Raw genomic sequence first — 135,452 nt, 5'->3', positions numbered from 1 at the left:
CTCATGGATACCAGCCCTTGTTGAGATATCCTGCCCTGAGTGCTAAAGTTTTCCTCTTGGAGGAACCAGTTTGCTCCTTCCTGCAGGTGTGAGGAAAAGGTTGAAGCGCATGGACTAACAACATGTTAGTTAAAAGCTTCCACAGATGTGTCCCTTCTCCAGGCTCCTATCATCAGCTGCAGCACCCAGCTTGCTCCCCTGCTCCATGTCATCAATCTCTTCCTTTCCTGATTTCATAACACCAACACCAGTGAGCTGGGATAGTGCACAGCAGCAGCTGCTGTAGATACTTTCTTGTAGGACAGCCAGAGCCGTGCACCACAGCTGGGGTGCCATTAGAGTTAGAAATGGTCATAGAGGGGCTCTGGCAGAGTGAAACCCAGCATCCAGAGCCCATGGCAGAGCCAAGGCTGCCTGCTGGCACCACAGGCTGTAGCAGAGTGCTGGACTGGCAGATTCATGGCCTGGAGCAGTGCCTGGGGAATGATGGTGGAGCTCAGTTGGGGGAGGAAGAGTATTGGCCTCTCTCAGGGTGCAGAGAGCAGTAAGCTGAGATATCTGTTGGACTTTCACACCCATATATCATCATCCTGGGGTGCACACTACTTGGTCTGACACCTTGGGCACACAAGGAAATGGCAGCAGGGTATTTTTTAGCCTCTTTTGTCTCTTTCCCTGAAGGTGAAATTCTGATGCAGATGTCTGACATGCAGAGACTCCTGAGTTCTGATTTGGAAGTTGTGGTGAGTGGTTTTCCTAGAAGCTTGTGCAGGTGGGGGAAAAGGAACTCCCATCACCACAGCATGCGGATATTTGCCTGACTTCCCCTATCTGCTGCCCTCTCATGTGCCTGCTGGCAGGTGCCTGCCTCCTTGCTACTCAAGCTGCATGTGACAGAGGCATGTTACAGAGGTGGCATGTTCAGGGCCTGGCTGTTGTTCAGTGGTGGACCATCACCATCTCTCTGCAAGCACAGCAGCAGGTGTGCAGTAAACTGAGCCATGGCTCCAGAGATGTAATGAGACTGTGTCTTTCCCTGGGTGGCAGTGGTGGGATGGCAGTGAAGGGGATGCTAACCTTTCCTGGCACTGCTGTTTGTGCCCAGGCCAAAGCTCGGGGGTTAACTGCTGGGTGGGTGCCAACCTCCAGGCTGCAGGGCTGCTCCCTGTTAGCCCTGAAGTGCCCATTTCTGGCTCTGTGTCTGGTCTAGGTGGCAGAGGAGTCATGAACTCTTTGGGTTTTGTGAGCTGCCCCTTCATCCCATGTGGGGAAGGGACAAGGATGACAACTCCTTTGCTTTTTCCAGGCTCAAACCTTCCATGTGGACTTGCTGCAGCACATGGAAAAGAACACCAAGATGGATGTGCAGTTCATCAGAGTGAGTTATGAACTCTCCTCTCCTCCTCAAACTTCCTTTGTTTCCCTCTCCCCTTCATCCAAGGGCTTTTGCTTGAGCCCCTGAGATATTTCCTTGACCTTCCTCAGCCTAAGGGAAAAACCTCTGGTCTGGCTGATGACAGAGGGCAGGTGACTGTTTGTGCAATGGGACTGGCCAAATGTGTCAATGGGGCATCCCAAAAGCAGAGTTCCCAGCTTCCCAAACCACAACCTGTGGGTATGGGTCCTATGCCATTGTGGCCTCGGTGGCCCTGGTGATGGGTAGTGTCATGGAGGAGAGAGACAGAAGCGTGGGGACTTACTCCTAGTGTCAGAGCAGCTGGGCAACTGTTGTAGCTCCTGAGGTTTATTAGCAATAAGATGAAGATGAAGGTGAAGGCAGGCTTTTTATAAGAGGTCCAGGTGAAGCCTGATCTCAGAGGGACTCAGATGCTCAACCACCCATCAGAGCAGGACCCTTGCTGCATCACAGTGTGACTGGCTCCATTTCCTCACCCAGCCTGGTTTCTCCCTGGCAGGAAAGCCAGAAGCAGTATGAGCTGGAGTACCAGCGCAGAGCCTCCAACCTGGACTTGTGCACAGCCAACATGTGGAGGATGGAGAGGGCCCGTGATAAAAATGCCCGGGAGATGAAGGTGAGCAGCCATGGCAGGAGGGGCAGCTGGGGAAGAGCCAGGTGGTTTATCTGCAGCCAAGGCCGATTTCTGAGCCTTGTCCTTGTCCTGCCTTAAAAGCCAAGGGGCTGTCCCCAGCGTTCAAAAGGCAGCCAGCTTATCTGGAAAGGAGGCGGCTCCTTTTCTACAGGGTGCTGGTGGCTTGCAGTGCTCCTGCCTGCCAAGCCCTTGTCTCCTTTAGCAAGCCCCAGGACGCAGTGACTTAACCCCTGGCACTCCGCTCTTGCTGCTCTGTGCTGCTCCAGCACCGCCAGCGGACTGGGAAGCCGGTAGACGCAAGGACCTGCTTCAACCCTTCCCTTGCCATGCCTGAGCCCACTCTGCTGGGTTTACACTGATCCCTTGCTCCCTCTTTCCCCTGTGGCCCAGGAGAATGTGATGCAGCTGCGCTTGGAGATGCAGGCATTTGTATCTGAGAGCCAGAGGGAGGCTGAGCTGGAGGAGACACGCCGCTACCGCTTCCTGGCTGAAAAGCACCAGATGCTCTACAACACTCTCCTCCACTTTTACAGCAGGGTATGGCTCTGGCATGCTAAGGAGCAGGCAGGCAGGAGGGAGCCAGGGCTGAGCTGCCCCTTGGGTGAAGGCAGCATCGCTGCATTGCCTGGGCAAGAAACGATCTAATTTCTTGCTGTGGGGTTCAGCTGGCAGTACTAGGCTGGAAGAGCATGGCCAGGGGTGAGGATGGTGTTGATGGGGTTAAATGGGGGTGTGAGCAATGGGAAGGGTGATGCAGGCACTTACAGCAGGGTCTTTGGAACCACAAGGTCTCTGCTGTCCTAGAAATCCACTCCTGCAGGGCTCTGCTTGGACATTCCCACAAAGATAATTGTGGGAGAACCTGGTCCCTAATCTAATGCCTGTGCCAGCCCTTGGCTTCCTCTCTAGCTGTTCTGCCCCATCACCCCCTCTTCTTTCTCTCCTCAGGCTCGGGGCATGATACAGACCAAGGCACCCCAGTGGAAGGAGCAGCTGGAGGCCACCCGCAACCCCTCAAACAGTCACTCTCAGGCTCTTCTCACAGCCTCCCACAGCCAGGGCTATCCATCCAGCCGGCTCACTCCCACACACCTTGAGATGGTAAGGAGCCAGCCCATGGGTAGCTTCTGCCTTGGCTGCAGTTGCCCCTTCCAGTCTGCAGGGCAAGACCTTGGCTGACCATAGTACTTGCTGCCTTGTCCAGCTTCCGTAGCCTCTCCTGGCCAAGGGCAGTGTGTGTATGGGCTGGAAAGGGCTGGATTTGGCTTTCTGAGAGAGACTGGGTATCTCTCAGAACACCTCCTGCTTAACTGCAGACTCTGTCAACATCTATTCAGCCTCCTTTCTTTCCAACAGCCCCAGAGACCCCTTGGGGACTTTCCTTCGTCCATGACTGGGAGCAGATCCAGCACCTTCTCTCCAGAGCCCTCAGAAATGAGACTGCCTGCTCAGCCAGAGACCCCTAGGCGGCCACTGCGGAGGACACCATCAGCCAGTACGACCCATGTCCAGGAGTAATGCTTTGGGGAGACACAAGAGTTTGGGTCTCTCTGGGAATGGGGCTGGATTTGGGGAGGGACACTAATCTGTCAGACCAGCAGCTCTCAGCCATGTTTCAGGACACTGTGAGAGGACAGTGCCTATGGGAGCTGGGGAAGGCAAGGCTGAATGCAGGTGGGGGGGGTGAGCACAACCTTCAGAACAAGGTCCAGTCAGGACAAGGGCAGGCTTCCTGGCTGGCTGTGTGAGGTGAGGGGTGAGGGGAAATTTTCAAGGGTCCTTGAACCATGAGGGCTGATTCTTACTCGAGTTCCCATTTTGGTAATGCACCTTCCCTTGCACTGTGAGGTTAAATGTTGCCCTGTCCTACAGAGCCCAGCCAGCTACCTCATCTCTAACCTGCTTTCCCTGCCTGAAAAATGTCAGCTTAAAGTGTTTATGAAAAACCCAGCAACACATAAAACCAGACAAAAGGGCAAGGGGAGAGAACAATTCCTCAAGTTCTCAGTTGCTCTAGCAGGGCTGGGGAAGAGAGCCATCAGCTAAGTCACACAGTGCTTCTGCTCCAGACATTTGGCCTAAGGGGGCATAGTGCAGAGCAAGTGGTTTCAGCTTGATCTGATTTTTCTCCTGCAAGATGAACATTTTGCCATGCTTTGCCCATGCTCTATCCTGTTCTCCCCCTGCAGGGCAAGGTCAGCTACTCTCCTCCAGAGTAATTACTGGACTGGGGCAGTGCTGGTCCCTTTGAGGCAGCGTGGGTCTTAGAATCATAGAATTGTTAGGGTTGGAAGGGACCTCAAGGATCATCTAGATCCAGCCCCCCTGCCATGGGCAGGGACACCTCACACTAGATCAGCTTGCTCAGAGCCACATCCAGCCTGGCCTTAAAAACCTCCAGGGATGATGCTTCTAACCACCTCCCTGGGCAACCTGTTCCAGTATCTCACCTCCCTCATGGGGAAGAACTTCTTCCTAACATCCAATCTGAGTCTACCCATTTCTGTTTCTTTTTCCCATTCCCCCCAGCCCTATCACTCCCTGGCACCCTAAAAGGTCCCTCCCCAGCTTTCTTGTAGGCCCCCTTAAGGTACTGGAAGGCTACCATAAGGTCTCCTTGGATGCTCCTCGGAGCATCTCCTTGAGCCGGAGGATGCCAGACCTGACCCTTACCCCTTGCCTGCCTCCCTGCAGGTCTGCTGCCTACGGGCCGTACCTCCCGCTCGGGCTCCTTTGGCGAGGCCAGCAGCAGCGGCGAGGGCAGGAGGAGGAGCGGCATGGCCAGGGTGCAGGCTCTGGTGCCACACACCACGGGCACCAACCGCACCCTGCTGAGCTTTGAGCCCGGGGATGTGATCGCGGTGCTGATGCCGGACGCGCAGAACGGTTGGCTCTACGGCAAGCTGGAGGGCTCCTCCGTGTACGTGGCTGCTTTGGGGCTGGAGCTGGGAGGTGTAAGCCTGCAAAGATCTCCCTCCTTCCCTCCTGGTGCGGCCTGGGCGCCAAGTCTCGCATGCCGCCTGTGTGGGACGCCACCATGATCTCAGTCGTGGGCTGAGGAGATGTGGTGAGGCAGGGCTGGGGTGGATGAGCTGCCTGAGAAGGTTCCAGGGGATTTGGGTGGGAGAGCCAGGGATGTAGTGACCCCCTCCCAGCTTGCATGACTGAGTGACTCCTGTCATGGGACCCAGCTCAGGGCCGTGAACTGCTGAAGTTACCTGAGAGCCCTGACATTTCTCAGCTCACATCACAACTGCTGCTGCAGCCTCCAGCACAGACAGGGCATGGAAACTGCTGCACCCAGCACTTACTGAATTACTCCCTGTGGAGCTGCTGGCCCACACCTCTGAGCAAAGCCTGCTGTGTTCCACATTGTGCCCTTGTTCCCTGCAGGGAAGCTCATGCTCAGATGTCAGATGAGCAAGATGCCTCTCTTTAAGGAGGTTTCAGGGGTGGAACTGCTTTGCCCTGAGATTTCCACACCTTCCTTGGCTGCTGGCCTTGGCTCCCCTGTGATTGAGCTTGGATTGCACCAGCACTGTTCCTGGGAGCAGGGATTTTCCACAGCCTTTGAGATAAGTCCTGGTCCAGGCTCAAAGATTGTGTCAGTGACCCTGTGCCCCACCTAGGGGTAAGAAACGCGCAGGGAGCCTGTCACACGTGATAGCAGCAGCAGTGGCTTGGGTGATGTGTGGGATGGGTGTAGATCAGGAGTGGATCTGCTGTAGATCAGCTGGATCTGAAAAGCCACAAACCAGGGCTGCCTGGGCCTTATTTGTCTCTGTTGCTGTGGCCTAGGTGCGGCTGGTTCCCTGAAGCTTACGTCAAGCCTCTGCAGGATGCGAGGGAGATGGAGGAGACAGCTACCAGGTAACAGGAAAGCAGATGGCTGGGGTGGCTTCTGGTAGGTCACTAACACCATTGCTACCTCTCTGGGGTGTGTTCCATGGAGAGCTGCAGCGCTCCCATTGTGGAGCATCTGCTGAGAGTCTTGCCATACCTCAAGACTTCACAGCCTCCCCTAACATGTGCAGGTGTTTGTGACTAGACCAGTCCAAGCCATGTATGTTCTCCAGAGACTTCCCACAGATATGTGTGGTGGCTAGCACCTCTGCTGCTCCCTGTTCCTTGCTCTTTGACTGTCACTGTCCTCTCCTCCTGCTCAGGTCCTTCCCGCTGCGAAGCAGTCACAGTATGGATGACATCCTTGACCATCCCAGCACTCCTTCTTCTAGCACTTACAGGCCTGCTGCTGCTGCCCAGCCCAGTTTGCCAAACCCACCTCCCCTCTCAGTGGGTGCCAGCAGTCACCAGAGTGGAGTGGCCACCCCAGTCAGCTCAGGCTCCAAGGTGAGTGCAGGAGGAGTGGCTGGTGGGTGTAGGTGGAATGGGCCACATCTGACTTTCATCATCCAAGGCACACTTTTTCTGCATTGGCCTGCTGAGAATGAAAAATGCCTTCCAGATGTTGGGGAGTGACCTGAGCTAAGGGATCTTGTCAGCACTGGCCTTTCTCACCCAGTCTGTTCACACCCCTTCATGCCCTGGGTGGACCCTGCCAGTCAGCCTTGTGTGTGCAGATCCTCACTGGCTGGCTTTGCTCCCCGAGGCAACTGCTTTCCTGCCCCTGCCTTCCTTATCTCTCTCTCTTTTTGCTCACCAGGGACCCTTCAGTTCAGTCCTTTTCTCCATGACCTCCCAGCCTGATTTCTGGTGGCTGAAGAGCAGCACCTCTTTCTGCTAATAGTAGGACCACAGAGTGATCAGGCTGAGCTGGGAGTGGGTGACCAGCTAACAGAGATGCCATCCTTCTCCTGTCAGAGAAGGGAGAGGAATTTCATAGTGCTCCTCTTCTAAATTCAAGCAAAGGTTTGGTTAAAGTTACAGCTGGAGTAAGGGAAAAGCTAGGGGCAAAGGCTGAGGGCACAGCTGTTTTGGAGAGCCTTAGTACAAGTTGTGTCCAGCCCATGGCTTATGGATGGCATACAGAGTAGGAGACCCTCTACTTGGCCCCCTTCCAGCTGTGGGGAATTGACTGAGGACAAAGTTTAAGTCGAGGACAGCTCAAGGTGAGGACCTGAGAAATGGAAGAAGAGTGCTGCCTGTGGGGCATTACTTGCTCAGTCTCATGGGAGGCTGGGAAGCCTCATCTCTGGTCACTGGTTCCAGGCCAGTGTGAAGGTGCTAGCAACTGGATGGCTAAAAGGACTGAAAAATGCAACATACAATTACTCTCTTTTCCCATTCATATATTGCACTGTGGCTTCAGGGAACCTCAAGGCTGCACAACAGAGGTGAACAGTCTCTGCAGTCTGTCCTCCACTCTGGGTCACTGGTTTCCATCCAGTCCCAGGGCTAGGGTGTAAGGATAGGCTTGAGATTGGGCAATGAAGTGTGTGAAGCATGTGGAGCACCATGGCAGAGAGAGCAAGCCTCATTGGAAGTTTGGGAAGACCCAGCCTTGCTCTAAACTTATGACTAAGGCATCCTTCAGTTGAGCCAGGAGCAAATGGCTGTGTGTTTGTTTGACTTCCCATCTGGAACACAGAGAGCCACATGTGGCTTTCTTATCTGCCATCAGCTACACAAACTGCCATGCTTTAGCAGGCCAGTGGCCACTGATCCCTCACTATTGACCAAGAATAATCACCACAGGGCCTGGGGCCATCTTCCTCCAACAAGGTGGTCCACATTAGAGCAGCATGTGGTGTAGGGTAGGTAGCTACAGCTCTTGAGTTCCCCACGGATGCAGGAAGCATGTGAGGAGACTGATGGTAAGCTCTTTGCTAGGGTGTGTGGGCAACATGAGGAGGGCATCTCTGTGCTGGCAGAGTGAAATGTAGCTCAGACTGTCCCTGTTTGCTGTGCTCTTCAGACGTGATGCTTTGGGGATCTGAGGCATCTCCTTCCTTCCTCAGGACAAAGAGCAGTGTCCTAGGGGAATACAGAACCTCCTGTGATGTAGGGCCAACCCTCCACCACAGATACCAGGGTATCTGCAGTGGTGGATTTGTGGGCTTTTGCAAAGCCTGAATGAGTAAAAAGTCAGAGCCCTGTCAATAGAACTTGGGCTCCTAACTCACTTAAGTGTTTTGTGAAATCTTCCTCCATGTGTGTGGTGTCTCCTGCCCCAGTTCTGCCTCTCCATGCCACACCCCAGATCACTCACCACTGCCTTTCTTCTCACTGCAGAAATCAGGAGTATTTCAGCAGCCCCCTGAACTCTTCCCACGGTGAGTGAGGTGTGGAGCACTGCTCTGGACTCGTCAGGTGGTGGTGAGGCATAACTACAATGCCACTATTAGTTAATCTTTTGGATTATCAAATGTGGGAGGGACAGGAGAGAAAAGCAAGGCACAAGCCACCTTCCAGGACAGAAAGCAGAGATGAGTCATTCTGGCTTCTGCTTACTGGGAATGCCCTCTCCTGCCTTTGGTAACACAAGGTAGGGCCTATGAGCACCCTGAGCATATGGCCAGCTCTGCATGCTCCTTACCATTCATTCTGGAAGCACCACAATAGCAGCTTGTAGCCTGAGCCTGGAGCTACATGACCTGTGCAGGTCTGCCTGCTTGGAAAGGGCTGAGGTGTGAGTGAGGTGGCTTTTAGCTTCGATGAGTCAGGTCTGTGGGGATGTGACCTGCCACACCTCCCAGCTTTCCTTCTCCCTGCAGCTGGGTTGGTGTCACCATACCTTAGGCATGGTGCTGTGGTCTGCTCCCTGACTCCTTGCTTGGAGCATCAGGGGCCACAGGTGTATAGAGTGGTACTGCAAGGGACAGCCTTAGGCTGCTGTTCTGTCATCATCCTATGGAAGGGGGAGGATGAGAAGCCCTAAGAAGAGCCCAAGAGAACCACATGTGAGCCTGCAGCAGGGTGTGTTAAGAAGGGAGAAAACGTGCTCAGCAGCCAGCTTTGCCACACTCTCCCCCTTGACATGGAGGTGGCTCTCCAGCAGGATTAAATAGCTTTTGCTTGGCCAGCAGGACCCCTGCATGGTCTTTGGAGATTTCCTGATGGTTTCCTATTTCCTCTCTCCTTCCAGAGGTACCAACCCCTTTGCCACAGTGAAGCTGCGCCCCACAGTCACCAACGACCGCTCGGCACCGATCATCCGATGAAGAGGGGCTGCAGAGGGCAGAGACTTTCAGCAGGGAAGGGGGAGGCATGCAAGGGCCAGGCTGCAACCCCCAGCTGGGCAGCAGCCTCCTGCTACCACTCACAGAGTAACCTCTCTCTTCCTCTCCCTTACCTGTGGGACCTCAGGACCTGTCTCACCGGGCTGTCTGGCATGCTTTAGCCAACAGCGGTTCCCTGCTGCTCTTCTTGGATTCCACTCACCCTGCCTCCCTGTGTGTCACTGTACTTGAGTGGGAGAAGTTTTGGGTTGGTTTTGGTGCTGGTGGTCTGGGAAGGGGATGGTGCTGGTCTGGGAGTTAGAGAGATGGGTGGGTAAGATCATCTGCAACATGGGGCAGTGCTAGCAGGGTGCTGAAGGTGAAGCTTTGCTAGCCCTGCTGTGGGCAGAGGAGGATGCTGACTGAACCGTCCCTTTGCTGCCAGCAAAATGAGCCCTAAGGGGAGGAGGTGACAGGCAGGCTTCTAGGGACATGGTTCAGCTGATGGGGCCTGCAGCATTGGGCTTGCTCTTTGGCAACTGTGTCCATTTGTAGCAGCATCTTCCCTTTCACACCCCTGACCTGACCCTTCCCTTGCTGGGCAGCCCCGGGGCAGAGTGAAGACAGCTGACAGTGCCCAGCGCTGCTGCCCTGCTCCTTTGCCTATTGTTCTGTGCAAAACATTTGCTTTTGGTTTTGGTTTTGTGGGGGTTTTGGTTTTTTTTTAATAAAATGGAGGATGCCACTTCTGTAGCCATCCCAGCAGCTGGGACATCACCTCAGTCAGAGGATTCAGTGGGAGGAGAATGAGGAGTCAGCACTGGGCACATGTTGGCTGCCCATCATTGGAGTGTTGCACATCACAGTGCTGTAGCTTGGAATGAACCCACTGCCAGCCCAGGGGGCCAGAGTGGACACAGAGGGTACCAGGAGGGCTGCACACCCCACTGCTGGCCACCCCATGAGCCCCCCGTCTGTCGTGCCAGTGGAGGGCAGCAAGGCCACACTTCCCAGCTGCCATGTGTGGGCAGCCTTCCCCTGGCAGAACAAGGACTGGCAGCCATCTTCTCCTTGCCTGCTGCTGGGCTGTGTGTCCCGGGGGCAGCTCGGGGGGGTTGTGTGTGTAAGCACCACCCTGGGACCTGTGGGAGCCCCACCAGCCCGGCCCCATTGCTGGGGATGCCTCATGTGTGCTGGGGGAGCACCCATGGGAGAGGGTGAAGGAGGGACTGCAAGTGACAGTCAGGGATTTAGCTGATTAGCCTTATTAATAGCAATTAAACCCTGGTTGTGAGCGCTGCAAAGCACCCCCACAGGCTCCTCCCCAGTGCCAGGAGCCTGAGGGGCTTTAGGATTTTATATCCTGGGCCTTTCCTTCACCAAAACCCTCCCTGGGGTGAGCCTCAGCCCCCTCTCTGGAAGTAAAACTGGTTCTCCCATGTGTGGCCAGAGACTGGCTCATCCCTGGCACCTGGCAGACCCCCTTTCAGGTGGCAGCTGCTGAGGGGTTTTATTTTGAGGAGGAGCATGAGTGAGCTGCCAGGGGTGGGCTGGATCTGGTACTTCAAGCCATGAAGCAGGGCAGTTCCTTGGCCACTCACCCTGTCTTCCTTCTCTGCTGGGCACACACCCTGCAAAACCACACCGATGCCTCTTCACCCTCCAGGCCAGTGTCTGAGGGAGCAGCAGGGTGCTTCAGAAGCAGCCCTTTCCCCCATTGTGCCCCTTACTAAAGCATGGACCCCTGCCTGCATCCTCCCCACCCCCCTTTCCTGGCACCAGCCCTTCTGGCTGGGGTCTATCACCACCCTTGCACTGCTTCCTCCTGCCTCAGCCCCTCCAAATGTGCCCCTGCCAGCCTACCCTGCTTTGCTGGGGGAGAGCCCAGGAGCCCCTGGGCACCAGGATTACCAGGGGATTCGGGCTGTGGTAGGCAGCCACCTCCCCATTGGCTGGGAAAGCCTCTTAAAAGTGGAGAAAGGCTTTCTGCCCGCTCAGCACCCACCCGTCCCTGCCGGCCCGAAGCCATAAGCGGCTGCTGACCCACATCCAGCTGGGGACTGCCGTGGGGCACTACCTGCTCCCGCAGGAAGCAAAGCAGTCCCCCACGTGGGACATCCCCCCCAGCGCGGCCACAGGCAGCTTTGCTGGGCAGCGTCGGCGCTGGAGGAAAGCGAGCCGAGAGGGGGATTAGCTCTCTGGCCAGGACGTAGTTGCCCTGGAGGAAGGAGTGGGGCACAAGAGAGCACTCGCCGGGCACCGCATTCCTGCAGGCATCGCTCTGTGCAGGGCTGAGCGCCTGCCCACCATGGAGCACAGAGCCAGCAGGACCATCTAACTGGGTACCCTTGTCCAGAGCTGGGAAGTGCTAGCCAGAGAGAGAGAGGAGCACTGCTGACAGGTCTGCTCAACCTTCAGAGGCTCAGCCTGTGTCTGGAAGGTCGTCGCTGTGCTGTGCAGGTCAGTGGCACAGGGAGATGCTTGCAGCCTGGCACTGGCTTCTGATGGGACAGCTTGTCCCAGGCCTGCACTCGTTTGACTCTCTGATGGATACTTTCTCAGGCTGTTGTCTGGGGAGGCTGGTGGTGTGAATGGTGGCCCCTGTGTTTGATAAACACCCCCCCCACCCCATCTGTACTGTCTGGGGACACTAGGAGCTATCCTAGTATTTGTGAGGACCCTCCTGGTTGCCATTTTCTTGGCAGAGTGGGGCTTTGCTGGGCACTGCCCAGCACCAACTGCTCTGTGTGCATCCAGGAACTGGCAGCCACAGCTGCTGTGGCCTTCACCCTCCCAGCCTGGACTTGTGACTCTTGGTGTAGACAGAGATCTTCTCTTGGCACTCACCTGTAGCTGGATGTGGCAGTGTCTGCTCTGGCCACCTGCCTGTGATGCACAGGGAAGGGCAAGCACCCATGCTGCTGAGCTTTTAGGTGCATGTGAATTCACATGTGGTATTTTTAACTGTGTATAAAGCTTCTTAACTGAGGAGAAATTAATAGCAAGCTGTAGAGTGTGCCAGAGCAGGTGCAGGGTACACGCTGTGCAGCTGTGAGCAGAAGAGCTAACCTGGGTCAGAGCTGGGATAAATCTCCAGCAGAGCTCTGCTGTAGCATATTGGCCTTGGACACATCCCCACAGGTGAGCTCCTCTGGTGCATCTCATCTTTTTATTTCCATCCAGACTCTAGCTGCTGGCAGGTAAAAGCCCTTTTGTGCCTTGCTGTACAGTTCTGTAGCACCAAGCACGCAGCTTCTGCAGGGGTACCCATCCAGCTCTAAACTCAAACAGTACTGATGGATATTTGTCTAACGATGCTGCAGAAATCTCTGAAGAGTGTGCCACAAATGGACAAATATTTTCTTGCAAGGAAGCTGGAGGGGGGAAAAAAGAAAGAAAGGAAGAAAAATTGTTATGGTTTGGCTTATTCATTTAATTTATGGTGCAGATCAAGGTCAAGATGAGCAAGGCTGGGAGAGGGGCTTGGCTAAAAAGGCTCGGGTTGTGTTTGGTGGTAGTCACTCGAGGTAGCTATGTGCAGCAGATGGTGCAGTGGCAAAGCACCAGCACTGCTTGAGAGAAGTGGTTGTGCTTTTGCAGCAGGTCACCTTATGTCCAGCTGTACCTGGCTTGTCAATCAGGTGAGGCTGGGAGAGTAGTGGCAGAAATTGCATGAAACTGTTAGTCTGGCTGTCCTGGTGCCAGTGATGCAGATGACACCAGGGAGAGTGTTAGGAGAAGGGTCTGGGTATCTGGAGTGTGTGTGATCAGTCTTTTCTTCCTTGAGATGATTCTTTGCCTTGAAGTTGTCTGTATAGCACCCTGTTCTGAGGTCATGCTTCTGCCCCTTGCCACAGTCCCCAAGCGATTAGAATAGCCTGAGAGGGCCCCTGTGGTTCAGCCTGAGAGCTGTTAGGATATGGCCATGCAGAAGAGCAGCCCCAGCCTGTGCTCAGAGACAGATCCTGCTCCCTTTTTTCCATGGCTGATGGGCTTCTGAAGATCTGGGGAGCCAGTGCTTCAGGGACCCATGCTGGGGACAAATGCCTGGGTGCTGCACTGAATGCCCCCCTGACCCTGTATTTTCAGGAGCAAGGGCTCCCCAGGGAGGGGGAGGAGGGATACCACTGAGGCTGGCTGGTGATCCCTCCGTAGGTCAGCCTTGGCTTGGGCACCTGAATAAAATCAACCAGCCAAGACCATTGTGTGCCTCTTCATATTAACACTCTATGGGTGCAAGTGCCATGTCCTTAGCTGAGGGGTCCAGAACAGCCCTAGGTGTCTTGTCTTGCAAGTCCATCTTCCACCATCCCCTAAACTACTGTTTCAGGCTCCTCTCAAGCTATTCCCAGCCTCCTTTCCAGTCTTGGCTCTGCACACTGAACTTCTTGCAGCCTGAGACAGAGCAGTCACTCTCCTTTTCTGACATTTTCTTTTTCATGACATCTAGGATGTCATGGGGTAGGACCACTTCTTGCCAAGCAAGGGTCCTTTACCTGGTTTCTGCCCCAACTTATGCCATCCATGCTGTTGCCTAAGGTATTTGCACTTGTTTAATGCGCAGAGCAACAGCAGCTATGGGAATCAGGTCAACTCATCCCTATTGCTTGGAGGCCCTGAGGAAGAGGGACTTCCTTAAGAAAACTCCCATGTGCTAGCTCTTTGTGTCCTATCCCTAGGACTGTCCTTGTCCTCTTGGCAGTCTCCAGGCAGTATGTGACTGCTGGCATTTCCCACAACTGCCAGTTTCAAGGGATAAGGACACTGCCACCACTTTGTACTACCAGCAGGGCAGTGATAGGGCAAACCCAACCTGACAAAGCCCAGCTCAGGCTCCACGCTTTCTAATGGCTGCCTAATACCACCTGGGAGCACCTATCAAGAAGTCCAGTGATGGTTTGGCATACAGCTGTGAGAATAAGCCTGGCTGACCAAGAAACTGAGGCCAGTGTTGCTGGAAGATGTATGGCAGAGACCTGGTGCCTAGGGGAGCAGTGAGGAAAACATACCCACAGCAGCCAACTGGAGCAAAATTCCTGGGCAGCTTAAGAGCCCCAAGAGCAACTCACAAGACATCCCCTCTAATTCCCTCCTTCTCCATGCTTATGCTTTGTTCTGGCCCCTCCGTGTAGGTACAGAGCCCTAATCTCTCTGGCATGCAAATAACCCTCGGTGTGCAGTGCCCTCCCCCTCCGCTCCTATCACAGATCTGGCCTCTCACGGCTGGGAAGGGAGGGCGAGGGCGAGGGCGGGCCATGCACCGGAGCCCCCCAGAGGAGAGCACAGCCAGGTTAATGGATCCCCTGTGCCTCACTGCTGGAGGCTTCTGTAGCAGGGCACGTTCTGGAAGATCTCCAGGTGGAGCAGTCAGGAACGGGAGAGGCTCAGATGGGAGCTGAAAGAGATTCACATCTCTGGCTCTCACTTTGCACCATCCTGCAGGCAAGGCTGGATATGGAGCAAGTGAGATGCTGTAGAGCCTGATGCCTCACCACATCAGATGCAGCTGGGAGCTGGCACTCTGCTTGGCTGCATCTGACCGGGGGTTGTGGAGCTGTGGGCTGCCTGAAGCTCAGGGGAAGCCCAGCTGTGGCTTGAGCTCACACTCTGAAGCAACCCTGCCTTGTCTGGCAGGCTGAAGGTGCAGAAAGGTAACGTGGTCCCTCAGTGAGGCTCTCAGAGCTTGAAGATGGTGGCCATGGAGAGAAACCTTGTAGTAAATGTTTGCCTGCTATCCTTTTCTTGCAGCACCTGGAGATTTCTCTCTCTCTCTCCCCCCCGTTGTCCTACCTCCTCCCCACCTGCCTTCCTCCTCCGAGGCTAGAGGATGGGGAGACGTGACCCAGAGGAAGGGCAGCTGCCAGCTCCTGTGAAGCCCCCGGATGGTGGCTGGGGCTGGATCGTGCTCTTTGGCTGCTTTGTCATCACTGGCTTCTCCTATGCCTTCCCCAAAGCCGTCAGTGTCTACTTCAAGGAGCTCATGAAAGACTTCCATGTGGGCTACAGTGACACAGCCTGGATCTCCTCTATCATGCTGGCCATGCTCTACGGGACAGGTGATGCTTGAATGCACTTAGCCCTCCCCAGCTTGTGCCTTCCTCACCCTGTTATGGGCCTGGACCATGCCCCCACAGGGTCTCCTTGTGCTCACTGGCTTGATCATGAATCAACAAGCAGAACACAATTGTCCCACCACTTCTCTTCTAGAAAGTGCTGCATTTCACATCCCCATGTCCTCTGCCTCAGGAGACCTCAGGGATCACCCACCTGCCCCTCAGATAGTTGGCAGGGGGCTGCTCCCATTGCTGAAGTGCTGCCCCTATCAAACCAAGCCCATCTTGTTCCCAGGTAACAGGGGGCTAAAGGGATGGCAAAGAAGAGGTCTCCACACTGCAGCCTCCCTCCCATGGCCAGACCCAACAGATGTGTAGCTAGGATGCCAAGTAGTGAGGTCTGTCATTAGAGTTTCATTTTCACAGTGCTGTGCTTGGGCTGGCTGCCCTTTCCCTGTTGTCCTTTCTGATCTGCTACTCTCTCTCCTCTGCTTTCTCCCAGGACCAGTATGCAGCATCATGGTGAACCAGTTTGGCTGCCGACCTGTGATGCTCATTGGTGGGCTGCTGGCTTCTGCTGGCATGATCCTGGCATCTTTTACCACCAATATCATTGAACTTTATCTGACAGCTGGCGTGCTGACAGGTGAGAGCCCCAGAAGCTGGGGGGGGGGGGGGACAGACTTACCTGGGGAAGAGCCAAGCTCAAGTTGTATCTCCCTTTAGCACTGCCTTGTCTAGCATCAGGTCTCCCCTCACCTATTCCCACCTGCTCACAGGTCCTGAATGTTGTACCTGTATGAGATCCATCTGCTGGATCTTAACAGACAGGAACTGTGGTGGAAGACAGAAGGACAGAAAGAACCTAAGTGATGCTCAGTGATAGTGGCAATGGGAGTGGTATCAGAGCAGTGGTATGGGAGAGAGGTAAAGTTCCAGTTTAAGGCACAGGTCCTGTCTAAACACAGCCACAGTTACCTGAGTCAAGCACTCTTCAAGTAAGCAGCTGCTTTCACCCCATCTTCTCCAGGGACAGCCCACCAACATAAAGAGGCAGAGGCTAGTGAGAAATGTGTGAATCCCATCATGGGACAGTATCACAGTATAACTTAGGTTGGACAGGACCTCGAGGATCATCGAGTCCAACTTATCACCACAGACCTCATGACTAGACCATGGCACCAAGTGCCACGTCCAATCCCCTCTTGAACGCCTCCAGGGGTGGCGACTCAACCACCTCCCTGGGCAGCCCGTTCCAATGATGAACGACTCGCTCAGTGAAGAACTTTCTCCTCACCTTGAGTCTAAACCTCCCCTGGCACAGCTTCAGACTGTGTCCCCTTGTTCTGGTGCTGGTTGCCTGGGAGAAGAGGCCAACCCCTTCCCGGCCACAACCACCCCTCAGGTAGTTGTAGAGGGCAATGAGGTCACCCCTGAGCCTCCTCTTCAGCACTGGAATAGTCTGAGGGGAATTTTCATCTTATTGAAAAGCACATCCCATGTTCTCACACCCCCTGTCTCCCTCCTGGCTCTCACCCTGTGTAGGTTTGGGTATGGCATTGAACTTCCAGCCCTCACTGATCATGCTGGGCGCCTACTTCGACAAGCGTCGGCCGCTTGCCAACGGCCTGGCTGCTGCTGGGAGCCCTGTCTTCCTCTCTGCCCTCTCTCCACTGGGGCAGGTGCTGATGGAGAAGTTTGGCTGGCGTGGAGGTTTCCTTATCATGGGAGGCCTTCTGCTTAACTGCTGCACTTGCGGAGCAGTCATGAGACCCCTGGATACGGGCATGAAGCGGAAGATGGAGAAGACTCAGGACAAATATGAAGCTAAGGAGATGCTTCCCATGGGAGGGAAATCGGAGGAGGGAATCAGCACCGCTGATGGAAACAAGAAAGCCAAGAAAGCCAAGAAAAAGCCCAAGAAAGGAAAGAAGCTTTTGGATTTCAGCATCTTTTCCAACCGAGGGTTTATCATTTACACCATTTCAAAGTTCATCCTGGTCTTGGGTCTCTTTGTGCCCCCCATATTGCTGGTCAACTACGCCAAGGACACCGGCGTGCCCGACACGGAGGCTGCTTTCTTGCTCTCCATCATCGGTTTCATTGACATCTTCGCCCGCCCCGCCTGCGGCATGGTGGCAGGGCTGAAGTGGGTGCGGCCCCACGTCTCCTACCTGTTCAGCTTCGCCATGCTCTTCAACGGCATGACAGACATCTGCAGCGCCAGGGCCAGCAACTACACAGGGCTGGTCATCTTCTGCGTCTTCTTCGGCATCTCTTACGGCATGGTGGGAGCGCTGCAGTTCGAGGTGCTGATGGCCATCGTGGGCTCCCAGAAGTTCTCCAGCGCCATCGGCCTGGTCCTGCTTATCGAGGCTTTTGCTGTCCTCATCGGTCCACCCTCTGCAGGTAGGTCACTTGCTGCAAAGACAGATGCCTGATTCGCTTGCTGTCCCATGGTACTGCAGTTAGCAGCCACGAGCACACCAGTCCCTGTTTGTCAACTCCATGCTTCCTCTGGAAAACGAACTCTAATGTGGGAGCCGCTGGTCTCACTCCCTGTACCCCAGCAGAGGCAGAAGACAGGAAGTGATATTTCTGTCTCTGCTTTGCCCAGAGAGCTGAATGATGGCAGGGCATGCAGAGCCATCCAGAGCAGCATGACTTCCAGTGTCTCTCAATCCTGATCGGTGCCACTTCCCCGTGTTCTGTGCTGGCATCCAGGTCTCTGCTTCGCTGTGAATATTGCATGCAATCATGTTATGGGTGAGGTCAAGCACATGCTCCAGGCAAACCTTTGAAAGCCTTCCATAGGACAAGGCAAAGGTCTTTCAAGACCCCCTTGGTGACCATGGCCTTTTAATTGGTACTGTGAATAATGATGATCTCAGCTTGCCAGTTGCAAGGCACAGGCACTTTGGTGCCAGTCCAGTCACAGCAGTTTGTACAGCCACCTGAGGCATCTGCTCTCACTTTTTAAAACAAAGATTAAGACACTCACACCTTCTCAACCACTCTGCTCTAGGTCACAGTCCATGGTAAGGTCCATGCCCCACAGACAGCCCATTAACAGACTGTTGAATGGAGAGAGGCTCTGCAGCCAGGTGGTTGGTGTAGGTTACTAAGTGTCTGATGAGGTCTGAGGTAGATGCAGTTCCTTGCATGCACAGTTTGTGAGGAAGGGGCAGAACATGGGCAGGAACCACTCCACTGCTTCATGCACTCCCTCCCTTGAGCTGCAACACGTGGGCTAAAGCTCATCAGTGAACATCTCTGTGTGGGTGATCTTTTCTGTGGGACGTACCACCAGTTACGAGCAAAATCTGCCCTCAGCAGCTCCATCTAGTTCTCAGGTAAACATTGGTGGCCAAGGGAGCACCCTTTGGATGCTAACAGTCCTGGCCTGTCTTACAAGATGTAGGGCAGATGGCAGGTCCCACCCAGGGAGGGTCAGGAAATGTCTTGGAGGCAGCTGCAGGGGGGTTAAGGAGCTTGCCAAGGAGCAGAGCACAACAGTGGATGGCGACTGGGGGACATCCCTTCATCCTCCTGTCTCAGTCCAGCTCTGCCTTGCTCCCATGCACATACACACCGGGACACAGATGTGCAGGGTCACTGATGAGCGGTGTGGGGGGAGCCAAGCTGCGGTTCCCACCTTTCCCCTGGGTGGGCACTGCTGCAGGACCGCCCTGGTATGGGAAGCTCGAATGTGCTGGCAGAGCCGGCGGCTCGGAGGGGGCTGAACAAAGTGGCTTTGTTTGATGTAATCCTCCTGAGCTGCTTCCTGCTCCGTGGGGCTGAGGGGGTTTGGCACAGGATAAACTGCATGCACGCAAGCTCCTTGCTCGCCATCCAGCTTCAGAGAAGAGGGACACAGCTGCTTGCCAAGGATTCACTCTGCTTCCTCCCATGACTGCTCCGGCAGGCACCTCAGTGTGCCCTGGGGCCAGTGCCAGGCCATGCACCATAGTGCAACAAGGACTGAGGGTCACATGCACAGTCAGGAGTCTGCAGGACCAAGATAAAGCCTTTGGTCACCATGGCCTCATCCTGACTGCAGCAGGGCAGCTGCTCAGGCTCCCCAGCACCAAGGACTGGGAACCCTCCCTCCACTGCCAGCTTCAGAACATTCAGAAGATGCATTGAGGACATCTTTTTGGCAGAGAAATCACCAGGTGTGGGACAGTCAAAAGGGATTTCTCTGCCAAAGAGATGCTGCTTCTGCCTCTCTACAGGTTTTCCTGACACGACAGCATAAACAACAGCAATGCCTCTCCAGTTTTGTTTCCTTTCTGAGCCTTGACAAGCCAAGACCTCAGAGATTCACCTCACCTTAGCAAGAAGATGGCCCACCACAACCTGAGACCATAACTGTTGTGGTGGGAAGCAGACAATCAGTATGATTGGTATTCAAGCCATTCCTCAACACATAACATCAGTGTGTCACAATTACTTAACCTTGTCCAAACATGGCAAAACACCAGCCCTGTGCTCTTACAGAACTTTCCTGTGGTGTGGCTCTTCCCCAGGGTAATTTTGCAGACCTTCAGGCTTCCAGCTCTTCTCTTGAGGAATGAGTCCTCAGCCAAAGGCAGGTGCTGCCTGCCTGTGGTGGGCTATCCGTGCAGGGGTGCATAGGCTGAGGCTAACTGTCTCATTTCTTCTCCAACCATCAGGACGCTTGGTTGATGCTCTGAAGAACTACGAGGTGATCTTCTACCTGGCGGGCTCAGAGGTGGCGCTCTCTGCTCTCTTCCTGGCCGTGGCTTCCTACTGCTGCCTGAACCGAGGGAAGAAGCAGGACCCTCCCCCAGAGAAGAACCCCTCCGGGGGTGGTGGGAGCGACACCGAGGAAGCAGAGTCCGACGTGCAGGAAGCCGAGGAGCACAGCAGTGACAACCACCAGCTGGCACACAGCACTGACAATGCCATGGTAGCTGCCAGTGAGGAAGCCAACCACGTGGCAGAGGAGCAGAGCAGGGAGGGAGGTGGGTGTCCCGAGGGGGACGGGGAGGTGTTGGCACGAGATGCCTGCAACACCGACCAGACGGTGGAGAGGGACAGGTTTTAGCCAGGGGAGAGGAACAGGGATGCATAAAACTGGCCTTGTTCACATGCACATCAGCATGGGAAGGTAGGTGAGACAGGAGGTGGAGAAAGCTGAGGCAAAAGCAGATGTAAGAAGAGGCAGAGGTATGAGAATAGCTGGTCCTTATGTACATATGTCCACATACCCACCCAGTGATATGTCTGCTTGCATCCTGCACCCATGCTGGCACAGCACAGGCTGAGAGCAGCCCCAGCACCACAAAAAATAAAAACAAAAAATGATCTTTCCTCACTTCCAAACCAGCCCTGGAGAAAGTCTTTTGAAGAGGCTGCCAAGGACGTTTCCTTCTGCACTGTCACAACCCAGAGCACAAACAGTTAGAGACTCTCTGTAATCATATCTGGTATGCTTTGGTCCACCTCAGTTCCAGGGTTGGGATAGCACCAGCCTAGCTGGCAGCAGGTCTAGGAGGTGGTGTCATTCATAACTATCATCTGGGCCACTTCCAGATCCAGCCAGCATGAGGGTAGACACTGCATTCCCTGCAACACTTCCTTCAGGCACTGCCAAACTGGTGGGACACTGGCTCTGACCACCTCTGTCTGGAGCACCTTTTGTGGGCAATAAAAGGCAGGGTAGTGACACGCTGCTGTTCTTCCAAGTAGTGAAGTGCTGGGTTGAAGGCTGCTGCTGAGGTGCAAGAAGCCATCTCAGAAGGGCTAATGCCATTAAACAGGCAACTGTGAGACGGGAATAGCAGTGAGGCAGCTTTAGCTAGGGTGAAGCGGGTCCTGTTGACCTGTGAAAGGAACAACTTGGCCTCTGTGAGGGTGGGGGTTTTGGGGCAGGTAAGTAATCATGTCCCAAGTGATTATCCATTCAGCAGGACTATCACTAGATGCATGTCTGTTTTCCTTTTAAATAGAGAAAAAACCCTTATGTAAAGGAATCAAAGGTAAGGCAGAAGGACAAGCCACAGCCCCTGGGTGCCACTAAGGAGGGTGCTGGAGCACGTGGTAAGGCAGGCATGACCCCCTCACCCCCGCTGCAGTGGTGGATTTCTAGATTCAGCGAGGCCAACCTTCCCTGGCATGCTTAAACCACTCCTAATCTGCTTTAGGACTGGATCTTTTCTAAACACCTCTGGCCAAAGCCCTTTCTTCCGGTTTCCTGAACTGCTTCACCTCAGAGGCCCTGGGGGGAACCTGTGACTGTAGCCATGGATCAAAAACTAAGCAGAGAGCTACAGGAAAGGCAGCTCATGGGGCCATCAATATAGGTCTTTCACCCCAAATGGGGTTGGAAACAAATTATTGGGTAATTATTGGGTGAAGCCTGCAGCACCCACAAAGCCATTGAAATCCAGCAGGGGGGTGGGACAGGAAGGGCTTCATTCTGGATGCTTCCAAGCAAAGTAAATGATGAGCAAAACTAAGCTGCTGAAGGGTGTCAGTTTCAGAGCCATAAAAGCTGGTAATTGCAGGGGAGAAGGTAAACCCCTGTGGGGCTGTGCCCTGTCCCACTGTGGCTAATACCATTGTTGTTAGCTCTGAATTTTAAGCCAGCCACAGCAGTGACTTTGGGCTGTCTCCTATTCAACGCCCCCTTAGAAACATCCCAAATCAGCTCAGCACCATGACAACACCCAGGTGCAAAAGTCTGGGAGACAGGAAGGGTGATGGAGCCCTGTGGGTTCATTCATTCACCACTCTGCCCTCCCCACAAGGTGAGCTCACTATTTCTGCTGTGCTTGACCACGTTGCTCTGCAGCTCTTTGCTCAGCAGCCCCAAGCCCCCAGCCCCCAGGTCAGGTTTTCCTTATTCACCAATAGCTGCCTCGAGAAGCAACCCACAGCTCCCCAGGGGTCTAAGGTCCTCAGTGTGAAAACAACTGCCCTTGGCAGCACCAGGCAGGTCACTAGAACAAGGTCCCCTCTGTTTCCTTGTCACCAGTCAACACTTCCCACTAAGCCTCCTGCTCTCAAATCTTTTCACAAAAGCCCTTAAAAGCCCTTGGGCTATCTACAGAAGGTGCTGTGAGGTACCCAGTCCTCTTCCTGCCCCTTCACAGTCAGGTTGCCAAAAACCTGGCAATGATGACTTCCACTTCGCATTCTTTGCTTTCAGGCAGGCTCTGCTAAAGCGTTTTCTCTGCTCCTCTTAAACTGCTCCATGTTTTGGCACAATGAACAGCTCTGAAAGAGGATCAGGGACTTAAGCATCAGCTCAACCTTGTGATGCAACAGCTGAGCTGTGCGAAGCTGGCCCTGGAGGGTTGCAAGGGTGCCACCAGGCAGGACTGGGGCAACAGGTAGCTTTATGAGGCTGGTGCTCCCTGGGAAGCCAAGATCATAGAATGGTCTGGGTTGGAAGGGACCTCTGAAGTTCATCTAGTCCAACCCCCTCTGCAGTAAGCAGGAGCAACCTCAACTAGGTCAGGCTGCCCAGAGCCTGATGCAGAGAAGCTGCTATTCCAAGGAGGACTGGCCTTGCCCCAGCAGCTAGAAACCTTCTGCTCTGGAAGCCTGTGCTGCAGCGCCCACCACCACTTAGCATAAAGATTACCCACCAGTATGAGCATGGGTAAAAGGGCCAGCACCCAACACTCACCTGCCCATCATTGTGTTTTCAGATTAAACTCAACAGAGGATGAGCAAACAAATCTCTAAAGACAAACCATGAAGGACAGGAAGCAAAATGTCACATTTTTCTTTATTAGAGACAACAAACAGTACATCAGAGCTGTTTTGAATCTTCCACAGCAGCTTGACCACGGATGGCTTTCTTCCAGGCATCCACAGAGATGACAAAGCTCCACAAAGAAATCAAAAGAGAAATCAAACCAAACTAAAATAAACATCCCAATCATAAATTAATGCCCTTAAATAATTTATCTCACTATCCTTAGAATGTAATGAGAGAGGTGAAACCCCCTTGTCTCAGAGAAGCACACCACTCCTGGCAGCTGTGCTACCCACTGAAGGATAAAGTGCCATCTGCATCTGGGGTCAGCCCACAAGAATGGTGGGAGGAGAGAAAAGGAAGGAGGAAAAAAGCAGCCTCACTTACCTTTGTTTTCCTTTCCCACCCTCCCCGGGAAGCTGGGACATCAGCTACTGCTGGCTGGCTCAGAGGCAGCCCCAATGGCTGTGCAGAGGAGAGCAGCAGCTGGTTATGCTAAGTCACTTTGCACTAAAGAATCCCAGCACCTCTGCCTACAGGCCACATCTTCCTCTCCACAGGGCTTCCTCTCTCTCCTTCTTTAGTTTAAGGATGGGACATGTCCTTTGTGGTTCTCAGGTGGCTCCTACTGGCACCTGCACAAGGAAAAAGTGTGCAGGACTGGCTGCACCTCCTCAAGCACGCTTGGTTACTGTCCATTGTGAGGAGTTGCAAGAGAGGAGAGCAATGGCAATGGCTGCAGCTTTGCTGTCATTCCCAGCACCTGTCTGCCTCACACAAGTGTGTTCACCTCAGTATCTCTGAGTAGAAGGCCTCCCTCCTGATTCAGGTCCCTTCTTCCCACAGGGAAGGGCACAACCAGCCACATCCTGCAAGATTCCAGCCTTGGGGTGTAGCTATGGAGTGTGCACGTGGTGCCAGCTGTGCAGGAGCCTGGGAACTATGAGGACAATGGTAGCCAGGGGAAAAACTTCTAAATCCTTGCAGCAGGGTTGCAGCAGGCCAGCCCTGCTTTGAGAGCTTCCCCCAGCCCCTTGGCTAGGGGCAGTGAACAGACCACATGTACCTCCACTGCTTCTAGACATCTCTTTGGGCTTGCTCCTGTTTCTTCAAAAGCAGTGGTGCAGTGAGCTGGGAGTGGTGGGAGTGATTATCCTACAAAAACCAGGCCTGCAGCCCACAGGGACAGAGGGAAGAGAGTGGAAGCTTAAAACAAGCCAGAGAATGGGAAGCTTGAAAACAGCGAGCAGTGGGGTGAAGAAAACAGTGCCAGTGCTAACATTTTCCCATAGCACAAGGGGAGGACAGAAGGGGCTGTGTCTGCCATTCATAATCATCTCCAGAAGAGGAGTGGTGTACCCCACATGCTCAGCAGTACCTTGTCTGCACATGGTGTGGTACAGGCTCTTCCTCCCCACACCTCAGTACCCAAGTCTGGAAGCAGAAATCTGGGGGGAACAAAAGGGATATGCAGGCAAACAAGCAACAGAAGAGAAAAGAAAGCAGAGGTTGGTCCCAACCAGCCACCCTGACCCAAAGCAGAGGAGGAATCCCAGGCTGGACATACACAGAAGTCAGGGAGGATGAATTGCCATGTGAAAGACGTGTTTTTATAGTAGTCTGCAAAGCCTTCCCTCTGGCTGTGCCGGCACGCTCAGGCATCATCAATGAGCTTTTCACCATCAGTGTCCTCCTTCCCACTGTGCTCTCTCTCACTCCCTCCTCCTTCTTCTTCTTCTGCTCCATCTGTGTATGTGTCCTTCTGCCCATAGCTGAGAGTAGTACGGGCAAGGTCCACCTCAATGGGAAAGACATCTGCATCTCGCAGCACGGCATAGCAGTCGTCGTAGTACTTGGACATCGTGGAGACAAAGCGCTGCAGCTGGAACACGATGTCTTGCACTGTAGTGGAGACAAGTTGGGAACACATCAGGCCCCTTCCCAGGTTGAAGGCTGTGACCAAGCTTCCTTCACCATTAGACGCAGTCTCCTACACATGGAGCCCCCTACACAGGGCCCTTTTGTCCCCTGAGGGCAGATGTCTCAGACACAGAGGAGGGTTCTTCAGCAAAGACTTCTGAGCTGAGATGAAGGAGGAATATGAAGGCCAAAGCCATGTCTGCCAGGCCCCTTCAGGTGGTGGACACAGCAGTGGTACTCACCATGTTTCTGGTCTAGGACACAGCAGTGGCACTCACCATGTTTCTGGTCTAGGAGCTCTATTTTCTCTAGCACATCCTTCCTCATCTTGGCAAAGCGTGTGCGAGCCTCCTGTCGGCATCGCAGGATCAGACGGTACTCGTAGTTCCCCGTGCTGACCCTGTAGAGGGGTTCACCCAGAGCCTGCCAACAACATGCACCCATCTTAGACTCCCACAGCAGTGCCTGCATGCAGCATTCACCTGCTGATGTGGACTCACAACGACCTGGGGTTATTACAGCCCTCTCAAGCCCACTGCACCTGCAGTCAGGAAGCACAAAACACGAGGACTGCTGAGCCACGCCAGCACCTGGCAGTCAATGAGGCCATTTCAAAGGCTGAGTACACACCAACCATGGCAGAGACAAGCATCACTGCTGAGCAAAGTCAGAAGGACAGGCACTTTTCAGTCCAGCATGGAGAAAGGCCATGGCTTCTCTCCTGAACTATTATGACAGGCACTATAAACAAAGACGACTGGAGTCTGAGGGATGTATTAATTTAGCTCAATCGCACAAAAAGGTTCTGCCCTCTTCTGCAAGCTTCTCTCAGCATCCATTGCAGGACACAATGAACATCTACAGAGAGAGCTACAGGACTCTGCAGACCAGCAGGGAGGGACCTGTACATTGTTGCACAACATAGTTTGGAGAGAAAGGGGTGAGGTCTGTCAGCAGAACAAAACTCTTCTCTTGCACCAGCAACCATGACTTACATACAAGTCCATGTTAGGGACTCTGGCTTGGTAATGCTGCATCATGCACCCAATCCCACTCTGCTGGGCAAGACTGGGATTCCTTCCACCCCATTTAGCAGGAAAGATGTAATTAAATGTTGTGTGAGGCAAGTTTTATTCCTTCCTGGCACTGGACATTGGGCTTTCCAAAAATTCAAACTCCTGCTCTAAGATCAGTGTCCAGAATAAACAAGCTCTTACTCTTGCAGAATTATGGAACCACAGACTGGTTTGAGTAGGGAGGGGCCTTTAAAGGCCATCTAGTCCAACCCCTCAGTGAGCAAGGACATCTTTAACCACATCAGCTTGCTCAGAGCCCCTCTGATCTCACCTTGAATGTTCACAGGGATGTGGGCTTCTACCACTTCCCTGGGCAACCACCCTCCCTGTCTACAATGTCTTCCTTACATCTAGTCTAAACCTACCCTCTTTTAGCTTTAAACCATTACCCCTTGTCCTGTCACAAAAATCCTTGCTAAATAGACTGTCCCCTTCTCTCTCACAGGCCCCTTTTAAGTACTGAAGGCTGCAGTAAGGTCTCCCTGGGGCTGCAATAAGGTCTCCCCGGGGCTGCAATAAGGTCTCCCCTGCAGTGAAACCGGGCCTGTAAGGGACACATTTGTTATCTGAAACAGAGCAGTTAAGGGTTACAGTTATGAAACTCTAACTCAGAGGGCAAACTGTTACTAGAGAAAGTTGCCACAGGTTTTGTGGGGGTTTGTTTTGGAAGTCTTAGGATTTTAAGTTACTTATTTTGACCAAAAAATGTCCTAGCTAAGATAGATCCTTTAATGAACTTTCCTCAGCTCCAGATGCAGCTCTCACATGTTGTGCTAGGGGAGCTAAAGCCTTTCTCAGAAACAAGTCCAGAATTAATGATAATCTGTAGACTACACACAAATGGAATCTTTGAAGATAACCCCTTAATCCTCCTTACACAGGCTAATATTATTTGAATGCTGAGACGGGCAGCCAGTGGGCAAACAGGCTGCAGTGGAAATGTCTGGTCCCTCGGCCATCCCACAGCAGCAGTGATTTGTGACAGCCACTGACAGCATTTCCCAGGTAGCACTTAAGGAGCTCTCATTTCTAATATGTTAAGAAGAAATGTGTCTGATTTTTAGGGTGCATTCACCACTTTGAGTGCTTGCAGGCACAGAAGCAGCTTTGCATTTACAAGGCAGCGTGCACAGGGAGGCTAGAGAAACAAGAGTCTGCAGCTGTCATTGCCACAGTGCTGGTACTCACAATGCAGCTGTACTCTTCATCATCCATCTCTTTGACTTTCAGGCAGTAAGACTTCATAGGATTTCAGATTAAAGGGAAAAAAAAAAGACAAAACAAGAAGAAAATATTTAGAAGCAATTTCACCACCAGGCACAGCCACAGGTTTATGCCATTTCAAACCCTCCTTCAGTGCTGCAGCTAGGGGCACAGGGGAAAGCACAGCAGGGTCAGAGTAATACTAAACATCCCAGGTGGAAGGAAAATCTATTTAGAGGCAGATGGGGAGCAAAAATGATGTGGGAGAGAGAAGCATTTATATGTTTTTATATAGAACACTTATAACCTGCATTCATCTACTGCTTGGAAAAGCACCAGAAAAATAAGAGAAGGGAATAAACAAAGAGGGGAAAGATAAGTAATGGGAAGGATTCCTGTTGGAAGAGGTGCTGCCATATTCCCTTGCCTTAGGGCTGCAGCTCCAAATACTCCTCTCAACTGCTAAAAGGAAACAGATTCCTACAGTTGTAGAAGAGATGCACTTAAGAACCCTACCCTTTTTGGGTGCAGGAAACAAGGGGTGAGCAGAATGGAGGAGGGAAGGGCATGGTCTAAATGAAAGCAAATATGATCTGACAGTTGTTGAACCTGGCTAAAGAAAGTTAATTATCCAGAACTACCTGAAAAGTATGGACTGGAGAGCTATTCAGGGAAGTTCAAGAGCCTAAGTTCCAAAGCAACTCTTCACAAGGAAATCAATTTGGTCATGTAGGACATAAGTCATCTGGGTTCTGGGAGACCTTTCTCACCAGTGAGAACTGTTATGTTACATGCAGGTGTCTGGATCTGGGTAGTCCAGCAGTAGGTAAAGAAGTGACAAAAGCAAAGGGATGACACAGGGATGGGGGAAGGATGGACATATGGGATCCCCAGGCTTAATTTCAACCATCATTCTAAACAGCTTTTCAAAAGGCAAGCAGCTCACCAAATATTCAAACTTGACATCCAGGTATTTTTTGATAGTCAACCTTGTGTCAGGAATGGCTTTGTTCAGATACGTGTTCAAGTCAGTAAGCATCTGCAAGGGAAACTTCCTGTTGTTGAATGTTACAACCAAAAGCATGACTCCAGGTCATCAACTGCTACCTTCTAACCAGCACTGGTCATGAGACTGCCTCGAGTTAACTCTTTTTTTGGACTAGAGGGTATCTGAAAGGAAGCCTTTGATCTTGACTCAGGATTGCCATGGTTAGAACATCCATGACTGTCACTGGCAAGTGGTTCCAATGGCAGAAATGCATGCCTCTTCTACTCTGAACTTGTCTTCTTTCAGCTCATCTTGTCTGACTTTCAGCTGGTCCTGGAAATGGCTCTCCCTGAGTCAAAGGCCCCACTACCCAACCTTGTCCAGCCAGTGTGCCACTGAAAGTGGTGCCCAAATCAATACTCTCTTTGCTAGACTAAGTGAAGACATTCCCTGGAGACTCAAATATATTGATCAAAAGCTTTAAACTTGTTCCTGGACCACCTTTCTAAACTCTTTTACATTCAGTAACATTTTGTTAATGATGGGTGCCAGCAGCAGGGAAAGGGCTCTAGGGACTACACTGATCAAACTGCCTCCTCATCCCCAAGAGGTAAGGGGAGGGATACACTTGTGTGCACAAGTCAAAGGGGCAGGACTGATGCATTCACTAACGTTACCCTGAGGCCCTTTATGAGGAGAGCTCCCTGAAGGCCAGCCGACAAAGACAGTTCTTCCCACAGGCAATGACTTACAAGACCACACCTTCAAAGACATTGTTTCTAGATTCCCCTCTTCTCCAGACCCTTTACTGCTGTGGTTCAGCTCTTTACCGGCTTAATGGTTTTCAGAAGGTGAATCCCAAACTTCTCAATGCTGCGATGGGCGTCGGCAAACTTCACAAAGGCTTCGCTGGCAGCTGGCTGCGGCTCCCGGACGCCGATGACAGAGAAAACGTCTCCAAAGGCTGCATCAGGGCAACAAGCACAGGCAGATGAAAGGAGAAGTTGGCCCTGGTGAGAATCTTTTTCTCCAGTATTCCAACTCCTTCTCATAACCTTGCACTCAGGTGGGAATGATATTCCCTCAAGCCCAGAAGTTGGCAGGGCATTCCCTCGACTTCTGAAGTGAAAGACAGAGCCTGGGTTAGCACCATGACTGCCAGTGCCAGGAGGGCAGTCCTCCCATGATCATTTCTGCAACACTTAAGTTTTCTTTGGGTGAGGGAATCACACTTCTAAGTACAACCTAAAACTCCTGAAACTAGAGCCCAAAGATTCATGCCCTCCTCACTCACTCTTTACCTCTGTGTGTCTGGGACAGCTCAAAGAAAGCTCTGAGAAGACTCTTGGTGTGCTCTGTCAAGCCTGGAAGTCAGAGAAAGCATTTAAGTCATTTCATTGAAACAGAGGCATCCTTCCCTCCTATCTGCTGTCTGATGCAGGACACACCTTACCTTTGTATAACTCTGCTGTCCTCTCCAACTCCTCCAATCTCTTCACCAGTCCATCTAAATGGAAACAAGAATTACAGCAGGAGATGGTTAAGACCTGACTGGCTGGAAAATCACCAGTTTCACATCTTTGCTTCAAGTTTCCCTCACCTCCTAATGCCTGTTCCCTGGTCCAACATGGGAAGCTTTTAGAGTAACTGTAAGCTTATTTGCCAGTGTGGGGTCATCACCTATTGGCATTCATTAAGTGTGTCCCCACTTTAAACTAATTTGACCTTAGCTAACATTTAAATGGCCCCAGTGACAGGATAGGGCAGGGGCATCACAACAGTGAGGCACAGCAGAAGGAAAGAATTATGGAGGAATAATGTGGAACAGGCAAGTAACTATAAAGAGCAGGTAAGAGCAAGAGGGTAAGTGTTCCCTTAAGAAAATGGCCTCCTGGACACTTACCATTGCAAAGTATGGCTCGGCTTAACCCCAGGGCATCCGCTGTCCCTGAGCTCATGTTCTCCACCAGTCGATGCTTTACCTTCTTCAATACTAAAGGCAAAAAGGAAAGTTGCAAACCAGGATCAGGTTTGCCCATTTCTATGGGCAAGAAAAGCTCACTAGCATACCTCACTGGATCCTCAGGCATTGAAAAGCTGAACTTAACCTCTTGAGGCAGTGAGCAGGAAAAAGAATTCCATAGGAACTAGATGTTTGCTCCAGTTGTGGTTAGCACACCTTCTGTTCTGCCTGCCTGCTCTGCTCTCACATCCTACACACTTCAACCAACAGAGCTCCAGCACTTCTTGTGCAAGACTATTCCAATACATCACTTTGCCATAAGCTACCTATCATGGTATGTGGAACTAAACTTGGCTTATTCTACTTGCTGTGTTACTTCAGCTGAAGTCAGGAGATGAAGCTGAAAGCAAGGCAAACAGGATGGAATGCTCAAAGTTATCACTTTGCTTACTTTTGTCTTTTTTGAATCTTACACCCTTTTGTTACCCCTTGATGGAATTAGTTTCTGTCTTTGGTGACCATACATAGCAAATTACCAGACACAATTATGTCCTCCTTGGAATCAGATGATTCAGTGTATGCAGATGATTTAGAGACACATATGCAGGGGTACCAAGTGCCTGCAGCTTCCAAGAGCTCAGCTGGAGCCACACTGTTCAGCATCTCTGGAAGATACCATACTCTCACTGCAGTTCTGCTTCCCCACAAATCCATCCACCCTTCATGATTTTCCTGAGCCCCTGTTATTAGTACCTTAATTGCCACGAAAGGAAGGGAAAGGAAAAAGAACAGGTATTTTAGGAAAGTGAGAGAAGCAGACCATACAAAGAAGAGAGCTGTGTACTCTTAGTTCAAAACACACCCTTTGGTTAAAAACTGAAGTCTCCTCATCTCTCACAGGTATGTCATCACCATCCTCCAAGCTGAGAGAATGCAACTAGTGGTTTTTGCTAGGCACATTTTTCTCTACAGCTGAAAATCTCACTAAGGCAGCCTAACTTGCATGTGGTCTTAAACACCTCCAGGGATGGGGCCTCAACCACCTCCCTGGACAACCCATTCCAGAGCTTCACCACTCTCATGGTGAAGAACTTCCTCCTCACTTCCAGTCTGAATCTCCCCACCTCCAGCTTCATTCCATTCCCCCTAGTCCTATCACTATCTGAGATCCTAAGAAGTCCCTCCCCAGTCTTCTTCTAGGCCCCAATTCAGATACTGGAAGGCCACAATTAGGTCACCTCAGAGCCTTCTCTTCTTCAGACTGAACAGCCCCAACTCCTTCAGTCTGTCCCCATAGACCAGGCTGGATGAGGCCAGCCTGATCTAGTGTGAGGTGCCCCTGCCCATGGCAGGGGGGTTGGAACTAGATGATCCTTGTGGTCCCTTCCAACCCTGACTGATACTATGATACTATTAAAAGTGAATGCATTAAATTGTTATCTAGTTGAGTTTCCTCATCCATGCTGAACACAGTGCAGAACAGCAAGCTTTTCACAACAACAGTCAAGCCCCTCTTTAACTTCCAAGACGATTTACAGAGGTCAGGGAAGGATTGTTTTTTAAACCTGAAGCTCTCTTTGGCAGTATCCATTTGAAAATGACTGAGTTAAGAGAAGAAGAGAAACAGAGTCTTACTTTGGTTTTAGCTAGGACCAATCTTTCCCCCTTCCCTTGTCACTTTAACACCTTAGAAAGAAAGCAGCCTTACCGATATCCAGCGACTTGCCCTGCTTCGGGTCAGCCTGAAGCTTGTTGTAGTGTATGGTCACTTCTCCCTGTAGAAAGGGCAGATCCAAAGTCACTGAGCTGGGAGTAACTAGCAGTGCCTTCCTTTACCAATGGGCAATAAAGTGTAAACTACAACCCAGAATCTCCAGGGGCCCCCTCCTACCTCTCACCTTTACCATCTGTATCATCTTGGCCACCTCCATCTTGGTCTTTCCCTTGACAGACTTCCCGTTCACTCCTGTGATTTCATCACCAGCTGCTATGGTGCCATCCAGGGCTGCTGGAGTGTTATCAAACACCTAACCCAGAGGAGAAAGAGCACAGGTGGTCTGCAATCAACAGAAAGCTAAATGCAGGGCTAAAGAGCAAAAAAACCAACAATTATATTCCTCCCATTTAACCCAGCTGCACTTTGTTCTTGGTGAAGCCACAGTTCTTCCCCTTTCCCAAGAGGTGGGCTGATCACCCTGCTCTCCCAGCAACTCCTTGCCTCCAGGACACACCTCCTCAAGCACAGCATTTCTTGATGTAGAGAATGCCACACTGTTCCCCTGTGAATCCTAACATGCTCTCCAGGAACAAAGACAACTTCAGAAGTCTTAATTTAATTCTTCCACACCTATTAGGCACTAAGGTAAAGAAACTTTATTGACTGGGAAGTGAGATGATGTCTTCCACTTTGAAAAAGACAAAGTGCATAGGACTCTCCCCACGTTCCATCTCTCAGGCCTTTTACAAAGATGGTTTGACTCTTCCTCCCCAGGTGCCCACCTGGACAATGTAGAGACAGGGGCAGTACTGTGCTCCTCCCCCAATGCTGATCCCAATCAGGTTCTGAGAGTCCTTCTTCAGGGTCACTGTCCCAGGTACAGTGGGGATCCCCCTAGAATGAGAAAGGGGGAATGCACAGCTGCAGGTGGCAGGCAGGGTGTCTGAAGCAGCTGCAGTATCCCAGCTGATAGGAAATGACAATGCAACAGGCACTGCACATCTGAATTCATCACATCATCACCACAGAGTCTATCAGCACACACACCTTTTGGGCTATCTATTTTGAGACTGGAAGGATTAGGGAGGAGGGAGAGACACCTCCATCCATTGCTAGGCACTGAGGAAACACTATCCTATTTTAAAGAGTGTTTCATGTGCTCTGAGTGCTGCAGTGAGAGGAAAACTTGCACAGCATAAACGAGGTGCAAGACAAGTGCTCCATGGTAAATTAATTGCTAATCTCATCCTATCTTTCACTTGCTCAGGGAATGCCCATGTTCTCCTTCTTACAGACTTAAGGAGCACAGAGTTTTTCTCCACTTTTTGCCTTTTATTACGTGTCCTCCACTATAAATATTTTTCACTCTGGCTAAAGTCACTAATTCACAGATGTGACAGCGCTGCTTTGCAGTCAGGAGTGCAGGGCAGCCACTGCAGAGCAACAGAAAGCATTCTCCTTTGTCTGCCACCACAGCAATGCCTCATCCCCAGTCCCCAGAGAGAGCAAGAAAGGAGGTCTGACTCTTCATCACATAGCCTCAGAGGCAGGTAAATTTATCCACTCCCATTAGGTCTTGGCTGCAAAGCCTATTTCTATTGTTATCAAAATGCATGAGAAGACAAGTGAAATACTCACATCTTATCTTCCTCAATATCATAGTCCAAATCTGCAAACATTGTTTTAGTTAAGTGAAGCCTTTGTCTGGAACTGCTTATATGAAAGTCTCTGGGAAGAAAGAAGAACCCAAATAAACCACTGACCTCAATGGGAAACTGCAGAGAAGCAACCCTGCCACCCTTGTCAATCTCCTTTATACATATATACATGTCAATGTTACATCACAGTCTTTCCTATCAGAGACAAGAAACACATCCAGTGTCTGTGCATCTCTTCTCTGAATGAGACAGGAGAACGTCCTCGAGTTGAAATGCTCTGCATTTCAACCCCCACGTGTGCACAGAGCACAACGTGAGCCCTTCTGGAAGCTGCTCTACTTGCACCATGGCTCCTGGAGATACGTGAACATCTACTGCCTACACCCATTAAACGTGTCCATTCTGCCCTGCATTTCATAGCCAGTTAGGTCACTTTTTGCACCTTGTTCTCCTGAACCTCCCCGTTATTTCCTTACGCAACAAGTCCCTGATTAATCTCCTGTTTCATTTCGGACAGCAATCACCAGGCACGTTTTGGTTTTGCTCGTGCTTCGGCAGCACCACAGGCTGGCCCACACCACGGTGGCAGCCTCCTGGGGTAGTTACTCCACATCCAGCTTCACAAGGCGCAAACGGGAGAGGTCTTCACTGACAACTCACCCTGCCGCGTCCCTTAGGGCAGCAGCTTCGCACTTCGGGCACAGCCCTTTCCCGCTCGGGCCCGCCACCTCCCCCTCTCTCACTGGACTGGGCCCAGGGGCGTCAGGGAGAGAGTTCAGCAGGGGAGGCTTGGTGCTGGGCCCTGACAGCCGGGTCTCCCGGCAGCCCAAGGCCTCAACCACAACCCACAGCCCCGGGAAATTGGCCACGGGGCAGCAGCCTGAGCGTTTGCGGAGAGCCTCCCTGACAGGGCCCGGGAAGCAGCACGACCCCGAGCCCTGCTCCCACAGAAACCGTTGTCTGGACAACCGCGGGGCGGCGGCGCTGAGGGGCGGGGTGGGGGTGTGGGGCTGGGGGTCCCGCGGCTCACCGGAAGTGGCCTCCCGCGCGTGGTCCCTGCCGCCGGCGCCGCCAGCCCCGCGGACACGTCACCGCCGGCGCCAGCCCGGAAGCGCCCGCCGGAGACCCGCCCCCTCCGCTCGCGCCTCGTTGCCATGGGGGCTAGGGAGGGCTGCGCCCGCGCGCTCCTGCCGCCATCTTGACAGCGGCGAGGCGGCGGCGTCGGCACCGGTACCCCCACAAGCACCAGTACCCACACCGGCACCTATACCCGTACCCACACCGGCACCAGTACCCCCACAAGCACCGGTACCCCCACCGGCACCTATACCCGTACCCACACCGGCACCAGTACCCCCACAAGCACCAGTACCCCCACCGGCACCGGCACCTATACCCGTACCCACACCGGCACCAGTACCCCCACAAGCACCTGTACCCCCACCGGCACCGGCACCTATACCCGTACCCACACCGGCACCAGTACCCCACAAGCACCGGTACCCCCACCGGCACCTATACCCGTACCCACACCGGCACCAGTACCCCCACAAGCACCGGTACCCCCACCGGCACCGGCACCTATACCCGTACCCACACCGGCACCAGTACCCCACAAGCACCGGTACCCCCACCGGCACCTATACCCGTACCCACACCGGCACCAGTACCCCCACAAGCACCGGTACCCCCACCGGCACCGGCACCTATACCCGTACCCACACCGGCTCCCCCATCGCGCTCCGGCTCCCTTGGGCCGCTCTGCCCGCGCCCAGCCACCCCCTCCTGCGCCGTTCAGGGAGCTGGGCAGGCGGAGAGCTGCTCTTGGGAGGTGTCCTCTGCCTGTGTTGTGTGTCCTCGCCCCGAGGACTCTGGGGCTCCCTGGCCACCGCGACATGCAGCGGGGGAGGGCTGGGCAGCAGGGTGAAGCGGGGCCTGCAGTCTCCAGCCCATTCTTTTTTGGAGGGTGGGGGTATAGAATCGTTTCATTTAGATGCCCAACTCCACTTGAGGTTTCCGGCACACCCCAGTGCCTATATTTATCCTGTAAGCTCTTCATCCTGTATCCCATAGCAGTCTTTCTATCACCCTGTGACCCTTTCCCGCACAAGAAGAAAAGGAGGGGATATTTGGCAATCATGATATATGGCAATCACAATATATGGCAAGCAAGACCCCCCAGGAGTAGCAACCCTTGAGGGGAGGAGCCCTCGTCCTCATCAAACTCCCCTTCCATCTCGAGCAGGATGCTTTCAGTGCAGGACACATCTGTGAACCAGCTCGGGCGTGCTGCCCCCGCCCAGCTTAATGTCCTGGCTGACTTGGAACCGCTAGTGACCTGGCTAGCTAGTGATTCTATCCCCGTGAAATCAGGACATCCAGCACTGCAAGGCGCTGGGAAATAGACCCTATGGGCTCAGTAAGTCACAGAGGGGGAGCTGCAGTGGTGGCAGCAGCTGAAGAAGAGGATGGAAACCGCTGAGTTGAACAGGCTTAATGGCACAGCATGAAATAGAAGCATCAAGTCTTACCCTACTGCTGCCATTAGTGGCTTGTGGTGAGCTATCAGCTGTTCAGTCACCAGGAGGGGCACTCAAAGTGTGCCCATCTTGAGGAAAAGAAACTCTCTTGCACTTGTCACTTGTAAAAATCCAGAGCTGTTACCCATGGAAGGTGATGTTCCCTACACAAATACACTCAGCACCAGCCTCCCACAGAAGGCAGCATTTCAGAAAGACATTTGTGAATATGAACACGTCCTGGATGGATGATTCAGAAGGCAGCAAGGACACAAAGAGCTTTGAGACTTGTTGGCAGAATCTCCCCTGCTGCTGGCAGGCCAGGAGCGACCTGGGGAAGCAGTGACTTGGAAGCCAGTCAGCACAGCTGTATGCAAAAGCACCGTGCTGCCCTGTGTATGGCAAAACCCCCCAGCTTCCAGGCATTTTTCTGCTCTGCAGTATGCGTGTGGGTATTGGTTAGGTGTTCAAATTAACTGTCTACATCCATCTAGGAAGCACCATCCCTGGGAGAATGCTTTTGATTTCCCAGAAGAATGCGGCGGCCTGTTGTGTTATGTGTCATCTCCTGCAGCTGCTGTTGGCTTCTAACCAGTTACCACTCTGCCAAACCTGACTTAACTGATGCAGATCAAAGAGAGAGAGAGAAAAAAAATACTGTTTAAAAAAAAATTGCAGTCTTTGAACTGAAAACTCCTCTGTGACCAGGAACAAGAAGTCAAGAACTGGCTGATGACAATGACCTCTCTTGCTGGCTGAGAGGTTGGTTAGTGTTTGCTGCTTGCGTTGCCATGAACCTCTTGACTGCAGACATCAAAACTCACAGTGCTGGAGTACAAGGGCAGGAGCATGTTGTTGATAATCACTTTAAAGTCCTGCATCTAAGAGGAGATTAATTTATGAGGCAAAGCTGAATGAGAAATGCCATCCTTCAAGTGGGAGCTCTCTGAAGAGAAGAAACTGACATCCTGACCCTGGACATTGACAGGAGTTTTACATCAGGGAAGCACCAGAATTGACGAGCCAAGCCCTGATCTCGTTAGCAGAGGAGCTGTCTGGGGCTCAGCAGCACCATGGCATTTGGCTGTGGCTGAGGATGACAGAGCCAGTCTCTTCCCAAGGCTTTTGCACAGCAAGTGGCAAAAGGTCACAAGTGGCAGCATAGAAATTCCAGTTAGAGAAGCTGAAAGTGTAACTGGAAAGATTCTGCAGTGCTGTGATCCTGACAGGCAACCTGGAAATTTTGGAAGTGTTTTTCCTGTGTAATTCTCTTTCAAATTCATGGATCAAAACAACTGTCAATAACTCTTTGTTGTTGCTTTAGAACACTGAAATACATGGTTTAAAAAGGAGTCTGTCCCTTGTCCTCCTCAGAGCATGTAACTTCACTATTGACAGCTAGGGATTAACATATTTGTGATACATTGGGGCCCTCTGCACTGATGTCCAGAGATGATTAGGAGACCAGAACATCTGTCCTGTGAAGAAAGGCTGAGGGTCTAGGGGCTTTTTAGTGTGGATAAAACTGAGGGGGGATCTTATCACTGCTTATAAATCCTTAGAGGGTGGGTGACAGAAGGATGGAGCCATAGAGGGTGGGTGACAGGAGGATGGAGCCAGTCTTTTTTCAGTGGTGCCCAGTAACAGGACAAGAGGTAATGGACGCAAATCGAACATGGAATGTTCCATCTAAACATGAGGAGGAACTTTATGTTGAGGGTGGTAGAGCACTGGCACAGGCTCCTCAGAGAGGCGGTGGAGTCTCCATCTCTGGAGTCATTCATTGCCCGCCAGGATGCCATCCTGTGCAGCCTGCTGTAGGTGAACCTGCTCTGGCAGGGGGATTGGACTAGATGATCGCCGAGGGTCCCGTCCAACCCCTATCGCTCCGTGATTCGGTGATACAGACAAGAGCTGATGAAGCAAATGTCAGACAGCAGATCGCTGGTAGAGGCAGAAGTCGGGTCTGCAGTCTGTACTGTGCTCCATGCAGTGGGCTAGGGGTTCCACGCTGTGCTGTCTCCTCCTTCGCGACCGCGGGCTTTGCAGGCTCACCCCGGAGGAGGCGACCACCCGGCCAGCCGGCAGGGCTTCGTTTCTAAGGGGGCAGCGCCACCGTGTGGCCATTGCTGAGAACTGCTGCAGGAGAGCGATCTGGATTCCTGCGCCCTGGGTTTGCGGCGCTGGGATCTTGCCCCCCGCTTTACTGCAAGGGGCAAAAAAAGCTTCCCCCCACACCTAGGACAACACCTGCGTAACGTAAATCATTTGGGCATTGCTCAAGGCCTTGTGCATGGCTGGGCAGCAGACCGATTAAAGGAAGTTCGTTTCTCTTGCGTCCACTTCTGCTCCTATTGCTGCAGGGCTAAAGAACAGGCAGTGAATGTCTCCTTTCGTGGCAGCTCCTGCCATTAGGGGAAAAAAAAAAAAAAAAGAAAAAAGAAAAAAAAATAAAAGAAAAAAATTTTTATAAAATTTAAAAAGAAAGAAAGAGAAAGAAAGAAAGTGAAAGAAGGAAAGAAAGAAAGAGAGAAGGAAGAAAAGAAGGAAAGAAAGGAGGGAGGAAAGGAGGAAAGAAAGGAGGGAGGAAAGGAGGGAGGAAAGGAGGGAGGAAAGGAGGGAGGAAGGGAGGGAGGAAGGGAGGGAGGAAGGGAGGGAGGAAGGGAGGGAGGAAGGGAGGGAGGAAGGGAGGGAGGAAGGGAGGGAGGAAGGGAGGGAAGAAGGGAGGGAAGAAGGGAGGGAAGAAGGGAGGGAGGAAGGGAGGGAGGAAGGGAGGGAGGAAGGGAGGAAGGGAGGAAGGGAGGAAGGGAGGGAGGAAAGAAAGGAAGGAGGAAAGGAAGGAGGAAAGGAAGGAAGGAAGAAAGGAAGGAAGAAAGGAAGGAAGAAAGGAAGGAAGAAAGGAAGGAAGAAAGGAAGGAAGAAAGGAAGGAAGAAAGGAAGGAAGAAAGGAAGGAAGAAAGGAAGGAAGAAAGGAAGGAAGAAAGGAAGGAAGAAAGGAAGGAAGAAAGGAAGGAAGAAAGGAAGGAAGAAAGGAAAGAGGCAGAGCTGGCCTGAGGTAATAAAAAACCACCCCAGACCTGCTGACACTAACAAGGCTGAAATCTGTAGGTCTGATGTGCCTTGCTTTTGTGCTGTTCCAGTGATGTGTGTCCTTCAGTATGTTCCTGAAGCACCAGCCTTTGTCCACGTGTGCTGACTGACCCTGCCTTCTGTGTACAGTCTCTCCAACATGTCCAAGATCGACTGGATTCTCTCTTCCTGAGGTGCCTCATAGCCACCTCTACCTCAATAGTAGAAATCCAGCTGATCCCCTTCTCCGAATGGAAGAAAGAAAAAGTAATGAACTGCTGATGAAAATGGTCATCTAAAATTAAAATAAAATAAAAAAATTAAGGTGAGTCATTGTGTAAAAACATCTCAGGAAGCTTCTCATTATTTTTTTCCAGGACTATGTCTAATTAATAATTGTGTCAGAAATTTGAAAGGCATCCTTGGTGGGTTCACTGCTTACAGCCCACCAATGCAGCTTGCACCAAGAGGGCTCAGTTTGCAAGTACAGACATTTTTCCACCCCCAAGCAGACAACCCATGAAAAGTCAGCCCAGGCTTTGAGAGCTGAGCTGCCTCCTGCTTGTCTTTCATCATGTGTAATGAGGAGTCTGCAAGCAGCTCACACATCGCATGACTAGTTAGCTTCTTGGCACTCAGATGCATTTCTCTGTGCTGGGTCTGTGCTGAACCTCATGTTTCTGGCTGCTTTGCTTCTAGTTGTCAACATCAACACAACCAACGCTGAGCTAACATCCTCCTTGCTGTTCCTTGAGCCATGTTGTCTGGTTTTGGGGGGGGGAACTTCCAGTGGGTAAGTGTGGGAATTGTATTCCTGGTCCAATACTTCACAGCCTGCCTGCCCTTCCCTGTCCCCCACATTTGCAGGGTGCTCCAGACCCATGGAGGGGCCTCCACGTGCTGCAGGTGGGAGATGGAGGTGGTGGTGGCCCCACTGAGGTGGAACAGGGGACAGTCATTTGCAGGGGTAGTTTATCACATGCCAAGATGTGTGTCTGCTCTTAGCACTTGCATCCTGGGGCTACTACCCAGAGAGGAAGAGGAGAGAAACATTGAAAATGTGGCTACAAATGACCTGCCTTATTTCCTGACCTGTGCATCTTCTCACTGCTGTATTGAGACTCCTACCAGAATGAGGTGTACCTTCACTTGATTCTGACAGGCTGGAGATGCCCTTCCCCATGGGGCCACCAAGATGTAAGTTTCAGCAGCACACAGCATTGCTGTCATTTGGAGTTCAGGCTGACTTAGTTTAGATGGAGAAATTCCCTACCTTTGGGGGTAAACAGCAGTATATTTATGCACTTATTAATTTGTTTCAGGTTTTTTCCCCCCTTGCTGGGTGTTTTTGTTGTCCTTCCTCTGAAACTTCCTGCTTTTAGGATTATCAGAAGCTTCTCCAGAGCCTGGTGAAAGAAAGGAGGAAGCCTGGTGAAATCAACAATGCCCTGTGATGGATGCGTTGTATTTCCACATGCACAAACACATTTCATCCCCACTTCACAGTATCACAGTATCACCTAGGTTGGAAAGGACCTCGAGGATCATCGAGTCCAACCCATCAACACAGACCCCATGACTAGACCATGGCACCAAGTGCCACGTCCTCGGTGAAGAACTTCCTCCTCACCTTGAGTCTAAACCTCCCCTGGCACAGCTTGAGACTGTGTCCTCTTGTTCTGGTGCTGGTTGCCTGGGAGAAGAGACCAACCCACTCCTGGCTACAACCACCCTTCAGGTAGTTGTAGAGGGCAATGAGGTCACCCCTGAGCCTCCTCTTCTCCAGGCTAAACAACCCCAGCTCCCTCAGGCTCTCCTCACAGGGCTGTGCTCAAGGCCTCTCCCCAGCCTTGTTGCCCTTCTCTGGACACGTTCAAGTGTTTCGATGTCCTTCTTAAACTGAGGGGCCCAGAACTGGACACTTGACTTGTTCCCCACAGGTTTCTCCTCCTAGTTAGAGAGGTAAGTCTCAGGAGCATCTGTTCACAGATTCACAGATTGCATTGGGTTGAAAGGGACCTTCAAAGGTCCTCTTGTCCAACACCCTGCAGTAAGCATGGACACCTCCAGCTAGATCAGGCTGCCTAGGGCCAAATCAAGTCTGATCTTGAGTGTCTCTAGGGATGGGGCCTCAACTACATCCCTGGGCAACCTGTGCCAGTATTTCACCACTCTCATTGTAAAGAACTTCCTCCTGATGTCCAACCTAAATCTCCCCTGCTCCAGTTTCAAACCATTGCCTCTCATCCTATCACTGCAAGCCCTTCTAAACAGTCCTTCCCCAGCCTTCCTGCAGGTCTCCTTCAGATACTGAAATAAAGTCTCCCTGGAGCCTTCTCTTCTCTAGGCTGAAAACTTTCTCAGCCTGTCTTCATAGGAGAGGTGCTCCTGCCCTCTGATCATCTTTGTGGCCCTCCTCTGGACCAGCTCCAGCAGGTCCATGTCTCTCTTGTGTTGAGGGCTCCAGAACTGGAAACAATACTCTCTACTCACCAGAGCAGAGTGACAGAATCTCCTCTCTCAACCTGCTGGTCTTGCTCCTTTTGTTGCAGCCCAGGATGTGATCTCTTCTTACCTACCACGGCTACAGCGCTCAGTGGTGACTCCCAGAAGGTAGAGCTGTTACCTGCATGAAAGCATCACACACAAAGGCAGCATTTACAACCTAAAAACTAGGCAACTTAAGTCTAATGGCTTTTTGGAGACCCTGCAGGTGGAAATCATGAGCCTCAGCTTGGCTGATGAGGCAACTTTCAGCCTTTCCACACCAGGGGCACGACCACACAGGAGTGAACAGCCCAGGAGGACTGCCAGACTGCGGAGGTGCTCTCAAAGCTTGTGGTCCTTGGATCGAGCCCTTGGGGGGTTGAGCCCCACAATGGAATAGTGACAGGGTGTGTGGGTGAACACCTCTTGTGAGCAGGGGCAGAGTGGGAAACGAGCAGAAGCTTGCCCTCATTATGTATGGGTCTAACATGCCCAATTACCCCATCCTCTCCTCACCTCCATGATGTGAAAGACTCTTGTTGAGAGTGGTCATAATTCACGGTGAGCAGCCTGCCTCCCCCTTGCTCCCTTCACACCCGCTGCTCTCCATTTTCCTCCCAGAAAAAAATGTCTCTTTGATGAAATGAAATGGCTTAGTCAAAGAACCCCTCAAATGGTTGGGGACCCCTGCACTTGGCCACCCTTGCCCACTTCCCAGCTCTATTTCTGTCCGAGTTTGGAGTTTAAGTGGGCTGACCTTGTGCCCTGACTGCCCCGGGGGTCAGTGATGAAAGCGGATGGAGGCTTCACAGTCAGGTCTCTTGTGTGTGACTCTTTTGTTCTGGGGACAGGGGTGTGCAGGGCTTGGGACAGTGGTTAATTGTTCAGGGGCACTGCTTTACCCGTCATGCCCTTCCCCGGGTGGCCCCAGCCCTTCTTGCTCATGCGTGGGAGGGAGGCAGCTTCCCCACTCAGGGCAGGGAGGAGGAAGCAGAATGTGGGTTGTTCAGCATCATTTCTGGCTGTTCATCAAGCTGTGTAATAAATTTTGTGGAGTGCCAGAAAGCCATAAAAAGGAAGAAAGAGAAAGAACTTCCTGGCCTTTTGTGACTTCTGCCTGTCTCTGGGTGCATCCTCCATTGTCCTGTGGTGCAGGCAAGAGCAGCATCACCTTACCTCAGCCAGCTCCTGGGTCCATCCACTGTGCTCCATGGCATCTTGCTGCTGAGAACTCCCTCCCCCTTTCAGCAGGTGTTTAATAAGGAAAGCCTGATGTGTGAGGCCTGAGGCACTGGGCTTAGTGTGAGTGGAGGCAATGGGTTCATTCTGCAGCGAGTGCAGAAGCTTTGGGCTGGGGCACATCAACAAAACTGGATGGTGTCTTGGAAAAGCGAGCTCAGAGCTGGACAAATGGAGGCTGCTGGAGACCTGAGCTAGGAACTCATACTTAATCCTGCCTTGAGGACATGTAGAGGAGCAGTGGGTTGCTGTAGCTGTGCGTGGGTAGGGGAAGGATTCTGGACAACCTGTGGGCGTGATGATAGAGTTGAAGGTTTGCAAGTGTCGGCGATGGAGGTAGGTCAGCAGAGCTCAGCATAAGCGTGTGGGAAGCCTTGTACTGCTCAATACCTCTTTAGCTGCCCCCTCAGTATCTTTCTTTTCAGGGCAAGTCCTTCCTGTGCTTTACATCTTCATTACAGCTGGAGGCTGGGGCAGAAGCCACCACAGCAGGTCCTCCCCTCTGCTCTTTCAGGGAGTGACTGTGCAGAGGAAATGGATAAAAGGACTGGAGGGTCAGGGTTTAATTACCCCATTGTGCACAGAGAGGAGTGATAGACAGAGACTGTCAGTGGGTCACCGATTAGCTGCCATGGAGCAGAAAGAGGAGGGGGGGGAAACATGATGAGCCCCCAGGAGAGACCAGTGTGGAGAGCCATGAGACATGGAGATGTCAGGTCGTAATGAGAGACACTTTTTCTTTTGGTTGTTCCCCCAAGTCCTTCATCCCTCTTTTTGTTCCAGCTCCACCAAGAGCTCTGTGGACTCAAAAGCCTGCTGCTGGGCTCTGTCTGCTTCACTGGGTGGGGAAAAGGGCTATTGGCATGGCACACCCCCTTGCAGGGATGAAGAAGAAGGTAGGACATCTCCTGCCAACTGTGCTGAGCTCTTGTCTCCCTGTGGTGAGGAGGCAAGGAAGGATGGAGGGAGGGAAGAAGGGAAGGAAGAACAAAAGGGCAATAGGAAAGCCAAGGAAAAAGGTTGAAGGAAGTGACTGCTGGTGGGTGAGGTGTAATGCACACACAGTGCTCCTCTGCAGGTGTGAGGGACTCCTGCAGAGAGATCAGCCCAACCAAAGTGGGGCTGTCTCCAGCTCGGCTGCCTCAGCACTGCCTCCCTTGGACATGGCTGAATGCCTCAGGTAATAAATCTCTCTCCCCATTGCATTCCTGGCATCTACTGGTTCTGGGGCTACTAAAGAGCAGGATTATTCTCTTGGCAGGTTTGGTGACCTGGTTTTGTGTAAGCATAATGCAGGAGTAACAAGTTTCAGTAAGTCTTACATCTTCTGCTCCCAACCCCATAGGTACTTCCTGCTCCTGAGCCCAGACTCCTTCTCCCACATACTCTACACCTCAGTCAACTCTTATCCCTGACCCTGCCATGCCCACCAGTCCTGCTCTCCTTGGTCTGAAGACTCCTCTTTCTTTGCCTTTTGCCTACAGTCCCTCTGCACATCCTCTTTTGGATTTTGACCTTCACTTTCTCACTCCACTTCTATAAGGTCTTGCTTCCTGTGTCCTCTCTCCCTGTCACTCCTACCCTTTCCTCTCCCTTTCTTGCCTTTCCTCACTCATCCTTTACCTCTCTTTCCTGTCCCCTTTACCCCTCATCCCGGGGCTGTTTGCATGAATCGTCTCTGGAATCATGAGATCACTGGTTTTTTTCTGTTTCTGTCAGTGGGAACATCACATTAAGGAGCGTGGATAAGTGACCAGGGGCCACTGGGGTGACTCTGGCACCCCCTCTCCCCACTCTCCCTACCCCCTCTTCTTTCCTATCAAAGGAAGCTTTGTCATCCAAAAGCAGAAAGAGAAAAGCAGATAAAAAGGCGGAACATGTGATCTCATTGGCTTTATTTAGCCATCCAGCTATTCCTTCTCTCTTTTCTTGATTCATCCAAAATTATCTAAGGAAGAATCCATAATCCATCCTTGAGTTTCTCATCTGTGAAAGAGATGCTAGTAGATTCTTTTTTTTTTTCCAAAGAGGCTTCAACAGCTGACCTCTTGGTCTCCACAGGGTGTAAAGATGACCCTGACAGGGCTCTCTAGGCAGTGTAATGCCTTTGACTGCAGTAGCCTCCACAGCAGGACTGGGGGATCCCATCCTGTGAAGGGGAATTGTAACCAGGGAGAAGCAAACCCTTTTCCTTGTTTCACCATTGCTAAGAGGATCCAGCAAGGTGTTGCTTCATCAGGGGCACTGCATAGTGGGAAGGGTTTATGATGATGGCATCAGGCACACAGCAGTTGAATTAACAAGTTTCTGGGTTTGCCAGGGACTTGCTTTTTTTTTTGGCAAAGGTAAAATTCTTCATCTCAGAGTACTCCAGTTGTCCTTTGTGATGGAGATGATCTGCTAAGGCTGACTGTACACCCCCGGTAAGCACCCTGTCTGACAGAGCTACTGTGGGAGCAGCGGGGCACAGCTGGGATCGCAGTAAGGATCTCTGTGTCTGCACTGGGATTCATTTAGGTGCTATCAAGCCAGGAGGCAGGAAGAGGATTATATATATTCCTTAACTGTTACATCTTGGATGGGTTTGGTGCTCTCCAATGAAAACTGCTCTGCATGCAGTTTTGGAGCTGATATGGTTGACTTGGCACAAATCTTTGTTGTGGGCACGGTCATACGAATAGAAGGAGTTGGTCAGGGCAGCATTCTCATAATGTTTTAACCAGCTTGGTTAAAATCCACCAGACAAGAAGTCCTTCTAATGTGGGAATATAATGGCCCTTTTATCCATACAGTCCATGCCCCTTCTCCACAGGAATAAAATTCTCCAAGTAATGCCTTAACATCCATGGCTTTGTGTGTGTGTGTGTGTGTGTGCACGGGAAGTGTCTGAGGCTGGAGTTCAACGATCGTTTCAAGGGCCTTCCAAAATAGTTAAGAGACTGAGTGGGGGAAGAGTGCAGAAAGCTTGGCAGATGGAGCCAGGAAGCATATGCCATGTTCACCTAAAGCATGACATGCACTGAGATGGACTCAGGACGGAGGATATTCAGAGGACTCAAGAGGGTCAGTAGAGAAGAAGACGAGCAGCGAGGCAGAAAGAGCAAGGTTTTGCTTCAGCTGAGACTGAAGAATTGGATTTCCATTGCAGAAGTCAGTGTCAGTGAAGAATATACCCAAATGCTCTAAAACACAGGGAGGTGGGAATTTGGCAGGGGGATGTTTTTTTCTGTTGCTGGAAAGTCCTTGTGGAAGTTGCAGTGACTTCAGTGTCATGTGGACTTTTACATAGCTATGTATGTACGTGCGAAATGACTCAGTGAGGCAGTATGTGCAAGGAGACTGTAACCCAAAGGATGTCTGTGGGAATGCCTGAGGTATCATTTCCATGGGATGTGGGAAGACATGATATCCATGAGGATTTGCCACAGCTTTTCTGTAGTGGAGGGCGATGCAGAAGAAGATTTACAGCGACGGTGCAGTGAAACTCTGCGACATTACAACCCACCCAGCAAAGAGTGTCAGCTCCAGCTTACAAACAGCTGAATCAGTAAATGTGGAGGCAAGAAAGTGATTTTTGTGTGTGTGTGTGTGCCTCTGATGTGTTTTCTAATAAATTCAGAGATCCTATGAAAATCTAGACCCATTGAAGCTGCCACTGGACTCCTGCCAGCTCTGGGTCCCTGTCATTTGATTTTCCTGAAACAGGCACCATGACTCCATTCGCAAGACATTTCCATTAGCATCTTGGCTGATTCAACTTATATCCTGCCCTGTTGTGTCTGACTCATTTTCCCTCATCTTTAGGAGAGGCCTGAGGGAAGGCAGAGGGCCCTTCACATAGATGCTCAAGGTCTGTATCAGATAATAGCTGAAGAAATATTTGCCATGACTGAGCTATGGTCATTTTTTGCCATTCCTTAGTCACTTGGCAGCCCATGGAGGGAAGAGGCGAGAGCAGGGTGGGGGAGAGTAAATGAGACAGAGAGACAAGAACAAAAGATTCTTTTGTGGCACAGAAAGAGAGAAAAGGGAAAGCATCACCAAATGCCCAGAAGCCATGTTTGTAACAAGAGCCCTATTCTCTCAGCTACTTGGAAAACAACTTGGAGTAAAAGGCCCTGGTTGAATTAACCCTTCATGGAGGCAACCGCTGAGCACGCAGGGGAGAGGCACGGCCAGGGGAGGCGGAATCTGTGCGGCAAGGTAGCGGCGCTGGCTCTCGGGCAGCTGAAGCCAAGGATTGGTTGTCCGCGAAGAGGAGGCAGGGATGACGTTGGGTGGTTTGACCATACCAACGATTTTAAATGTCAGATGTCCTGTCTTCATAGGAGCTTTGGTTTTGGCAAAGGTCACTGGAGGCTTTTTTGCAGCATAGGAGGTGATGACTCTTTTCCTTTGATGTTTTTTTTCCTTTGATGTGTTGGGTTTTTTTTCTAAGCACACTGGCACCTAGCAGCATGGAGAAGGAAAGGGAAGCAAAATGCCACCCCTAAAATATATGGTGTCCCGCCACAGCCCCTGTGAATTCAGTTCCTATCGCTGGTCTTCAAAAACTCTGTTCTCACACCTTGCATCTCTCTTGCTTCATGTCTTCCTTTGGCTGAGAACAATCATTTTACTGGAGTTAGAAGTTCTCTATATCAATGAGTTGAAGACAGGCTAAATCCTCCCTCCCCAAACAAGCAACCAGACTTATTTCATTCTGAACCATCTGCCTTAGTCTCCTTCCTGATGTTTCTAAGGAGGCTTCCTCATTTGTTGAGTGGATCTTTGATTGAAAGGGGACTCCTGTGATGATGATGATAGAAAAAGAAGTTCTACTCAAGGAAAGAGAATGTGCACCTCTTTGAAGGTCAGATATGTGATATTGGCATATGCCAGGTCAGTTTGTGGCTGAGATTGCTTCTGGGTGCTCTGCTCTGGAAGCAGCCAGATCTGACAGTACAGAAAAGACAGCACCTTGCCTCTGGAGCCTCCTCACATAGTGCCAAGCAAAGAGAAGCAAAGTCTGGAAATGGAGAGATGGTCCTCCCTGCCCTTTCAGGACTGAAGCAGTGCCCAGCCATCCTGGGTCAGCCGTGGCCCTTGGCTGGGTGCAGTCAGGTGGGGTGCTGAGCGGCGCTGTGCTGTCGTCAATCAGCCGTCACATGGACTCTAGGCCAGCGCTTTAGAAACAGCCAGGAATATCATGTGGCAACTGAGGGCTTCAGGCTCCTGGCCCTCCCCCACTCCATAACCGTCTTCTTCCCTTTCCTCTCCTTGCCCTCTCTCTCTCCCTGTCATACTGAGAGGATAACCGCAAAGACTGGAGCTGAATTTTGCTCCTGCTAACCTCATCTTGGGCTTTGGGGTGTTTGTGTTGGCACTTGGCCTTGGCCTCCAACCTACCTGTGCCACTCGGGGCACCTGTGCTGTGTGATGTCACCTGCAGCCCTGCCAGGGAAATTTTCAAGTTCAGTCTTCTAAGAGGATTGAAGGACATTTACCCAGGGGGGATGCGAGATGTGATTAAACCCCTTGCTCAATGGGCTTTTCACTACTGCAGCTCCCAGTCCAGCAGAAAGTGACTTTTTCTTGGCACTGTGGTTTTAATACCTGACTGGCACTTACTGGAGTCACTTGTAAGGTCAGTGGAGTGAGTTCTGGAGTTTGAATGAAGTTTGGAAGCTAAGAAACTTGAAGTTCTCCACTGCTCCCTCAGACAACTCATTCACAGCAGCACAACAAGGCAGGAGTCTCAGAGCATTAAAATCTCAGCCAGGCTAAGACCAGATGGTGTTCTGTGTGGAGCAAGTGCCACCAGAGTCGATAAATGCATGTGTCTCAGCCTGGCCTCCACTAATGGACTCTATTTTAGCTAAGTTCTTACATGCATGTCCCTACCAACCCTGATGAGTGCAGAGAGTTCAGAGCCAGGAAGAAACAGAGGGATTTAGTGCCAGGTGAGGCTCAATTTGTCCTCCTGTCACCACTTGGGTGCTGTTGCTGATTACATTTTCTTCCACTCCACATTCCTCCTGCTATAATGTCTTCCAAGATGGCCTTTCCTAGCTTGTGCACTCAGGATTTTGGTCTTCAGCCTGTAAGACCTTCACCTTTTCCCGTGTTACATGTTCCCTTAAATGCATTTCTGCTGCTCTCCTCTCCCTCTCCTCTCCCTCTCCTCTCCCTCTCCTCTCCCTCTCCTCTCCCTCTCCTCTCCCTCTCCTCTCCCTCTCCTCTCCCTCTCCTCTCCCTCTCCTCTCCCTCTCCTCTCCCTCTCCTCTCCCTCTCCTCTCCCTCTCCTCTCCCTCTCCTCTCCCTCTCCTCTCCCTCTCCTCTCCCTCTCCTCTCCCTCCCCTTTCCCTCCCCTCTCCCTCCCCTCTCCCTCCCCTCTCCCTCCCCTCTCCCTCCCCTCTCCTCTCCCTCCCTCATGGAAGAATATTAAAGCAAAGTTCCTGTTTTATTTGTAAAAGAGATCCACCTGGATTTGAGTCAAGAGGATCTGCTGGAGGCAAAACAATAGATTTCAAGGTGTGGGAGAGAACTGAAGAATGAGCACGTCTGTTTCAGCACAATGTGCAGGGCATTTCAGAGAGACTAATGCTGTTAACTTGGGTGCCACCAGCTCTTAAAGCCATGGTGACCTCTGTAAGAGCCAGACATTTTGACCTGAAAATGCACTTCAAGCGTCTCAGAACTGAGCTTCTGTCATGTCCTGGTTCTTCCTCTTACTGGGTTAGACTTTGAGGACAACTGGACATGCTAGGTTGTTCTAGTCCCTGATTGGATTGTGGCTTGGATTTGGTCAAATGGCCTGGGTATGGCTGTCTTGGCCTGAGTTATGCTGGCTTTGATCCCACTGAGCTATACCTACAGGGACTGAGTGCAATCTGAAAGCAGTTTTGAGCTGACAGCTTGTGATAGGCATGTTCTGGGTAGACTAGAGTTGACTGGGTTAGCTGCCTTAGACTGTCTTGAGTTTGGAGCTGAAAATGGGACTGGTTAGGTCTGAGTTAATATTCACAGTGGATGGGAGTAGGCTGGTGGGGAGATTTTCCCCAGATGCCCTACACACACTGCTGCAGAAATGGGGGGGGGATGACTTCACTGTGGCTGCTTAAAAAACCTCATTCAGCTGACACCAGAACCTGTAGCCCCATCTAGGAAGCTGTTTGCTGGACCAGCTTCCCATGGGGAGGAAAAAGATTATCCAGCAAGTGCTGAAATGGGATCTCCAAAAAGCTGGCAAAATGGTTTTGGTTCCTCAGTGTCCAGCTGCTCCAGGCCACCTCCTTCTCCACAGCATGGGAGTGGTTCGTGACAGAACATCTGCATCTTCTTCCCAGTCTGGTCTACTGGGTCACATCTGTTCAGAACTCAACATCCTAGCCTTCAAAAGGAAAATCCTCCTTCTGGAGACATCCCCCAACCAGGGATGGCTGTCGGTGTTTGAAGTGAGAAAGCAGGACCTGAAATCCTTGCACGTGGCTGGTTTTTCAATGTCTAAGTTTCCTTGATAGCACAAACTGTCATGCAGCCTAATAATGAGGCAGGCATGTGATGCCTTGCCACAGTGTTGCTGTTGAGGAGGTATAATGAATATTGAACTTGGGCACAGGGTTAAGCCCCAAGTAAAGGAAAGTTCAGATTATTTCCAAATCAATGATGTCTCAACCTAAAAGCCTGTACCTGGGTGATCTGGCAAGTCAGTCTAGGTGATAGTGCTGCCAAACCCCTTCCCTCCCTGCTTGCTCTGCCTCTGCTTTTAAAAACCAAAAAAGAAATGTGTAGGGACGGGTAGATGATGGTGTAGTCCTGGGGAGAAGCAGAGTCCCATCTCCTTACACAGCCAGCAGAGAGTGGAGCAGGAGAGCAGAGGGTAGCACAGCACAGTACAGCTGCAGGGCTGCTCACAACAGGGCAGAGCTCCCGGAGAATGTGCTCTTTGTTCCCTGCCTTTAAAGGGTAAGAGAAACACTTATGCATGGCAAATTAGCCCAAAAATGTATTTCTCTAAAACACCCGATTGTCTGGCCAGCTCTGCAGCTGCAGGGAAGTTCCAGGGAGAGAGAAGGGGGAGGCGGCGGGAAGGAGAAGGAGGGAGGCAGGGAAGGAGGATTTTGATGGCTTGAGAGGGGGGGAGGCAAGACGATTGTGAGAATGAGGGAGAAATTCTCATGCCTCAGTTCAAACAGAGCTGACCACTGAGCAAGGGGACCCACGATGGAGGGGCCACGTTGGTGGCCAGGGAGACCACGGATGCTGTGCAGTCTCCTGGGGGGGTAGGGAGAAGAGGGCTCAGGAGACAGCTGTGCTCTGGAGCAGGCACTGGTGCTGCCGGCGGTGCCGGGATCCTGCCACCCGGCAGGTTCAGCTGTGCCATCTGGGCCGGGATGCCCATCAAGCAGTGCCATGCTCCTCTAGTCACCGTGTGGCACATCCCCGGGGGCTGTGACTCCTCTCCTGCTTCGGAGCAAAATGTGCAGTGTGCAGCTCTCTGCAGAGCTGGAGGGCCTGTACTGCTCCCAGGAGGGGACACCTGAGTTTGAATTGTCCCAGATGTACCTCTTGATTAGGAGCTTGGTCTGGGCTTATTGTGAATGCCCAGCCTAATGCTGATACCCATCTGAAAGCTCCCAGACCATCGCTGGCAGACAAATGATTCCCTGAACTTCCCTGGGGTTCAGAAAGCAAAACCTAATGGTAAGATCCTTGACCCAGCCACAAATTCCAACTGTGTTCATTGCAGTTAGACTGTCTACCCCACTGAGAAGGCGAACTGCCTCAAGAAGTTCTGGCACAAAGCACGTTTGCGAGCCCTGCAAGCTGACCCCTAGACACAAAGCGCTACAGGGGCTACAAGAAGAAGCTGTACTGCAATGGTGGCAGACACTCCTGAGAACCTGAGTCTAAAGCAGCAGAGTGAGCTGCACAGCCAGGGTCACCTGTGCTCAGGTTTCACACTGTGGACTTTGGGGCAAGTGCCACAATTGTGTCACTACCTCAGGAGATGCCACTGAATGTAGTCAGGTCCACCATGAGCACAGCTGAGACCTCAGCGTCCAAGGAGCAATTTCCACACTGTCTGGGATGAGATGTCCTCTTCATGTATGTGATGAGAATTTGTTTTCTCTTCCATTACCTAATGATGGGAGGAGGTGCTCCCAGCAAACTACAGTGGTCTGCAGGCAAAGCCTTGAGGCAGCCTGACTGGTCCTCATCACTACCTACTGAATTCTCCTGAGGACGTCTGTGGTGTGATCCAGATGCTGCTCTCAGGGGAAGCTAGACACATAGGCTAGACACATAGGGGTGCACTTGCCAGCTGCAAATCTGGGTCCCAGTGCTGTATCCTTCCTGTGATATGAGCTGACCTTCTCTGGGCAGACAAGAGCATCTCCTTCAAAGCCACCAGTGCCATGTGCAGTGAGGATGAGATTGGTAAGGTAGCTTTAGGTTAGGTGTCTAAAGATATCTGTAAGAAAAAAGAAAGCCATGAGAGTCTCAGAAGGGAATGTGGCTTTGATGCATTGCTGTGACTGTCCAGCTCAGGGGTAGGGTTGATGTTGCCACCAGTTCAGCTCCCTGTGCAACCAAATTTCTTGAAGGAAATCTCTATAACTCTTTGGGTTTGCAGTCCAGAAGTCCTATGAAGTCCCATCTCACTAGACTGGAGGAAGGGAAGGACAGGTGAATCTAGATGTTTTATCTGAACAAGTGGTGATACTCATTCTTTCACTTTAGAGGTCACATGAAGATGCTTTGGATGACACTGGTATGGAGGTACCTGCTGGATACTGAGCAGTATCTGACTAGAGAAAGGCAGAATTCAGTCTGAGAGTTTTCTGTAGTGGAGAAGCTGATCAGAAACAGGGAGCTAAACCACTCTTGAAATGCAGTATTGGGATGCTATTGACAACTGTATCATCCTGTCACTGCCACCTGGCTCATCTCTGTGTGGCTGCTCAGATAGGTTGCTCATTTATGCTTACAAGGGACAAGAGGGTATGAAAAATGTCAGCTCCAATCAACTCAGCAGTATTTCTCAGCTTTGACAATTCATTTTCCACTCAGGTGAAAAGAGATCCCTCTGCACACATTGCTGTGCATCCCTGTGATTCCTGAGTCCAGCCTGTCCCCTCCTCTCCTCCCCTCCAATATTCCTACAGCTTCAGATTTTCACAGCCCTGCCACACAGTCCCTCCTGTGTCCCATTAGAAACACCCTGGGCAGCAGCCTCACAAATACGTGTGTCTGTGTTCCATGAGTTTAAGCCTCTAGTTTCTAAGGCCAGCTCTGGGCTTCACACCTGACCTTCAGGGAGTGGGTGGCACAGACTGATGGCAGGCCTGGCATGAGTCCTGAGAACACTTTGCAGCAAGGTGGGACAGGAGGAAGCCAAGAATCCAGGCACACTGCAGCACGTTGTGGAGGCCCTGAGACCTCTGAAGGGTGGCAAGGATGTGGCATCATCTGCAGGTGGGCATGGCTGGTACCTCTGCAGGTGGGCATGGCTGGTACATCTGCAAGTGGGCATGGCTGGTACATCTGCAGGTGGGCATGGCTGGTACCTCTGCAGGTGGGCATGGCTGGCACATCTGCAAGTGGGCATGGCTGGTACCTCTGCAGGTGGGCATGGCTGGTACATCTGCAGGTGGACATGGCTGGTACCTCTGCAGGTGGGCATGGCTGGTACCTCTGCAGGTGGGCATGGCTGGCACATCTGCAGGTGGGCATGGCTGGTACCTCTGCAGGTGGGCATGGCTGGTACCTCTGCAGGTGGGCATGGCTGGCACATCTGCAGGTGGGCATGGCTGGTACCTCTGCAGGTGGGCATGGCTGGTACCTCTGCAGGTGGACATGGCTGGCACATCTGCAGGTGGGCATGGCTGGTACCAGGGAAGAAGTTATTAAAAAAATAATTTACCCAGAAATGAGACTTCAGGGGGAGGAAACCAGCTGCAGGCCCAGACCTAATTCAACAAACACTCTTGGCTGGGAAGTGAGTGTGAGAGGGAGATTTGGAAAATCTCAAAGCATTTAATTTCCAGACAATCTTCCTGAATTATTCTGGTTTCTAAATGCCAAGCTCTTGTGCATGGACATTTTCAAAAGGAGTTTCTGCCATTTCATTTGAAACCTGCATTTTGCACTTAAAACTTGAGCCAGGCTGAAGGGTGAGAGGTGGGACACAAGAGCCTAATAGCCACTAACCAGAACCTGCTGTTTCAAGTTCAGCAGAGTGTTTCAGTTATGCCCTTTGCAGAGGTCCTGTGTGTGTCCAGGTCAACATGCCCCTGCGTGACACCTCTGAGATGATGGAGACACTGGAGCAGGAATGGATGGTGTGGCTGGGATAAAACCAACCAAGCAGCAGCCTGAGATGAACTAGAAAATGGCTTTGAGCATCCTTGAGCAAGGGGTCTTGAGGAGAAGGGGACTTGGGGGTGGGGGGAGGTGGACTGATGAAAAGCCCAACATGAGCCAGCAACGTGCACTGGCAGCCCAGAAGGTCAACCATGTCCTGGGCTGCATCAGAAGTGTGACCAGCAGGACAGAGTTTGCCCAGGGAGGTTGTGGATGCTCCCTCCCTGGAGGTGTTCAAGGCCAGGTTGGACAGGGTGGTGGGCAATGTGGTCTAGTGGAAGGTGTGCCTGCTCATGGTGTGGGTGTTGGAACTGGATGATCTTCAAAGTCTTTCCAGCCCAAACCACTCTATAATTCCATGATCCCGGGCAGAATTTGACTTTTACAGCAATAAATGTTACTCATACCTCAGTGAGGCTGTTTATGGTGGTGTGTGCACCTCTTAGGGATGTTTGCATCTGTTCAGCAACATGGGTAGCAACAGGCAGAGCAGTGATGAACAAAGCCCCTGTGGCTGTGACAGTTTTACCCACGTTGTCATCTAGCTTCAGGCAAAGTGGCAACCATCATCTTCTAGCACTGTCTTGCTGATCACGATGAAAACCAGCCAAGCTCTCCATGGACATGTGTCTAGAGGCAACTCCAGGGGAAAATATGCAAGCTTAAGCAGGGTCTGGGAGCAAGAAAATCTCTGCTCGTTTGGGAAGGGGCCCTGATACTTTGAATAATGGGTGGGCAGCACTGCCAGTGCTTTGAGAAGATGCTGTGCCCCCCAGCTGCCTCTTCAGTACCAAGGCAGGTTCAGGCTCTGGGGAACGTGATGAATAACCTCTTCCCCCTTCCCCGCCAGCCCCAGCCCCTCGCTCCCACCACCTCATCCTCTCCCCCGTGCACACGTGGGTCCCCGCTGGTCATGAATAGAGTTGGCACGGGCGGGCCCACCCCGAGCCGCTGGGGCTCACGGCTCCCGACCTGAATGAGCAGCATAAAGGCACAGAGCAGCCCCGTCGCGGCTCTGTCCCGACCCATCCTTCCCAGCTGCAGCAGCATCCGCTGCTGGTCCAGACCAGCCATTCTGACCAAGTCTTTCTGTGCCATTTGTCTTTCTCTCCCCCTCTCATGTCGTCGTCCCCCCCCCCGCTTCTCCTCCTCCTGCCTCAGCCTCCTTTTTTTTTTAATTTTGTTTCTTCCCCCCCCCCCCCCTTTTTTTTTAATCCCCTTTTTTCGAACATATCATTACAGGAGCAACAAAAAAGATAGGACAATACAGCCATTGATGAACTACTCTCGTCCTCCCGTCCTGATCTCCCCCCCCCCCCACTCCCCACTCCCTCCCTCCCCTCCTCTGGTGCGTGCCAACGCTCTTTCCACCCGCACAGGGCTGGAGCCAGCGCCAAACAACCTCTGCTAATAAACAAGAGGAACCAGATAAACCAGGAACACAATAGAGGGATTTGTTGCACTTTAGTGATGGTGGGAACAATGTCAACTCCGTGGCGCAGCTGCATGGACCCCCCTCCCATCCTCTCTCCACCTCCCCCCCCCCCCACCTCCTCTTGCCCCCCGCGCACTTGCAGCCCAACACTGTGATTTATGAAAGGCCAAAGGTCACCCTGCATTAAAGGGCTCCTTTCTTGCATCATTTATTAACCCCTCTACGACAAGGCACAGTCATTGTGGCAGAGTGGCGGTACACGGAGCAAGGGAGAGGGCGGAGGAGTCTGTCCCAGCGTCGCTGTGCATCTCTCAGAGGATGCTGAGATGCAGAGCTAGTTCTTGAGCCTGGCTCTGCACTGGCCTGGTGCATGTGGGGAGAGGGAGCCTTGCTGAGGTGCGTTTTGGCCTGCAAAAGCAACTTGAGTGCTCCAGCACAGCTCCATTCACATTTCACACAGGTCACTGCCTGCCCAGCCTGCACTCTCTGCCAAGCTGGTGAGCTCAGATCATGGTCTCGCTGCAGCCATGCACACACCTGGGGCTGATCTCAAGGGTTGCCCTGGAGACTCCATAGTCCACAGGGTAGGGCTTACTGTGTGCTCAAGAAATGTGTGGACTTGGCACTTCAGGACATGGTTTAATGGCCACAGTGGTGTTAGGGCAATGGTTGGTCTTGATGATCTTAGAGGTCTTTTCCAATCAAACCAGTGCTATTATTTTATTCTACATTAGCAGAGTCTTGGGTCACCATATTCTACCCAGCATGGTGATGTGGGTTGCCCATGATGTAGCTGGGCAGAGAGGAGGCAGGGACATGGGCATGGTCTCCCTCTCAGACTGGTAGAAATGTGGCCAAAATCCTTATCTCACTGGAGCTGATTGCTCTTAAAGGCAATGCTGCTGTGTCACCATGCACCGCTTGCAAGCCTTCCTGTCCATCTCTGAAGCAGTTCTGTGAAACACTAGCATGAAAATTCACTGGGCTGATCTTTTTCTCCTTAAATTGTAGAGACCAAGTAATCTGGGACGAGATGATGCAGCAGCAAAGAATTCAGCACTGAATTTTCCAGTTCCTTGTGCTTTCGCTCCATGTCCCCGGCAGTGCTTAAGGGCTTCCTGGAGACTCTCTCCATGGGCAAGCTTACTTGGGAGGACAAAGCTCACAGACATCATGAGCTGAGGGTGTTGGGTGAGCCTTGGAGAGGAGATATCTGCTGGAGTTCACATCCACTGTGAGGGCAGCGGGGTTGTGCTGGCGCCTGGTTGCCTGGCGCATCCCTCCCGGCTCAGCAGAGAGGAGGCTGTGGTGTTGACAGGTTGGGACATCTTGCCCTCTAGGATGAAGCAATGGGTAATGAGGGGCAAGCTGGTGGGAGCCCTTTGAGTATGGGTGTCAGGGCGAGCCCCTGCACAGGGCAGAGGGGACATGGAGGCCGGGGTGGAGGGGAAGACAGTCCCCTTTCCCAAATGCCGGCTGGTAACGCTGGTTACCAGCCAAACTGCTCCTGCCCTGGCTTTGGTGCCTCGGCCTCAGGCTGTGCTCCCTCGCTTGCTCTCCCTCGCATTCCTCCGGGAGCTGATCAGGGCTTGAATGACACCCCAGATGACTCTTTGCTATTAATTCCTGTGAACAGAAAGGGCTCCTTGTTCTCCCAGTCCTACTCTCTGGAGGAATTACAGGGGCCAAGGCAGCAGGCTGAAGCCTTCCCGACTTAACCCTTCCCCTGGCTCCCCAAGAGTCTCTCTGCAGCCAGAGGACCAGCAGAGGTGAAGATCACCACAGAGTCATCCCAGCCACTGCTAAACAAGCTCACCAGGGCCACCCAGCACTGCTATAAGCACAGGTCCCATTGAGAGTGTCTCCTTTTCTGCAAGTTCTGCCCAATCTTGTACAATTCTCTTCCTCCCTTTTCTGATCATGACTCCTCTGTCATGCTGACCAAGAGGACCCAGCTCCTTCCATTACATCACATTGGATATGCTAAGAAAAGGCAAAACTGGTTCCCCTTCTCCCCCAGCTCTCCACCCCATTCCCTTTTGGGGCTTCACTCTCTGGAAGTATACCTGGCTTCTATGGCAGGAGATGAGGGGGTTAACAGCCAGGGAGGCTCTGTGCCACCCATCAAAACAGGTAGCAGACAGACAAACTTGCCCCTTTCCTCTTTGATCTTCTCAGACCTGAGTAATTCAGGAAAATTGTCCCATGTAGCAGCACAAGTCCTCACCATGCTCCCAAACACTGGACTGGCCAAGACAATGGGTTGGGATCTACCTGGGGTCTTTGCACTGCCCAGAGGTGATTGCTCTCTTTCTTTTCCACAAAGATTTCCCTGCACCTCCTCTCCAAAGCAGCTGGCATCATAACCCACCACTTTACAGCAAAAAATGTTGCTGAGCAAAATCTCCTGCTTGGCCACATCAAAGCATGCACACCACCACCACCAGCAGCATGGTTTCCTGCACCTGGAGCAGTCCTCATCATGCCTTGGAGAGGGACTGAGGATTCTGCTGCTCCAGACCCAGGTGGGACTCCACAACTATGTCCCACACTCAGTCCCCAAATTGATTCCCAAGGAATCCCATACTGCAGTGGTGGGAATACAGGACCATGTACCAATTGACATCACCCAGTCTGTGCCTCCCATGAGGAATGATAACTCTGGAGCCACCATGATGTTCCTTTTGCTGCCCTGTGCAGGGCATTGGGTTGGCAAACTACTCGGTCAGGCAGCTCCCTGCCTTTCATTTCCCCTGATACCCCCTCACAAAAATTACTGCACAGCCCCTGCAGCTGCTGGTCCTGCAACCTCATGGACACAGTGATGCTGCCAGAGCCAGGTGGGGCTGCAGGCAGCTCTGGGCTTTTCCTGAGACACCCACCCTGCTTTTTTGCTCCCCAGGCTGACCCCCAGGCAGCCAGTTTACCGGTGCCAAATGAGGCAGCTGAGAAGGTCTGGGAGCTTCAGCCTAAAACAGTGAGGAGTAATGAAGACCAGAGCCTGGCAGCAGCTCTTGTGCCTAGCACCCTTTTGGGGGGGCACTGACAGCACAAGGTGAACTGCAGAGCTCTTTGGAGATCACGGCTGCCACAGCAGTGTGGAAGGTGGCACTGACATGGTCTCTGGGGACTCTCTGCTTCTCCTCTCCATAGAAAGGCCTTGAAAATGAGCCCCACGCTGGGGACCTGGGAGGCAGTCATGACATTGGCAGGGAGGAATTTGGAGAGAAGGACACGAGGAAGTGGTGGAGACAGGGTTGGGCTCGGGTGCTCCAGCAAAGGGTATGGCCTGGTCCTGATCTCTCCCGGGCTGCCATCCATCATGTCCCATGACATCTCACGAGTGAGACCAGCTGCAGACCCATAGATTTTTCAAGCATTATGGTGGCCTCTCCCTTTGCTCCTCCCCACTTTTCCATGAAATATCAAATACATGGAGCAACCATTTCAAACCTTGCTACTTTTCCCAGTTCTTTCATGACGTCTGTGAGTGGTTCAGATGATCACCAGGCCGCCCCTTCATTAGCCTCCACTTCTCCCCAGGGCTGAGTAACCAGCTTCACAGTTATTTTATGGTCGTGGGGAGAAGATACAGCAGGGTCCTATGGCATCTCTCCACCAAAGGGGACAGGCAGTCCTCATGGACACACTATTCCTGGCCACAGGCACTGGGACTTCCAGCATGGCTCAACTCCCTGCCATCCACAACTTTCTGATGACTGCCTGGGCTGCCTGGACCTCTCCCTTTCTCTTTCTACCTCCTAGGCCACCATGGGACTAAGGAAATCCATTCAGATCTCTTTACACCACAGCTTGGGGGGAGAGACACCCCCTTTTTCCAGGAGGACAGCTGCCCCCCTCCACTCCAGCCACAGCAGGACCAGCAAGCCTCATGCTGGTGAAGACACAAATCCCATGAGAGCCATGAAGGTCAAGGCTGGCTTTGATGTAGGAAACCCAGGTTCCCTCCTTGGAAGGGAGAGAAGGAGGGAGTTGTGCACCCCTTTCAGTGGCACAATGTTGAGATGGCCACCCCCTGTCCTTCCTGCAGCGTCACAGGTGGACACGGCCAGCGCAAACCCATACCAGCCTGCCCACCACGGGCAAGTAGGCAGTAGGGGCAAGATCCTCTCCCACCCCTAAATCCCAAGCCTTGCCCTCCCCTCCCCACCCTTCCTGCCCCTCATTGCCCACCTCCATGGGAAGGGAATTTTGCAGAGAGGCAGCGGTGCCTGCTCATCCATCCCAGCGACCGGCCCCATCTCGGCCACCGCCGCCGCCTCAGCTCCTCCTAGCCCGGGGCTCCTCTCCTGTCTTCGGGTCTGGAGCAAGCTGGAGGCTCTTAAAAAGCTTTTTGAGTGCTGGCGTGCGTGTGTGTGAGTGTGTCTTAATCACATGATTGTCGTTCACCTGTACCCCGAACAAAGACCGCGCACTGTTCAGGGCCCAAACAAGAAAGTCGGCAAGGGAAGGAGGGGGGTGCTGGGAGCACTGAAGGGGCCGTTGAGAGAGCGGGAGCAAATCCTTATCAGCCTCCCAATTCATGGGTCTCCCTTTCCCTCAGCACACTGTGGGTATTGTTTGCCTGGGGGGGGTGTGTGTGTATTTTTTTGAATGTCTGTGTCGTCCACCCCTCGCTCCCCAGCTCTGACGCTGCTTTACTGTATGGAAAGATTTCACAGGGAACCCCTCCCATTTTCCCAGGCAGTCCTAGGACAATACCAGTGCTGTGCCCCTGAGCTGGGCAGGGGACAAAAGCTGGCCCTGGCTCTCGTGCTGGGGATCCTGCTGCTCCTCTGCAGTGGACAGGCTTTCCCCTCTTAGTCCTCCCTTGGCACAGGTGCAGGGCATGGGTGTCATCTAGCAAACTTCCTCTCCAGCAACCTCAGTGGTACCACCTTGGTGGTGGAGAGTGTCCCACCAACGTGGTCCCCTTGTTGAAACCCTACAGAGTAGGTGCCCCTGCCTGTCGCTGCAATGGTGCTTGCCACACACACAGCCTGGAGTAGGGCACCTTTCCTATCACCCTTGGAAGGGCCGTGGAGGCAGGGGTACCTATCATGGTGGGACATCTCCTCTTCCCACCCACTTTTACCCATTGCCCCCCTGACATCACTTTGTGGTGGAGAAGTGGCATCATTCCACCTTTCCATACTGGGGACTGAGGCCCAAAGAAAGCATTTAGCTGATGTGGCTTAGTGAGGTCTCCAGCCCATGAACTACTTTTGTTGGTAGATCCTTCATCTGCAAAGGACTGTCCTGTTTTGAGGACCTGGAGAACCTCATCCATAAAAGATGTGCTGAAAAGTCAGGGTGGACACCTGTTATATGAGCATTTCCCCAGGGATCAGTCATTAGGAAGAGCTGCATTTAGAAAGATCACTTCTGCAATGTTAGCTGCTGTGGCCACCACACTTTGTCTTTAAAACAGGCTCACAGGGGACACTGGAGGAAGACCTCAGTGATTCCTGAAGCAGGGATGGTCTCTTCTCCTTCCCCTCTGCCTGTTTTCTCACCTCAGTTGAAGAGAAAGTGTCACATCTCTTCCTGCTGTAGTAGAGGTATGTTTTCCACATCTCTTTCTCCTGCATCTACCCCTTTGTAGCACAAGAGAAGACACCTGGATAGAAGAGGCTTGGAAAAGGATGTATGAGCAGTCAGTACTGTGAGAGGCAGGGTGGAAACAGGAAAAAAAAAAGTGCTGCAGGGAAAGAGAGGTCAGAAAGAGGAGGCAGGACCAAAGGAGACAAAAAGCAGGAACTGGAGAATGAAGGGAGAAAAACCTTCCCTGCCATCTGAGGAGACACTGAGACTGCATATGGCAGCAGCTGTGTGCCTGGTACATGCTCCTTTGATGATGTCCCTGTCTGCAGCTGAGGTACCCACAGCTCTTCCAGCAGGGCATGGATGAGACTCAGCTCCTATGTGGAAAGTGGCAACAGCTCCTGATGGGGATGGTGAGCAGTGGGACAAAAAGTGCTCCAGAGCCCTGGGTATTACTGAAAAATCTTCTTTCTTTGATCCTTTTCTTTCCCCAGCTGGGAATGTTGGGTCTGACACTCTTCTGCTGATCCAGACCCTGTGGGCAAGCAGGCAAATGTGAGTCCCACCACTCACTGTCTTTCTGGGGTCATTCTCCCTGCAGGGCATGCCAGGAGGCCACTGCATTTGGGATAAGAGCTGAACAGGGTGTGAAGCTCCTCTCAGTGTCATGTGGGGCTCCTTTGTCTCTTGATTAGGGATCTTCTCCATCAAAGTGCTCTTGCCTCTCCCTCTCTACCACTTGGTGCCCAGCACCCTGTATTCCCACACTGGGGGAAAGTGAAAAATCCCTACCCCATCATCCCTTTCCCATGGGGTTCCCAGGAACTAGATGAAGGGAGGGCAGACAAACACCTCGCTCTGGCCATTTTCTGTGGCATTTTTCCTCCCAGTCCCAGGTTAGAGGTTGGCTGCAGCCAGGGGAACAAGTACGGCAATATTTTTCAGCAGTGGCTATCTCCCTGTGGGACAGGAGACCAACCCTCCCTTCTCTCTAGTTCTCCCACACCTGCAGCTTGAGGATGATCCTTCCTGGCTGTGTGAAGATGCCATGAGCTCTGCAGCAGACTCCACATCCACTGGGCTATGGACAACTTTGTACAAAGTGACCTTGCCCCACTCTTTATTGCTGGTTGTCCGCCTGCAGATAGAGGGTGAGCTGCCAAACTGTTCCTGTCGCTGCTGCAAGACCCTTTTTTGTGACAACCACAACTGATGTCTCTCACAGTGAGAGAATTAATCCTATAATCAAGGTTGATGTTCATCAGCTGCTGCTTTAGGCAGGGAAGCAGGGCCTTGATGCTGTTTTGCTAGGTTTCCACTGGGTTTACTCAGCATCCAAGAAAAAGGCACCCACATTCTTCTCTCCCAAGGGGAAAATGACATCATATGAAGAAGAGTGTCTGAGTCCATCTCTTTTTCTAAGGTAGGTAATACTGAAGAGAAGAAAGGTAAGAGATGATCCCTTGAGAGGTTTCTTTGTGAGGGATGCCAACAGCATGCAACCATTTCCCTCCCAGCTCAGTAAAGACTTCCCACTGGGTTCTAGTGAGGTTTTTCCCTGCAGCCATTCTATGGTTTCATGGCTTTACTTACTCCAGACAATGGCAGACATGCAGGGGAGTGGCCCCACATCTGCAAAGGCAGCTGTCAACCAGGTCTGCAAGGGCAGCTGTCAGCTCCCCAGGTTTGTTCTGAGGGCTTTAGCTCAGGTGCTCAGCACTATCACTGGGACGGGTTCCCTTCACGTGGTGCCAGCCAGTGGTTTTGCTGGGTCTTTCTAGCACAAAGTTTCTGGAGAGTGAAAATCTGCTACAATAGTTAAAAATATTCTTGGGATCCCTGCTTCTCTGGGTCACATCCATTCCTCTTTTTGTATTTCCTGACTTAGCACTGAAGTGTCTTCACGTTGGCTCTCCAGCAAAGACCCACTGCAGAAATTAGGTTTATCTCATTGCTAACTAACTCTGGAGTACCTGGGAGGATCATCAGATTTTTCATGGGTGACTCCTCATGGTTACAGAGTTAGTGTTAGTCTATCAGCAGTGCTGGTGACAAGGAAAACTGAAGAAGCCAGCTACCAGAGGCATCTGGGAAGGAAAGTGAACTAGAAAATGGAAGGTGTGAGGGAGAATGTCCTTACTCATTGAGTGCTGAGATCTTCTGTGTGTCCCAGTACACAAGCAGCAAGAATCAGGGTCAGTGAGTGTGAGGGAATCTTTCTCATCAGGAGGCCTCCCTTTCCTCATGGAAGACCCCACATTTGCCCTTAGGAGCAATTCAGCATGTTGGAGGTAGCAGAGCTTACTTGTCTTGGTAAGACACAAGACCCCACAGAGACAAACATCCTTAGGGTGCAAAAGTCCTAAGAAGGTTCAAACTGGCATCCACTGTCCAATAGCATGGTATTTTCCCTGGACCTGATGTCCTTCATCCTGCAGTCACTTCTGACATCCTTTTATCTCCTTCCCCACTCTGCAGATCCAGGTCTGAATAAGGATGCTGTTTTGGCAGCATCCTGGCCCCAGGGTCCTGGGCCAACTTGTTGCAGCACAGCAGGGTCCCCATGAGACTCTGTAATGGGAACTGGGGACTCATTTGGCACATGGGGGACACTAGGCCCTGCAGGAGTTACTGTGCTAGCAGGGCGGAGGAGAAAGAGCCCAGTCCTGGGATGCACACTCATCTCCCCAAACCATCCCAGACCCCTCCCAGCACCCTGCCACCCTAACCCACCCCGGGTTGAATGCTCCAGCACCATTTCTGAGGTGGCCACACTGGTGAGAGAAGCCTAATGTCAGTGATTCTCATGAAGAATCCAGCATCGGGGGAAAGTGGGGACTGTGCCAGTGGCTGAGGTGGGGGGCTGCCTGCGTCCCCTCCCCGCCGTCCCTGACCGACCGTACTCTGCCTCCGAGGAGTGCTTGGCTCCACCTTCCACCCTTCCCTCCCCCGGTACTAAGTAGCAAAGCCAGCTAGAGACATCCAGCCGGGGTATTAGTAAAAACCAAGCCTCCCTCTAGGAATGGCACTCGCCTGAGAGCCTCCCCGCGCCGTGCGCCCTGACACCGCCGGGGCCGGGAGGGAGAGCAGGGCGGCTCTTGGGATACAAATCAGAGCCCTCGCAGGACCTGTCGGACACCGCAGCCAGCAATGTAAGTTCCCTACCTGCGCTCCCTCACACGCACGCCTCCTCTCGCACTTTTCCCCTCCGCTTTCTCCTACTTTTTTTTGATTTCGCCGGCTGGGGTCCCTGTCACCCCCGAGGCTGGAGGGCTGGCAGCCCCTGCCCTGCGCCGGCTCTTTCTCGGTTAAGCAGCAGCAATTCTTTTTCTTCATTTTTTTTTTGCCCCCCTAATTTCATGCTTCTTTTTTGTTTATTTCTGTATGGGGGGCGGAAAGAGAGGCCTTTGTTTTTAGAGTGTTTCTTTCTCCAGTGCGGGGGGGAGCTGCTCCGCGGTGGCAGGGACTTTTAGAGGTGACTGCAGGCAGAAGGAGAGGAGAGGAGTGTGTGGGGCAGGACACCTGAAGACTTGGCTTATCTTAAACTTGGCTCGTGTTTGTATCTCTGTGTGTATTTACTCATGAATATGAAGGTGTATCTGCACACTACACATAGTCAGGCATGTGTGTGAGGACAGTGTAGATGTCTTGGTTTGGTTTGTGAGCTGCAAGAAGAGAGTGAGGGATGCCGGGGTGCGGGGCAATGTTCCTGCAAAGGCACTTCCCTACAGCTGGCATCAGGGTCTTTAGATGTGGATCCAGGGCCCAGGCTGGTTCCCTGCCCGCTGGTACCATCCGCTCAGTGTCCCTGGTAGCCAAGATAGAGGTGACTTCTGGTTTATTGATAAGGTATTGGTGATCCCCCTCCCACACATCTTCCAGGGCACTGCAGTGGCATTGCACTGCGAGTCCTCAAAAGGACATGTTCCCACATAAGTTTTGTGGCTATTCTCCCCATCCCACTCCCCGTGGGGAGCTGCACCCAGGCAGGGTGATCCATGTCTCTCTTTCCATTCAGGTCCCTAACCTTCCTTATCCCTCTTGTAGCAGGCTCCTCCACACATGCCAGCTCCAGATGATTGCAGAGATAGGGAATGATATCCCAATTAATCAGGGGCCCCGACCCATCCCCACCCCCATCAATCACGGGGTTTGTGGTGTGCACGGCAATTGCTTTGCTTGCGCTTTTATTGAGCAGCCCCTGTCTCGTGGTCAGCTCTTCAGAGACCTTGGAGTCCCTTCAGATTTGGTGGTTGCTTCTCCAATTCTTTCTTTCCCCCCTTCCTCTTTCCTTTCCTTTCTTTTCTTTGTTTTTGTCTTCCTCCCTTCCCTCCCCAGTGAGAAGAAAGGCACCAAGAAGGAGGAGAGAAAGGGCTTCAGAGCAACCATGGCTGACGACCAAGACCTTTCAGAGGTGGAGATGAGCCCAGTGGGCTCTGAAGACCACCACTGCCTCTCACCAGGACCCTCTATGGCGTCGGACAACTCTCCACACCTTGCCGGCTCTGGGAACGGGGAGATGGGGAAGGTGAAGAAGGAACAGCAAGACTCGGAGGCGGACGACGACAAGTTCCCCGTGTGCATTCGCGAGGCAGTCAGCCAGGTGCTGAGTGGCTACGACTGGACCCTGGTACCCATGCCAGTCCGGGTCAATGGAAGTAACAAGAGCAAGCCCCACGTCAAGCGGCCCATGAACGCCTTCATGGTCTGGGCACAGGCTGCCCGGAGGAAACTGGCTGACCAGTACCCACACCTCCACAACGCTGAGCTCAGCAAGACCTTGGGGAAGCTCTGGAGGTAAGAGCATGTGGGTAGAAGGGGACAGTGAGGGCTATGGTCCAGAGGTGTCCTGGAGAGGACTGTTCAGGCATGTGGAAGGATGGAGACTTAGTGGGATGGACAGGGTGTCTGTTGCGGGGCACTTCTGGCATGAGGCATGGCTGGTGACTGGGGCAAGAGTGCTGGTCAGATGTAGCAAAGACTTCCTCAGCAGAGCTCACCTCCATCCTGGACAGCAGCCCTTTCCACATGTTTCCCACTAACTTTCCCTGCTGTTCCAAACCAGGACACTCTTGTCCTGGTCCTCACCTGCCTAACTTCCAGGGCAAATGTTTTCTTGGCTCACCCTTCTGTGCACTAGCAGGAACTGCGCTGAGCCACATTCAGCTCAACTCACTGATGGCTGCCTGACACCTGTTTGAACTCAGGCACCAACACCAACAGGAGTTATTTTCTGCACAGTGCCACAGAGCAAATGGGAAAACAAGTTACAGCTGAGGAGGAAAATCAGGGGAAGGGAGTGGGAGCCTTGCTTGTGCCCTTCCCAGGACGGTCTCAGTTGTGGCAGGCCATGCAGACACAGCAAGAGACCATACTAGAAAGAGGGGGTGAGGCTTAGCAGAAAACAGACCTGCAACAGTCCCAGTCTTACCAGGCCCTTTTGCATCATACTGGTTCAAACCAGCCCTCACCTCCCTTTGCACCCAGAGAGGTGCTCTCCTTTCTCCCCAGCGCGCACACACACACACACACACACACACACACACACACACACAGACTCACACTCTTCTTCTGGCCTCACCAGTTTGTTGCATCCATTTTCATTTTGGCTTTGTGTAGATCCCCAGGTCCTTTACAAGCCATCCCCAACCCACTCCTCCTTTGTCCAGCAGACCAATGGGCTCCACTGATTATCTGCAGCTGGCCCATGGGTGTGCAGAGAGCTGTGGTGCCCAAGCCAAGCATATCAAGCTGGCTGTGGTATTTCTTTCCCATCTGATGATCTCTGCCCATAACTAAATCAATCCTTTACAAGCAGTCTGCCACAAGTCCCCAGCATTGTCCCCTCTCCTCGCCTTGCGCTAACCAACACAAACTTCCTTTCTTGCAAGGAGCCCTTGGGCATTAGGTTCTCCCCCTGTGTCAGCCTGTTTCCCCTTACCCATCATTGTACAGTGTAACCCCAGCAAGGGGACTTCTTTGGGAAGGCAAAGGCAGAGCATGATTGATGGGGTCTCATCTGATGCTCTTTCCCATTTTATTCCCTGCTGCCTTCCCTTCTTCTTACCATGGCACTTGCTCCTGCCTGGAGCTCTGATGCCAGTCTCTGGACTGTGAAGCTGTGCTGGAAGGGGTGTGTATGTGGGCACAATCCAATCCACCTTTTTTTGTTCCCAAAGTGTTACTTCAAACCATCATTCCTTTAGTGCAAAACATTGGCGGGTTTTAGAGCAACAGCCTCCCTCCAGACACTGCCTTCCCCTCAAAAATACAGCAGAGCAGTGGGACCCTCCACAGATACTGCACTCAGAGCACAGGGAGACACAGCCCCCGGCCACATTCATGCACCCGACTGCCTGCCGGCTCCCAGGGCATGGCTGCCACCACTGGCCACAGGGGACACTGCCTCTGGGTACTGGTCAAGGTCTCTGGATGATTTTTAGGGTGGTCAGGGAGTGTGGATCAGGCAGAGAAACTTGTGGGGTTGCTGAGTGCTGCTGGCTTTGCCACCTGACTGCTTTGCTTGAATGCTTCTCCTGCATGTCCCTAGTGCAGGCTGTGGCTCTCCAAGGTTGTGTCAGCCCTAGTGGGGACCATACAGCAGAGCAAGCTGGGTTATGGATGAGTCTGGTGTCTGGCCTGTGTGTGTCTTTCTGTGAGGCTGGGGGGAATATCAGGCCACAAAACTTCAGAAAAGGTGGCCCAGAGATTACCAGGATAGTAGCCCTGAGCCTTGCTTTCCAGCTGTGGTATAGTTGGACCTTCCTCCACTGACGTTCCCACTGCCCTCATCTGTTCTATCCCAAACATGTATCTCCTATGTTGGTACTACTGTGAGCAGCCAGGTGCTGCTCTGTGTGGTTTTGTCTCAAACATCTGAGAAGGGTTCCTGCAAAGGGACCTGTGTCCCCACACAGACTCTACAGCCTACATTACTGGTCCCTCTGGAAAATGTGGGTGACTTATTTCCACCTGGGCTGCTCTGAGCTTATACAGGTAAAGGGCATGTCAGGCAGACAGGCAAGTGCTGGTGAGCAGGGGGACTTCTTGCAGACAAGCATTAAACCAACCACATCCTCAGGGGCTGGTGCTGAGTGAGTATGACAGAAGCTGGGAAATCATCTTGAAAGGCAGCTAGCAGATGGAGCAACAACCTTAGCGCTGTGCTCCTCTGCAACATGGGCTGCAATGGCCTGCAATGGTCCAGTGTTTGCTCCAGATCTCAGCCATCACCATGGCCTCCACAGACCCCAGCCCTCATTGGGAAGGGCTGTAGGACATGCCCCAGTGGCCTCACTACCTGGCCCCAGAGGCAGGGCTGGGGGAGCTTATGGCCCCACCACCGCCCCAGCCTGCAGCCATTTAGGGTGCATGAGGTGTGCAGTCAATGAACCCAAAGTACTGAAAAAGAAGAAATGAAGGTTTCTGTGCTTGGCAGTCATGAAATCTTGCCCTGGCTGCTTTCATTGCCTGGGGTGGGGCAGGGAGCTGCTCTCAAATGGAGGCTGGCTGCTGAAAATGTCGGCATGAGTCTTGGCCAGAACGCCAGCCAGCACCACCTCCGGGGCTGAGCACAAGGGAAGCACGGGAAGAAGGGGAGGAAGGCTTAGCAAGGAAGAGTGAGAGGATCTGATGGAGGGATCTTCAGAAGGGGGTGGCAGTACCCAGGGAACGGGATCATGCCCATAAAATCTGGAGATGTGGACGTGTAGAAGAACCTCCCCCCCCGAAGCTGCTTTCTGCTCCTAGCCAGCCCCTGCCTTGCATCAGCCCTGATGCCCAACTCCACCACCGCACTGACTCATCGGCAGCTGAGTCCCACCACAGGGTCAGGCCTCTGGCCACCAAGCCAGTTGCCTGGCACACAGTATGGTGCAATGCCAGATGGCAGAAGGAGAGGCTGCAAGAGGCAGGCAGGCAGATTTTGGCCTTTCTTTCTCCTCCCAGAGCAGGGCGCTGGCTGCTCGCCCCTCTCCCCTCGGCTTGGTGTCAGGGAGGGTAGAGAGGGCTTAGTTAAGCCCCATGAAGGGCTTTGCTCTATGATCCATAACTTCTCTGCTCGTGCGAGATTCCTTTGCATTGTGGCCTGGGGAGAGTAGGGGGCAGGAGGGGGAGGGCAGGAAGCAAGTGAAATCCAAATCCCCCCAAATCTCCTGGCCTTTGCCTGCTCGCACCAGTTTCACTTTGCTAAAGCCGATTTGAGCTCTGATCCCAGTGGGAGGGAAGAGTGAGCAGGCAGCCTTGGAAGGGAGAAGGCAAAGACATGGGGAGTGGACTTGGCATTGTCCTGCTAGTGGCACTGCCCAGGGGCTGCTGTCCAGGGGAGAGGTGAGGTACTCAGGCATAGCTCGGAGGGCAGGGATCTGACTCCTGCACAGCCTTGAGCAGCTCTGGTTCTTGCTATCCATGAAATGAATCTGTGGGGCTGAGCTTCGGTCTCTGTAGGAGGCTTTGCTCTGAATTCGCCCTGCAGGTCAAAGCTGGCTGTGCAGCCTACAGCCCTCTCACTCCAAAAGGTGCCCACATAGCAAGAGACTTTCCATTCCCAGCCACAGCATCTTGTTAGCTTTAGCACTACCTGGCTTGCAAATGCAAGTGCAGGCCAGGAGCTGGAGCATGGCTGAGCTGTAGTGAAGTGTCCCAGGTTGCAAGGCTTGCAGGGATTGCCTCTGTTCTTCATCTCCAAGGGATGAAGGTTTTGCCAAGGCAAGATCACCTCCCAGGCCACGATGCCTATGAGGATCAGCCATGATATCCCCTTGGAAGGCTGTCTGGAGCAGTGCAGGCGGGGGGATTAGAGCCCTCCAGGACTTGTAAGCATGGTGTGTGGTGGCAGGAGTGAGACAGGAAAGCTGGTGTTGGATTCATGGTTGCTCAGTTGCTTTAATCTCCGAGATTAAGGCAGTGGAGGAATGCGGTGTGTGGCCGCGACCTGCTCAGGCTGCCTGGAGTGAACCCAGGTCAACACCGCAGCGGGTTCCAGCCCGTGCCACACACCTTCTGGCTGTCAGCAGAGGGGATGCACAAGGGCCAGGGGAAACAGACATGCTCAGGAACCAACCCATTACTTGCTGGAGACCCCTTCGCTCCTTGTTCAAGCCATGCCTCCTCTGTCTTCAGTTTTTCAGGCCTTTGTTTCTTCCTTAGTGCCTACAGCTCAACAGAAATGGTCACATTTTAGGGCTGAGGGCTTCAGGGGTATCAAGGTTCTGGCACAGCTCCATGCCCAGGTAGTCCTTTTGCTGGGGAGAAAAAGGGGTCAACATCTGAGTGGTTTTTGCCCTTTGGGAGGCCTGCAATTTCTATTGGCTGTAAGAGCTGCAAGTTAAGGGAAGACTGGTCCCTTCTGGGAGCACTGTTTCCTGGTTGGAAGTAAGATGACCTCCAGGCACGAGAATATTTGAGGGGAAAAATCATAGAATGAAAACCAACATGCTTCCAGCCATGGCACTGCTGAAGGCTCAAGCACTGAGGTTGATCTTGTCTTCAAGTGCTCTGAGCCATCCTAACTGCACATTTCACAACTTCCTCAGAGTCCACCTTAACTAGAGCAGCCCATGATCTGGCAGGAACACAGAGAAGGTCCTTACATTTCTGCAGTGCCTTTCACCCAAAGACCAAAGCTCACCTCTTTCTACACTGTAGCAGCCAGATATTTAACAACTGCTCACCTGAGTTCAAGAAGGGATGGTCCTTTGTATTTCAGCCTTTTGCATTACTCATGTCTAAGGTGAGCAGTAGCTCCAGGAGCAGCAGGATGCCCTGTTTCCCTGCCTTTGAAATGGTCTTTAATTCCCTTCTAGGATATTGCAAGGTGCTTAAAGTCCCAGCAAGCCCCACACAGCAATGTGGGTACTGTGGGGCCGACACTGATTGCTGCCATTTGTGCTCAGGAGACCCTTAAACTTAGAGCCTATGGAGAGGTGGGAGGGTCAACTGGAGTCTGGGGAAGAGTAAGAGACATGTGAGGCAGCACTACAGGTAGCAAGGGTGTGCAACACTGCCTTAGCCCAAAGGATGATCCCAACTGGCCTTAATTTGCCCAGAGTCTTTGAAACCAGCTTGTCCACGGCTGTGAAAGGCTGTGCTTGGCCTTTGGGCAACATAAGAGAGGCTGTTGGTGTGAGAAACATCATGAACCTGGGAGAGGGGAACCCAGCACTGACACCAACCAGTTTCAGGGCTCCAGAATTAAGGAGGAGAAGGTAAACACTGATGTCTTCACTGAAACACTTCCAAGCTCTCCCTGTTGTTCTGGGAAATGCCTTCGGTGGGGCACCACCCCCATACCCGGATACTGTGCATAGGCGTGGGGGTTTTGTGACACTCCTGCCCCATTCCTTCTCCTCCTCTCTTCTTTCCCACCTTGGCCTCTGCAGGCTGTTGAACGAAAGCGACAAGCGGCCCTTCATCGAGGAGGCGGAGCGGCTGAGGATGCAGCACAAGAAGGACCACCCTGACTACAAGTACCAGCCCCGCCGGCGGAAAAACGGCAAGGCCACGCAGGGGGAGGGAGAAGGTCAGGTGGAGGGAGAGGCTGGAGGGGCTGCTGCCATCCAGGCTCACTACAAGAACACCCACCTGGATCACAGGCATCCCGGAGAAGGGTCACCGATGTCTGATGGTCATCCAGAACACTCTTCAGGTGAGTCTCAGCTCTCCGTGAACTTACTGACAGGTTACAGACAGCTCAGAGTGAAAGCCTTAGTGATGTGGCTCACACCTTGCTTGTGACCCAGAAAACTCTGCCAGGATCAGTAGTATAGGGACATGCCTAGCTTTCAAGGGCTCTTGCACTCCTCTGTTCAGGCAAGGTATTGTTGCTCCCTCCCTCTTTTTCCACAGGATGGTACAGAAAGGTTTGGTTTTCCCTGTCTGTTTCTCTCTCCCTCCACTGAAGCCTCCAGCTGGACGGTTGCTGGCATACTGGGAGGAACAGAGTTGGGCTGTGTACAAAGCCAGGCATAAAGCAGTATCTCACCTCTTCTCTCTCTTTCCCCCTCAAAATGTTTTTCACATCTCAGGTCAGAGCCACGGGCCCCCCACGCCGCCGACCACCCCCAAGACCGAGCTGCAGGCAGGCAAAGCTGACTCCAAACGCGAAGGGCGTTCCCTAGGGGAAGGGGGAAAGCCACACATTGACTTTGGCAATGTGGACATTGGGGAGATCAGCCATGAAGTGATGTCCAACATGGAGACCTTCGATGTCAACGAATTCGACCAGTATCTGCCACCCAACGGACACGCCGGCCACCCGGGCCATGTTGGGGGCTACGCAGCGGCGGCGGCTGCTGGCTACGGCCTTGGGAGCGCCCTGGCTGCAGCCAGTGGACACTCTGCCTGGATCTCCAAGCAGCATGGAGTCTCCTTGTCCACTGCCACCTCCTCAGTGGTGGACTCCAAGGCTCAGGTGAAAACAGAGGGGTCTGCCCCTGGAGGTCATTACACTGACCAGCCCTCCACCTCCCAGATAGCTTACACATCCCTGAGTCTTCCCCACTACGGTTCAGCCTTCCCCTCCATCTCCAGGCCGCAGTTTGACTACCCGGACCATCAGCCTTCAGGACCCTACTACAGCCATTCCACCCAAGCCTCCGGCCTCTACTCTGCCTTCTCCTATATGGGCCCTTCCCAACGTCCCCTTTACACTGCCATCTCTGACCCCGCGCCTTCTGTGCCACAGTCTCATAGTCCTACGCATTGGGAACAGCCTGTGTACACAACTCTCTCCAGACCATAGAGAACGAGGAACGGTGACCAAAGCAGCGATGGAAAGGCTCTGAAGAATCAGCACAGGCAGAAGAGCCTCTGAACTCCGAGGTCACTCAGTGCCACGCAGCCACCAAAACCCACTGAGTGCACAGAGGTGCCTTTCCTGACCCCGGCTGTTGCTGGCTCACCCGCCTAAAGGAAGGTTTCTTTGTCCTTTCGCCCTTTACCGATTTCACGCAGGCCACACCACTGGCTTGTGACACTTTACTGGCCTTCTAGATGAGGAGGATTCTACAAGTGGAGTGACTGGTTTGTGGTGGGTTTCGTTGTGCAAACCCTGGACTGTACAATGAGAGAGACTGTCCTTTCCTTCCCCCCTCCAGACTGCTCCAGGGAGTTAGCAAGTGTTCCCAACAGGCCACAGCGGCCGACGCTTTGTCACCTCCTGCGGGTGAAGGGCAGTTGCTCAGCCTTGCTGAACAGGTTATGGGAGTGGGGATGGCATGGCTGGCTTCCTTGCCATCAGGGTCATGCAGCAGTCCTGCCTAAGATTCACACGTGCATGAATCTTGAACCCCATTGGAAGACCAACCTATGCTTGCTTTCCTGCTGATTTCAACAGCTGCATCCCAGCTTTTGTCCCTGTCTCTTCTCTCCACCCCTTCTCTCTGTTTAATCTCACTCTCCTTCCTGCATGGAGATTTCAGGTTTGCCTGACCACCTAAGACTCAAGAACTGCATTGCTGGTCTTAGTGTTACTCATATCACAGCCTCTCTGTGTGTGCATGCTCACGTGTGGAGGTGCAGGAGAGGTGGGGAAGGACCAGCGAATCATTAAGGTGCTGTGGGTGAATCCTCCTTTCTTATGATTATCCTGTATTGTTCATTTATGTCTGGCATTTCTGGCATCTCAGTCTTTTCTAATCTCTTCAGTATCCCAAACAACTTCTGAGCACACTTGTTCCTCTTCCATGTCTGACTGTGCTTGCCCAAAACGAAGAGGCACCAAGAAAGCTTCTACGCACTTGCCAAGACGCTGATCGGATTCCAATACTCTCTTTGAAGTCCCACTCCACACTCAGGCTGATGGCATGTGCACCCCCACTTGTTTACTCATCAGATCTTCCAGTCAGCCAAGACCTCCCTCCTGCCTGCACTGAGGATGGAAAGACACTCCCGTGGCTTTAAGCAAGGGAGCTACACACCTGACCATGGATGAGCATAAAGAAAAGAAGCCTGTTTAGGTGTAAGGAAATGTGTTTTCCTATTAGGGCTTCAAACTGGAACTGACCAGCTCTCACGGTTCTGAGCAACCTCCTGTTTTCAGCCCAGCACCCCAGGACTACTTATTTCTCCTTTGTCACCTCCAGGACTTGGGGTGGTTTGTCATGCCAGGGAGTGAACTGGCACAAAAGTTACTGCAGGAAAAGCTGACTCCTGGCAGTTGATGGCAGACACGTGTTGTGGGACCTTCTGATGGATACTGCAGTCTAGAAAGACAAAATACTTTGACCCAACATGGACTGTATCCCTCTGCTGATAGGACTGTCAGATGCCCTTCCTGCCTCCCTTAGCTATGGATGACTTATACTTGTGGTGTCTGAGAAGATGTAGAATGTTTGCTCCTCGTACGCATGTAACCTCTTCCAGCCCTGTCCCCTTATTTATGCAGGTAGCACCTTCCTCACCCACCTCCCCTTCCCTGGTCTCTATGCTGTCCTAGCACCATTAACTCTGCATTAAACATATGGAATAATAAACTTAAACGTTTCATTTTAATGTGTCTGGGCTTTTCTGCCCTCTTTCCTGCAAGCCTGTTTTCTCCCCCAGTAAGTTTATGCTGGGTCACACAACCAACTACATGGATTTGGTGCACAGCCTTCCTCTGCCTGCCATGAAGAACATGTCCAGAGAAGGGCCACAGGGATGATCAGAGGGCTGGAGCACCTCTCCTATGGATACAGGCTCTCCTCTGGAGAGTTGCGGCTGTTCAGTCTGGAGAAGAGAAGGCTCTGAGGAGACCTTATTGTGGCCTTCCAGTATCTTAAGGGAGCCTACAAGAAAGCTGGGGAGGGACATTTTAGGGTGTCAGGGAGTGATAGGGCTGGGGGGAATGGGAAAAAGAAACACAAATGGGTAGACTCAGATTGGATGTTAGGAAGCAGTTCTTCAGCATGAGGGAGGTGAGACACTGGAACAGGTTGCCCAGGGAGGTGGTTAGAAGCATCATCCCTGGAGGTTTTTAAAGCCAGGCTGGATGTGGCTCTGAGCAACCTGATCTAGTGTGAGGTGTCCCTGACCATGGCGGGGCGGGGGGGGGGGGTTGGAACTAGGTGGTCCTTGAGGTCCCTTCCAACCCTGACAATTCCATGATTCTAGCAGCACACAGGTGGAACTCTGAAGGGCTTACCAGTCTCCTTCATGGAGATGAAACATCTTCTGCTCATACCCCAGCTGCAGTCATTCCTTCAGTGAGAAATGCAGTCAGCCTGACTTCTGTTCTTCAGCTAAGAAATGCAGTCAGCCTTTCTTAGGCTTCTGTTCTTCAGAAGACTGAGCACATGCAATTAAGAAGAGCACTGTTCTGCATGTGCTTCATCCAATAATTTCCTAGTGCAATTGCTAGTGCTCTCCAGAATAGGGGAGTGGGGTTTCTTCTCTTGGTCCCTCATCACCAGGTAGCAGACAGTATACCTTCAAAATAAAGCTTCCCCCCCCCACCACACACACACTTGTATATTTTGGCAGCAGTCAGGTGTTCAGGAGACACATGGCACTCCAGGACATGCTTTAATGGCCATGGTAGTCTTAGGCTGATGGCTGGACTCGATGATCTTGTGGAGGCCTTCTCCAACAAACCAATTCTCTATTATTAGTTCCTCCCTAGGAACTCAACCCCCAGCCTCTTGCCTTCCACAAGCAAGAACCTAAATACAGACACACAGAGCACATTCAAGAACAGATGTATACACCTTCTTACTTGCTGAAGAAGACATCCTGGGTGTAGACATGTCCTGAAGGTGCTTGAAAAGAAAGCATACACAGATACTGGTCTTCTTCAGAACATCTCTCAAGGACAATGGTAGCAAGGTAGGATCCCAAACCCAGTTAACAACAACTATAAATTGATTCCAAAGGGTTTCAATGCTGATGCTTTGTGGCTGATCCACAGAGTTTGTGTTCACTAAATGTTGCATAGGTGAGGATAGCAAGCAGGACTCTGGAACATGTTCAAAGCTTTTTACACCTCACAGCACTATTTGGATGAAGTCCTGTATCAGCAGCAGAACAACTTAATGGATCTAACAATAGCTGATGACAGCTAAAGAGCTCCATGTAAGAGGAGGACAATAGGCATTCACTGGAGAGGAGAAGAAATCTCTACCTGAAATTAGAGGTTGTGGGAAGAGTCCAGAAAGGAACTACTGCACTGTGGAGCAAGTCAGGAGCGTGTGTGGGGAAGAAGGGTAGCCATGATGGAGTTAGGGACAGCAGAACAGATCACAGGTGTGGGAGAGAGAAAAGACACAGCGTGGATGGATGAAACAGTGGGAACATGAAGTTCTTAACCATACTCAGGCAACCTTCTCCAGCTCTTCAAAACAGCAAATTAAGAGAGCAAATTGGCTCTGCCCATCCTCTCTCTGCTCATTCTCTAGTGGGAGAGGATGCCTCCTCTCAGCTAGGAGGGTCATCACAGCTCAGACGGGCCTGAGAACGCCGCTGGCAACAGAGGGGTTAACCACTCCTCTGCAGCCTAGCAGGAGCTGGCCCGGCATCCTTCCCTATCCCTTTAATCGTATCTGATACAGATGCAAGGCTGGGGAGGGGAGGGGAGGCGGGGAGGGAACAAAGAAGCCATTTAAACCCATTTCAAAAAAGGGAGAAGCAAAGGGACCCCCGCGCTCCATGGCAGACGCCAAAGGCCTGCACAAAGGCACCGTTTCAAGGCTGAAATTTCACCGCACCAACGTGATTAAAGGATTCCATGGAGGGTGGGGGGAGAAGGCTGAAGGCCACAGTGCTGCAAATTAACCTTTTCTTAGTAAGGATGGCCTGGACCAGGAAGCATTCGGTGGGGGGAAGGTGGGGGGGGGACACAGTCAACCTCCTTCCCACACCTGCAAGCATCTCCACATTCCCTCTGACCTGTTGTTTGGCCCAGGGACCCATTCAGCTCTTGCATTATCACCCTCAAACCCAGCCCCTCCTGTGCATGCCAGCAGAGGAAGGATGGACTAGAGCTTTTACAGGGAGCAGTACAAGAATGACATTCATGACCGGTTACGTGAGCTGAGCTCCCAGGCAGGTGGATTTGAATTCCCTTTGGGCCACGGATGCTCATATTCAGGCACCAACCACACATACAGCATATAAGTACATATAAGTACAAGCTTATAACATACATATACATATGTACATGTAAGTACAAGCTTATAACAAAAACTAGTTGGAAATATTCTTCCTGGATCAGTGCAAAGAGAAAAATGAGTGTCAAGCAGAGACCATAGGTGAGGTGCCCCTCCCCTCTTCATCTCTTTAAAACAAAACAACACAAATCCCAAGAGCATGTTTTAATAATGTGAGTAAGACTTGGTGTGTTCTGCTCAAAGGTTCAGACCTTCCTCACACAGAGGAAGAGCCTTGGAGCACACAGATCAAGAAATGAAAACTATGCAGTGGCTGGCTGGAAGCCCTTGCAGATTATAATGCATCCACCCACCTCCCTGCACATCAGAGGCAAGACATTAGGTACCTGAGGGGGACAAATGCCTGATCTCTCATCACACTACAGATGAAAGCAGCTCCAGGATTTAACTGCTGTTGTGCCACTGTACCAGAGTATGTACACCTGAGATGTCTGGAGAGCACACAGCCAGGACCACCAGTTCCACCGTGTGCCAGGGAATGGCTGCACAAGCAGCAAGTGTGGCAACAACCTGCCACTGCCCAGCTGGTGGAACTGCCCAGCTGGTGGAACTGCCCAGCTGGTGGGAGCGCGAGCGGCGACTGCGCTTCCGGCTGGGGCAGTGCCACTGAAAGGGGATCCCCACTTCTGATAAGCAGCAGGAGCAGGCAGACAATAGGTGATTTGATGAGAACTGCTCTGCGATACTCCTGAGAAGCCCCACAGCCAGCCCTGGCCAGAGAGGAAATTGGGGGTTTCCACAGCAACCTGCTAAAGGCACAAAGGCCCAACTGTCTAGGGGGAAGCAATGGAGGTGTCTCAGCATTCCCCTTTTAAGGAGGGATGTGGTTGGAGGGCTGAAGTCTTTCTGAAGCCAACGTACCTGCAAGAGCAGGAGTTTAACTTGCTGTCGATCCTATAACTGGGGAGGAGCAGTGCTGGGGGAGGAGGAAGTACACACTGCAGTCTGCAGCCCAGCTAAAAGGCAGGGCCAAGAAAAGCAGGGCACCTAGCCCTCAAATCTTACTAACACAGCCCATGACACAGAATAATCACCAAGCTGCTAGAGAGAAGCAGGAAAGAGTCTTCTCTTGGGCACGTAGGACGGAGGTGGAAGAGAAAAAACCCAACCCAAACACATGTAACTTGAAACAGGGAGGTTCATAATTTATTTACACAACTATAAACAAAAATAGAAACATCTCTGGAGCAGGAAAGATCCAAAACAATGCCTGGAGGCTGCTCAGTCTGTGATAATTAACTCATCCACACCCCAGTCTTCATAGCTCCCATCTGGTAGGTAACGACGTATGATTATGGGGATCTTGCGGGCTCTGAAGGGAGGACAGAGAGATGAACAGAGCCTTCACTGCACCACTTCAGCAGGCAATGGGCACTGAAGTACTGTGGAGCTTCAGTAGGCACATCAAATTTAACTGAGTGATCTGTGCAGCACCAGTGATTTGGTGTTACACAATAGACGGAAATCCCAACAACCTCCTCTCTTTTTGCAGGTGCAAAGCACTGAGTGTCCTTAGACTTGAAACAGCCAAGGGCCTACACAAGGTCTGCTCTACTGTTACTGCAGGAATTGAGCCCTGGGATCTGAACCCACTATGAGACAACACCAACTGATGTAGTTGGAGGTGTCCCTCGCTTGCTGCAGGGGGGCTGGCCAAGAAGACCATCGAGGGTGCCTTCCAACCCAGTGCATTCTAATAGTCTATGATCTAACACAGATATACTTTAAAAAGGAATAGAATAGAATAAACCAGGTTGGAAGAGACCTTTGAGATCATCGAGTCCAACCTATCATCCAACACTATCCAATCAATTAAACCGTGGCACCAAATAATCAAGGGACTTGAAGAACAAATCCACCCTGACTGACAGAAGGTTTTTCTCCCACAAGACACTATAGAAGTGGGAGAATTCTGAGAACCTTCACAACAAGCCAGTATTTACAGAGTATTTTGCAGCCTGGAAGCACCAGTTGCATTTTAAGGATGTGTGGCACAGAGACTGTACAGACACCAAAAGCTGGCACACCTGTGGTGGAGCACAGCATCTCCTAACAGGGCTCCCCATCAGAAAGCAAGAGAATGCTGGACACCATTTCACTTAAGGGAAGCAGATTTAAGTCAGCAAAATAATCAGCCTGAACTCTAACCTTGAAAAGTTACACAGCTGCTTTAGTAATCACATTCAGTGCTGTTGTTTTTCCAGCAGCAAAGCAGCTCCCTCCTGCCAAGGCTTACAACTGAGTTTTGGCGCAGACCAGGATGCCACTATGCTTTGCCACACCCTGGCTTACTTTCTAGAGCTCATGCTCATAGTGACAAGAACCAACTCAGAATGAGCTTTGAGATCTGACAGAAAAATGACCTAAGAAGATTTTGGCAACGATTAGAGGGAGCTGTAGAAGAGAGAGAAACTTGCAAGAGCAACTGCAACGTACTGAGAAACTGGGAGAGCAGGGAACAGCTCAGTTCAGTAACAGGCACTTAATGGAATCCAGCTGCTCTGCTTGAAGGATGCCTGCATGTGATCTAGGCCACCAACCATGGAGGCAAACTGTGAGTCAGCAGAGAGCTCTGCTGTGGAAAGGTGGGTCTGCAAATGGTCACCCAAAAGGTGGGTCTGCAAATGACCACCCAAAAGGTGGGTCTGCAAATGACCACCCAAAAGGTGGGTCTGCTGCAGTCAGAAAGGATTTCTCTTTCTGCAAGCAAGGGATGTGCCTCCTCACAAGCACAATAAGCCAAGTGCACAAGGGTGTGGGAAAAGACCATTCTTAACAGCCTGACCTGCATTTTATCTCTGGCCAGCACCTCACTTAACACAGGTCTGTTCAGATGTCTGCTTCAAATTCAAATCCACTCAGGGAAAGAAACTGATTTCAGAAAGATAAGGACCTTGGGTTCTCATCATAGAAATAAAGAACATTTGGACTCTGAAGCAAAAGAGGTCACAGCACTCCTGATCAGCAGTACTTTACATGAGCAACTAGGATGGGAGAGAGCAACTGCAGACAAGTCCCAAGGTGAAAAAAAGGGTAGACAACTATAGTGCTCACTGTTACTGAGGGAAGACAAGGCTGTCTTGGAAAGAGCTGCTAAAGGCTGGGACAAGGAGAGGACTGCTGGCTGTAGGGAAATCAATACACTTACCACCAAAGACTGGGACTTACTTGAGCTCTTTCATGGCAATCAGCAAGGGGTCTGTTTCTCCTTCCAACTCCACCATCACAGGGGCACACATCCTAGGACAGATCATTAACACTCGTTTAAGTGAATGCAAAGAAAAGAGAGACTGCTAAGCATGTGCCTATCCATGTCACCCAGACAGCAGCCAGTAAAGAGGGAGGGTGGGACACCACCATGGCAAGTCTGATTTGCTCTCTTATGCACTTCATCAAGAAAACTGCCCCCCTCCCCCTCCCCGGTGGCAACAGAGTGAGCTTTTACATGAAAATTTTTATCTTGCCCCATTCCTCAGCCTCTGCTGACCAACTGGTGTTCAAGGGCTGGTCACATCCACCAGGCTAGTCACCCATTGCTGTGCTTAAATGAGAGGAAAAGAATAGTTCTATAATTAATCCAATGAAGAGAGTGGGAACACTGTAAAACGAGCATGCCCCCAGCAACTCCAGCACCTCTCTTCCATTCTCATTTGCTCACACCTTCCAGGCTTTGTTTGGGGGTGGGCAAGGGGCTGGATTTACTTCTAGGAAAACAAAAGAAGGAAAGAAAACCTATTTCACAGAGGATTGTGACAGCAGGGAAAACACAGGTGACAACATCTGCCATTAGGCAGGGGCAGCAAAGAAAGTTCACGTTATGCATGGGTAAAGCCACTGGGGGCTGCTGCTGGCCCAGGTTCAGCACTGCAGGCAGAATATGCAGGTGAAGCAGAACCAGGCACCAGTGCTTTCTATCAAAGACCTAGTATGGGCCCATCTCATTCCCTGGCCCCACATCTTTCATACTTTCCATCAGCTGAAAGAATGTGCAGCAAAAAGGCTTCACAGAGTGAAGACTGTGCAAAGTAATGATTAAGGAAAGATCTGATCAACATCTAGGAGCTCCTGAATGATGTAGAGATGTGGTGGGTTGAAATTTCCACACACACCCCCCAACATGAGCTTTGCCAGCCCAGCCCAGCTGGAAGCAAATGAAAGCAACACTATTTGAAGGGTGGCTTTAAGACATGCTTTCAGACAATCCTTGCCACAGCCTAATAACCTTGGTCACAAAGCAGTTTTACCAAAAAGAGTGCTAAACTTTTTAATATAGATTATTAAAGAGTCTAGACAGGTAAATGGATGAAGCTGAAAGCAGCCAGCCTCAGAGACACTTCAAACAGGATTTAAATGTTACTCCCTGTTAGGAAAGAGGCCTCACCATTCCAAATACTTGTACCATGCCACAATGCAACTGCACTTAAAATAGACTTCAAGCTGGTTACTCCATTGCCAAGTCCCTCAGCCCTGTGGAATCAACTGAAGATGTTCTGGAGCAGTCCACACTTCAACACAGGCTTTAGCTGAGCTTTCCAGCCCCCATTGACTCCCTTAGGAAAGGCAGAAGCCAGGATCAGCTTGTTGCATGCAACTAAGAGCTCCATGATTGGAGCTCCATGGTTGGGTCAGCTTTCCTACCAGGGCAAGCTGTGAGAGCTGGAGGTATTGAACCCAAAGACTCCAGGGAGACCTTATAGTGGCTTTCCAATAACAGAAGGGGGACTACAAGAAAGCTGGGGAGATACTCTTTGCAAGGGCTTGTAGCAACAGAGTGAGAAACAATGGCTTTAAGCTGGAAGAGAGCACATTTACTGGATATTAGGAAGAAATTCTTTACAGTGGGGGTGGTGAGACAGTGGAACAGTGCCCAGGGAAGCTGTGGATGCCCCCTCCCTGGAACTGTTCAAGGCTGGGCTCGATGTGGCCTTGGGCAACCTGATCTAGTGGGAGATGTCCCTGCCCGTGGAAGAAGGATTGGAACTAGATGATCTTTAAGGTCCCTTCCAACTCATACATCGTTCTATGATCCTGTGCTTCAGTGTTGACCCAGATGGTGATCGAAAGACCGGCAGTCATGTGAGACCCAGGAGCTTTCAAGGGAGGAGGAAAGCAGCTCTCCTGGGACGGGTGGGGCAGCTGCGGCAGGGCTGCGGCAGGGCAGTGCAGTACTCACGCGATCTGGAGGGCGCGAGTGCCCAGGACTCTGGCGCGCTCGTACTTGGTCATGTAGGGGGTAGTGATCCGCTTCTGGTTCGCCTGCTGCCGCTCTCCCGAGGGGAGGATCTCCACGTTCTCCTGTCCCTCCTGGGGGAAGCAGACCAGCGCTGCACTTGAGCCGCAAACACCATCGAGGGAGGCCCCACGGCGCTGAGACGTCCTCAGCCCCAGCGACCGCCTAGCCAGAGCCAGACCGACACACGGGCCTGCGGTCCCGGCAGAGCCTGCCCGGGCGGGCCAGCGCCGCAGCCCGCGGGACACATACCTCCTCCGCGTTCTCCAGGTCCTCCAGGCCCTCATCCTCCTCCACATCGTCGAAGTCGTCTCCGTCAAAGCTGCGGGAGTGACACGCACATCGCACACGGGCCGGGCCGGGCCGGGCCGGGCCTCCCAGCCCCGCCGCGGCCTCGCTTCACCTCCGCTCCCCTTCCCACCCCGACCCCCCGCTCTCACTTGTCCTCGTTGTCAGACATGCTGCTCGCCGCCTCGCTTCACCTCCGCTCCCCTTCCCACCCCGACCCCCCGCTCTCACTTGTCCTCGTTGTCAGACATGCTGCTCGCCGCTCCCCGCCGCCCGGAAGCCGCGCTCACTTCCGGGTGCGCGCCGGTCCGCCGCCGGGCCTGCCCCCGCGCCGCCGTTACCGGGGCGACGCCGCCCTGTGCATCCCACCCCGCTGTCCGCGCCTCCCTTCCCTGCCGTTTATCGCTATGCAGGCCTCCGGGCCCGGGAGGGCGGCGGCGGCGAGGGGAGGCGGCGGCGGGGGGCGCGCTGCCGAGCCGGCCCGGTACAGCCCGGGGACCCGGGAGCTGCTGAGAGGTACGGCGGGGCGGGGCTGGGGCCGGGGCCAAAGCCAGCTGCTCAGGCTCCCCGTGTCCCGCGCACCCGTGGGATCCGGCCCGTCCTGCCCCCGCTGCAGAGAGAAGATGCCCGCCCGGAAGCCTTACCGCGGGAGCGGGAGAGCCGGGCGGGCCGGGCGCTGGTGGCGCCACCCCGGCTTGAGTCCTCAAAGCCAAGTGCCGGGTCCCGCGCTTGGGTCACGGCAGCCCCAGGCAACGCTACCGGCCTGGGGCAGAATGGCCGGGAAGCCGTCCGGCAGAAAAGGAGCTGGGAGTGTTGGTTGCCAGCCGGCTGAACGTGAGCCAGCAGTGTGCCCAAGTGGCCATGAAGGTCGCCAGCATCCTGGCCTGAATCAGGAATAGTGTGACCAGCAGGAATAGGGATGTGATCTTACCCCTGTGCCTGAGCACCGGTGAGGCTGCAGCCTGGGTGCCGTGTTCAGTTGTCATGCAAAAGTGTAAGATAGGCACTGAAGTGCTGGAGCGTGTCCAGAGAAGGGCAAGAAAGCAGGTGAGGGGCCTGCAGAACGAGTCTCAGGAGGAGCTCAGGAGGGAAGTGGGCTTCTTTAGTCTGGAGAAGAGACTGAGGAGAGAGATTATTGCTCTCCACAACTACCTGAAAGGAGGCTGTAGTGAGGAGGGTGTTGGTATCTTCTTCAAAGTAGCAAACGATAGGGCAAGAGGAAATGGCCTCAAGTTACACCAGGGGAGGCTTAAGTTGGATGTTAGGAAAAATCTCTTCACTGAAAGAGTTGTCAGGCACTGAAACAGGCTGCCCAGGGAAGTGGTTGAGTCACCATAGCTGGAGGTATTCAAAAGATGTGTGTAGTGTTGTGCTTAAGGACATGGTTTAGTGGTGGACTTGGCAGTACTAGGTTTATGGTTGGTCTAGATGGTCTTAAAGGTCTTTTCCAACCTAAATTATTCCATTCTTCTAAACCTGCACTTTCCCCTTTGGGTTTGGGTTGCAAGGGGGGATTGCTTTTGGGGAGGGAGTTCCCCAGCCTGTCCCCTGCCAGAGGGGAGGCATGGAGTCCCCTTGAGCCTTCACCTATACATCATGTTTTGCAGTGATGATGGAGGAGTCGAAGCTAACATACTTCCAGAGGCGACACCTGATGGACTGTGTGAAACGTGAGTGCAGGCCCTCTTGCTTGTCCTCCCACCACTTTGCTGTGCTGAAGAGCTTTTGCTGCTCACCTCAAAACAAGGACATTCACCACAGCCCGCTTGGATGGGCAAGTGTTTCAGAACAGCATGGCTGCTGCCAATACACGGGGATGTACAGGTGAGGTGTCCTGAAGGGTCATCCAGGGAACAAGACCCAGTGGTGTCAGTGCATCCCAGCAGCCAGTAGGAACTTCTGTGGCACCTGGCGTCTTTGCTTCTGGTGCTACAGTGGATCGACAGGGAGATCTTCTGCCAGTGATATCCATCCAGAGTCTTCCCTGCCTGACTTACTGTTATTTTCTCTTCATTCTCCAGGAGGAGGTACTCTGCCCCTCCAGTTCCACCTCACACCCAGCAAAGAGCCACCTGCTTTGCCCCCACCAGTCTGTCAGCGCGGCAGGCTTGCAGCTAAGCCACACCTCCGGCCTGCCAAGGCCTGCCAGGCAGGAGATGCCTACGTCCGAGAGAAGTTCAAGCCACGGGCAAGGCGTAAGTCAGCAAACACCACTAGTCAATAAATGATGGCATCCAGCTCCTCTGTCTGTCCATCCCCTGCCTGCAATCTCTGCAGCAGCAGGGAGTGTTTAATTGCTTTTCATCTTCACAGTTTCTGTCTTCAAGGAACCTTTGAAAATGCCTCTCTGAGGGAACATCTACTGTCAGTGCTTGCTGACTTCTGCCTGCTGGCCTGGGGGGTGACAGCTGACAAGGCAGAGGCTGAGTTCCAGTGATATCTATGAACTGTGTGGAGATCATATAGGAAGTCTCACAGGTTACAGTCTGGACTCCAAGCTCCATCATACTTTGCTCTGGCCACCCCTTTCCTAAAATGGGCATGATGTCAGTATGGTACTGAACACTCACCAGCTGATTCAGCTGGTACTGAACACTCACCAACTGATTCAGCTGGTACTGAACACTCACCAGCTGATTCAGCTGGTACTGAATACTCACCAGCTGATTCAGCTGGCTGAACCCACGGCAGAAGGGAGCCCTGTGTCATTTTGTAGCTTATCAATGTGACTCAAACCTGCTGTGTGTCTGTGTGCTGCTTGTGCAGTCCAGTGTGGGACTGGGCTGTCCTTATCACAGTGCTTCCTCTGGCATCACCAGCAGAGAAGTGGCATGCCAGGCTCCTCCTGGAGGAGATGGGCTGACAATAATTTCTTTTCCCCTTGGCATTCACAGGAGATTTGGAAAAGGAGAAGCAAAGGCTCCAAAACATCTTAGCAACAGGGAAGGATGTGGTGACGTGCAACATGAAGCAGGCTCAGGTTGAGACAAAGGAAGAGGAGATGCCTGAGCCTGACCGCTTTGAAGAATGTAGGTCTTTACATACCCTGGAGGAATGCAGGTGGGAAGCCAGCTCCCTGCCAGGGCTGGGGTGGCAGGCCATGTTGCCAGTAACCTGAAGCCCATTGTGGAAGGAGGCACAAAGCCCAGTTTCCAAGAGAAAGAACTTGTTGCTGTGACACTCTGATTCAGCTGTCCTAGCAGAGCTTACGCTGCAGAGGCTTGCTGGTAGATTGGAGCTCCCTGGGCTGAGCTCACAAAATGAACTTTGCTGGCAGGGGAATTCCCTCAGGACGTTCAGGCAGGAAGCCCAGGTACCATGGGTCCTTTTTCCAGCCAGGATAACTCAACAGAGACTAGGACACTTGCCAGTCTGACCATGGTCTGGGCTCTGTTACACTGGCAAAGCTTAAATGCTCAGCAGGATTTTGAGCAGTGATGGACTGCAGAATATTCTAGGATGGCAAAACCCTGCCTAATACCTCTCTGAATGTGAATCTTCAATGTGTGTGCATGCACCTGAGTCAGTCCCTCCTTAGCCAGGGCAGCAGAAATATGGCCCATGCTAGAATAGTGTGTACAGAAGGGGTATTTTGGTCCCTGCTGTAGTGAGGCAAGCTGAGTGTTGTCCTGGACACACCTGAAAAACCCATCCATGTACTTTGCAGCATGGCAAGATTAGGGACAGCTGGCTGCAAGTCTGTGCTGCAAAGCTGTAGCTAACATTCTCTGCCTTTGCTGGTCCTGGCAGCAGAGGTGGTTGTGGTCACTGGGTGATGCATGCCAACTAATGAACCTGAGTAGCTTTAAGCTGGTTCTGTCTCCATCCACAGACTGGTTAAATTGTCCATAAGCAACAAACAGCTTTTTTGAAGTGTTCCCAAGCAGTAAGAAGATGGGTGGGGGGACATTTCCCATTGCACAAGGAACTGCTGAGGTATTTTGATGACATGCACGAGGTAGGTGTTACAGCAGACATCACCATTTCCCTGATGGGCCACTGTTCAAGCAGAGCTCAGAAACTGAGGGGTTCAGATCTAGACAGAAACATGTTTTTTTTTTGCCTTTTGGCTGATTCCAGTTTCCCCAATGCTTTCTTTCATCCATCAGTGGTGAATGAAGTTCAGGAGAGGAGGGAATTCCTGGCAGAGATGGAAGCTCTAGGACAGGGCAAGAAGTATCGAAGCATTGTCCTCACTGAAATCTCACAGGTACATGTGGGGGTCCTAGGGGCATTGGTCACATTGTGAAAGGAGAGACCTTAAAGCAGAGTCTCCTCCAATACTTGAGCAGGGAAGAGGACAGAAAACTGAGTGTTTGCCTTAATGGCACAGGACAGGCATGAATTTGGGGAATGGGGGATAGAGGTTTTTAGCCTTTCTTTTCATCTCTGTGTGTAACTTAATCAGGGAAATGGAACTTTTGTTCTTGGGGCTGGCCAAAGAAGAGGAAAAAAAAGCTGCTGGCTTTCTCCCTGCTCAGCTCTTCCCCCTTGTGCTTTACAGAAAATGCGTGAGATGGAGATCATTGACAAGAAGAGAAGTGAGGAACTAAGAGAGAGCATGACAAAAGACTCCCCTAGTGGGAACAAACACGATCCCCGTGACTAGGCCAAGGGAAAAACACAAGTGCAGTTTGTTCCCACCTGTTCTTCCTAGACTCTTGGCATCATAGGCTGGAGGGCATGCCTGTGCCTGTACCCAAAGAGGGGCCAGCACCACCTGTTGCCTAAAGCCAGAAGGCAGGAGCAACTTGTAAGTAACTGGTGACAGAATAAAGCTGTCACAAGATGCTACCCACACCCTGGATGCCTTTTTGCTCAGCTGTTTTAGAGATGAAAGCAGACAGCAGTGGCTACCAAAACATGACAAAGCAGAGCCCCCTTCAGCCTATGCAATGCCTTAGAGGACAGCAATCCACCCATAAAAACCTCACTCTTTTCCATCCACCCAGAGGTGGAGCTCTCTTGTAACAGCACAATGCTAATGTGTGTTCCAATGCACATCTATAACCTGTTCCTGTCCCCAAGACTCTGGGAATGGCAGAGCTGGCAGATGGCAGGGAGAAAGATGCAGCTGTGTGGCCTTCTGCAAATAGGAGCTTCTGGCACTGCTGCAGGTCAGTGTGGTTGTCCATCAACAAACTTCTTGCTGCCAGCTGACCTGGGCACACACTGGGGACTAGCTGCCACAAGTATTGCTAAGAAGCACATGATGGCATGTTAAGGAAAGTGGAAGTGGACTTTATGCTGGGGTTTACACAGGAAGAACAAGGCATCATACTTCAGCCTGCTGGAGGACAGAGGTGGAGGTATGTGTGAGGTGACCAAACAGCCATTTCCAGGCTCTGTGGGAAGCTGATGGATGCTCTGCCTACCATGCTTTCAGGAACCAAAATGCCACAGCAAGCCTGCAGCACAGAGCAGCATGCACTGGGCTGAAATCCCTTCTCCTCAGCACAGCTCTGCTCCTCAAAGCCAGGCAGCATGCCCTGTCCCCAGGACAAAGGAATTGGAAACCTAGGCTGTGATGGGTTTTTAAATCCAATGTTCCTTTTATTTCTGTTCAGGTGAATGGAAGTCACAGAGTTAGTTCAGTGTAACTTACAAATCAGAGCTCTGACCAGGCACAGGGCCAAGGGTGGCAGGCTGCAGCAATCCCAGTGGCCTTTGGCAACAGTGACATGACAGCAGGCTCTGAAGAGGATTTGCTTCTCTTTGGAGAAGAGTTGTGCTTTGGGATCTCCCCTCCCCACTACTGCTCCATATCAGCCTGCTTGGTAGGGCAAGAGTGAGACAGCATGGCCAGTGCAGGGCTGAGCTTGTCATCTCCCAGCCATGGAGGCCACGCTGGGATTGAGGAGGAACTTGAGGCCCTCAGGTTTTGGGAAGTGAAGATCCCTTTCCAGAATGCTACACCAGCCACCTTGCAAGGCACTGCTCCAAGAGTGTTTTGGCTAAAGCCTGTTGGGTTCTTAGAAGGGACTGCAGCAGTTTGCTCGGGGCTGCTTATGACTGGTTTGCTAATGAGAAGGCATGATGAACAGCTGACCAACCAAACACCCATGAAACTCTAATTCAGGCTGATCCAACAATTCAATAAATAACTCCTCACCTTGGAGGAGAAGGCAGGAAACAAAAATGGAAGGAAGAAGAGATGATTGGAATGACACCACCCCCCCCCTTTCCCTCCTCCTTTGTACACACACGCACACACACGACAAATAAAATAAGGGGCTTAAAAAGTTTTCCGAGTGGGTTTGAATTCATCTAGTAAAGGAGGTGTAAAAAATAACCAGCCAACTCCTGCACACTTTTAAAGTATACACAGATGAAGCTGAGTAAAGGTCAGTTGTGACTGTGCCTCTCTCCCCAGCCGCTCGGCGGTGGCGCTGGTGGGCAGGGGCACAAGCCAGGGGCACAAGCGTGGTGTGCCCCTTGCTGGCACTGAGTCAGTCTTGAGCTTTTCTGCCCTTGCCTGGAAAAGGAAATGTTCTTCCCTCCCCTGGAAGGCAGCAGAGTCAGCGGTGTTTAGCAGCAGTGGGGGAAAAGATGTCCTGAGTAGGGCATGTGAGCTACAGCCCAGCAGCTGTACACCGTCCCCTTGGGTCCCCTCAGCCCTGTAACGGAGCCTGCCCAGCCCTGGTGCTCGAGGGACAGCTCAAAATAAATAGGGCACCAGCTGTGGTTTTGGCTTTGGCTCTAGAACCTTGTGATACAAGAGTGTTTTCCTAGCATTTTAGTTTAGGCAGTAAAAGAATCCTGGTTCTGATACCAGAGTTTTCTCCTGAAGTTAGAAATGGGACAGGAAGGGGACAAGAGCAGGTGGGCAGGGAGGGCCAGGCAGGCCCAGTCCCCTCCTGGCAGAGGCTGGAGGCACATGGAACCATCACAGTTAAAAGCAGAGGGGATGGGGGCAGTTAGTGCAAGTTTTCCCACAAATGCCAAACTCCTTGGCTTGCTTCTCAGTTAGCAACAAGAACACGCAGTGGGGTGACGTATCCAGAGAGCAAATCCATCTTCTCCCCACCTCGTTAGCAAGGCTTCATGGAGGGAATGGTCAGGCTCCTCTGCAGCCTCAGGAAGGGGAATGCTTTGGTTGGACTTCCCCACTCTGGGCAGAGGGCTGGCATCTCCCCGGGGTGGCAGCTCCAGTGCCTGGGGAGGATGTAGGGAGAGGGGTGAGGGGGAGCAGGGGGAGACAAGCCCCCATTCCTGGCAGGTGTCCCAGCCAGCTGCAGGGAGGCCAGGGCAGTCAGGGAGCACATCAATCCCACTGCTGATGTTCCCCTGCTTTAGCTTTTCTCCTTGGGTGACTTGCTCTTGGAGTCATGCTTGTTGCCTAGCAGCTTAAGCACCTTCATGGGCTTGAATTTGCCTTTCTTCTTGCTCTCGGTGTCCGCCTCCTTGTGAAACTCTGGGGTTGCAAACAGAGGGTGTTACTGCAGAATGCTGATGGTTGTACACATGCAACAACAGGGGCAAGGCTGGGAGGCAGGAATCAAAGCCCTCTGCTGTATGTTTTCCTGTGGTAACAGGGGTGTGCAGCACAACTATGCCCCAAACTTTAACAGCCCTACAGGAAAGGCTCCAGAGCCTATACAGAACAGAGGCAATCTCTCCTCCTGCACGCAGCCTGTGCTGCCCCTCACTGGGGTCAGCAGTGAAAACATCACTTCAAAAATCATTCCAGCTGTTTCTTACCTTTCCTTTTAATCATGGCTTCCAACATTTTATCCTCCTCCTCTTCTCTGAAACAAAGAGTGGGAAGTAGGTCAGCAATTCAGCCCTGAAAACAGCTGCTGTATTGTTTACAGCTAGAGAACCTCCCACTTAAAAGACACAGTGGGGCAAATCCATCACTGTCTTGTGAGCACTTGCTACCAGGAGGACAAATACCACATGCTGCAAGTACTGCCCTGTCTCCCACACTAGGCATTCAAATAGAAAAGAACTGGGAAGCCTGGGAAAGATGTCAGCAACAGGGGCATCTTGGGACACCCCCATGAGTTGTTGGTGTGGTGCTGAGTCAGATGGGCTGCCCTTTTTCCCTCTCCCACAAGCCCACCCTACTCCTCGCTCACCTCTGCCGGTCCTCGTCCAGGCAGTTCACAATGGCGTTCCTCTGCTCAATGATGGTCACCAGCTCCTGCATCAGCACCTTCTCCCTCCCTCGGTCCTCATCAGTCCAGTCTTTCTCTGCCCAGACAAACACCAAAGGACAGGCAATTGAATAGCTGAAGGAGCTCAGACTTGGAGCTTTTGAGGTAAAGAATGTGTTCAAGAAACATGTGGACGTGGCACTTCAGGGCATGGTTTAATGGTCTGAGGCTGATGGTTGGACTCAATCATCTTAGAGGTCTTTTCCAACTGAAAACAATTCTAAGATTCCCTAGCATGATCCCCTGCCACCTTGCCATGCTGCAGGGCCAGCTGGGCTAGCAGTGCTGTGGAGGGAGGGTCCTGTAGGTGGCATCCCATGCAGACAGAAGGCATATATCCCTGCATGAAGCTGGGGGCACGCAGTGAGATGTGGCAGCAGTCCTAAAGCCAGCTGATTGCACTGGCATCCCTAAAGATACCTCTCTCTTTGCCTGAGACCCACCCAGACAGAAAAGGGATGAAGCCCAGAAAGAAATTGGGAGTAACTGCACCCAGAGTGCTGCTTCACCTGGCTTGTTGAGGAGGCACCGCAGTTCATACTCCACATCCGACTGCCGCTGCTCCAGGTTCTGTTGCTTGAAGCTGCAAGGGAAGGGGACACTGTCAGGAACCACTGCAAGGCTCCAGAGAGGCAGAACATCACCCCAAGGTACAGGGTGAACTTGAAAAGAACCACTGTGATGCTGATCTTCTCAGCATCTTATAGCCAAAGGGCTATAAGGGAGCCAAGTACCAGCAGGGACCAGCCCTGGCTGCTCAAGGCCTTCCTGATGCAGGGGCTCTGGTGACCATCAGTGGATCAGTTCTGAGTGGGTTTGGATACATTTATCTGCTTGCCCTCTTTGCCTGCCTCCTCCAGGCAAGCAGGCTGTGCCAAGCTCTCATCTGGAAACACAACTTCAGGAGGGCTAAGACAGGGCTCTCTGCAAGCATGTCAGTGCCTCCCCACACACCCTCACACACTTACATGTAGATGAGCTCCGATTCATGGCGCACCAGCATGTGCTTCTCGTGGATCAGTTTGAACCAGTCCACCAGGAGGCTGTCCTCAGGGCTGTCTGCCAAGCAAAGTACAATTCAAAGCCATCCCCAGCTCTGCAGGATCCCACCACCCTCTGCCAAGCCAGGAGTAGGGCACTGCCCTAGATCAAATCTGACCTCACTCAGCCTGTTCCTGAGCCCCTGAAAGACCTTATCTCTTCTCCCACCCACTTCCACTCTAGGGACATCTCCATGTCAAGGGCATAGCTGTGCCCATTCTTGGAGCCCAGCAGAGTGGTTTTCCACCCTCAGCATCAGCAGGCAGGAAGTCACCACTGCTATCTCCTTGGCTTGACACAGGACAAGCCTTGGGTCTCTCCTGCCCCACACCCACAGACAGCACACTCCAAGTACCGTTCTCAGCACTGCGAAGCTTTTCCTCCAAGGCTACCCCACGGTGCTCCAGCTGGTCCAGCTGGTGCTCGATAGCATCCATCTCCCCATAGATGTCTTCCTCAGGTATGTACTGATCTGTCTGCACCTGCCAAAACAAAAGGCAGAGAATTCTGTTACCATCAACCTCCAGTTTTCAGGACCAACTCTACAGCTGGTAAACATTAACAAGGGTAGGAGGACAACAGAACACTCCACTTAAGCGTGGATCTGAAATCCTTGCCTTGCTCTGGAGGCCATGGTGCTGCCACCAATGGGGCACAGCCTCCACAGCCACCTGTGCAATCCCTACCCACACACACATCAGTGGGGTGCATGCAGACAGCTATGGTCCTGGGGGACAGTACAGAGCTGGGTTTTGGCCCCTGCTCCCAAGGGCCCTCTTACCTTGCGCTTGATGAGGGGGAAGCCATGACCCGGTGCCGGAGGACGCACCGGCTTGGAGCCCTTGGGAGGCTTCTTTGCAGAGGGGGAGGCAGCAGGTGATGGCTTCCGGTTGAAAGGGTTCTCTTTGCAGGAAGACTGGAGAGGGAGGGACAAAAAGAGGTAAAAGAGGATCTGGGAAAGGGAAGGGATACAGCATCCCAACATCTGGGACTGACCAAACAGGGCAGCCCCACACCCTCCCAAAGGAGGAACGCAGCACTGATCACCACCAGCAGCACAGCCACGAAGCTAAGAACAGCTCCTGTTTGGCATCAGCTCCCCTGCTTCCAGCAAGCATGCTGAAATACTTTCCTTCACAGTTACATTCCCATTTGCTCTGACCACATCTTGCCTTTTCTCTGGCACATGGGGCAGGTAGAGCACAAGCACATCTGCCATTTAATGAGCATATGCCTGAGGTTTGTCTTCAGGGGGTCACACAATAAACCCATCTAAGGGGCAAGCCTTAGGGGCTTGTCCTAAGGGACTCATAATCCCCACTGTCACACAGTGATGAGTGGGAAGAAAATCACCCTGATCTGCATGGGAGGAAGGTCACCATCTCACCTTCAGCTGTGGCTTGGGTGAGGAGGGTGTCTTAGGGCTTCCAGCACCACCATCTGAAGCCAAGAGGATGGGTGTAGGGCTAGCCCCAGCAGGAGGCTTGAGGGACAGCCGGCTGGGGCTAGTCTTTAAGCTGTTGGTGGAGGCACTCCTGCCAGGGTGTTGGGTGCTAGGCTGCACCTCCCCACTGAAGCTGGCCAGCTCACTGGAGGAGGAGAAGGAGGAGTTGGTGGAGAGGCTGGCTGGGGCAGCAGGGCTCTCGCTGGAGGAGACGCTGGCCAGCGGCGTGTCGGCGCTAGAGGTCTTGGTGGCCGTCGGTGTATGGACAGTAGGCTCAGAAGAGCTTTTGGGCACTGCGGCCTCATCGGTGTCACCCAGAACCTTGGCTGAACTCTCAGAGTTGATGCTCTCAAGACTGAGGGCTGGAGATGGGGTGGAGGATGATGGCTCAGAGTGTGACAGCCTGGAGATGGGGTGATGGGCTGCAAAGCAAAGGGAGAGCTCAGGAAGGAAGAGGGTGGGGCAGCCAGGAGAGAAAGGGAGTGTGGTATATACTGGAGACAGGGGTGAGGGCAAAGGCAATCAGTGTCTGTCTGTCTGCAGAGAAGACAGAAGGGACTCTCCAGTGCAGAGGTCTTGTCTACAGATGCTGTACTCCAGTGGGTACAAAGGACATGGCTAGCAACAGCCTCAGCACAGCCATCACTGCATTAAGGACTGGTCTGCCAGAGTGATACAAGGCCAGAGGGAAGGGGGAGTCTCCCAGGGGCTGCACAGGGGTCGTGGAGGAGGTGTAACGGGGTGTGGGGAAGCTCACCTAGGGGGGAAGCACTGGGGGCTCGTGGAGCTGGCCGCTTCTTTGCCTTTGGGCTGCTGGTGGGAGTGATGCCATACCAGGGGTGAAGAGGCTTGGCAGCAGTCTCACTCTGCTCCTGCTCAGGTGTGCTCTTTTGGGCAGCAGCACTCTTCTCTTCCTCCTCCTCATCCTCCTCAAATGGATTGTACGATTTGGCCTCTGTGGCATCAGACCTGTTCTCCTCACTCCTGACTTTCTCCACCTCCTCTCCATCCTCTTCCTCTGTAGTCCTACTTGGAGTCTCTTGGCTGCTGCCTGGGGGAGGAGGAGGAGCTGGCTTCTTCTTGGGCTCTGTCTGCACTAAGGCCATCCATGGTGGGTCCTTGGCTCTCACAACCATTCCAGCACTGGGAGAACAGAAAGAGAGTTTGAGGCAGCAGGCAAGAAACAAGCTGGAACAGTAAGGCACAGGAGAAGGACTTAGCCCTCAGAGGAAAGGACAGATGGAGCAGGAAGTCTCCCATGCAGAAGCAGCTTTCTCATCCAAGTGTGGCCCTAGTCTTTCCCAGACACAGTGCCTCATTCTCTGCAGGCAAACCTATGGGTCTGAGGGAAATGCACCCTGCCTGCCTTGCTTTATGGGCCCAGCTGAAAGTTACAGCCTCCATCTGTCAGGCAGTGTTGAAGGCTGAGCTTTATGGGCAGAGCTGTTCTCTCCCTGACACCCTGACTAGATCCAGCTCTGCCCCCAGGCTGTGTGTGGAGGGGGAGTGGAGATCAGACACTTGCACTGTGTGGTCACACTCCTTACACTTCAGAGGGCTGCTTATCACCTTGCCATCCAAGCATCCCAGGGATGGACTCCTCTGCTAACTCCTGCAGCTGGAAGCACTGCTGCTGCTCTGGGGGCACATCCCACAGCAAGCCCACACACTGCTCAGTGAATCACTGCTGGTCAGGCAGTCAGCTGTCACTTGCTGCAGCCACCTCCTCCTTGGCCACTGAGAATGCAGGGTGCTTGTGCAACCTCTGCCCAGGAGCAGACAAGAATCAACCAACCCCAGCAGGCTCCTGGGCAAGAGCTCAGGAAGCATAAAGGTTGCTGTTAGGCACTCACAATGTCCCTGCACTGGACCTTTCCCAGGCCAAGCCCTCCAGACTGCAGACCAGTGTCCCCTTCTGAGCACCCACAAGCGGGGCCACCAGGGAAGGCAGTCTGTGTGTGCCACAGAAACACCTTTCTGAAGTCTCCCAGCTCTGCACTAACCCTAGGAAACAAAGACCCCGAGAGGTGGACAAACACTGTCAGCCTGACTGTACTGGACTGGCACCCATTAGGTATGGGAAGGGACCTGATCATAGCCTACATCCTGAGAGCAGAGGCTGACAGAAATGGAAGAGGAGACCACAGCCCCCCCAGTCCCATCTCGCTGTGGGGGCTGCAGGTGACCTGTGAGGAGGACGTACCGATCAGAGGAGCAGGGTCTCCCTCGGGGTTTTGGGACAGGGGGGCTGGCTTCAGGTACCCTACCTAGAAAGACACAGGGTCAGACTGTCACAACACCAAAAGGACATGGATAAAGAGGTTGAATCAACACAAGGCAGCTCTTGCATATTCCCACTCTCTGAAGGCCTGATGGCATTTCTCCCAGTCAGTGCAGTCAGTCAGTCTCAACCCTGCTTCTCTTTGTCTTCCCACCCCACCCTGGAAGCTGCACTCAGAGAACTGTTGTGCCTCTCTGTCCCCACATGGGCAAATTGCTCCAGCTCTGCTACCTTCCCTCAAGGCTGGCAGCATCCCCTGGAGAGCTCTGGAGAAAAGCATGGGAGCAGGCAGGTGTGGAACCCAGCGCTGCTCTCCCCGCCATGGGGACGGTCGGCAATCGAAGGCTCCGTGTCCGAGCCTGAGATTTACCTGGAGGCAGAGGATGTCAGGCTGCAGAGAAGGAACAAAACTTATCCAACCTGCAGCTGACCATCTCAGCCGCTGGGGAGGTGAAGAGTAAGCCCTGCCACCACCCAATGGTGCTCTTACCGTTCAGCATGCCAGGCCCACACTCACTGCCCTCGCCCTGGAGAGTGGATCTGGGCCGGGGGACGGGCTGAGCGGTGGGGGGGGACAGGGCCGAGGCATCGGTGGCTCTCCTTGGGGCAGGCGTGGGCCGTGTGTCTCTGAGCTGTCCCTCCAGGGAGCTGGCTTTGTCCTGGATGAGCAGGGTGGGCTTGCTGGGAAGGGGCGGTCTGGGAGGAGTTGTTTGGGAGAGGGGTGCCACGCTGCCTGCAGGAGCAGGGGCCGTGGCTGTCTCTGCCTTGCTGGGTGTGCCGTCCTTCTCCGCTGGGCCTGCCAGCCCCTCTGCAGGCACGTGGGGCTCTGCCATGCCTGCCAGGGAGTCACTGCTGTCCTTCCCCACCTCTGCTCCTGCGGGGAGGCTGTCCTCACCCACACTGCCAGCTCCAGTTTCAGTTCTTAGCTCTGGTGACAGTTGGTCCGGGCTGGGTCTCCTCTCCGCCTTCCCGCTCGTGGCCAATTTACCACGATGCTGTGTGCAGACAAAAGTCCCTGCCTCTGACCCAGGCTTGTATGACCCAGGGAGCAGTGTGCTGGAGCACTCCTTACATCTGCCAATGAGAAGAGAACACCCTGTGAGATGGGGGATGCCATCCCGACCTTCAGGGAAGGCAATGCACCTGGGAGATCCTTGCAGGGCTGTGGAGATAGTTCCCACCTCTGCTACCAATCTCAGTGTGGTCTTGGAAAAGTCATTCAGAAAAGGAGAGGAACACTGAAACATCATCATGCCACTGCATGAACCCATAGGGAGTTGACAACTCAAATACTGTGCACATCTGCCCCGGGAGGTGGTGGAGTCACCATCCCTGGAGGTGTTCAAGAGGGGACTGGACGTGGCACTTGGTGTCATGGTTTAGTAGTCATGAGGTCTTGGGTGACAGGTTGGACTTGATGATCTTTGAGGGCTCTTCCAACCTTATTGATTCTATGATTTGAGTTCCACCTTCAACTCAAAGGATTTAATAGATGTGGAAGGACAACAGTTGGCATTGGGACATGGCATGGTTTCCAGACCTGGAAAAGCAGAAACCCACCGTTTTCCTGGACAAGGTGTGACTGGTAGGGGGCAGGAGAGACAGCTGCCAGATCACACATGGCCCTGGAAGGTGGGAAAGGGATTCACAGGTATGAAACAAGAAGTATAAGCTGGAATCAGGGAGCAGCTGGTTCAGAACTGGCACAGAGAAGCTACAGCCTTCCTCGTGGGGGCCAGGGGTCCAGGCAGGTTAAAGAGCCATCAGATGCATTTGGGAGGGACAGGCAGGAATGAAACCCCCAAAGTCTGAATACTAAATAAAAGAAGCAGCATAGAAGCCTGGCTTGGTCTCACACTCACCCTTGCTGGTGCTGACCACAGACCCCACCAGGGTCATGGCATTTGGCTGGCAGGACAAGGGAATGATGCAGTAGGACCCTTCTGTCACTCTGCCTTGCCTGCTGAAACGAGGCAGCTTCCCTCTCCTTTACTGCCTGCCACATCTCTTTGGATCATCCACTCTTTCCCTGCTGAGCCTTTGAATTCTCCCTAACAAAAGCCCTCCAGGTGCAGGTGTAATACACAGCACTGGCAACCAAGTCAGCCCTTTTCCACCTGGGAAGGGAGGTGGAGAGCATGCATGAAACAGAGCCAAAGGCAAGGGGCTGATCAAGCACTCCCATGAAAGCCAAGCTTGTTCCTTCTTGTCCAAACACCTGGCACTCACAGCAGCTGGCTGCCCTACACTGCAAGCTGATAACTTTGGGGAAGAATTCTGCTCTTCATGTCCAGTTGGCTGGGACTGGATTTCCTTTGACATGTAGAGCAGGAGTGTGAGGACACAGGGGCTGCAGAGAGAAGGGGAATGACAAAATGGAAGAGGTGGCAAGCTGGGACAAGGGGAGAAAGAGGTTTGCTTTGGTTTTATCCCCATGAAGCCAGAGAAAATGCTGCCACAGCATATTCCCAACCAAACATTGCTCATGAATCAGCAGGGGGAAAAAAAAACATACGGAGGCAAAACACTTGGGATGAAATGACAGGAATCTGACTGCTGAGTTTGAAGGGCCATGAGCTGTGCCAAGGCAGACAGGGCACCTCTCCTATATCAGGCCCATGAGCAGTGCTGCACCTGCACCCCAAAGCTCCTGCTTTTGCCACAGCTGCAGATGGGAATCTTGATGGGCCTTAACTCAGCTCCCCTCCTGCAGCACCGTTGCTATGACACATCCCTGACAGGCTAAGGCAGAAACTGTTCACACAAGTGAATGAGGCCTCCAGTGTCTTCTCAGTGGCTCAGTATTTCTGTCCTCAGACACCAGCTCTTGTCCTGTGGCCCACAGGGGAGATCTCACCACTCCAGCAACAGTTCAGGAAAAGCAATGACTTCACAGGTGTGCAGGTAAGGACCTGCACCCAGGGAGTAAACCACAGAGCTGCTGACGTCTAATCCCCCATTCCTCAGTTTTGTAACAGTCTGCAGCTCTCCACATGCTCCCCTGAGAGCTCAGCACCACCCCAGGCAGCTTGGCAGCCTGTGTATCCAGTTGAGGATGCGGAGAGTAGGTGGAAGGAGGTCTGCAGCACGATGCCTTAGCTTAGACCTCACTGGAATGTGGTGGAGGGTGTTCTAGGATGGCAGGTGGTAGAGAGACAGAGAATCCTGGTTATAGAGGTGGGAAAAGCCTAAGGGGCTGGGATCCCAAGTCAGGGAAGTGGTAAAGCACAAGAGAGCAGGGGAGGCAAGCAGCAGAGGATGGGCACAAGGACCTAGTCTGACTTCTGGGACAGGGGCTGGGAGGCAAACAGACTCTCTTCAGGACCATTTTGGACACCGCGGTCGATGCTCCATGTTGCCCATGGACAGGGACAAAGATGGGGAGCAGCTGGCCACAGAGCTCAAGTTTGCCAAGGAGAGCAGCACCCTGCCAGGCCTGGCCACAACATACCTAAAGCAGTGGCGGTGGTAGAGCTTGCCCTCAGCCAGGTAGCGCTGGACCAGGTGGACATGCTGCTGGCAGGCTGCGCAGGTACTGCTGAGTGTGGGGCGCTGGGGCTGCTCCAACGGCTCCAGGGGGGCATCATCCTGACACACAATGCACAGGCAGCTCAGCATGGGGGCCATGAGCTTCTCCCCAGCCCACAGCTTCTCCAGGAGCAGCTGCTCTGCCAGTCCCATTGCTGAGTGCCTGTGGCACAGCTAGGGGCTGACCTCAGGGGCTGATAATGCACAAAACAGCTGCCCCTGCGCCCAGGCACAGACAGGCTGCCTCTTCCCAAATTAGCAGGGGCCACTCCAAAACATGCCTTGCCCCTGTCTAGGGCTTAAGGGCCATGGAAGGAACTCATCTACACCCCAGGCAGCAGAAACCTGCAAGAGGAACTCCTCTTTGGACAATGTGCCACCCTGGACATCGGCTAAAATCTGAACTAAAGGGCCAAGAAAGAAAGAGGCATCCTTCCTGTTCTTCTTATCCCACATTCCTGCTCCCTTCTCATCAACAGGGTTATCCTTCCACAGGAGGGATGGTGGCTTGTGCCCTGGGTGGCTCAAGGAACCACCCAGCACCAGTTTCTTGCCTGCCATGGCCAAGTTTCAGCCCTGACTCTTAGAGAGAAATCACTCTCAGCCAGATCCCTCAAGGCACCAAATCCCAAACACCCCTCCCAGCCACAAAACCAAAGGTATCCCCCCGCAAAGATCCATCCCACTGTGGTGGCCAATTCCCCATCTTGCCATCTGCAGTGCAGGGAGCCCCCCTGTCCCAGGCTGGCTTGGAGTGATGAAATGATGTACCTGTGGGGGGGGGGAGCTCTCGCTGACAGCCGCGGGCTTCTTGTGGGACAGCAGAGGCGTCGAGGAGGCAGCAGCTGGGTGCTTCATAGGCGGAGGGCCTCTGGCTGGAGGCAGGAGGGAAAGGAGGATCAGGCACTGAGAGAAGCAGTGACTCACACCACCCGTGTGGGGGGAGGGGAGGGGAAGAAAAAAAAAGTCATCTAGCCTTGTGACATAGGACGGGAGGTGCCGTTCCTGACACTTCAGTGCCTATTTTAGGTGGAAGAGACAAACACAATCTAATAATGGGCCAGCTGTGGGAGCCTGACCCTGCTGCAGATCCCCTTCTCTGGCCCAGGGATACCAGCCTCCCACTGTGATTTGATTTACTCATCAAATGCTGCTTGGCTTCCTCATAATCAGCTCCTTAAGCAATGCCTAAAGCCCAGAGCACCCCGGGTAGCTGCTGATGTATTGTTGTGACCCACTGAGCCCCCAGGCTTCCAGGCTGTCAGCAGGTCTTTGAAGTCTCTCTTGCCCATCTGGCACTCACACACCGTCCCCAGCAGGAGTCCTTGGCTAGGAGGCCAGCACCCCTGGAGAAGTATATGCACGTGGAAGAGATTTATCTGATGCTGTGGCTAGAGAGCAGAGCAGAGACCTGGAGCCCTTGTCTCCACCCAGCAGGGTGCCCTAGAAGAGCTGTCTCAGAGCAGCACTGGGCTCAGGTCGCACTGCTGATGTGAGACACTCCTCCCCTCCCTCTGTCCTCCAGGAGCTTCACACTTACCAATGTGATGGAAGCTAGCTGTGCTAGGCAGGCTGCTTGTCTAGCCTTCTCCTCTTTCAGTGAGTTAAAGCAGATCATAAAGGGGTCTGATGAGCACCAGAGGTGGTGGCTCAGCCCGAGTGGCAGGAATGCAGCATAGAGGGAGGAGACACAAGGCGTTCCTCTTCCCGCAGCCTGAGCTGTTTAATCACTCCCCACTTCTTGTGAAATCCCTCCCTACTCTACTCCCTGTGCCAGGCCCTCCTCACCAGCAGCAACAAGACCCAGGAGAGGCAAGTACTGTCTTCTCCTTCCCCTTCCTCATGAACACACAGGGCTCCATTTGCCATAGGCAGGAAGAAACACAAGGTAACACCAGGTCTCCTTGTACTCAAGCAGGGGCAGAGGGGTGGGGGAACACTCACCTTGGCTGGGGCTGTTGAAATGGTTGTAATACTGAGACACATAAGTCATGATGCTGAGGCAGTCAGGGACCTTCATGGAGACCATGTCATTGGGATCCAGCAGGGCTGGGATGCCCAGCTCCCGCTCTGCCACTTCAAAGGCCTGCACAAACAGCAGAGACAGGCATTAAGGAGAGAAATCTGATGCTTTCTGAAAAAGAACAGAGAAATCCAAGTTGGAAGGACCCTGGAGAACGTTAAAGTAAGCCTATGGCATCTCAGGCAGGCAGAGGCTCCCAGACATGTTGCTTGTCTGGAAAGGTAGCATCAGAAATAAGGGAAGGAGCTGCTACAGCTGTCCTCTCCTCTGAGTCACTTCAGCTGCCTGTGCCTCCGTTAGCTCCCACCCGAGGGGTCTTGATATTCAGCTGCTGCACAGGGACAGAAAGGACTCTCAAGAAGTCTCAGTTTTCATTTGAAAAGAGATTGAGTGTATTTTCAACCTGTGAAATTGGCACACCAGCAGTGCTTCTCACACAAGAGCTCAGCAGAGCCTTGGTTGGCACCATGAAGGGCCTAAGGCTGGCAGATACTTCCTGCAACACAGCCAAACAGCAGCTCTCCTGAGCAGTGTCCCCAGCCACTCCAAACACTCACTCCACACAAATACTGTCTCTGCCCATCTGTTCTTGCTCTGGGGTGTCCCATCTTCCCACAGCCCCAGTTTACACAGCTATCTCAGCTCAACTGCCAGCAGCCTGCCAGGCACAAGCCACTTCAATGTACACTGCTACTGAAAGGAAGGACTGAAGGAGGAAAATAGCTGTTTGAGAGCTTCCCACTTCATGGTGTATGTGCATTACTGGTGATCCACTGTGCCATGGGCAGCATACCCACACTCATCTCCAAAGCAGGGGGATCAGAAGCTACAGCAGGGCCTGAGGAGAAAGCAAGCTGGGAGGGGAGGAGAGTGGTGTGAGCAGGTGCAAGGGTGTGGGTAAAGATTGAAGGTGCCTGGGGCAGAAGATGCTGTGCAGGATATGGGATTTAAAGGAATCAAGAAATAAGTGAACTATCTGCAGGACCTGGGGGTGTGAAATGTCCCTTATGGACACCCAGCTCTGCTCAGCCTGACTTTAAGCTATTTCTTGGGACTGAGCCTTGCTGAACACAAACCTGCAGGGAGCAAGAGGAAATCCCAGCTTAGGGGTCCCTAATAAGGCAAGAAACCCATTGCTTGGGAATGGGAAAAGATAGCTGTTAATGGCTAAAAGCAGCCAACTGGTCTAGGAAGGCCAGGATCCAGCTGGAATGCCTCACTCCTAAAAACCCAAACAACTAGCAAAACTCATCTTGGGAAGGTGATGGCCTGTATCTCTCCACAGACTATCAGATGGAGCTTGCAGCAATAAGGTCTTCAGCAAAAAAATCCCAAGGCTATTGCTGCTCTGTCCTACTCCTAGCTTCTGAGGTTAGGCATCTCCCCATTCCCTATTGCCTGCTTCAGCTGTTGGCTTCAGCTGTTCGAAGCAGAAGGGGAACACTGCAGACCAGTCTGGGTCCACCATGACCTTCCTCTCTGCCCCTGCTTGGAGTAAAATTAGCTTCCTGCTTCCACTGCCTGCAAGTCTGTGACAGCTGGCACCAAAGATGTTGCACCATTTTAATCTTCACCTGAAGACTGGCAGGAGAGCCATCTTCTCTTCACTGCAGGCTGGAAGCTGATGTTGTCCTCACGCTTCCAGAGAAGCTCTTGCAAGTTACTTGCACAGATTCTTCTTACACCCTCACCACTGTCACAAAGTCCTCCCACACTGCATAACCTCCATCAAGTCACTCTCCCATCCCTTCTTCCTTCTGTGCACTGCATAACTGGGACTTACCAAGCGATTATTCTCGTAGACATCATCCTTGGAGAGGGAATCAAAGTCTCTGAGAGGAGAAAGCACAAAAAGGCTACATGAGGTGCAGAGGAAAAGTGCCCAGTGCCACCGATCGGGATCTCAGGACAGTCGAACTTCTAACAACTCAACACAGAAGACCCTACATTAAAAAACCCCACAAACCTTGTCAAAGCAGATTTCAGGTTGTAAAGGCACAAAGAAACCAAAGGGAAATTGCAGTTAAAAAAGAGAAAGGGAAACAAAGAAGTCAGTCCCAAATGGGTGGTGACCAGGAAACGAAAATGTTGCTCTTGTCTCCTGTTATCCACTTCTGTCCCTGTGATTAAAGGGGTTGGCAGAAATACCAGGGCCACGTTCTGAACACCAGACCTGGCTGCACTGAAGGTTGCACACCACCACCCTAAACTTGCCCCTCCAAGACCACCAGCACCACAGCAGGAGAAGGGCAGGGAAGCAGATCCCCCGCCTCAAGAGAAAGAGCTGTCGGCGCTAGATCGCTGCCTTCGATGAGAGACCTTAGACAAACCTCCCTGTACCAGCTTAAGGGATTGGAGGTCAGCCCAGGATTTGGGGTGACACAGAAAGTCTTAACCTGCATTTCTCTCCTCAGTTGACCCCCAACACTTGCAGTACCCAGCAGGCTGTCTTCTGCCACAGTCTTTACAGCGAGGCAGAATGCTGCATGCAAGGAGAGGAGGGCACAGAGAGGGACCCCAGGAGTTCCCAATTCATGCACCTTGTGGCATTTCACTTTTTGCCTTGGATCCCTTCAGATGATTGCATCAGCCTGGTCACAGGGATTGACAAGCTGGTTTTTGTCAGGGGAGCAGAGGGTAGAGGGTTAAAGCAGTCTGCAGGTTTTCAGTGGAGGGGGAGAAATGCAGGAAGGATTTAGTTGTGCTGTTTGCATCTGTGTGTGGGTACAATGTGTGAAAACAGCATCGTGCTAAACGACTGCAGCCCCTTCCTGCCAAGGATCTCAGCTTTGTCACCAAAACCCCCTCATGCAGCAGCTGGCTGTGCCTGTGAGCTGGATTCACCAAGCCCAGAGAAGTTTAGGGTCGGGCAAAGCCACCCCAGTGGGGTGACAAAGCTTGGGATACCAAGCCAGAAGGACAGTTCAGGTTAGAGCGGGGAGAGTGTCCCCCACACCAAAGGTGCTGTTCAGGAACAGGGTGAGACAGAACCCTCCACCGTGCACCCATGGAGATGGGCTGCAGGAGCCTCCCTTCCTCCATCCCCCCTCTGGATTTTATTGCCTCTTCCTGTAACACCGACTCAACCAGCCCCTTCCCGAAGCCCCTTGGACGCCTTTCCCAGTGCTGCAGAGGAAGCCTGTGGTGAGCTCAGGAAGATTTTTCCCCAGCTGCCTGCGCCGCTGTGAAACCACATTTCCTCCGTTCAAAAGCGAGGGGCTGCTGCTGCTGCTTCCTCCCAGATAAATGAAACTGGAGCCACTGGCTGCTGCCGGGGCAAATGCAGCAGACATGCAAAAGAAGGGCTGGCTGCATGCTCAGCTCGGCCTTAAGCACCTTCCTGAACGCTCATGCAAATACTCACACGGAACTCAGCTTGTACAAAGTAACTGCAGCTTTCCCCTCTCTGCACGCTGGAGAGAAAAAGCTTCTTCCACAGCTTTCACTTTGACATGAAAACTAGTGGTGTGTTTGGATTTGTGACTAGTTTCCACTGGGAGATGTTTTTTTCCTTAAGTCTCTCCTTTCTTTTTTTGCCTGAAGAACTCCTTTAACCTCGCTGTGTGCTGCTTTGGGTTGGTTTTGTTGTTTGGGTTTTTTTTTCCCCCCCCTTTTAAAGAAAGTACCAGTTTGGGAACACAGGAGAAGTGATGACAGCAAAGTTTGATGTATCAACTGCCCTCTAAACATTCATGACCTTCGTTTTGAATGCCCTCACTTTCAGGATATGGGAGTGGTGCAGCTGGAGGCTGGAAGACTCCTTGGTGGCCTGGGCTAGGAGGGTAGTTTTTGACAGACAAAACATCATGTCCGTTCCACTCTGCCCCGGTGAATCAAAGCTGGTTTAGGAAACCAAGGCAAATCTGCCTGGGAAAGTGGATGCTAGCAGAGAGTCTGTGAGGTTCAAGAGGTAACAGGGGAGCTACCAAGCAGCAAGGGAATTTATTTTCCATTAATGTAGGACTGCAGACTCTCAGCTTTTACCCACGATATTGAAGCCCATCAGTACAATGCCCCAGGGATCACAGTTTATTCAGATCCTCTCTGCTGCATTTTCCATCCCTCCCTCTCAACAAGCCAAGAAGGACTGTAGGGACCTCCATCACTCCCAGCATGAGAACTCCCACATGCTGCTCTGTCACATGGAATTCCTGCATCCCTGTGGCTCCAGGCACGTTCCCTCTACCAACCTGAAAGGAGCAGGCATGGTGAAACGTCATCCCAGATGCAACCCTTTCCTCTCTATGATCTGCCTTCTCTGCAGAAAGGCCAGAGCTTGCCATCTCACAGCTCTGTGACATGTGGCTGCATGTCACGTCATTTCATCACCCTGATCTCAGCAGCCTTTCACCCAGCCCTGCTCAGGCTCCTCTCCTGATGACATTCCAGTCCAAGATGTAAGAACAGGCAAGACTCTGGCCATCCAGCTGAACAACTGTCTTGACTCAGCATATCCTGAAGTATTATTTCCATGCAAATAACATCCCAGGCACTTACCTAATTAGATACATGCAGAGCCACTACACACTCCAGGGTTTAGGGCAGCTGCCAGGAAGCACAGCAGACCCAGGGGAGGGGGAAGGGTATGTGGTACAGCTAAACCCAGAGCAAATTCCTGGATTCCTCAAATATAAATCATGAGCACTTCAACAGCAGTGCTGCATAATAAAGCCCTTTGGCTTTCCAGGTCTTGTCAGGGAAACACAGGCGGTACATGAGCAGAACAAATGAGATTTGTGATGCTTGCCTGTAACTGAACTCACAGCTCCAGGGATACAAAGCTGTGTTTCTAACACACAGCTCTCATCTCCTGCTTTCCTCGAGCCTCCATCTCTCTCAGCACTTGAGAGGCATGTGCCATGCTCTCTTACTCTTCTCACCCTTAAGTGCCAAGAACCTCCCTTGAGCCCCAGGGAGGCTGCACAGCTTGGGATGCTGACAGATGCTTCACTAAGCTGCAGAAAATGCCTTGTAAACACTAACTCTGTGCTTCAGATTTCTACAGCACCGAGCAAACTCGCTCATTAATCCCCACAGACCACTGCCATGTTGGGCTGGATGCTTCCAGCTTAACTAACAAGGGAAAAGAAGAGATTAAATGTCCTGCCTTAAGATCACAGAGCCAGCAGTGCAGTGAGAGGTTAAATCCAGATTTCCCACCTCCCCAGCTGGAAGAGAAAGGCAGTGAAACCAAGGGAGGTGAGTATAGCAGCGGAGCGAGAGTCAGCACATGGTTCATGGTTCAGCACACAGGTCCCATAGGTATGCTCCTCATCCTTGGTGGTCAGCTCAAGACACATTTAGCCAGAATCAGCAGGCACTGAGCACTTCCAGTCTGCTTCTTCCAAAAAAAAACCATTAAAAAGCCCTCTGGCATTTTCAAGGGCTCTGCAGGAGTCCCAGAGGAACATCCCTCTGATGCCACCTGTCTTATCCCAAGGTGACTGTGTTCAAAACAGGGGGCAAGCGGAAAACTGTCCTCAGCCTCACTTACCTCTATGACTTCAACCTTTGGGGAACAGCGTGGCAGCCTCATGGAGGCCAGAGGAGCCCCACACAAAGAAAGACCACTCAAGGTCAGAAACCTACTTGCAGATCCCTGCCAGGCCCCATTACCAGGCTGACTGAAAGCACTTTAGAAGAACAGCACACAAACCACTTTTCCTCAGCCGTCAGGAGATTTACTGCCTCTGATCCGATCTTCCCGCTTCCAAATCAGGACAGGCTGAAGAAGCTGGAATCAGATGAAATTATGTTCCTCTCCTAACCACCCTCTGAAAACCTTTCTACAACATGCCATGTCCTTGTAAGGCCCTGGGCTTTGTCTCAACAATATAGCTCACACAGAGGACCTGTGAAGCATTTGGTTAGGAGATCTGCCAGGAGCAGATCTAAGCCCACTGACAACTTAAAAGCAGTGGCTGCTGCTTAATGGGATGGTGAACATGGGGCGGTGAATATGGGTAATGGGAAAGCATCAGGGTGGTTTTAGTGATGTTCATGGTAAATTTTTGCTGAACCTCTGCTTTTCAGTCCCCAGTTACTGTGCCACTTAGCCAAAAAAAAAAAAGACAATGAAAACCTTTCACAAACATGGCAATTGCAGGTGCTCCTGTCCTTAATTTTGCTTCTTCCCCTCTAGCAGCCTTGTGACTGGGAGGGCTTTCAGAGGCTCTATCCTAGCTGGTCAAAGCAAGCCATACCACCTGGGAGCTACGGGGACACAAGATCATGCAGCTCCCTCAAGACCCAAACACAAAGCCACCACTCATCTCGGCTCTTGGTGGTTCCTGAACGTGATTCTGAGGGTTTTGTGGCAGCCACCTTAAACACAGCAGGCAACAGCTTGGTTCCTAGCCTACCTGTTCAGATTCCATTGTATGAACATGGACCCGTTTTGTTCTCTTATGGCTACTGCAGCTCCACAGCAGAGTCACTGCCCCAGCACCACAGAATGGTAGGGGTTAGAAAGGACCTCTGGAGATCACCCAGTTCAACCTCCCTGCCAAAGCAGGGATCAGCTAGAGCAGGCTGCCCAAGAACACAACCAGGTGGGTCTTGAATACCTCCAGAGAAGGAGACTGCACAACCTCTCTGGGCAACCTGTTTCAGTGCTCTGTTACCCTCAAAGAATGTTTTCCTCATTTTCAAATGGAACTTCCTGTGTTCCAGTTTGTGCCTGTTGCCCCTTATCCTATCACTGGGCACTACTGAAAAGAGTCTGGCCCCATCTTCTTGACACTCACCTTCTAGATATTTACAAGCACTGATAAGATTCCCTCTCAGTCTTCCTTTCTGCAGGCTAAACAGCCTTTCCTCCTGAGAGGAAACCCTCTGTCTGCTGGAGGCTGCTGTCATGACAGGAGGCAGTCCCGGGGCCAGCTTGGAAAAGTGAATGTGGTCAATGGAGGCAACCTGAGAGGAAGAGCCACCAGTCCCAGAGCAGAACGCGACAGGCGCGGAGCAGATGCGTGCCGGAGGCATGGCAAGGTGGAGCAATGTCTGCCTGCACTGCGACAGCTACCAAAGATCAGAGCAGAAGGAAGGCAGATTCCCAGCAGTGTGGGGCATGCAGTTATGGTGGCAGGTTGGGGCAGATTCCTTCCAGTGGCTCAGCCAGTTTCTCCAGCCTGACTCTGTGCCTCCAAGCAACCCCAAACTTACTGACTGCTGCTTGAAACACACATTGCCCCTCTAAGCCACCCTGTGACAGGGAGGTTGCCAGAGAAGGCTATCAATTACATAGAATTACATAGAATAAACCAGGTTGGAAGAGACCTTCAAGATCGTGTCCAACCCATCAACCAATCCAACCCACCTAAACAACTAACCCATGGCACCAAGCACCCCATCAAGTCTCCTCCTGAAAACCTCCAGTGACAGCGACTCCACCACCTCCCCAGGCAGCCCATTCCAATGGGCAATCACTCTCTCTGTATAGAACTGCTTCCTAACATCCAACCTAAACCTCCCCCGGTGCAGCCTGAGACTGTGTCCTCTTGTTCTGGTACTGGCTCAGTATCAAGGCTCAGTATCAAGGCTCAGTATCCCAGCTGGTGTCTGCTACCTCCTGCTTCTGCTGCGGCATTCACAGCAAACAAGCTGGAAGCAAATGCAAGAACTGACCTGCAGGGCTCTGCGTGTTTCGGAGTGGCTGCTTTTGGCAGTCGGGAATGTCCCGGTGCCAGGCAGGCCTCTGCTCCTGGGGAAGTGGGAACATCCACCTCTCGTAGGGGCAAAACGAAACACCCCTCCGGCCAGCTGCCAGAGCCAGGCTTCCTCCCTAACAAGGGCTCCTCCCAGATGGGTGTATGGCAGTACCAGCACGCTAGCTTGAGGCCAGACCTAGCTCACCTCCATGCTCACCTCCATGCTCTCCTCAGCCTTAAACCACTCGACTCCTGCTAACCCTGACCTTGAAGGGTCTTTGCGCCAGGGTCAGAAGGTCACTCACTGAAACACGGCATCCTTCATCCCGGTACCCAATCCCTTCCGGAGGCGACAGCGCCACTGCTGCGCTCTCTGGTCCCAGTTCCCCCACGTCCACTCAAAGGAAGCTGCCGTCCCTCCACGCCGGACAGCCCGGAGCCGCTTCCTACGGCGCTTCCCTGCGAGCCCCTCGCCCGCCCCGGCAGTCCCCGGGAGAGCTGCAAAGCAGCACAGACGGCCCAGCCCCTCCAGAAACGGAGACGCCTTCGCACCCCAAACCTCCGCTCCCAACACTCCTCCTCCCGCCCCCTGCGACCGCGGGGCAGAGCCAGTGCCCAGGGCGCCCCGTCCGGGGCGTCGGGCGAGGCCGGTGCCGCGCGGCCTGCACCGCCGCCGCCGCTGCCACTCACAGGAGGTCGGGCCGGTGCCGGTGGAGGATGGCGCAGAAGGCCAGGCCATCGCGGAAGGAGGCGCTGAGGTCGCGGATCTCCACGCCGCGGTAGCCCTCGCACTGCCGGCGGCACCAGGCTTGCAGAGCGCCCCGTGGGCCCGACATCGGCGCGGCCGCTGCAACCGCCGCCGCCAGCCCAGGGGCGGGCCCCGGCTCGCAGGGGCGCGGCTTCGCCGGCGGGGCGGGCGCGGGGAGGCGGGCACCGGGGCAGCGGGTACCGGGGCAACCCGAAGCCTCCGTCCCGCCCCCGAGGCTCGCTCCGTGCCCCGCCGGGACTTGCCCGCTCCCCACGGCAGGCTGGAGCACGGCAGGCTCTCCCCGCAAAGGGAAGGGTGGGCTGGCAAACGAGTGGCACGGCCAGATCTCGAACAGCCGGCGAGGGCAGGTCGGAAACTGAGGGTCAGCAGCTTCACCACTGACATGGGCACCCTCGGCAGGGCTGCAGGTGACAGCGTGCTGAGTGGTGTAGTCCAGACGCCCGCGGGAGGGGATGCCGTCCAAAGGGAGCTGGACAAGTTTGAGGGTTGGACCAGATGGCCTTTAATAAGAGTCCCTTTCCCATCCAAACTGTTCTACAACTTTATGAAACACAGGAGAGAAGGGGACAGACTAGTACCTTAGAAAGTCCCCAGGCTTTCTGGTGCCAGGTAAGTAGAGCAGTGGGCTGGGGAGATGCATCTGCCCCCTGGCTCTCCCCAGCTCAGAGAAAGGCCCCAGTTTTCCCCACTGAGCCCTTGAAGGAAGAGGAGGGAAAGCAGGAACTGATAAAAGTTGAGATTGAGCTCAAGTTTAACTTTAGCTAAAGAAAAAAAACTATCAGGCAACTTCATTTCTGGATCCTGTTTAGGCTTAGATGTAGGCTGCTCTAGGCAGCAGCAGTTCTCAGCAGTCCTAGGGGCATACACTGCAGCAGCAGAAGGCGTAGAACATCAGGCAGCAGAGTATGTGTAGGATGTAGGTGGCCTGTGGGGTAGGCAGGGAGCCAGGGAGGGCTTTGAAGATAAGGACATTTGCAGTTGCAGGCAGCACTTCACAGGAAGCCCTGGAAGAAGTGGAGGAAGGGTGCGATACAATCTCAGGAACCCACGACACGGAGGAGATGGATTGTCAGGGGAGCTGGCTCGCACGCTTGGTGTGATGGTCTGACAAGGGTGGGGGGAGAAAGCACACTATTACAGCTTCATTTAATTTTGCTAAGCATTTTTGTCATTTCCAGTTAGGCAAAGAGGGTAGGGGAGGTAATTGCTACAGCTCTCGTGCTTAGCACCCTCTTCCTGTTCGTTCTCCTGCTCCACCATCCCAGAACTGTAACAAGTGAAACGTAAATTCTCTCTGAATGCCTCACACAGCCTCCCCACTCAGTGCCTGAGATAAGCTGTGGTGTAAATCACTGGGAAAGCTACTGTGTAGAGATAAAGGAAATGAAATAGTATCTTGGTTTTGTAATGGCTTGAGCTGGCTGCTCAGGATGCCCCAGCCCTGCCTGACAGCATCTTCCGGATGTATCCTAAGGGAGAGCAGAACCAGGGACATTTTCTTAACTGTCTTTTCCAGGGTCTGTAGTCACTCATTCCCTTCACAGCTGCAAGTCAGAGATACAGGACAGATAACCATCTGCTGTGGTTCCCTCTGATAGAACCATTTTTACCAGAACTGCCTAAGTGCACTTCCACTAACCCTACCCTGCTGCAGCAGGCGAGGCTTGAGCTGTAACAAACCCACCCCCCTCCCTGCAGAAGATCTTCCAGCAGCAGCAGAGCTCTGTTGATGCTGCTGAACGCTCTGCATTCTTCTGGCTTCAAGCAGTGCCAGGCACAGCTCCTCACTAAGCCATCTTTCCACCCCGTGAGAGCTGCAAGCTCCTCCTGGCTTTGTTCCACCAAGTGCCAGCGCCGCTCAGTTAACCTTCGGCAGTCCCTCTGCCTGGCTCCACGCCTTGACTGAGCAGTGGACAACCCCTGTGCATCCTCTGAAAGCCACTCTGACAGACACCAACACAAGCAGCAGCACATTCACATGCCTGAGAACAGCCTGTAAATGCTGGAGTACTTGAAATACACACATGCATTAAAAGTCTGTAATTCCAACATGCCAATCACAGATTAAAACCAGGCAAAATCCCAGTAACACACTGGATTCCGTTGCCATGAACTAGCACTGATCATGGAGGCACTGCCAGAGGTTCTCCTGTCGTGTATCACATCTATCTTAGCACATGTTCTGGGAAAGATTGAGGCTTTAGATAAACAAGAAAGTAAGAGAAGAGCTGCTGTTGACAGCTGTGCTCATCATGCTGCTGTTGGTAAATACAGAGAAGCAAAAGTGTCAGCCCTAAAACTCAACAGGAGCAGATTCTCTTGGTATGAACCCAGCTCCCCTGGCCTGCTACAATGCAGTGGCACCTCAGTCCTTTAATTTCTTATTGGTATCACTGCCTCCAACCTTTCAGAACTGGAGGTTGTAAGTTCTCAGCATGCATAACACTAATGGCAGCAGCTAGAAGGCCAACAACAGCTGTCTATCTAATCTTACTCTATGCTGCCTGCATCCTGACTGCCTCAGTTGTGAGACTTTGTGATGGGAAGCAGGTTGGGGTTTTTTTTGAGCAGTATCTAGGACACTGAAAACCTGACCCTGATTCAAACACAGTGTGTGATCCAACAAAGGCTAATTATTCCTGACTTCCAAACAGAATCACAAAGCCAAGCTGGACTGCCAGGACCACTCTCTCAGTGGACTGAGGGGGACAGGTAGGAGGCAGATGGTATATACGAAGCACACTTTGTGTAGCTTCCTGCTTGCACATGCAGGTCTTCCTTCTGCACCTGTTTCTACCACTCAAGCACCCAACTATTTAAAGACAGCAAAAGAAGAGGAAAGAAAGGGTGTAGAGAGCAAATGAGACACATTCTTTGCATTCTCTTCTACTTGCAAGGTCCTTGGCTCCCCTCTGTAGGGTTAGTTTTCAAGTGTTCTCATCTCTTTCGAGGCACTGCAAGTTGGCCTTGAAGGATCCAAAAGGGCTGGAGAGCTGGCAAAATTAGCATTTAGAGGGGTTTAGTAAATTAAAGGCCCTCAGGGAGTTTTCTGGAGAAACTGAACTCCATTAAAGGCCAGGACTTGGGCATCACTTGCGCTGAAATAAAACACGACCTCCAGCAAGGACATTTCATCAGGTGACCAAAGTTAATGTTCCTTGGCTGTGCATGGTGTGCAGTGCCTTGACAGAGCCTGGAACGGTAACTGCTCCCCAGTTACCTGCAACAGCATGGACCAAAGACAGCACAAACCAGGAGGGGCTGCCCATGTCTCCAGGTGCAATTACATTCTTCCATGGAGGAAAAGAGTAGGTACATAAGACACTGAATGCTCACCAGGAAAATGTCACTGATTTATTAGATGTCTTGTCCTTCATGGGATAGTTTGAGCCAATCTGCTTATTTAAATACCAAAAAAACCCTTCAGAGTCACAGATTCCAGAAATGCCAGAACCCTCAGCTTCCCTTCCTTACCACAGACAGAATCTCCCACCCACTTCTCTGCTCAGTCTGATTATCCACAGAAGGTTTAGGGTCTCTGGCCCATCTTCTTCAGGGTTCGATTCAGCTGGAATCAGAGAAAGCAAAGGTCAGAAAAATACATAGTAACTGACATGCACTACTGTTCCCCACAGCAGCATTCATCCAATGTCTCTGCTCTCTCCAACTCACTGACAACAGCTCTTGTGCAGCTGCAGGCAGTGTGAGAAGCAGATGGGGACCTAGTAAACTCCCTCCTCCTCTCCGAAACAGCAGAGGGGGTGTGAGAAGAAAGTGTGCAGACTTCTAGCAGTAGTATAGCAATCTGGCATTGCCCAAGTCCCTGCAGCTCTGCCTAATCTTCCACTGCACAGCAGCCTCTCTTGGGAGAGTGAATGAGTGGCAGAATGTCACCTCCTGGCTGAGCACAACACTGGAATCATCTGAAATCAGCTGTGCTCCAGAAATCACAGAGGGTGCTTTCTAGAGCTGGAGATACCATTTTGGTTGTGTAACAGATAAAAACACTGCAGCTGCCTGGAGTTAGTGCCCCTAGACAGTAAAACTCTTCCACTGTGTCTCAAACAAGCTCTTCTCACACAAAACCAGACCGTTCTTCAAAGGGTAGCAGCTGCTGCTTAAACCACTTGCTTTTCCTCAGTGTCCTGCAGAGCTAGGGCTCACCCCAGCAAGGCACCACACAGCTGTGTCACACAAGTGTGGCTCCTTCAGGGCCTGCACAGCCCAATGCCTTCCCTACAGAGCTACACAGCTCTCCTGCCCCAGGCCTCACCTCCTCAAACTTGTGGATCTGGCGGATGAAGAAGTCCCCATAGCGTCGAGCAACCTTTGTGTCTGCAATGTGGATCATGTCCTGTGGAGGGGAGAGCATGAGGTCAGGAAAAGGACTGTGCTAGAGAGATGGCAAGCATTGCCAAACCTAAGAAGCATCCAAAGGGACTCCACTCCAGCCCAGGTTCAGCATCACATATACCTGACTTGCACCAGTCCAACAGCAAACATTTAGTTCTCTGTGGGCTGCCTTCTCTACAACTTCGCCTGGGATGGATCTCAAACTCACATTGCATTTGCTTCCCACATTCTTGCACACTCAGCCTGTTTGTGTCTCTCTGAGGCAGTTTCAAAGTCCCTCTGCTTCCCTCTACCAGCTAGGAGTCATCCTATCTACCAGAACTATGGTGTAACACAAGTCAGTCAGACACAAGTCATTTTGGTTCACATTAACAGGGAAGACAAATTATGACACCTTGCATGGCAAGGTTTGCTCTAAGGACCAAGAACAAGGAACAATCTGTTCTCCTCCCTAGCAAGAAACCTAATGGTTACCACTATACTCTTTGAAAAGTCCTACAAGACTCCTTCCTATGCTTCCTACTGCCCAGAGCAACAAGGGCAGGACCACACCTTGTATTTAGACTCCTCCTAGAGCAGACAAAGATAAATGCTGCTCCAGTCACAAGATAACCAAACAAGATCCCTGCTTTGTCAGTCAAAGGAGAGATGTGGGGGAGACTACAAAGCTGACAATTCCACCTGATGCACTGGCAGCACCATGTGTGACCCAGCTATCACTTCCCAAGAACACCAACAGACAAACTGCTCCCTTTGTCCTGAAGAAAGCATTTTAAGACATCTGCTTTCTGAGTTCAAAGGCTGCCAAAACTGCTTGCAATAGTCTGTCACTGTTTATCCATTGACACTTCTATTAAGCAGGGCTACAGCTTCACTGTGGGCAAAGAAGGAAAAGATGTTTCCCACAGACTGGAATGAAACATGGCACTGCCATCTCCAGAATTTCCTGGGTGAAGGAACTTCCTCATCAGCAAAGGGCAGATACCAACCTTGTCAATATAGAAGTCGACCTCAGAGGCAGATTGGAACTCCCCATCCAGGGCAGATATGCCACTGGTCCACACCAGGTTCTTCATCTTGTGCTTGAAGACAAGCAGCTGGATACGAAACTCCTGCTCTGTGAGGTCTAGGAAGCCAGCCAGCTTGGCTACAGGCATGGTGGTGTACAGCTTGAGGAAGCTACGGATGGTGGAGAGCTGGGCCTGCTGCTGAACTTCATCAGCAAAGACCTTGAGCTGCTGCAGGAAGGGCTCCTTGTGGTAGTTGGGGTGCACATTGTCATAATTGGGCACCACAGGGGAGAGGAACTTGGGGCAAGCATAGCTGAAGAGCTCCTCGTAGACCTGCGCGTCGCCCTTCTGCATGCGCAGCATCTTGTCACCGTACTTCTCGCGCAGCTGCAGGTGGATGCTCTCGTCTATGCGCATGGGGTACATGGTGAGGGCGATGGCCAGCAGCGCGTGCATCTGCTCGTTCTGCTTGTTGATCTGAGACAGAGGGGAAAGCCCGTTAGCTTCTCCAGGTGCTCAGCCTCTGTGCTGCCACAGGCAGCTGGGAGCCACATCTTGTCAGAGGCAGACCCCTTCGCCCACAGCGCCGAAGGTCCTCATGACCAAGGCGGGCAGCACGAAGCAGCAGTGTCTCCGGGCAAAGCAGGTAACTGAACGTTCTGTCAAGACTCTCCTCTTGACCAGCCCTCTTTTGCACTGATCAAAGTACAAAGTGAATGCCTCCAGAGCCATTCACAACCTGGATGGCCAGAAGCAGGTTTGACTACTTTGACACGCTTTTGTGTGGAGGAGAAGGGAAGGCAGATAGTTTAACACAGTACCACAGTATCGCTAAGGTTGGAAGAGACCTCGAGGATCATCGAGTCCAACCCGTCACCACAGACCTCATGACTAGACCATGGCTCCAAGTGCCACGTCCAATCCCCTCTTGAACACCTCCAGGGATGGTGACTCCACCACCTCCCTGGGCAGCACATTCCAATGACCAATGACTCGCTCGGTGAAGAACTTTCTCCTCACCTCGAGCCTAAACTTCCCCTGGCGCAGCTTGAGACTGTGTCCCCTTGTTCTGGTGCTGGTTGCCTGGGAGAAGAGACCAACCCCTTCCTGGCTACAACCACCTTTCAAGTAGCTGTAGAGGGCAATGAGGTTACCCCTGAGCCTTCTCTTCTCCAGGCTAAACAATCCCAGCTCCCTCAGCCTCTCCTCACAGGGCTGTGTTCAAGGCCTCTCCCCAGCCTTGTTGCCCTTCTCTGGACACGTTCAAGTCTCTCAATGTCCTTCTTAAACTGAGGGACCCAGAACTGGACACAGTACTCAAGGTGTGGCCTAACCAATGCAGAGCACAGGGACACAATGACTTCCCTGCTCCTGCTGGCCACACTATTCCTAATGCAGGCCAGGATGCCATTGGCCAACCTCTTGGCCACCTGGGCACACTGCTGGCTCATGTTTAGGCAGCTGTCAATCAGCACCCCCAGGTCCCTCAGTAGCCATCTCCTGGCAAGGAACAGTTATCAGGGACATCAGTGAAGAAAAGACTGAGAAAGATTTATCTGAGTGTGGGATGCAACAGAGAGCTGTGTAACTGAAACAGACATACCAACTTCTTGGTGTAACACACTAAGAATTGCAGGATTTGGCTACACAGAGCTAGAAATGAATCATAAGGACTCGAGGTGAGGAGAAAGTTCTTCACCGAGCGAGTTGTTCATCATTGGAATGTGCTGCCCAGGGAGGTGGTGGAGTCACCGTCCCTGGAGGTGTTCAAGAGGAGATTGGACGTGGCACTTGGTGACATGGTCTAGTCATAAGGTCTGTGTTGATAGGTTGGACTCGATGATCCTCGAGGTCTCTTCCAACCTTAGTGATACTGTGAAAAAGGAGACAGCAGCAGGAGGGTGTAAAACTGGCACCAAAGGCAGCTTAGGTGGAAAAAAGAAAGGAGCTTTGTTTCAGCCATGCTGAAGTAAAATAGTCTGTGAATGATTAACTGATAGTGGAAATATAGCTGAAATGTCAGCAACCTGAAATGCAGACTGGACAAGGAACAGGAGTTTGAAGAAGCATCAACAAGAGTATCGTTAGCAGCTGATACTCATTACCAACACTGCCTAGACAGCGAGTGTAGATGGAGCTGGGGCAACTGCATGGTGATCAAAGGAACTAGTAACACAACTAAAAGAAAACATTGCCACACATGGCAGAGGAGCTCAAAGGATCCCCAGTTACCACCACCAGCACAGTCCAGGGAAATAAGGCTGGACTATGGGGTGTAGGTTTATCAGGTGACAGAAGAGGGGCAGGAAAGAAGACAGCAGCTTTTTCTTTGAGAAACATCAAGACTTCCTCTTTATCTTACCATCTCATACTTGTAGGTTGTCCTCTGGAACATGCTCTTGGTCCTCTGGATGTAGAGGAGGATGTTGGCAAAGACACGAATGGCATCCTGGTAGCGCCGCATCATAAGGTAGGCGAAGCCCACGTAGTAATAGGTGGTCACCTGGCACTCAGGCACCCGGGAGTACATGCTCTGAGAAGGATCAACAACACACTGTGTTAGAGCAGAGACAACCACCTTTGATCCAAACAGCTTGTCACCCAGAATCCAGCCACCTCTGCTTCCCCTCCTATCCCAACCGTAGAAAGGAGAGGGTTGTTTCAGGATACCTCACCTCCCACTCATCCCTGCAGCAGCTTCCCAACTGTTTTTAATTGGATGAGCCCACTTCCTATGTTTTCCAGTTTCAGCGTCCTGTAAGCAGAGAACTTCTGCACTCTGCCTACTATTGCTTTGCCCAGTTCCCCTTCCCCCTATTTCACTCCGTGTCCTGTGCCAGACAGCACATACACAGAGCTGCACCAAGCCCTGAGCCAAGCCCATGTTGCAGCAGGACTTTTGTTAGTCACTGTTACAAGCAGCACCCAGCATTAGGGCAAAACCACACAAGGTAAGAGTGGGAACAGTGAGAATGAGTCCAAAACACAAGAATGAGCCACTGACCAAGATGGGAATGATGTGTTCAGTTAGCTACCACTGTGCTACTGCTTGCAGATCAAATCATATTCCCCATAACAATGCCTTGCATTACACAGCAAACCTCCTAAAAATGAGGCATTTGTGCTGCAACAGCACCAGGCATTATATTATTGCTTGATTTAATGCCAAAGCTCCAGCTGTGTTCAACTACAAACTCTTGACAAGCACAACAGCTACAAACAGCTTCCCAGCTGGAAGATTCATTATGCCAATCTTTCACTGGCACATTTGAACAGGGGCCTTTGGAAAACAAACTTTAAAACATGTTGTCTTACCTTCTTGTTGAGCTCGATGTTCTCAAGAACCTTGATGGCTTGGTAGTAATCCCCCAGCAAAGAGTGCAGACGCAGCAGCCCAACCAGGCTGAAGTAGCCCAGCATCTTGTAGAGAGAGTGGCGACCATACTCACCAGCCACACTCTCAGGGTCACCTAGGGAAAATGAAAAGGAATTAGGACTATTTCCTCCAAGGAAAGACACTTTCCTATCAACTCCTCTGTTTACAAGACAAGGGTGCAAGACCTCAAGTGTAAACACCAGCTTTTCTTGTATCAGGCCAACAGAACCTGTTCCCAGTCAATCCATCCCCTGATTAAAGGTTTAATGCAGCTCCCAAAGCTAGCAGAGCTCAGTCAAATCAAAGCAAGGCAGCAAAGACACCAGCCTTGCTTTGGCATCACCCAGCTGGCTCACCTCCACTTGTATAGACCTCCAGCTGTCGGTTGATGTTGGATTTGTCCACCAGAGAGTGCAGCACATTAAGGACGCTGTGGACGTTCCAGATCTTGGGGTTGGAACGAAGGAAATCAATTTCCTCTTCAGACTTCTTGGCTGTCTTGCAGCGGTACTGGCTGAAAGACTGAAACTACAGGGAAAGGCAAAGATGCAATGATGAGAAGCTAGCCTGGAGATGTCCAGCTAAGTGCACTAAACTCACAAGCTGATCACAAATGCATTACAGCAAGCTGCAAGTCACTTGAGAAAAAAACCCCAAAGTTTCATCTGAGATCATCTGGCAGTCAAGCAACCAATGAACCCACCACTAAAGCACCCAGGGAAAATCTGATACAATGCTCAGACAATCTGAAGGAAAAGACTGGAAAACAGAATGAAGAGGAGGAGGATCTTAGACAATTAGGACAGGCAACTAAACATAAATTTGCTGTCTGAATGGGCAGTGAAGAGAACGGCCAAATCCTAAGGTGTATCTGCACACAGAGACATAGTATCACAGTATAGTATCATAGTATCAGTCAGGGTTGGAAGGGACCACAAGGATCATCTAGTTCCAACCCCCCTGCCATGGGCAGGGACACCCCACACTACATCAGCCTGCCCAGAGCCTCATCCAGCCTGGGCTTAAACACCTCCAGGGATGGGGCCTCAACCACCTCCCTGGACAACCCATTCCAGGGCTTCACCACTCTCATGGTGAAGAACTTCCTCCTCACATCCAGCCTGAATCTCCCCACCTCCAGCTTCATTCCATTCCCCCTAGTCCTATCACTACCTGATATCCTGAGAAGTCCCTCCTCAGTCTTCTAGATATATGCACACATCCTGTTTCATTCAAGCCTGACAAAACTGCCTGGAGGAATTCCAGCCAGCTTTAGAATAAAAAGTTAGAGAAAAAGGAATCTACAGAGAAAAATATTTCCTGACATCAAGATCCTAGACAACAGATTTCAAATCAAGTCAGCAATCTTTCAGCATAAAGGTCCTACTGATGAAAAGAGGCAAAGCTAAAGTAAAACCATAGAACATAATAGTTTTAACATCTTAGCAAGGCCTTGGTGATTATAGAAGACTTCAGGATGCTTTGCACAAATCAGGCAGAAATGAAGGTGAGTTAAAATAAATTACAATAAAAACCTCCTAAGCAGCAACTGAACCCAAAATATCAGTGCAAGTCCAAAGAGCAACTCAAAAAGCTGTACATTTACAACCACTTCACCTGCTTGGTGACTCACAGTGCTCACCAAAGTTTTGTTACTTGCAAAGGTATCTAGCTATGAAAATCACAGAGACAATTTACACTGCTCATAGAAGCAAGGCCACTTCCAAATCAGCTCAGGCACATACCTGGTATATGAATTCATCAATGATATCCCAGAGCCACTGGTTGGGCAGTTCCAGAGGAGCAGGGCCATCAGCATCTGCAGAACAGAAGTAACAAGTGAGAGGCTTAGACTCTTGAGCAAGAACAGAGGCAGAACTGGGGGAACACCTAAAGAACCAAAGAATTTCCCTGAAGTGTGAGAGACAGCAGCAGATGAGTGAAGCTTCCAGCAGAGCAATGACATGCAGCTTCAGCTCCCTCAGCTGCCTTCACTTTTAAAGAAGATGAGCATACACAGGATTAATCTCTAGTGTGTGAGTGCTCAGCACAGTGATTCTCATAAGCTGTCCAGGGACTGTAGAGGTTTATCCACAAGAAGTCTGAGAGGGAGTCACAAAGGCTAAAATTTGTTCCAAGGGGAGTCAGCAACTGCAAACAGCTGTGAAACAATGCAAATTATCTCCAGCCTACAGCTTCATTTTGCTTTTTAATAAAGGCAGGTGAAGCAGTTCTCAGCATGACAGAAGACAAATTAAGTTTTATTCTTCAGAGTATTTCAGGAAGCACTGGAAACTACTTGCACTTTTTGTGGTTTTAAAAGCATGGGTGTAAAGTGCTCTTCATGCAACAAACTCAAACATATGGAAAGCTCATGGACTGTTTCTCCCTGTGTGATCTCTAACAAACAAGTCCTAGTCCACCTGACCCTTTCTCCAGCTCTGTCCCCTCCATCCAGTCTCCCTCTCCAAACTTCACAAACCAGAAATGAATTGCAGCAACTCACTGAGGATGTAGTTGAAGAGATTGCAGTAGTTGTAGTAGGATTCAAATCTCTGCTCCAGCGTTGGCCCTCCCTGCAAGGACAGTTGAGCACATTCTGCTTAGTTTCAAGCACAAGGAGAGAGTTTAGGGGCAGAAGCGCATGAAGGACAGCCAACAGTCACAGTGGCAGAGGATCTACTTCAGAAACGTTACAGCCAGTATGTAGCCAAGACATCCACCAGCACCACTCACAAAACCTGACATCTTATCACTGCTGTGCCAGAGAAAAGGGCTGACTTTTCACACAGAGGTAGTTTCTCCCAGGATGACTGAGCATTCAAACCTTCTGTGAATAGGGTGCATTAATTCTCCTTATCCTGCTTCTTGCTTTTTAGAGCTTCCTATTGTCTTCCAGTTTTCCCACCTTCTCTCTCCTCATGAGAAACCTTAATAAATCAATTCTGCTTCTGGACAGTATTGCCAAATGCTTTGAAAGAGCAGCAAACACAGCAGGGAAATCACTCTTCTTTGGATCATCTTCCTTATTTCACCTGGAGACACTCCAGGGCAGTCTGAGAACCACTAACACCACAGCTTGAGAAACCAGTCTCTCATGTTAAAGGCTGACTCAGGTTAACACAACCACCTTTTAAAATGCCCATTTCTCACCCTCTGGTCCACACCTATGAGGCCTCTTTCCTTAAAGAACCAAGAACTGCTGTGATTTTATCACTGATTTCAAACTATCTTAAGAAAAAAAAGACCAAAGTGAGGTTTGATTTTTTTTCTTATAGCATTAGTCCTTTTATCTTCTTCTCCTGTATCCTTTAGAGTGCCTATGTTTCCCTCTCTGCAAGGCACTCTGACCTTGTGGTTTTTAATCACAATGCCCCCTCTTCTCATGCCACCCCCTCACCCACCTGCTAATCCAAAGAACAAAGAGCCAAAGAAACACACAAACCCTCTTGCAATTGCTCTTGCAATTGCAGCCCTGACAAAAAGTAAAGTAATTACCTCCCAACACCTCCTTCTTCCCCAACTCACTAACCACTACTTTTGATGTCAGTAACAAACTTTGACATCATCCCCTGCTGAAAACTCAGACCAGGTCTTCTGACCCATATGAGCTGCTGGGGAAACCTGCACACTCATCACAAGGAAGCATGAGGAGACAGCTAATGAGCCTCAGTCAGTCAAGCCTTGCTTGCTTTTCAGCAATCAGCACATCCTTCCTAAATTAGAATAGAATAGAATAGACTAGACTAGACTAGACCAGACCAGGTTGGAAGAGACCTTCAAGATCATCATGTCCAACCTATCATCCAACACCACCTAATCAACTAAACCATGGCACCAAGCACCCTATCAAGTCTCCTCCTGAACATCTCCACTGATGGTGATTCCACCACCTCCCCAGGCAGCCTATTCCAACGGGCAATCACTCTCTCTGTGTAAAACTTCCTCCTGACCTCCAGCCTGAACCTCCCCTGGTGCAGCTTGAGACTGTGTCCTCTTGTTCTGGTGCTGGCTGCCTGGGAGAAGAGACCAACCTCTGCCTGTCTACAACCCCCCTTCAGGTAGTTGTAGACAGCAATAAGGTTACCCCTGAGTCTCCTCTTCTCCAGGCTATGCAGCCCCAGCTCCCTCAGCCTCTCCTCATAGGGCTTGTGTTCCAAGCCCCTCAGAGTTTTAAGCTTCACTAAAAGCAACTTTGACTTATGAACTACAGCTTCTAAGTCCATTCAACGCTGTCTTGCAAAGATTACAGAAGCACTGACACCGTGGTGGCAAGATTTAGCAAGTTTTACGGCATGGAGAAGTCAGCATGCGACCAACAGGAAGAGGCAGGGCCCAGACTCACGCTGACTTTGGCGTAGATGTGCCTGTAATACAGCTCCTTGTACAAGATGAGGAAAACAGCATCTGCAAAAGATGACAGAACTGGAGGTTAGCAAGCCCCAAGGCCCAGCTGTCTGGATCTCTCAGATACACCAGTGGTGCTCCTCCTGCCACAGTATGAAAAGGAGGCACACAAAAGGATGCTTCATTCAAGTCTGACTTCTTGCCAGGCATCTCCTGAATGCCCAAATTAACAAAGAGGATGATTCAGACAGCAGCAATACTATCTACCTGCTCAGTTGTGCAGCAAAAGGGATTTAGTTCATATTCTGACAAGCAAAAAAGAAAGCAAAAGGCTTACCATTTCCAACCTGAGGGGCAATGGCCTCAGCCTCTGGCCATGGGGTATTCTTGAAGAACCTTTCTGTCAGCTTTGTCCAGCTGAAAGATAAGACATGGTGTTAGAAATCACTTCTCAGTATGACAGTACTAGTTAGACACCACAATGCAGAGGATGGAAATACAACACCAACACCTCCTTTTAATAAGCCTGGTGTTGAAGCAAAGATTAATTGCTTCATTGGCAGTTCTCAAAGTCTTGGATTTATCCCTGAAGCAGAAAATTTTGTGTATGTTACTTTTATGTTCCCTATATGGCAAGGTGACTCAGCTACAAGCAGAAATAAAAGTATCTGTGAAAAACAGGCACAGCAATTACACCTCACAGCTTTCTACTAACTGTATCACCAGTACACCTGAGGTCACTTTTCGCTCCCTCCATGTCTGTTAAGCACAGGTCTGGTATTTTCCTTCACACAGGTTACAACACACCTGTACTTACATTAAACTAATTGGCTGGAAATACCTAGGGTTCCCCCCCCTCCTTCCCCCATAAATCAAGTCAAACTTCATGCTGTGTTTTAGGAATAGCCCAATTTTGAAATAACACAGGCAGGAGCCAGCCTTTCCTTTTAGGACCAGGGTGCACTTTCACTACAGTTTTAAAAAGTCCTTCCCTTCTGCAGGAACGATGGCTCTGTACCTGTTTTCATAGATGTCCTGGATCTCATACACCTTCTGGTCAATGACATCACTGGAAACACGGCTGGCCTGGAGCTCGTACACCTTCTGGTCAATCAGATCCGACACCGTCTTGTGAAAATACTGGATGAAGTTTTTTATCACTTCAGGGATCACCTGGTAGGTCTGCTGCTCGTACTGGCGCTCGTAGGCCAAGTCTTGCTTAGGGTCTCCTGAGGGGAAAGAGGAGCGATAAGGCGGCTGCCGCACGGTCCGGCCCGGGCCTACAGACCCGGCAGACCCGAGAGCCACGGTGGGACTCGAAGAGCCACGGCAGAGGCGCGGCCCAGGCCCGCACTCACCCGTGTGCATATCATAGTCGTTGGAGTACGCATAGGGATCGTAGGCGGCCTGTGGAGAGGAGACGGCAGAGAGTCACCGTGAGCAATCCAGACATAATCCCCCGGGACCCTCCCGCTGCCCCGACACCTCCACCCCGCACCTCGTTGTCGTAGTCCTCCCCCGGGTAGGCCATGGCGGCGGCGTGGAGCGACAGGGAAAGGACTCCGGGCAGCAACGCGGGCCCGGCGTGGAGAGAGAGAAGGAAGAGGGCGTGGGACCAGAGGCGGGGTTCGGGCCCGCCGGCAGGCCGGAAACGAATGCCATGGCGGAGCGGATCTGCGCTCTCCCACTGGTTGAAATAACTGCCAGTCTTCAGCATGCTGAGCTGACCGGGTACAGCTTGTGGCCCGCCCCTTCCTCTGATTGGAGAGTGTCCCTGTCCGTCAGACCCCCCTGGCCACCGTCTCCACCTCCTGCCCCGCTTCCCTTCTTCCCATTCCATCTACCCCCCCATTGGCTGCACACGCCGCGGTACTACGTTCTCGATTGGTCAAGAGGACACGGCCCGCCCCAGTGCTATGTTGACGGCCCTCCCTTCTCCCCCGCGCCCCGCTTGGTGGCCCGGCCCGGCTCGGCTGGCCCCGGCCCGGCCCATGACGGGATGGAGGACGGTGGCGGGGCCGCGGCCGCAGCAGAGCCTGATGCGGGGCCGGAGCCAGAGCCAGAGCCGGAGCCAGAGCCGGCGCTGGGGGCAGGGCTGGTGCTGGGGGAGGCGGCGGGGGCCTCCCTCGGCTACCTGCGCGTCCTGTGGCAGCGGGAGGAGCCAGCGGGCAAGATCCCGACTCGCCGCTTGCGCAGGGCCGCCCGCCTCCACCGCCGGATAGGGCCTACGGGCAAGGAAATCCACGGTGAGTGGGAGGCGGCGGAAGGCGGTGGGGGACACCCTTACCGTGGACGGCCCTTCCCATCCGCGGCAGGGTGGAAAGTCTCCGGTTCGGGGAGAGGGTAAAACTTTGGCTTTCCCTTGTGGGGGGCTTCTGGAAGGAGGTGAGCGGCTTGGGAAGGCATCCTGGCTCCTGCACGGGAGGGTGCCTGTCAAGAGCAGGACCGCCGGTAGCCGGCCTCAGGAGGAGATGAGCGCTTCTTACCTGGTGTTTTGGTCCATTTCCCCTAATCAAGACCGTGACAGCACCAGCGTGGTTTGGGGCCCGCACCTGGGGTCTAGTACCTGGGCGGGATGCTTCAGCAGGGAAACATTTGCACCTGTGCTTTCCAGTAATTGCTTTCTTTTGTCCCTCCGGTAGCTCTGAAAAGGCTGCGTGAAGCTGCCAACAGCAACGACTTGGACACAGGTAAGACTTCTGCCAGACCTGCCTGAGACCTTATCCTGGAAGTGCAGTTTTGTCAAGGGCTTTATTTTCTGAAAGGAGGAGGAGAGCACAGATAGTTTGTGGAGGTGGTGCTTGAAATGCTGCAAATCTAGCAACTCCTTTTCTGGAGCTTTGATTCGTTCTCTGGGCAGACTAAAGCTGGTCAGGGTTCACTTTTTCACCCCACGTGGTTCATAGTGTTCTTTTTCCAACTGCCTTAAGCTAAGTTCAGCCTTTGGGGTATGTAACTTTTGCCCAGTTTTAAGCAGGAAGAGAATAATGTTTTGGAAGGTGGCAAAATTAGGATTGTCTTAAGTTGTACACTGCATGATGAGGCAGTGTGATGCAGTAGATCAGGAGCAGTGCTGGACTCTTCCTTTCACAGTCACTTCACAGAAGACTAGGTGTGGTTGGATAAAGATGTGCAACAGCAATACTGCTCTGTATTAGGTGCCTCTTAACATTGCTCCTCCTTAGACTATATTGTCCCCTCCATTGTGCTGGCCTAACTGTTCATCAGGCCATCAGTCTATGAACAGAACTGGGATCTGGTTTGACTTAAAGAAACTCCCATGATACCAAAACAGGAGGTTGTCTGGTGTGCTTCACCCTTTAGCTCCACAGTACACCTTGTTTCATGAACTGAGGGGTAAAGTCCACCTGTGAGCTGTCAGTACAGAAAGGCTTGGCTTCAGTCAGCAAGTCAAGAGGGAGAGGAAAGAATTTGGCTTCATGAGGGTCTTGGATTCAGTCTGGCTTAGGAATTTCACACCTGTACTTGATACACAGGTTTCCCTGTTTACAGTCCTGCTGTGTATTGTGTGCTCTGCAACTTGAGGAAGTGTCTGGTGATGAATTTATTCCTCATCAACAAGTGAAAATCTTTCCTGTTTCCTGTGGTAGCAGTGGGTGGGAGAGGTTATGTCACTTCCTGATGGCTTCAGGGAAGGACTAGGTAAAGTGTTCCCCATTAGTGGCTCTCACTGGTGGCACTGTCAGTCTCCTTGTCTCTCTTCTGGAGTATCAGGCATCCCCTGTTAATACCACTTCCATCTTTTCAGGTGTTCCTTTCGCTTCTGTACCACACTTAAAGCAGTATCCATCCAGAAAGAAATTCAGATGTGACTGTAATTTGATCTCTGGAAGCTGGGACAAATGGTGACTTTTGCTGGTCTGAGCAGCCTTGTTTCTGGTCTCTAGTACTGGCCAGCCTGGACTGATGCAGGATATGCTATTAAGCCTCTCAGAATTCAGCAAGTCTGGCAGTATTTTCAACAGCCATGGAAGGAGCTTCATTTTACATTCTGATTACTATATCAGGATGCTCTCAAAACAACAGGAGTCATAGCCCTTAGAGCTGCCTTTACACATGTTGCTCTAGATGCTTTCACTCCCTAATCTTTTCAGTCTCTACTGGTCTCTTTGCTATTGTTCTACCAAATACTTGGCAGTCACACTAGTTTGTCTTTCTGTGTGAGCAGATTTTCTCTTCTTACCTAGAGAAGGAGGTATTTCAGGTCACAAGAAGTGCCAGTGGTGGCACAGAAGCATCTGGGTAGAAGAGCAAGGGGAATAAGTATGAGTAGATTACAGAATGGCTACTTGGGCTGTTCACTGGTATTCAATACATTGTCTCCTGCTGTTAGTGGGTTAAGTGCACTCACCTGCCTGCTTCCCAAACAGCAGCCACCATTAGTCTGGCAAAAAATAAGGCGTTTCAAATGTATCTAGGAAGGGGCATATTCAGAGGTGTTTGTTTTCTCACTGCACGTGGTTACACTGTGAAACTTCTCACCATGGATCCATGTGGACATGAAAAGTTGCTATAGATTGAGAAAATGGCCATGGAAATCTACAGAGAAAGCCCATGGAGGGACACTCAGCACAGAGTGTTGATTCACAGATGCATAGAATGGTTTGGGTTGGAAGGGACCTTAAAGATAAAGATCTTGAAACATGCCTGAGCGTTAGCTTCACATCCTTGCTGTCTTTTTGTACTCTTCTGTAGGTATTTGCTGCTGGTTGTCCTTGGAACTTGAAAATTTGGCTAGAGGGATCCTTAGCCATTACAGCTGTTGGCTTGTCTTTTATGGCAGTACATGGAAGGTGGTGAAGGCTGTAACGGAGGGTGGAGGATATGCTGCCTGGGCTGGTTCTGCTGAGCCAAAATGCTGGCTGGAGCTGATTCAAAACCAGTTGGCTTAGCAGTGTGTATATCTACCTGCCAAGGTGCCCTGCAGAGGGGTGGGTAGCATTTCCCATTTCTGATCAGGGCCCCTTCAGCTTACCCACTTTCTTCTCCTTCTTGGTGCTGCCAGTCCAGCAACTCCTGGAGGATGGAAGTGACCCTTGTGCTGCGGATGACAAGGGCCGGACAGCCCTGCACTTTGCCTCCTGCAATGGCAATGATCACATTGGTGAGTGGGAGCTGTCTTGCAATCTCTCTCTGGAAGAGATTTTGCAGGATGTTTTGATCCAGCACATGACAGAGATTGCTGTTTCCTGTGTGTTTTGTGGCAAAACTGCCACCTGAGCCCTGGCTCCCAGGCCTGCCATGTCCCCATGATGAAAGGGAGGCAGGAGCTCCCAGTTCTAGGCCTGTAATGATGCAGAAGGAATGGTGCCCTTAGTCTCATTTTTTCCCCTCAGGGAACCTGGGGACAGTGGCACTGCCTGGCTTTGTACTGGGTCCTGCTGCACTCCTGCACAAACCTGTGTTCCCTGTGTCTGGGGGAAGCTGATGAGCTGAACAGAAGCAGCAGTAAGGCAGCCTCCTGGCTGCCATCTGAAACAGTGGCCCACGTGGGCAAAGGGAAGGGACTGATGTGGCTCCTTTCCTTGTTTGCAGTGCAACTGCTTCTGGACCATGGGGCTGACCCAAACCAGAGAGATGGGCTGGGAAACACCCCCTTACACTTGGGTAAGTGCCATGAAGATCAGCTTTGTGTGCAGAGCTGTGAGGTGAATGCCCCCTTCCTGTTTCTTTCCTCTCCTACTTCCTTTTTCCTGTGCATCACAGTGTGCATCCCCAGCTTTAAGGATGTAGGAAGAACTGCATTTCATAAGCTTCACTCCTCACAAAGGTTTTAAGGCTCAGAGTTTGAGAAAATCAATTTCCCTCCCCACAAGGAGTGAGAGTTCTGTTCCAGGGAGAATACTCAGACTTGAGTGTGAGGCTGCCCCTGGCAGCTGAGCTGTTCCTCTTTCCCATGGCAAAGAGCCCTCTGGGAAGCAGCAAACTCCCTGCTTGAGCAGAAACCCCTTTGTTGTTTGCTAGCACCTCTGAGTTGTGTGTCCTGTGTTCTCCCTCCCCAGCTGCCTGCACGAACCACGTTCCTGTCATCACCACGCTGCTGCGCGGAGGTAATGCTTCCTCTAAACCAATTCCAGCCTGTTCCTTTCCTGCCCTGCCCCTGCTGATGCTCCCCAGGGACACCAAGGCTTGAAGACAGACCTTACTTTCTGTCCTTGCTCACGTGTCTTGCAGGGGCCAGAGTGGATGCGTTGGATCGAGCTGGCAGAACCCCGCTGCACCTCGCAAAGTCAAAGCTGAACATCCTGCAGGAAGGACTCTCCCAGAGCCTGGAGGCTGTGCGACTCGAAGTGAAACAGGTAAAGGAAGCAGCTCCCTGTTCTGCTGAGGTGGTGCAGCCCCTGGCAGTCTCCTGCACCCTCTAAGAGTCAAATCAAATATCATTAGCAGCTGTTTTAAATGCTTCTCAGCAGATCTGAGAGTATCTGAGCTCCCAAACGGAGAGGGACCCGGGGGTGCTGATCGACAGCCACCTGAATATGAGCCAGCAGTGTGCCCAGGTGGCCAAGAGGGCCAATGGCATCCTGGCCTGCATTAGGAATAGTGTGGCCAGCAGGAGCAGGGAAGTCATTGTGCCCCTGTCCTCTGCTTTGGTTAGGCCACACCTTGAGTCCTGTGTCCAGTTCTGGGCCCCTCAGTTTAAGAAGGACATCGAAACACTTGAGCGTGTCCAGAGAAGGGCAACAAGGCTGGGGAGAGGCCTTGAGCACAGCCCTATGAGGAGAGGCTGAGGGAGCTGGGATTGTTTAGTCTGGAGAAGAGGAGGCTCAGGGGAGACCTCATTGCCCTCTACAACTACCTGAAAAGTGGTTGTAGCCGGGAGGGGGTTGGTCTCTTCTCCCAGGCAACCATCACCAGAACAAGAGGACACAGTCTCAAGCTGTGCCAGGGGAAGTTTAGACTTGAGGTGAGGAGAAAGTTCTTCACCGAGCGAGTCATTGGTCATTGGAATGTGCTGCCCAGGGAGGTGGTGGAGTCACCATCGCTGGAGGCATTCAAGAGGGGATTGGATGTGGCACTTGGAGCCATGGTCTAGTCATGAGGTCTGTGGTGACAGGTTGGACTCGATGATCCTCGAGGTCTCTTCCAACCTTAGTGATACTCTGATCTGGAGAGAGTGACTTTTTCCTCCTGTTTTCAGAGACCTTCCTTTTTCCCAGCCACTACTCTGAGTTTTTGCAGGACCTTTCTTGGTTCTGGTAGGCTGAGGATGCATGGAATGTCTTAATTCCCAAGCTGTATGGAGCACTCTCTTTTCTTCCATCCCCTTGTGGCAGGAGAGGCACCATCACATGGTGCTGTAGCTACGGCACACACATGGAGAGACTCTGCATTCTTAACATAGTCTGCCTTGCTGTGATGTGTGGAAGCATGGACTAGGAAAGCAGTCATGGGACTACATCACAAATGCATGAAGTGTGAGCCTTGTTTCAGGAGCTGTATGGGAGCCACAGATTTTCATTCTTGGTGCACAAGCACATCCTGCTGGAGCTGGAAGTCTCTGCTCCTCACAGTGAAGAAAGCTAGCTGGCCATAGAGAAAAGCTTGGTGCTTTCAGGGCTGGACTTTATGCTCCTTCAGCTGAGCCTGTCTCTCTTCCCTCTCATCAAGCCAGGCACTGGGATCACAACTAGTCCACCTGTGGCTGATCAGTGCCTCTGGTGACTTGCTGGGCTCTGATGCTGCCAGTAGGTCGCTCCGGTTGCTTCACACGTGTTCTCTGTGGGTCACATACTCTGCCATGTGCTGTAGTGTCAAGGCTGTGCTTGGCAATTTAACCATAACTTAATTTTTCCTGTAAAAAACCATTCCAGCCTGGTACAGGGCTCTGATGTTTGCCTCTTATGCTTCTGGGTTGCAGATCATCCAGATGTTGCGGGAGTACCTGGACCGTCTGGGGAGGCATGAGCAGAAGGAGCAGCTGGATGACCTCTGCTCCAGGTTGCAGATGACTAGCACAAAGGAGCAGGTAGGCAGCAGTGTGCTGCTGGGAGTCAGCTGGTGGTGTTTTGCCTTCTGTGTTTAAGAGAATGTGACTGCATGAGCAAGGTGACACTGAAGACATGGTTATGCAAGTGGTCTCGGTCGCACTGGGGAGAGGGGGCAAGGTACTGATGGCTGCTTTGGGATGAATTCAGAGGGCAGAAAGCATCACATTTTAAGGCCAGGATCAGCCCAACCACACAGTTGCAGGGCCTGGGTGGGTTGGTTTGTTTATTTTTCTACACAAGATAGGCCCTTAGAGGAAACAGCCCTGATACTGGCCTTGAGTTCTGGACACTGCAGCAACATGCTTCTATTTTAAGGGCTGGCTAAATCATATGAGCTGGAGCTCAAGCACTGACCTCCTGGGGAATGGGGAGAAGCTCCCATTGCCTTAGATTAGAACTTGTTTCATCATGAGGACAGGAGCCCTTCTACACCATTATAGGACCAAAGATCTTGTCCTGGTATAACCTCACTGACCTTACTGACAGCCCTTTTGTAAGGGTGGTCCCTGCTGCAGGGGAGTGGTGACTGCAAAACTGCATTGCCCTGCCTTAACAGCCAGCTGTCTTCTTCTGGCAGGTGGATGAGGTCACAGACCTCTTGGCCAGCTTCACATCACTCAGCCTGCAGATGGAGAATATGGAGAAGAGGTAATGGCCTTCCAAATCATCTTCCTGAGCCAGCAGGAGTAGCCTTAGTGAGAAAAAGAGGAAGGTGAAGCTTGCTTCCCAGATGGCTGAATAAACATTGTTGCCATTCCTGCCAGATCCACTCTCCAGCGGTGCTCAGACTGTTCCTGTTGGTGCTGCCACAGGTGCCTCAAGGAGAGGCTTTGGAGAACAGAGACAGAGTGCTGCAGCTGAGACTTGGAAAAACATGAGCTGCTCTGTGTGGGCTGGTGCCAAATAGGATAACCCTGAGATATTTTGCCTCCTGAGCACTTCAGCCCTTGGTGGCTGATGCCATGTGCAGTCACCAGCCCTGACAAGTGCACTCAGCAGCTGGACAACATCACAGCAATGCTTGGAAGAGGCACCTTTTGCCACCTCCACAGTACTCCACTGCATGGGGAAAGAAGGTGGATGCCTTGGGCAACAGAAGGCTTTGTGCTGTGAGAAGAAAACACCCTTCATCCTGCATGCTAGCAGCTGAGCAAACACACTGCCCTCAGAAGCAGCCATTGAGGCTTAACCTTAACCTTTCCAGAGCCTGTGGGCAGAGAATGTCTGGTTACAAATGGTTTCATCACTAGACTAACAGCTTTCACTGGCCTCAGTTTTAAATCACTGCTTCACATTAGTGCTTAAATCCTACAGTGCAAAAAATGCCCAGGTAGGCAGCTAGCAGGTCAGGGCTGCCCTGATGCAAGAATGAGGTGGGTTTTTTTTTTTTTGGGGGGGGGGGGAGGGAATGACTTAATCCTAGCAGAGTTTTATGCAGACTTCTACATCTTGTGAAGACAAAACCCCCCTACCACCACAACTGACTTCTGTGTTTCCTGTTACTGGCAGTCTCTGGCAAGAGGTCCAGCTGGGAGAGATGATGTGTACTCAGCCATATTACTGGGCTAGGATGGAATTGGCTTCAGGGCTACCTCCTGTGCTGGCCCCCAGTAGGAGCTGACCCATGCTGTGTTGCTTGCCTGTCGTGGAAAGGTGCTGCCCCAAGACCTTAAGGGCAGCATGAGGAACGACTTACGACCTCTGTTGGGAGCCTGAGGTGATGCAGCTGTGAAGCGTGCAGGGAATGTCCTTTGCTGATGTCTGTCTTCTGCCCCGCTGTGGTTAGTGCTGAAGATGCAGACAGCTTCGTTTGGAGCAGGGATCCATAAACCTTGTCGGTAGAGTGCAAGAAACATCAGGGTGAGAAGAACACGCCCCTTAGCAATCAGTTCCCACCCATGTAGCCTGCTGGTGGTGATGCCCACCCCACAGCTCGGGAATCCCTGGCTTGGAAGTGTCCTTTCTTAGGATTCAGCTTAACTGTGCACCAGCCACAGCCTGGAGCACTCTTCAGATCCCTTCATTTCATCATGTTTTCCAAGAGCTGGCCTTTTGGCCTGGGAGAGGCTGAGTGGATCTACTTGTTCCAGGCTGAGATACCAGCGACAGGAATGGTTCTTAGGTGGGTTCCTGGGTGGAGTGCTGGAGGCCGTGACTGAGTCTGCAACAGTCCTGTGGTTTGGCTGGAGCTGTCACTGTGAATACTGATACTTGTTACTACGTGCTGGATGGGGAAGGATACTGAGGGAGTGGGAGACAATCTGATTTGTATTTTGAACTTCAATAAAACCCTGTCAGCTTTTTTGGACTCCTTAGCCAGCTTCTCTCCTTTTCAGAGCAGTTCATTCCTCATTCTTTCTGGTGTTCCAGGCCTTGCACACAGCACTGGCCTCAGTAACTGCCACTTTCATACCTGGTACCAAAATCAGAAATGACAGAGCAAAGTTGTTTTGAGTTCAAACACCATTTTGTTTGCAGATCAAAGTACACAGTTCCTGACTCACTTTCTGATCTTGACTCCCACAGGCGAGAAACCCAAACTCTGAATCTAGTTGGTTGCTGTGAAACTGCACAAATAGAGGAAAGGGAGTCTCAGGGGGATGGCTTCCAGCTGGAAGATCAGATGTTTTGAGGAGAGGAGAAGCAGCCTTGTCCAGCCTGTGCTCCTGCCAAAGCATGGAGCTGGTCAGGAGAAGGCAGCTGAACTGCCCCCTGGCAGGTAAAGTGTGCTGTGGAGAGACAGCAAAGGATGAGGGGCTGGGGAAGGACAGGGGCAGGGCAGACAATTTCCAGGCTGGTCCCTGCATGAGGAGCAGGTGGCTTCATGTCCAGTCTTTACTTTCTTCTTTCTACCTTCACAGCCCAGTCTCAGCATCCACATGCAGCTATCTGTCAGTGCCTCTGCACTCAGCAGCCTTGTTGCTGAGGAGACCATTAAGGTGCCTGAAGAGCAGGTGGCTGAAAATGCTTTTTACTGCTGCAGTTACCTCAGTTGCTGACGTTGTCTGCTAACTAGACCCAGCTTTCCTCCGAACCAAGAGTACACCTAGCTGGGACTCAGAGCAAAGCTTTTAGCCTGAGCACACGTGATGTTGTTGTCTACAGCTCTTCAGGCCTTTGTTTTCTCTGGCACTAGGGCTTTTCATAACTGCTCCTGACTCTGCCTGGAGAGGGGGAAGGTAGGGGTGCTGCAGCCAGCCAGAAGCAGTTGCCTGAAGTGAGGCAGCACTGGCAGTCCCCTGGAGACTGGCGCAATCAACTGGGGCAAATAACATGAGCAGCCTTGTAGGAAGTTCTGATACTGCTCTGGTGAGAATGCAAGAGAGAGAAAAGAAGATCTGCTTTTCACTGGAAAAAAAATGCCCACAGGAATCCCTGCAGTCAGTTCTGCTTTCCTGCCTCAGGGCCAAGGCACTGGGCTGCTGAGAGCTGTGTTATGTGTTTGGTGCTGGATCAAGAAACGTTTCAGATTCCTTCATGTCAGCTGGTCATGCTGAAGCTTGGACTATCCTGCTGTGCTCAGCAGCCATCTCTAGAAAGAGAAGTGCTGGGGAGAAAAAGGGGGAAAGAAAAGGTTCTGAGGGAGGAGAACATGACTGCCTGCTGTGCCAAGAGCTGTTCACTGGCACCATCTTCCTGGCACTGTTTTTATTGCTGCTCTCAGCTTAGAATCTTCAGCCTCTCATAGCAGTTTTTTTCTCCCTGCCCTTGCTCCCTGGGTCACATATCTCTCTGGGTAGCCTGTAGGTGTAAGGCTGGTAGCAGCTTCCTGTATCTCCCAGAGGTACCTGCTGCAGCAGTGAAGAACAACAGTTCATGTTTCCAGCTGCTGTTTATTTTTCCATTAAACTCCTTCCAGCCTCCTCGTTTTCCCTTGTGCAAACACAGCTTTCCAGGTCCCTTTCCCAAGCAGCAGTGCATCCCCCACCTTGGGGTCATGTCAACCAGGACTTGACCCAAGGCCTTGCTTTCCCCTCACTGCAGGCTGGCCTCCAAATACACTCCATTTGCCCTGCTGGCTGGAGTGCAGCTCTGCAGTGCCGTGCTGGATCCCCAGCCACTCGACTCGGCAGCAGCCTCCCAGCGTTGCAGCCACTGCTGTGCTGTAAGATGCAACCACAACTATTCAGGTTCAAGATCTGATTCAGCCAAGCAAGTGAAGACTGACAACTTGCTTGCATCTCACTGAGGACCCCCAGCAGAAGCAACAGACCTGAAGAGTCTCACAACAAAGCTGCGTGGATGTTATTAAGGCTGCTGTTCTGAAGCAGCCGCTCGGCGAAGGCAAAGCGCACTGCAGTATCTGAGTACCCAGAATCTCTTCAAACCCTCAGCAGCTGAAATAATTAAACTCTAGGGTATTGAGTCAGCACATGAACTCCATTACTTCTTCCACCTTTGCCTTTCTAACAGACTCCAAATCCATCATTGCAACGAACCTTCCTGCCAAAGAAGCCTGATGGAGCATCCCTGGCAAACCTCCCACCCTTTCATCTGCTTCCTCCACTCATTCCACGAGCAAGACAGAGCTCTTCTCCATTGTAGAAAAGCATCTGCAGAAAGATGCCTTTTTCATGCACTGTGCTTGGTCAGCATGGGAGAGCAGCCCTAGGCAGCTCAGGATCCATGGGGCAAGGAGGTGGAAGAAGCAGCAGCATTGATTAGGTAGGAAGCTGATA

General features: G+C 52.1%; 9 protein-coding genes across 18 annotated transcripts in view; 5 read left to right on the top strand and 4 right to left on the bottom strand.

The window, feature by feature from the left end:
- Positions 1–9,901, top strand: part of BAIAP2L2 (BAR/IMD domain containing adaptor protein 2 like 2) — an 11,684-nt gene extending 1,783 nt beyond the window's left edge. The window contains exons 4-14 of the mRNA XM_068141703.1: positions 682–743; positions 1,307–1,378; positions 1,917–2,033; positions 2,442–2,588; positions 3,000–3,152; positions 3,408–3,546; positions 4,746–4,971; positions 5,850–5,921; positions 6,218–6,401; positions 8,244–8,284; positions 9,097–9,901. Coding sequence (XP_067997804.1) covers positions 682–743; positions 1,307–1,378; positions 1,917–2,033; positions 2,442–2,588; positions 3,000–3,152; positions 3,408–3,546; positions 4,746–4,971; positions 5,850–5,921; positions 6,218–6,401; positions 8,244–8,284; positions 9,097–9,172 — 1,289 coding nt within the window. The 3' untranslated portion in view covers positions 9,173–9,901. The remainder of the gene's footprint in view (positions 1–681; positions 744–1,306; positions 1,379–1,916; positions 2,034–2,441; positions 2,589–2,999; positions 3,153–3,407; positions 3,547–4,745; positions 4,972–5,849; positions 5,922–6,217; positions 6,402–8,243; positions 8,285–9,096) is intronic.
- Positions 9,902–11,153: 1,252 nt separating this feature from the next.
- On the top strand, positions 11,154–27,717 carry SLC16A8 (solute carrier family 16 member 8). 6 transcript variants are annotated; one of them, XM_068142436.1, is made up of 6 exons: positions 11,154–11,629; positions 14,918–15,225; positions 15,725–15,868; positions 16,768–17,631; positions 19,899–20,210; positions 22,905–27,717. In XM_068142436.1, the coding sequence occupies exons 2-6, from the start codon at positions 14,997–14,999 to the stop codon at positions 22,907–22,909; spliced, it is 1,554 nt and encodes a 517-aa protein (XP_067998537.1). In that variant the 5' UTR covers positions 11,154–11,629; positions 14,918–14,996; the 3' UTR covers positions 22,910–27,717. The 6 variants fall into 6 exon arrangements, with proteins under 6 accessions (XP_067998537.1, XP_067998534.1, XP_067998531.1 ...); XM_068142433.1 differs by having other exon boundaries at positions 14,989–15,225; positions 19,899–27,717; XM_068142430.1 differs by having other exon boundaries at positions 19,899–27,717.
- PICK1 (protein interacting with PRKCA 1) lies at positions 22,957–34,608 on the bottom strand. Of its 2 annotated transcripts, none has more exons than XM_068142438.1 (13): positions 34,510–34,608; positions 33,460–33,549; positions 32,604–32,715; positions 32,003–32,131; positions 31,813–31,879; positions 30,045–30,134; positions 29,595–29,648; positions 29,443–29,505; positions 28,972–29,105; positions 28,100–28,192; positions 27,139–27,189; positions 25,153–25,297; positions 22,957–24,856 (listed from the first exon to the last, which is right to left on the bottom strand). In XM_068142438.1, the coding sequence occupies exons 2-13, from the start codon at positions 33,498–33,500 to the stop codon at positions 24,609–24,611; spliced, it is 1,227 nt and encodes a 408-aa protein (XP_067998539.1). In that variant the 5' UTR covers positions 33,501–33,549; positions 34,510–34,608; the 3' UTR covers positions 22,957–24,608. The 2 variants fall into 2 exon arrangements, with proteins under 2 accessions (XP_067998539.1, XP_067998538.1); XM_068142437.1 differs by lacking the exon at positions 34,510–34,608 and adding an exon at positions 34,140–34,207.
- Positions 34,609–64,094: 29,486 nt separating this feature from the next.
- On the top strand, positions 64,095–74,606 carry SOX10 (SRY-box transcription factor 10). The gene is made up of 4 exons (XM_068142426.1): positions 64,095–64,273; positions 65,460–65,918; positions 71,501–71,766; positions 72,146–74,606. Exons 2-4 carry the CDS (start codon positions 65,509–65,511, stop codon positions 72,859–72,861), a joined length of 1,392 nt encoding a protein of 463 aa, XP_067998527.1. The 5' UTR covers positions 64,095–64,273; positions 65,460–65,508; the 3' UTR covers positions 72,862–74,606.
- Positions 70,011–83,024, bottom strand: POLR2F (RNA polymerase II, I and III subunit F). 2 transcript variants are annotated; one of them, XM_068142429.1, is made up of 5 exons: positions 82,934–83,024; positions 82,746–82,815; positions 82,437–82,567; positions 80,432–80,503; positions 70,011–70,363 (listed from the first exon to the last, which is right to left on the bottom strand). In XM_068142429.1, exons 1-5 carry the CDS (start codon positions 82,951–82,953, stop codon positions 70,279–70,281), a joined length of 378 nt encoding a protein of 125 aa, XP_067998530.1. In that variant the 5' UTR covers positions 82,954–83,024; the 3' UTR covers positions 70,011–70,278. The 2 variants fall into 2 exon arrangements, with proteins under 2 accessions (XP_067998530.1, XP_067998529.1); XM_068142428.1 differs by lacking the exon at positions 70,011–70,363 and adding an exon at positions 78,384–78,575.
- Positions 82,812–89,073, top strand: CUNH22orf23 (chromosome unknown C22orf23 homolog). The gene is made up of 6 exons (XM_068142427.1): positions 82,812–83,297; positions 84,389–84,451; positions 84,803–84,976; positions 85,676–85,810; positions 86,891–86,991; positions 87,286–89,073. Exons 1-6 carry the CDS (start codon positions 82,952–82,954, stop codon positions 87,388–87,390), a joined length of 924 nt encoding a protein of 307 aa, XP_067998528.1. The 5' UTR covers positions 82,812–82,951; the 3' UTR covers positions 87,391–89,073.
- Positions 89,010–109,767, bottom strand: MICALL1 (MICAL like 1). 3 transcript variants are annotated; one of them, XM_068142423.1, is made up of 16 exons: positions 109,597–109,767; positions 103,041–103,089; positions 101,179–101,320; positions 100,006–100,109; positions 99,158–99,294; positions 96,197–96,780; positions 95,629–95,692; positions 94,183–94,568; positions 93,369–93,847; positions 92,763–92,897; positions 92,337–92,463; positions 91,909–91,999; positions 91,450–91,523; positions 90,863–90,977; positions 90,483–90,529; positions 89,010–90,195 (listed from the first exon to the last, which is right to left on the bottom strand). In XM_068142423.1, the coding sequence occupies exons 1-16, from the start codon at positions 109,740–109,742 to the stop codon at positions 90,074–90,076; spliced, it is 2,802 nt and encodes a 933-aa protein (XP_067998524.1). In that variant the 5' UTR covers positions 109,743–109,767; the 3' UTR covers positions 89,010–90,073. The 3 variants fall into 3 exon arrangements, with proteins under 3 accessions (XP_067998524.1, XP_067998525.1, XP_067998526.1); XM_068142424.1 differs by lacking the exons at positions 103,041–103,089; positions 109,597–109,767 and having other exon boundaries at positions 100,006–100,105; positions 101,179–101,265; XM_068142425.1 differs by lacking the exons at positions 101,179–101,320; positions 103,041–103,089; positions 109,597–109,767 and adding an exon at positions 100,775–100,921.
- Positions 109,768–113,004: 3,237 nt separating this feature from the next.
- EIF3L (eukaryotic translation initiation factor 3 subunit L) lies at positions 113,005–124,385 on the bottom strand. The gene is made up of 13 exons (XM_068142421.1): positions 124,260–124,385; positions 124,120–124,168; positions 123,780–123,990; positions 123,099–123,178; positions 122,760–122,821; positions 120,921–120,990; positions 120,160–120,233; positions 118,771–118,942; positions 118,354–118,508; positions 117,401–117,571; positions 115,018–115,515; positions 113,949–114,029; positions 113,005–113,243 (listed from the first exon to the last, which is right to left on the bottom strand). The coding sequence occupies exons 1-13, from the start codon at positions 124,290–124,292 to the stop codon at positions 113,205–113,207; spliced, it is 1,695 nt and encodes a 564-aa protein (XP_067998522.1). The 5' UTR covers positions 124,293–124,385; the 3' UTR covers positions 113,005–113,204.
- Positions 124,386–124,682: 297 nt separating this feature from the next.
- ANKRD54 (ankyrin repeat domain 54) lies at positions 124,683–133,081 on the top strand. Its single transcript, XM_068142420.1, has 8 exons — positions 124,683–125,007; positions 125,404–125,451; positions 127,788–127,886; positions 128,318–128,389; positions 128,785–128,832; positions 128,957–129,081; positions 130,644–130,751; positions 131,351–133,081. Exons 1-8 carry the CDS (start codon positions 124,761–124,763, stop codon positions 131,423–131,425), a joined length of 822 nt encoding a protein of 273 aa, XP_067998521.1. The 5' UTR covers positions 124,683–124,760; the 3' UTR covers positions 131,426–133,081.
- Positions 133,082–135,452: the final 2,371 nt, after the last annotated feature.

This window comes from Melanerpes formicivorus, unplaced genomic scaffold (genome assembly GCF_026170545.1).
Source record: "Melanerpes formicivorus ecotype bairdi unplaced genomic scaffold, bMelFor1.0.p_v2 SCAF_8, whole genome shotgun sequence".
In the NCBI taxonomy this organism is placed as follows: Eukaryota; Metazoa; Chordata; class Aves; order Piciformes; family Picidae; genus Melanerpes; species Melanerpes formicivorus.
The sequence above is the reverse complement of the archived record's forward strand: the minus strand, read 5'-3'. Positions and strand labels throughout refer to the sequence as shown.

Bases quoted from the DNA above. Each gene is read 5' to 3' on its own strand.
- CUNH22orf23 (XM_068142427.1), top strand. From the start codon at position 82,952: ATGCTGCTCGCCGCCTCGCTTCACCTCCGCTCCCCTTCCCACCCCGAC. The intron at 84,452-84,802 runs GTGAGTGCAGGC...TTCATTCTCCAG, and splicing joins CCTGATGGACTGTGTGAAAC to GAGGAGGTACTCTGCCCCTC. The intron at 84,977-85,675 runs GTAAGTCAGCAA...TGGCATTCACAG, and splicing joins GTTCAAGCCACGGGCAAGGC to GAGATTTGGAAAAGGAGAAG.
- MICALL1 (XM_068142423.1), bottom strand. From the start codon at position 109,742: ATGTCGGGCCCACGGGGCGCTCTGCAAGCCTGGTGCCGCCGGCAGTGC. The intron at 92,898-93,368 runs GTGAGATGGTGA...CTCCCTCTCCAG, and splicing joins CACCCAAGCCACAGCTGAAG to TCTTCCTGCAAAGAGAACCC. The intron at 92,464-92,762 runs GTAAGAGGGCCC...TTGTTTTGGCAG, and splicing joins TCCCCCTCATCAAGCGCAAG to GTGCAGACAGATCAGTACAT.
- ANKRD54 (XM_068142420.1), top strand. From the start codon at position 124,761: ATGGAGGACGGTGGCGGGGCCGCGGCCGCAGCAGAGCCTGATGCGGGG. The intron at 125,008-125,403 runs GTGAGTGGGAGG...TCCCTCCGGTAG, and splicing joins TACGGGCAAGGAAATCCACG to CTCTGAAAAGGCTGCGTGAA. The intron at 125,452-127,787 runs GTAAGACTTCTG...TGGTGCTGCCAG, and splicing joins CAGCAACGACTTGGACACAG to TCCAGCAACTCCTGGAGGAT.
- EIF3L (XM_068142421.1), bottom strand. From the start codon at position 124,292: ATGGCCTACCCGGGGGAGGACTACGACAACGAG. The intron at 123,991-124,119 runs GTGAGTGCGGGC...CTTTCCCCTCAG, and splicing joins CGACTATGATATGCACACGG to GAGACCCTAAGCAAGACTTG. The intron at 120,991-122,759 runs GTGAGTCTGGGC...CTGTCCTTGCAG, and splicing joins ACATCTACGCCAAAGTCAGC to GGAGGGCCAACGCTGGAGCA.
- SLC16A8 (XM_068142433.1), top strand. From the start codon at position 14,997: ATGGGGAGACGTGACCCAGAGGAAGGGCAGCTGCCAGCTCCTGTGAAG. The intron at 15,869-16,767 runs GTGAGAGCCCCA...CACCCTGTGTAG, and splicing joins GACAGCTGGCGTGCTGACAG to GTTTGGGTATGGCATTGAAC. The intron at 17,632-19,898 runs GTAGGTCACTTG...TCCAACCATCAG, and splicing joins CATCGGTCCACCCTCTGCAG to GACGCTTGGTTGATGCTCTG.
- SOX10 (XM_068142426.1), top strand. From the start codon at position 65,509: ATGGCTGACGACCAAGACCTTTCAGAGGTGGAGATGAGCCCAGTGGGC. The intron at 65,919-71,500 runs GTAAGAGCATGT...TGGCCTCTGCAG, and splicing joins ACCTTGGGGAAGCTCTGGAG to GCTGTTGAACGAAAGCGACA. The intron at 71,767-72,145 runs GTGAGTCTCAGC...TTCACATCTCAG, and splicing joins TCATCCAGAACACTCTTCAG to GTCAGAGCCACGGGCCCCCC.
- PICK1 (XM_068142438.1), bottom strand. From the start codon at position 33,500: ATGTTTGCAGATTTGGACTATGATATTGAGGAAGATAAGAT. The intron at 30,135-31,812 runs GTAAGGCTGCTT...TTTTGCCTTTAG, and splicing joins GGGCAAGTCGCTGGATATCG to TATTGAAGAAGGTAAAGCAT. The intron at 27,190-28,099 runs GTGAGCTGCTTG...AATCCTATGAAG, and splicing joins ATGTCAAGTTTGAATATTTG to TCTTACTGCCTGAAAGTCAA.
- POLR2F (XM_068142428.1), bottom strand. From the start codon at position 82,953: ATGTCTGACAACGAGGACAA. The intron at 82,568-82,745 runs GTATGTGTCCCG...TGCTTCCCCCAG, and splicing joins ACCTGGAGAACGCGGAGGAG to GAGGGACAGGAGAACGTGGA. The intron at 78,576-80,431 runs GTAAGTCCCAGT...TCCTCCCTTCAG, and splicing joins ATTGCCATGAAAGAGCTCAA to AGCCCGCAAGATCCCCATAA.